Source organism: Amphiura filiformis, chromosome 2, assembly GCF_039555335.1.
Source record: "Amphiura filiformis chromosome 2, Afil_fr2py, whole genome shotgun sequence".
NCBI classification, from domain to species: domain Eukaryota; kingdom Metazoa; phylum Echinodermata; class Ophiuroidea; order Amphilepidida; family Amphiuridae; genus Amphiura; species Amphiura filiformis.
Genome location: NC_092629.1, coordinates 20,536,074 through 20,680,252, shown reverse-complemented (window position 1 = coordinate 20,680,252; position 144,179 = coordinate 20,536,074). Strand labels below are relative to the sequence as shown.

The 144,179-nt window shown below is 36.3% G+C and overlaps 2 protein-coding genes across 2 annotated transcripts in view; one reads left to right on the top strand and one right to left on the bottom strand.

Annotated features, from left to right (window-relative positions):
• The window catches only part of LOC140145972 (uncharacterized), a 7,281-nt gene extending 898 nt beyond the window's left edge, over nucleotides 1–6,383 (top strand). Inside the window, exons 2-3 of the mRNA XM_072167707.1 lie at nucleotides 2,322–2,460; nucleotides 4,914–6,383. Coding sequence (XP_072023808.1) covers nucleotides 2,322–2,460; nucleotides 4,914–5,592 — 818 coding nt within the window. The 3' untranslated portion in view covers nucleotides 5,593–6,383. The remainder of the gene's footprint in view (nucleotides 1–2,321; nucleotides 2,461–4,913) is intronic.
• A 16,783-nt stretch (nucleotides 6,384–23,166) lies between these two features.
• On the bottom strand, nucleotides 23,167–140,231 carry LOC140138914 (receptor-type tyrosine-protein phosphatase delta-like). Its single transcript, XM_072160700.1, has 40 exons — nucleotides 140,116–140,231; nucleotides 121,818–122,144; nucleotides 121,083–121,212; nucleotides 120,956–121,047; nucleotides 120,452–120,742; nucleotides 119,444–119,578; nucleotides 115,601–115,744; nucleotides 112,999–113,295; nucleotides 112,342–112,668; nucleotides 111,317–111,387; nucleotides 101,937–102,171; nucleotides 101,045–101,356; nucleotides 99,809–100,111; nucleotides 97,389–97,700; nucleotides 94,852–95,001; nucleotides 92,189–92,424; nucleotides 91,495–91,564; nucleotides 90,388–90,494; nucleotides 74,205–74,303; nucleotides 74,091–74,142; nucleotides 73,726–73,828; nucleotides 72,425–72,653; nucleotides 70,784–70,820; nucleotides 69,015–69,144; nucleotides 63,896–63,963; nucleotides 62,794–63,053; nucleotides 62,276–62,363; nucleotides 61,457–61,533; nucleotides 36,638–36,772; nucleotides 34,913–35,029; nucleotides 34,200–34,348; nucleotides 33,705–33,840; nucleotides 31,917–32,066; nucleotides 31,648–31,747; nucleotides 30,812–30,888; nucleotides 29,405–29,539; nucleotides 25,915–26,043; nucleotides 25,235–25,392; nucleotides 24,142–24,277; nucleotides 23,167–23,932 (listed from the first exon to the last, which is right to left on the bottom strand). The coding sequence occupies exons 1-40, from the start codon at nucleotides 140,183–140,185 to the stop codon at nucleotides 23,855–23,857; spliced, it is 6,252 nt and encodes a 2,083-aa protein (XP_072016801.1). The 5' UTR covers nucleotides 140,186–140,231; the 3' UTR covers nucleotides 23,167–23,854.
• Nucleotides 140,232–144,179: the final 3,948 nt, after the last annotated feature.

Here is a 144,179-nt window from a genome sequence, read left to right as displayed (position 1 = left end):
ATGAAAGTCTTCCGAAGTTGTCGGTCACATATTGCACGAGTTTAAACCCTGCTAACTTTTAAATTAATATACTACATGTAACCCCATATGGATTTTTACATATCGGACTTGCCTAAATATTTAAGTATAATGGGTTTATAACTTTTGTAATATAACCAGACCCCAGAAAAGGTTCTGACTCAAGTTTGAGCTTGACTTAGATGATGACATAGAAGTACATAGAAGCCAACCGAGAAGATATGGTGTGCAAGAATGTCATCACCACAGTCTGAAATATCATCATTACAATTAGGAACATCATCAATATTATTAACACAATTTGTATTTACATCATGAACTTCAACATTATCAATCAATTCATTATCAATCAATTCATCACCACAGTTTGAAATATCATCATTGCAATTAGAAACATCATCAATATTATTAACACAATTAGCATTTCCATCTTTAACTTCAACATTATCAATCAATTCATTAGCAATATTGGCAAAGTAAGTATTAAAACCATTACACATGCCATCATTAGAAGACAAAACTTTACCATCTACAACAATAGATGACGGGTTTGCAGATGATTTAGATGGAAGGATATCATTCAATGCTTTCCACAGTTTATTAGAATTACCAGCACCTTGACTTACAGTATGATTAAAATACTGCTTTTTAGAAGATCTTAACATTGCAGTTACTTTATTACGGCAAGCCTTGTATGCATCCCAGTCTGATTTTTCACCAGACCGTACAGCTTTTCGATGCAAAAAGTCACGGGTCGACATGTGCTTTGTAATATTACTGTTAAGCCAAGGCGAGGGAGTAGCTCGAACCCGCTTAGTTTTCTTTGGCATGTGTTTGTCAACAACCTCATTAAACATATATTGCCACAAATGAAAAGCATCATTAACATTATCACAATTCTCAATATCATACCATGGAACATTTAATAGATCATTAATGAAAACATTCTCCTCAAAACATTTGATTAGAATTTACCGTCACTCATCGTGAGTTGCCGTTAGTTGTCGCTGAGAATCCGTCAGCGACCGCAGACGGCCGAAATTATTCGTCGGGAAATTTTCAACATGTTGAAAATTCTGTGACGACAAAAAGGTAGTTGTGATTCCGTTCAAATTTCGTTGGAGACCGCAACCCTCATTTCTTTGACGTTTCCATACCGTGCGAAGCCGTCTCTAGTCGTTTTGAGGTCGTCACAATTTCGTTGGTAGTCGTTGTCAACGACCATAAAAAAGACTTGATTAATTTCTACAATCCTACAAATGCATATATCTATTTCATGAATCGCACAAAAAGTTTAAAATCGTTGACCATCGTTTAAAAATCGTAACCCATCGCAGACCACCGTTTCAATGCCGCAGGTACTCGCAAACGATACTCGCAAACAATATATCCGTCACTCTCCGGACAAAATTCGCAAGTCACTGTCGCACCAAAATCGTTACAAGATTCGTTGCTTGCCGCAACGTGTCGTCAGGGTTCGAGATGTGACGTCGCTTGCCGTTGTTTATTCGTCAATGGTCGTTGACAACGACTACCAACGAAATTGTGACGACCTTAAAACGACTAGAGACGGCTTCGCACGGTATGGAAACGTCAATGAAATGAGGGTTGCGGTCTCCAACGAAATTTGAACGGAATCACAACTACTTTTTTGTCGTCACAAAATTTTCAACATGTTGAAAATTTCCCGACGAATAATTTCGGCCGTCTGCGGTCGCTGACGGATTCGTCAACGACAACTAACGGCAACCCACGATGAGTGGCGGGAAATTCAAAATGTATTTGATTAAAATGTATGCAATATAAAAACTAATTAACATCATTTTATTATACTGTATACGTGCATATCAAGAGAAATGTATATAGTTATTGTAAATTTTAAATGTTTATTTTGGTGGGAAATACGATAGACTTAATTATTTCTCCCACGACTGCAGAAGACAAATTTCTTTCATAATTCAGAATTGTACTGTACATTCGCATGACCATATTTTAGATCAGCATGAAAAATGCAATAAAATAAGTACAAACAAGCCTAGTATTGGTTCAGGAATTCTTTAGATCGCTCTTGATATTTGGAGAAAATCTCAAAACTAGGACTTTTTATGTTTGTTTTGTTTGTTTTATGTTGAGCTAGCGCGCAGGCCCTTAAGTCTAAAAAACGACGTGAAGTCTGACAATGAACAGACGTTAAAACAGACACATCAAACGCAATTTTTGAAAGTCATTCCCCAACAACTTCTTGTAATAGATTAACATGCCTAATGAAAACTTTTTAAAAACTTTCTGAATTTGTTATACAGCTTTCTGGGGCTTACTTTGTCTGTCAGTTGTAGTCACCATGGACTTGGTGCATACAGCATCTACCAAGAAAGGGGTTGGTATATCCTCGAAGTACTACAATTGTTACGACTTGAACCAGTTCGATAACATCGCATGGTGGTAAGAACAAATCCTTGTCCTGGGGTTTTGTCTCGTTCTATAATTCGATATTTAGGAGTGGTCATTATTGTTTATTTATTTGTTTTATACTAACTTTCCATAAAATTGCGGCGAATTAGAAAAATGATTGTGGTCCTTTTTGCAATTTTTATTATATAGTTTTTGAATATCGTTCTCTTTAATTACGCCAAGTCCCAAAGCTGAAAACTAAGTAATTAACTGTTAATTAACTAGTAATAAATAATCAAATTAGCGTGTAGTAAAAAAATGGTACAAAAAGTGTAGCACATATGAGATACACTTCTTCCGTAAAAAGTGTATCAGACAGTGGCGTTCGTGATCACATGATCACGATAAGTGGTATAAATTTCAATTGAAACAAATATGATACTATTTATCTACTAATGTCAATTAATTTAGAGGAAAACACTAAAAACCATTTTTTCTGAAATATTTGACGATGAGTATAAAAATTCATTTTACGCGGTACAAACTTAATACGTGCAAACATGTCATTTTATACATGTTAAAAAGTGCAATATTTCATAATGTGATTTTAGTGACTTTTATACTCAATTTTCTAAATGTTAATTCAAATTGCATAATTTATTTTATGTAATTTGGCCTACGGGCCAAGAATTGGCAATAAAATAATAACAATCAAAATAAAAAAAAAGTCGCCTAACTCAATCGATTAAGTAAAATCTGGCATAACGTTTGGACTTGAACTATGGAAAATTATTTATCTTGTATCTCGTAAGATATTACTGATTATATTACATATCACATTTACGCATTTATATAAACCCCCTTTTATTTTAAGCAAAAATGCAATTGGTAAGAATGAAAGTCAATTTTACTCCAACTCGTTTTCTGGACGATTTAGTTAATTGAGCCGGCGAACTAGTAAAGAAACCAAGTAAAGTTTTTTTAATCACTATTTCGGCATATTTCAGCATTATAATTGCAAATTCTCGTGCGCTTTGCACGCACACGGTCAGGTTAAAGCCATATTATAACATTTGCTGAGGAGAACGCCCTCAACATTTTTTTTTAAATTCTGGTTTTTACACGATTGTAATGTACTTTAGTCAATAAAGATACCCTGCAAAAATCAAGACTTTAGGTAATGTAGTTTTGTCAAAATCCGAGATTTTGAATAAAACGATGGAACCGGCGTTTTATTATTACGATGGAAATATGTGACCGTTCACGGCGAATGAGCCGTAAATTCATCCCCCGGTCAATTTTGTTTTATTTCGTGTTAAAAAATAAACATCATAAACTTAAAAATGGTATATCATTTGACTTCAAACGATATCCAGAAGCGGGGTTATGGTTTGTTAAACTTTGCTCCTTCAACAAAATTATAGCTTTTTACGTTTTTACATGTGTCTCTTTTTTCCACATTGCTGGCAATAAATATCAAACAGTCATAATTGGCGGTAATTTCAAATCATCCCCAAGTCAACGAGGCTTAAGAAAGTTCTCTCATTGTTAATTGTTGGTTATGCATATACCTGTACAAAATACAATGCCTGGTAACCCACCACTTGAACAGGATTTAGCAAAAGCAAACAAAGACCAGAGCTATTAAAAGTTCTATAGCCATCTAAGGTAGAAGCTTATTATCCACTTCAACAATAGGAATATTGATTAGTTTTTGACTATCAAAATGAGACAGATGTCGGGCCAGCTTAAGTTACCGATGAATACGACCTTCGTACACATTTTACACCGTAACTCAGAATACAATTTAGGGAATTTACGGCTCATGTGCTCACATATCGAACACGTATGCACATGACGTGCACGGCGTGCGGGATACACATACACACACACCCCCCGAGGATCGTACCGTATTACAACCGCGGGAGTATTAAAACATGTATGGGCGCTAGTATTAAATTCCAATTTTCTACTTGTTCGGCTCAAAATTAAAAGGGGACATATCTAACAGTAAAAGCTAACATTTTATGGAAAATAAATACTAATCTATGGCTTTAAGTCATTTTTGTTGTGGCTCATCTAACGATTTTGCAATTTCGCCCAGCTTAGAAATTTGTCCACTGCTAAGTTAGTGCTAACTAGACACTTACTACGGCAGCGCCCGAACACCGATACGTAGTAAATCAAAACTAAAGGTACACATAATATGGGCAGGATTAGTTACTTTCTGGCCGGACATGTTACTTTTAGGAGCAGCCTGTCCGGACTAGTTGCTTTTGGACAGAATTTTACACACTGTCAGTATAGGTCTTGACTCAATATACTTTGCTTTATTAACCGGGATTGTTTTGTTTTGTATTGAAAAACAAATGCATCATTGAGACTTGATTTGAGTTTCCTAAGATGAATAAAATCATAAAATACAGTGGAATTTGCCATTTTCTAGGATGCTGGAGATCAAATGTTTTGTTATTTGTTTTGGGGGTATTTTTACCACGGTGCAGGTACAACTGGGGAATTTCGAACGCCTTTCACACAGACCAAGGATGTACCAACGAGTTACAACAACAAGACAAGCATATCCCGATGTGTTGGGGATATTGGCCTCAAGATCCTACAAAGAAGCAGTTTAAATTCACTGAACCAAACGAATACGTCCTCGGTTTTAACGAAGTAAACCACATCAACCAAGCATACATGACACCAGCAGTCGCTGCCGAACGTTGGAGACAGCTAGAAGTAGCTGCGAGAGCAAATGGTGCAACAACGTTTGTAAGTCCATCCGCGGCACCTGGAGGCACCGATGATCACATCCAATGGTTCGACGAATTTTTCGCACTTTGTTCAGATTGTCAAATTGACTATATTGCTACTCATTGTTTTTATAAAAAACCCACTGGCGTTATGAATTATGTCAAAAGTTTATGGGAGCGATACAATAAGAAAGTATGGTTAACTGAGTTTGCTTTTCCCCAGACTACCGATGCAAATGAGCAGCTTGCTTATATGCAGGAGCTGTTACCTCTATTAGAGGCAGCAGATTATGTTGAAAAGTATGCCTGGTTTGTCAGCCGAAAAACCGTTGACACCGGCTATGTAAAATCCTCTTGCTCCCTCTTGAAGCAGACGAGGCTACGCTTTCACCACTTAGAGAATATTACAATAATTTCAATCCCTAATTAATATGTGTCATAAGTGTCATATATTGTCATCCAAATTTTGATTTAAAATAAAGAAAATATAAATCTGTATGGGTTCCGGGTGTCCCGAAAGTCATTAGAACCATGTATTTGCATAACGCCAGTTAATATGTATCGATTTAAGATTCTTTTAGGGCTAAGAAGCAAATTGGAACTATATCTATTTATTTAAAATCAAATGTAATGAAATTTCTCTAAAATGATGCTTTAACTGAAGACAAGGAAGATGTCTATTTCATACAATATCCGAGTTTAATTACCAGCCTCAATCCGTTTTGAAAACAAAAAACACATAATAATTAATTACCATTGATAAAACATATGGTTAAATTTTAGTGTCAAACCTATTAATCATTTCCATTTCTATTTCCGTATTTGCAAATATCAAGTGTCCATTTACGATTGTAATTACGGCAACCTTTAAACGAACCATTTAAAACTCGCTGCTTTCATGCTTTTAGAAAAAGTTGTGTTTTCCAGATTTTGTTTTCCCTCGCTCGTTTGCTCCTCCACTCCTTCGCTCTCCCCCTCTCTCATTCTCTCTCCCCGCTCTAACTCTCCCCATCTCTCTTCCCTTCCCCTCTCTCAAAGTTACTCCCATTTTATTGTTATTTTGAATTTAATTATTTGTTTATTTATATGAATTCGTGTATTTCATGTCATATTCCACATTCAGTATTGTTTGGGTCATAGTTTAACTTTATTGGGTAAGTGACAGTATTATGTTTAAGGGTGTTGTAGGAAATAATAATAATAAAAAGAATATAAGTTGTTCTCCTTTTGTAGCCTCTTTATTGATGCCTTTCAGTTTTCTTAGGTCATATAATCATGAAAATACAGTGGGGTCCGGTGTCTATAGTGCGCCCGGTGTATCTGCGCATCAACAAATCTCGTTATTTCAGGGGAAATACAACATGAACATGTAAACAAAATTATCTGCGTGTTTACTGGGGAACCGGAAAGATTGGCGGGTGATACGATTTAGTTCAGAGTGTTACTGGTTAATGTGCTCTGTGTAAACGTTTAATTATAGGTTCAGAGTGGTGAGATGTGGACAACCGGCAACCGTGTTAACTGATCCGTTAACTAGGTAACCGGTTAACTGGGAAACCCACCAACCCATTAACTAGGTAAAATATTTCACATTTCAACGCCGCATTCAACGTAGTTGGAAAGGAACGTAACTTTCTTATTGTACAAGTGATGTGCTTAGTCTGAGTCGCTCGGTCTATCTCGAGCAAAATCGCCATGCATGGCTGCATATATCATGACAATTGACAATTTCTTACACGAAGATAAAGGACGATGACGCTGTACGGTGAATGCAAGTACCCTGTATGCCCTGAAAGGAACAGGAACATGATAAATAAGATAAAACACGTGAAACATTTTGAGAAAAATGTAACCGAAAAATGTACAATGACGTTGTTCACATTAAAATACTGTGAATAGCAATGATAACGTTATAACATGACGTATGAAAACAAGGTTAATAAGTCAGAGAGGGCATCATGATTGAATTATGATTGCACTGCAAAAACAAGTGTTAATACATTAACACTATTTGAGCAACACTTTTTAAACATGTTAAACCGTTAATGTGTTACAATATTAACATTTGTGTTAAAATATTAACAAAATAAAATGAAAATGTGCATACCTATAGTTTGTAATGTCACCTACAGGTGGTGAAAAATTCATGTCAAGACCATTTTCAGATTTTTGCAGGTGACCTGAAAACTACAGTAACATATGGTACACCGTGACGCATCTTTGGATATTGCACTTGAAAACATGCGTGCAGCCAATGTACGAACTTTCCTCTTTATACAAAAAAAATCATATTAGTAATAATATAAATTTTGAATGAATAATCACCTTACAGTCCAAAACATCATCTGTGACTCAAAAAGTAAAATTTTGATGGACAGAAATTACCCAGAATTCCAATTTTTGGTGGGATATCATTTCAGGTAATGATAATCAGCATAGTGTCCATGCTGCGCTTTTAGATAAAATACAAAAGTTAAAGCTACTATAACACATTTTTCAGTCAAAAAGTACATTTAATTCCCTTTGTGATCTATTGTGGTATTTTATTCTAAAGAAAGCGACATAATGCCACCATTTTACACCATGTTTTATTAAAGTCAATATCTTCATAAACTGGGTTTGTGGTCATTTATACTAATTTTATTACACTGGCTATTTGTTCTATTAGTTTTGTACATATAATGTCCACCATTTTCAGTTTGTGGCAACCTTTTAACCAGTACATATAATTTTGTGATTATTCTTGTGTTTTATACAGTTTTTACTGTATAACATATAACATGACCAAATGGAATATTTCGTCGGTCGCAACACATAGTGGCGTAGAGTGATTTTCCAAATTTTCCTTTTCACATAGTGGCGTATAGCTTTAGAGCTAACTATTATCCTATAACAGTTATTCCTTGTTAACCATTAAAGACACAGTTTAATAGTTTGAACCTTAAACTTCAATTTCAAATGGAATTGAGCCACTGAGAGATAACAGTGGAGAAGTATAGACCCCGTTACTAGTAGCAGATCCTTCAAAAATGGTTTGCTCGGAGACGTATTTTGTCCTTCACGTACGCCACTATGACGTGTTGCGACCGGGATCTTCAACACACTCTACTTAAGACGCCTTTGTAAATATTGTACATATTTTGACCGTTTCCGGTGAACCATATCTTACTGTGGTTTTCAGGTCACCTACAAAAATCTGACAATGGTCTTGACATGATTTTTTCACCACCTGTAGATGACATTACGAACTATATGTATGCAAATTTAATAAAACAAAAGTTATGACCCAACAGGTAGAACTTTTTGAATGACCCTCGTATCTAAAGTCATATTAAAATGTTTCACTTAATCCCATATCAAAAATTATTCAGCGTTGCACAGTGTCAACACCCTGTATTATAAATATTTTTTTCCATACAGCTCAATACTCCGTTGAAATCAATATTCTATTATTGACACAGATAAAGAAATTATGCATTGTGTTATAGGACGTGCACCTGGAACTTAACAAAATGGGTTAAAGGCGTTCCTTTATACCTATAAAGTATAATTGTCATTCTCAAAATTAACTATATCTCAATTTTTACGTTGGATTTCAAATTTTTTACATTAAAAATACAGTAAAAGATATCCACAGCAAGCTGCAAGGCCCCGCTAATTAGTGTACTGCTTTTCGAGTGAGTGTACTGGAAACAAAACCCTGGTTTTACCTGAAAACAATTTTTTTTCTTGTAATAGAAACATCATATGGGGTACTAGAGCATGCACAAATCGTAATAATGTGTAGAATATAGAAACGCTGTGGTATCTCATATGATAGTCATGGTATGCTTAGCCTGAGTCGCTCGGCCTATCTCGAACAAAATCGCGATGCCTAGCTGTTAAAAAACGAGAGGATTCGCTGTACTCTCACGGCAATTTTTAACACGAAGATATAGGGATGATAACGATGTGCGTTGTAAGCTCTACATATGTGCCAAATTTGATGGATAGTGTAGGATTTCTCCAATTGCACAGTACGGCAGGACGAAGGTGATAAAGTAATATCAATGTCACGCCAAAACGAATCAAGCTACAGGGTGTCCAAAAAAAAAAAAAAAAAGAGGTCCCTCCTTGCGCCCTCTTTTTCTCCTATTTCTGAAAAGTTGATCAAATATATTTTGGTATGTAAAGAAACCTTGAGTCGTTAAGTTTAATAAACCAAAACAATTATATCAATCGGCTCACAACTTTTGAAGATATGCTCTTTTTAAAAACAATGTACCCGAATGTTTACTCTGTCCATGGAGGTTTGGCTACTTCAAAGATTGAAAAGGAATACACATACCATGCATGAATATCAAACATTCTTCAATGATAACTTTATAAAATAACTTTATTTATGGAATGGGCTTTACCGGTGGGTTTATGGGCAATGGATTTTGTTAATAGTGTCATTAATTTGTGGGTAAATGGATGCCGAATGGGACTTCTTTTGCTTTACTAGCAATTACTTATTTTTTCTTGCTTATTTATGCCTTTTTGTTTTGTTATGTTTCTTACTTTGTTGTTTCTTGCTTCTTTCTTTTGTTATTTACAACATAAGTCATTTCTCTTTTTAGGATAAAAGGTAGCCCTAAAAGGCTATTTGGTTTGTCTTTGGTTCTTCTGAAGTGAGTTTACTGTGCTGCTCTGCCCTCTACCTGGTTGCCTCCTTCAGCTGCTCCTTGGCGAATACAGGTTTCAGCCCTGGTCCTTATTGCATCAATTGCGTTGCGTACCATCCTTGTGCGCCGGACACTTGCGAATGCATTCAGTAATACGTTTGCGAGGATCTTGGTTTTTGCCACCAAGGAAAAAAATCAAGTGGTGTGAGATCTGGTGAACGTGCAGGCCACTCCACAGCATGAGCCACCACAACCACTATGTTTGATATCCGTGGACAGCGTGAAAAACGGGTACTTTTATTCAAAAGGGCATATCTTCAAAATTTGTAAGCCGATTGAAATAATTGCTTTGGTTTATTAAAGCTAACGATTAAAGGTTTCTTTACATATCAAAATATATTTAATCAACTTTTCAGAAATAGGAGAAAAAGAGGGCGCAATGAGGGGCCTCTTTTTTGGGACATCCTGTATATACCGAGTCGAGATTTTCTTGACCTTTGACCTGATAACAGACTCGTAGACTCCTGAATGTTTGAACCGGCCCCCGTCTTTGTTGAGAGATGGTTGGTTGGCTTTGATGTGAACTGCTTCTTTGACTCCACGTTGGAACCACCTGCTGTCTCTGTCGAGTATGCGGACTTTGCCTAAGTCCACAAAATGTCCCGGAGACTCGATGTGAATGTGGTAGGAATTATTTCCTTGTGTTTGGATCAAAAGTTTAAATCAAAATCATGATTTATACCAACACAGATGAACTTTCATGAACAAAAAGATTTTTGTTAAATTAACACTGGATGTTTTTATAAACATATTGTATGTGATGAAGAAGGGGGCTGGTGGTTTATTGTGTAAAGGTCAAAATAGGATTCGGATTGGGTCAGGACTCTGTTTCGTCATCTTCCTTCTGTGGGTCTTTGAACCTGCTCATTGTCTGGTGGTTTTTTTGTTTGTTGTTTTTTTTTGTAATTTTGATTTTGAAATGGAGTCTTGATCTTTGGTTCGAGTTGTATTTTTCCTGAATGTATGTTAATGCTTTCTCTCCCCCACCAGCTCCAAGTACAGATAAAATACAAAAAACTGAAAAAAAAAGAAGAAAAAAAAGATGTGGACACCGTCGGTTTCCCCCGTTTATTATCCGCCTGTGCCATTATCACGTGACTGAAGAAAAATGCTGTTGCCACCAGATATAGGCTAAGTAAAACAGCGTATTACTATCAAGACTTATGTTTGAAAGCTGTCCTCAGATCGATGCGTCAAGTTTCCAGTCCATCGCACTACGTGCTCTATATTATTAGTCCATGTTGATATTATCAAGACAGAGATTGCGTCTGACGTCATCTGTCAAAGTCGTTGATGATTTGCTAAACCCGGCGGTAAACCGGTCGCCTTATTTTAAGCTTATTGTTAATTTTGCACCTTCAAACATACACACCATCTCAAAAGTTAGGTCTTTATATAGTAGGAAACTTTCTTTCGCGAAGGCACCATGTCCACAATGCCTAGAAAAGTTGCTTTTTGCCTTGTAAAAGTACGTAATTTTTCGCTATTTCCTGCTATCAGCATGGAAGCAGGTCGATTCGGACCCAAACCAATTCGTCCACAGTTGACTTGGCCATATGCCAATTAATGAATTTGGTCCCAAGCTAAGTCAGCCACAAACCAATTCGATATTGACCAAAGGGATAAACGATTTAATATGTTAATGAATATAATGTGACCGTCCATCACGAAACAGCTGTAAAGTCGGCTCGCGGTCAATTTTGTTTTATTTCGTGTTTAGAAAATATATCATAGGCTTTAAAATGAAAAATCATTTGACTCCAAACGATATCCAGAAGTAAAAAAAAGAGGGTTAAGTACAACGTACAAAAAAGTGACTATATCTCATTAACCAATGATCCTACAGATATGCGACCACTGACTTTTTTGTCCCTTATGACCAGAGGAAAAGTTCGACATATGGCACGACTCGAGGATATTTGGTTAAGAAGATAGAGGGTTAAGTGCAAAAGTTACTATATCTCATTAATGGTTTTTTTAGCACCGAATTTGGCACGTATGCACAGCACAGCTCTCCTAGGAAAAGCCTCGCTTAACAGGAGTTCATCACTCAAGACAAGACCAATGATCCTACAGATATGGGACTTTTTTGTTCCTTATGACCAAGGGAAAAGTTTGACATATCTCACGACTCTATACCTGATACAGCTGTCTATAGGAAATGGTGTACATCATCATCATCATACATCATCATTTTATTTTCATTCAAATCAACATACAAAATATATAAAAGACACAACATTTGAATGAGGAGATGCTTAAAAGGCTAACTTAAACAGGTTTACTGATTTTGCCATCTTTATATGTTTATCAGTAATATTCCATTTCCTAGGACCGGCAGCTCACCGGAAGCCCGTGTTGTGAGGGCCACAAACTGCGGCTACGTACAGATACGCGAACACTGACGTTTTTGTTCTTTATAACCAGAGGAAAAGTTCGACATATCACACGACTCTTTAGGATATTTGGTTTAAAAAAGATTTGGTTTAAAAGATAGAGGGTTAAGTGCACGAAGTACAACGAATTGGTTTGTGACCGAATGCAAGACATCAAGGCATCTAAATATACAGATTTGGTGTAAAAACAACGGTTATGGAGAAAATCACGAAAAAGTTCAATTTGGCCACCTTTTTTGCACATCAATTATACAGGGTTCGAATTGGCATGTGGGCGAATTGGTTTGGGGCTGAATTGACGAATAGTATTGATATCGATATTGATATTTTTACAGATCACGTGATATTTCGATTCGAATTGTCACGTGATCGTCAAACCTGTAGTAGAAGGTGTCAGTTCTGCAGGAACTGACAAAAAAATTAAGATAGGTTGAAAATTATACAAATAAAATATCCTATGGTGAACTCTATATGAACGGCTTTATTGAACCGAGTGTGCGAAATATGCATATGCAGGCCTACGAATGTCTATAATAGCAGATGAAAACACAATTAAACATGTTAAGGGGGTACTACACCCATTGGATTTTTTTGCGGGTTTTCTGCATTTTGTGGAGAAATGAGAAAAAAAAATTGGTCAAAGTGGTATGCAAAATGAAGGGGCAAATCTTCTCGTTCTATTGGTGGCATCGGTATCAATGTAGCTTACATGCTTTTAAAGGTAGAAGCTCGGAAGAGGTACATAGACCTCGATTCACAAAATCGAGTTTCTTTAGAATTTCAGAATTGATACCGTTAATCCAATCACTCACACTTGTTAAGCATTTGTGACAGACGCTAAAAGTATAAAAATTATTTTTTGGGGGGAAATTAATTAATTATGCACAGCTTTGAAAACATTAATATGCATCAATTTCATGTTATCAATGAAATTAAACTTATTTCCCCTTTTAGTTGACAATGATATGCAAAATTTGTGTTCGCAAGGCAGCATATTTGTTTCAGGTTTGATAAGGTTGAAATTAAAGAACAGTAAATGCCTTGGTTTTCAGTATTAGGTGAATTTTTGCTCAGTTTTCTGAGGAAATACGGGAAGCTTACAAAACATGATTTATAATGCATTTGTAATGTGAATCGGTATGTTCACAATGATAACAGCTAAATGGGACACCCTACTAGTTCACGTGTATTAACAGTTTCGTCACTTACCTGTACCGCATGCTGAAATCATTCCACTTTAAGAAAATCCATTATATATCCAGTATAAATCCATGAAACTCACTGTATTCGCTTGCCGAAAGACTTCCGCATACATTTTTGTACAGACGCCATGATTTGGTTTTTCTAGCGGTGGGCGATTCGATACCATTTTGGTATCGGTCAATTTCCGATACAATACTTTTATTTTTATGGAACGTAGGCCTATTGAAAACAAAAATAATTATTCGAAAATTGAAAACAAATATTAAATAAAAAATCTTTCATTCTCTATTAGCGACTTCAGGTAGCGAATAAATTGTGTGTGGTAGGCCTATAGGGACCGTCGACCGTTCACAAACACTTGCTGGGGGGGGGGCTGAAGCAAAAAAATTCATCACAAAAATTTTTCGGGGCCCCCTTTAGCCTACAGACCTCCTATCATTCACATTTAAAAGTGTATAGAAACTAGTTTACGCTAGGAATCCTCATTTCATACAATTTTTAACAATGTTTCACACACCCGAAGTTGTCGTGTTCTTGAGCATTAAAAGTTGCAATGTTCGAATCCAATCAAAGTAGGCCTAATTGCAAATCTTTTACAAAATATTTTACAAACACCACGGTTATGTTATGAAAGATTTGAAACTATAGCCAATGTATTGGTTTTGTTTAATGTTTACAATTAATTTCAACACAAAAATTGTGTTAATAATGTTTTAAACTTAAATTGTCAACAGAAAGAGTCAGCTGATCATCAGGTTTTATGTCTTCTTAAACATGAGTGGAAACAAAGGAACCCGAAGAATGTGCAAAGTTATTGACTTCGGCTAGCATCTTAAATTTAAACTCTGAGTCAAAAATAAGCTTTGTTTCATTAATTAAAAAGAAAGTTGTAAAGTTGTTGTATCTTGTTGGTAAAGTGAAGTTTGCTACTGGTTTTATTATTACCTGTGTTGCGATTCGAAATCCCACAAAGAGTAAGTAAGTTCGTTATTAAATGTGGTAGGCCTCAGTACCCCTCCAATCCCCAACATAGGCCTACACATGGACTCAATTAAGGCGTGGATTCAGGTGGCTGACGCCCCCCCACAAATAAATAAATAAAGAGAAGAGAAGGGGAAGAAAGGAGAAAAAGAGAAGAGAAAAGGGACGATTGGAAGTAGGTCCTATAGAGGCCTGCGACTAGGCATTGCTTGAAGGCGGGTCCTCGTCCTAAAAGCACGTGAAAATTACTGCGGGTCCGCTGATATGCAGGGCCCTCACATTTTGCCACCAAAGTCAAAAATTAAGACGGACTCCATAACGACTTCATCGATTTATGCATGCTTTAGTAATTGCCAATCTCAAGTTTTGCAAATTGATTTCGGGCCCTTTTTTCTGTTTAAAGCAATTGATTCAAATAGTAGTGTAAAACAATGCACCGAATGGCTTCAATTCGACTTTCATTTTGCAAATTTTTCAAACTTCTCAGGGGGAACATCCCCTCAGACTCCCCTTGCGTAGTGGATAAACATATGATCATTTTCGCTCTTCTTCCAACATTTGCAAATTTAAGCCCAATTTGCGGTATAGGCTTACAGGAAAACTTGTCCAAGGAAGGTTTCATGGACCATCATTTTACAAATTTGCGGCTTTTTTCAAACTAAAATTTTACACACTAGTACCAAAATGGTCCACCAAATCACTTCAATTTAGTCTTCATTTTACCCTCCCCTGCGTAATCGATATACAAGTGGCCATTTTCGCTTCTGCTTTCGCCGATTTATGTTTAAAACAATTTATAGGCCTACGATAATAGGGAATTCGAAACTTGTCCACGAAAGGCTCTCACAAATTTTCGGCCGCCAAACTAAAATTTTACACTAGTATATAGGCCTTGGCATAATAGTGCCAAAATTGTCCACCAAATCGCTTCAATTAGATCTTCATTTTGCACACGTTTTTTTTTTTTTTTCTGAGGGGGGAACACCCTCCCTCAGACAACCCCTGCGTCGCGCAAGCGCGCTCCGCGGCCATTTTTTTTCATTTTTTTTATTTTTTCTACAAATTCAACCCAAACCCCCTGACTGCTCTAGTTCGACAATGGGTACCTAAAGCTGGTATCGCCCATCCCTATGAAGATTGACTACGTACTCTCGCTAAATAAAAAATCCCTTAAAAAGGGTTGAATAAGCGTCCTTATCAACCAATCAACTTTTAAGACAAATAGGTGAAAAACGATGTTTTTCATAATTTTTTAATTTCACATGATCCGTGCATATATCGCCTAGCTATAAATGAAAAAATATTTTTTTAGACCAATCAAACCAATATATGGGTGTAGTACGCCCTTAAGGAAACACAAACATTCGGTCATTTCAAATGTTTAGTTTTAGTTTTGGTCACGTGGTTTCCTATTATCCTGCCTAACCACTTGACTCACAAGATATCGAATTCTTTGTTTCTACCTTTTGTTAAAAACTGAACATGTATCAGGCAGATTCGGTTTTCGTTTCAGTTTCTTATAAGTGGTGTGAAGAAGAAAAATATTTGGTTTGAAGTTACCTGATCTAAATATGCAAAAGAAATTTTAAATTTCGCAGTGCAATATTCACGAGGAGAGAAATCGAGCATGTCGATCTACATTGAAAAACGTGGTTTAGAAAAACCAATAAGCCCGGGCTATTTTAACTGTGAAAACATAGACCATCGAAATATTTGCATTCGTCATTACAAAAGCAGCGACTGAGTTGTTATGAACAAAATCGCGACATTACAAACGCGGCGACTGAAGTGTTATAAACAAACTCGATCCATCTCCTTAATCCCATGTACCAGAATCAATGGAAGGCTATTATATATGACTTCCAATATAAGCTAATGACTTTTACTGAAGTAATTTTTACTGGAAATTAAAATAGAAGATAGAGGGGGAAAGAGAGAAGATAGAGGGGGAAAGATAATTTGTGTGGGGGAAATGAGAGAGTGTGTGTGTGGGGGGGGGAGAGGAGAGCTCGAGATAGAGGAGATATCGAATATAGGGAAAGCGAGGAGGGAGAAGGAGACACTTTAGGGAAGAGGATGTTATATAAGTGGGGAGAGGGAGCCTATAGGTAAAAGGTATGAGTTATGCTTACCGGGGATAATAAACTAATTCATAATCAAATCATCGCCATGCACCGTTAATGTTTCATACAAACAAACAAAAAACCCACCCCACCCACCCCTCAATATATGTGGGGGGGGGGAGGAGAGCTCGAGATAGAGGAGATATCGAATATAGGGAAAGCGAGGAGGGGAGAAGGAGACACTTTAGGGAAGAGGATGTTATATAAGTGGGGGAGAGGGGAGCCTATAGGTAAAAGGTATGAGTTATGCTTACCGGGGATAATAAACTAATTCATAATCAAATCATCGCCATGCACCGTTAATGTTTCATACAAACAAACAAAAACCCCACCCCACCCACCCCTCAATATACGCGCATGTATATGATTTCTAGGCCTATAACTCGGGGTGTAATATGCCACCTTCGACAGAGAGCATCAACTGTCGTCCGCGGGGATAGATTTTCGATATCAATCATGATAATAATTATGTTAGCACAATAGGCTATTGTATACTTCTGGTTATATACCCTATACGGTGTCCTCCCAGCATAATAGTGTTATGATTGCAGACCAGGTCTGCTCTACTTTTTAATCCCTTGATTTTTGGTTTCTGAACAAAAGAGAAACCAAAACTAATGATTTGAAATGAGGGATTTTAAATTTTTTGATTCTGACTATTTCTCAACTTACGTTCAATTTTATTCACTCGGTATTTTTTTTCTGGGACACCCTGTATACCCTTATTTTTATAATCAATTGTAGGAAAAAACACAATTCGCCAAAAATGGCGCATACAATTTTATTGCACTCACACGTCGAATTAAGGGGAAATACTGTGGGGATAAATATGGTCAAAAGCATGAAAAGAACTTGTTTAAATCGGATATTACAATATATCGATACTCTCACAACCTCAGCTGTAGCTAGCTGTGTAACTAACATAATTTTGGAAAATAAATTCGATTTTAGTTCGGTATAACTTGCTTTATTGTTACTGTGGTTAATTTATTCTTCCAAAGTTGGATTTAGAGCTGTGGTCAAACTATAATAGATTAATTGGCATTTATTTTTACCTATAAGTTAATAAATGCATATCACTTGTTGAGAGAGAAATCTGCTTCAAAATTACAAACAAGCTGAGACAAAATACTACAAGTATGTCGGAAATTTTACCAATATCAATGCACCGACCTTCCAAGAAATATGAATCAATCATGCAAGAAGAGAACGCACAGGGCATAATACGCAAAGTTACTGCACGCAAAGGCAACTATGCAACATTTATCCCCCTGATGGCCTTTCAGATTGGCTAAGAGTGTATTATAAGAGTGTATGAATAATTTATATAGTGTTTGTGCCCCGGGTTTGTGCTCCATGTCCATTTCTGAAGAGTTTCATGAAATGCTGCATTCAATAGCAAGATCTGGACTAAAATATATCAACAACAAAAAAGGTTGAGTACTGACAAACAAAATAAATTGTATGCAGAAAACCTAAGGAAAACAGGTATTCATTTTCTATGTGCATGGTCACAGACAAAGGACTGAAGCTTTTATTAATCTATAGACAAATCTAAATTCACGCATTCCTACACCTGACTAGCAGCCTTTAGTTGGGTAGCGGTCGGCTACAATGCACTCAAAATGTGAAATGATTCGGCCTTGGCGGAAATTTTAAACTGCATTCCATCACCCGTTTTACACCTTAATACTTAATAATCGGATTAACTACAGGCGGTATCTATGCATTGATGTACTTGCGAACAAAAGGACTATGTATGAATAGATGCAATGGGATTACCTGCGGTATTCTCTCTATTATAATATAATTCTATTAACCCTCCTCGTCCTTACATCTTCTCTAGGTGTTAGGCGGTTTTTATTTGCACAATTGGACGCTCAAAACACCAGTTTGGTGCTAGCGGCTACCCAAAGATGTCCGACCAAATCCTGACCATGACTTGGCTCGTTGGATTCGTCTATAATGTCCGATTTGAGAGCTGACATAGGCATGTTGGAAAATAGTGGAATACAGATACATGTAGGCCTAAATAACTCAGGTCCAATTCAAAATGCTCTTCTTGGGTGATAATTACCCAAATTTATTCCACCATAAATTTACTCCCATGTAATACTTTTCAGCCATGTACAATTCATAGTATTTAAAAGTATAAAACTATACATTCAACAAAATAATGTTATTTACACCTAAATATATAAAAACAATACAAGTGTTCATTTACTGTAACATACACAAAAACAAACTTGCATAAAATATTAGATATGCATTATGTGCTTTCTTATATGTATATTGCAACTTTTTTTGTACACAAAATACATATTTCATAAAGCACCTATTTACATTCATTTATCCTTCTGGCATATTATGTAACTGGCTAAAATATCTTTCACAACTTGATGTTCCTAATATTGCATATAAGTTTATAGAAAAGTTGTTGTTTTTTCCCTAAGGACAAAGATCAGATAACTACCCAGCAAACATAAAAACTTTTATTAAAAACGTTTGAAAAATAGTTTAATTGTCATCAACACTTTAATATTATTTTGTTTAGCATGTTTCACATCAAGTTTTCAAAAATGAATTTTATTTAAATGTTTTTATACCCCTTTACACACACCCGACATTTAAACGTTTTCTGTTAAACATTTTGTGTTTGCTGGTATCAGTCCTCCTTGTGTATCGGGTTATATGGATGTTGACTGGAATAACCCATTATACTGATTGTAGAGCGCAGTATTTTCTTCTATTTCAATTTTTGTCAGAGTTAACAAAAGACACTTTATTGGGAGGGTATACAAAATAATGTAAACAGTTTGCAAAAGACAACTATATTAGAAAGTATGAGAATTTTCGTCAAAATGCTCTAGTTGATACTGGACCAACATCTTGTCTTCCGACAACTGTAAGATCACTGGTGTGTGACCATTAATAAGGACTTATAAAATATTACAAAAGTTATATGTTTCACCACTTAGTGCATATGGTCCTAAGGGACATGGGCGGGGGCTTAGAGACCCTTTCTAATAATCTAATTCAAGTTCAAGTTTATTTCACCATCATATTATATACAATAACAAAATATTCAAGAAAAGGATGGCAGGACAATCACAAGAGCAAAGCTCGTAAGACATGATTGCCCTCGGTGCAAAAACAAAAGACGCCTACAGACAACAGACAAGGACGGGGTGAAAAACGGCAGACTGACAGGACTAGTGCAGACAGACAATGACGTTGGCAATGGCAATAGCATATAAACAAAAGTCAATTGAAAAAAAAAAATGCATTAACTTTATACAGTACAAAATAGAATGTTATGATACAGGGCATTTATGAAGCAATAAATTTATGAGTATAAAGAAATCAGATAATCTTTATACAGGGTGAGTAAAAAAAAGTGCAATAGAGAAAAGAATCCATTTTTATCAAAGAACCGAGTTGAACCTATTAGGTTTGAAAACATTTTATATATGATATATTCATCAGCAACCTTGTGTGAAGAAATAAAGGAATTAGCATTTACCGTTTTGTTTTTATGACACATTTTATAGTGATACCCAATTTTAATGTTTGTCCAAGAGACATCTAAAATTTGAATGTCAGCGCACTCTGTTTAAGATAGATTTGGAACAACTGCCATTTTCTTAACCTCATTGGCATTGAAATTAAATGGAGCACCCAAAGTGTTATTGCCCTTGGTCTTTTTTTAAGGAAAAGAAACATTATTTGTTGTTATTTTCATTTTACCTTTACTTTAAAGATGTTTATTCTCAATCAAAACATACAAATTTGTAGGCGGGTTTTTGTCAAAATAAAATGCGCGCAAATTAAAGTGGAGTGAATTACATAATATCCAGTAAGTTGGACATGGGATTAAAATACTGGAGTTGAAGTCGAGTGAGGTATGAAGGACTTAAAGTAATGTTAGAAAGTTTGCTTGAACAGAAAAAAAGAAATTAAAATAACACAAAAGTCAACCTTTTTAAGTTGATGTCAGTTTCAGAGCTAATGCCTTTATCATGCATTGTGTGCTCTCATTCAAAATACATGATATCTCGTGGACAAATAACAAAATTGGGTATCGCAGCAAAAGGACTTATAAAAATTAAACGGTAGTCGCGATTCACTTCATATTTTCACAGAAGGTGACTTTTGAGTGTGGCATTTATAAACTTGTTCAATAATGGGAAAGTTTGACTTGGTTCTTGCATAAATATCGATTCTTTGCTCTATTGCACTTTTTTTGACTCACCCTGTAGCTGCGTTTGAATGAATTAGGAGACAAGGCGATTTTGATATCATCGGGGATAGAATTCCAGAGCAATGGGCCCTGCCTTCTAATGGTATTTCTGGCCAAATCATAATTGAATATTGCAGGGCGAAACAAATTGGATGAGCATGTTGAATAAGTGTGGATGGCCATATTTTTAACAAAATAATTGGCAAAATTACAAGGCATGTTGTTAATACTGAAATTATACATAAATAAATTAAAGCTTTGATAAGTTTATGAATATCAAAAATATTCAAAGTATTTAGCTGACCAAATAATTACCATTCAAACAAATTAAATACCCTCCTCACCGATATTTTAGGGATAGAGACAAAGCCTGTCATCAACATAAAGTTAAACTAGTATTGCTAATGAATTTGGAAGCCATGGTTGACCTACCTACGTACGCTATCAAGTTGATGCTAGGAATGGCAATTTACACTTACAAAATAGATCCAGTTTATATGCATAATGTTTTATAAAACAGACATGTGGTATCTTGATCAAATTAATCCATATACAAATGATGTTCAATGTTGCCGTTTTATACAGAATATCTCAAAATAGGTATATAATAATATCTACATCAATTTCACCTTTAACAAAATAACAAATATATCATTTCATATTCAAATGTACGTATTGAAACAGCACCAAAGAAATTACAAAATATATTAATGTTCCAATAAATAGCACAAGCACCATTTCATTTTTACCTTCAAAGACGTTGTATAAATACTAAATATACATGTATATACCGAGAAGCCAAAAATAGCACTAAAAACACCACACAAGCTTAAAAACAAGCACACAAATATTGACATAATAAAAGCTCATAAAATTTGACAAGTTGGTGACAATAATAACTAAATTGTCAAAATTACTAATCTTGGTCTGAATGGATCCAATCATGTCACAAATTATGATTTTCTTTTACCAAGGTAAAAGTCACAGCTAATATATAATTACCGTAGAAATTACGGTAATTATCTCTGCCAATTACCTTTGACGTTAATCATTGAACAGAAATTCTATATCTATAGTCTATATATCTACCTCCAATTAGCTTTGAAGTGCTGCGTGAGCGTTGTTTCTAGCGTGTACATATGCGCCACTTTGATCGTGCGCATAAAAGTATGTACACGCACCAAGTAATGCTAAGCTAACGCAGTACACATATAATTTCAAAGATAGTGCCGCTAACTGGAGGTAGATATATAGACTATAGAATAATGCATAGATAAACAGTTCCAATATAAATGTACACAATTGATACACAAATATAATACAATATGATTTATACACTCATGATTAAAATAGTTTAAAGTACACACAATAAATAGTGAGGAAGGCATCATTATAAAAGTACTTCCTTAATCAAAATCACTCATCTTTGATTTTGCTACGCTACAGTAGGTAATACAAGTAGTTATCTTTTGAATTTGTACAAATAACTGCATAGATTAACATATCATCTCTATCCATAAGCCATTTATATAACACAGAGTAATGTTATAGTAAATTCCAAATGATCTTGGTGATGGTTTGGAAAATGTCAGTTTTAGTTCTTGTTCTTGAATTAGCACTAAGTTCCATGCATATAATGCAAGTATGCTACATGTAGTACAGTCGGGTAACAGAAGGTATATTGGTCCTGTTGTTTCTCTATTGTGCACTAGAACTTGAAGTTACCATAAATTACACAGAGTCTATGTATATTAGTACAGTTACAGAAGGTATACTGAAGCTCTTAATTCTCTTTTGTGCAAAGAATCCAGGTATGCTTGTAGAGTTCAGGTATAAGAGTACCAGGGGCGGATTTAGGGGGGGGGGGGCGCAGCCGGCGTGCACCCCCTCTATTTTTTTCTAGCAAAGGGCGCCGAGCTAACTTAAAAATACAAAAATGAAAGAAATTTAAAAAATGAACAAATTCGCCATGAACAGCAAACAATGGGCCAAACCCGTTGAGTTTTCGAGGGGGTAACCCACCTTAACACAATTTTTTCGTCGTCGAGCAAAAGGCACCCCCTCTATCAAAAATTCCTGGATCTGACCCTGAGTACAGTTTGGTAACAGAAGATATAGATGTTTTAATCATGTTGATTCTCTATTGAGCATTATAACCTGAAGTTACCGTATAGTTCCATAGAATCCAGGTATGCTAGTACAGTCTGGTAACAGAAGATATATTGATCATGTTGATTCCCTATTACGTATTATAACCTGAAGTTACCGTATAGCTCCATAGAGTCCAGGTATGCTAGTACAGTCTGGTAACAGAAGATATATTGATCATGTTGATTCCCTATTACGTTATTATAACCTGAAGTTACCGTGATAGCTCCATAGAGTCCAGGTATGCTAGTACAGTCTGGTAACAGAAGATATATTGATCATGTTGATTCCCTATTACGCATTATAACCTGAAGTTACCGTATAGCTCCATAGAATCCAGGTATGCTAGTACAGTCTGGTAACAGAAGATATATTGATCATGTTGATTCTCTACTGAGCATTATAACCTGAAGTTACCGTATAGCTCCATAGAGTCCAGGTATGCTAGTACAGTCTGGTAACAGAAGATATATTGATCATGTTGATTCCCTATTACGCATTATAACCTGAAGTTACCGTATAGCTCCATAGAATCCAGGTATGCTAGTACAGTCTGGTAACAGAAGATATATTGATCATGTTGATTCCCTATTACGCATTATAACCTGAAGTTACCGTATAGCTCCATAGAATCCAGGTATGCTAGTATAGTCTGGTAACAGAAGATATATTGATCATGTTGATTCCCTATTACGTATTATAACCTGAAGTTACCGTATAGCTCCATAGAATCCAGGTATGCTAGTACAGTCTGGTAACAGAAGATATATTAATCATGTTGATTCCCTATTACGTATTATAACCTGAAGTTACCGTATAGCTCCATAGAATCCAGGTATGCTAGTACAGTCTGGTAACAGAAGATATATTGATCATGTTGATTCTCTACTGAGCATTATAACCTGAAGTTACCGTATAGCTCCATAGAGTCCAGGTATGCTAGTACAGTCTGGTAACAGAAGATGTACTGGTCCTGTAAGAGTAAGAAGTAAATAAAAATATTGAATTCAATCTTGAGGGTAACATGATGAATCAATTACTTATTCTGCAAGTTGCACCACAATTTAAAAGATGAATACACAATACATACACTTTGCAATGCAAAGTTAACAGCAAACTCCTGCTCAAAAAAAGCAAAGCAGCAAAAAAGACACATTCCTAATTCAGAATATATATGCTTACCAGACACCGTACCATCCCAGCTCTCGTTACTCTTAGTTTCTTGACAGCCTGGAAAACATCTATAGACTGCTCTGTTTTTAACCTGTCTAACACCATGAAGATGGCACAAAATGTGCCAGTGACACCCATGCCATCACTAGAGAAGACAACAAAAGACACAAGAAGCAACATGAATATTTTGTAATACATGTGATCAGAGAATAAACGATAGGAAATTTTTGTTTGCACTATTCTCTACTATGTGATAGACGACAGGCAGGTTCAATATTTTGAGTACTGGATGCCGGCGCAGTCAGTTAGATATTATTTTAATAACTTAAAGGAGTGTTTCGTGATCCTAGCATCCTCTTTTTATGACATTTTCAGTACATATCCACGAAAAAGCCTATTCCCAAAATTTCAGTTGATTCCGATTTTGCGTTTGCGAGTTATGCATGATTATGTGTATTACACTGCTCCATAGACAATGCGTTGTAATTTCGTTCTGGTGCACCAGAACGAAATTCAAATTTCATGATATCTTTGCAAAACGAATTAATCTGCAAGAAATATTTTGTACATAAACATTATGTAGCCAGAGGTTTCCAGTGATATAAAAATCTCAACTTTTTTTGAGAAAAGTGGGGGATGAGGCTGTGGATCACGAAATGCCCCTTTAACTACTGTTTTATTTAGCAAAAATATATTATGTCATGAAAACTCCCCTTTTCTAAAATGAACAAAACTTGTTTTCCATTTTAGTTGCGCATACTGTGATCTTGTTCATTCACATATTACTATAGAATGCACTGGCAGTGCTGCGTACCCACACTTTGACAAGCGTCTTCCGCAATGATGCGGTTACTGCCGTCTAACATGTGAAACCTTGAAAAAGTTTTGTCTTTTTTTCGAAACTTGTCTGTTATTGGGACCTATTACCCCAATTTGAATGTTGTGTCAAAATTTAGCTGTTTTTAAACTTGTCTGTTATTGGGACTTTGTTATGTCTCTGATTGTAGATTGTTTATTTTTCAGGGAATATGTTATCTTCTGGCCAGCAGAAGTACCACTTGGAATAGTGCACTATGCGATCAGAATGAAGTTGTATACTTACAGGCAGTGGACAGTAATAGGACTGTCTTCAGCAGTTTGCGGACACCAGCGCTCAACTTGCGAGTACAATTGCAAGATGGTATCTGGTCTATTAGGAGTGTCTTGACCGCTAGGCCAACCTGTGTACTGAAATTGACGGATCTTTCTTGCTTTCTCCAACTGAAAAAAAACAAAGAAAAACCATTGATACAATATAAAAACATCAAAGGAAATAAGTTCCCCTCTGAAAAATTCGACAAAACATCGTAAAATAAAACTTTGTACCAATAAAACTAAAACTTGCATTTCTCCTATTTCAATTTTCTGTGCTGATTTGCTATCTAGTGCAACATGAGTTGATAGTGACAAAATGTACCTCAGTAAACAGAGCACATCCAGATCTTGCAAAATATATTTATTTGTTGACCATTGACCCATGTTAGCCAGTCTGTTCTCAACATGAAAACAAACACAAGGAGACAGAAATCAATGATTGGTTGAAAAATTTGAGATCCAACAAATTTTTCAACCAGTCAAAGAGAGAACCTGTACATAGTAATGAGAGTGTCATTTGATGAAATGAGGTGATGTATCATGTTGCAAAGGATTCTGGGAAGGGTAAGATATCTCTGGGTGTAAGCTACTAAAGTCACATGGGTGTTAAAGAGAAGGGGTATATTTAGGTTGAATACCATAACCTACCTTTCGTTGTGAATTGGTTAAGTAGAAAGTCCTAGTAATAATATCTGTAGTAGAATCACTAGATAATAACTCCACAATGAAGGGGCCATAGGTCATGGTGCCTGCTTCAGGCCAGTACTGAGACATAGTCTGTACAGAAAAGAAAGGTTTGGTTTGGAGAGTTATGGTTAACACACTGGTGGAAAAATAATGTTCTTACTTTATGTGTCATGTGGAGTGGGAATTTTAGTACATCTGGTATACACCTCAACCCTATTTTGAACATTATTGTAGAAACATTGCACTTCATTAGTGAACATATGAATCAGATTGTGGTTTGGCTGGTTATAGTGTTGAGCATTAACAATGGTACTTGAGCTATAATCAAAGATTAACCAGAGTCTGATTTGTTTCTCAATGAATTGTCTCGAGACAGCAGGAAAGCACAACAACGCAAAGAATAGACTCCGCATTGCCCCCACGATCATGAGGACCATTTAATACACATAAGCTTATTTATAATAATTTCACAATCTCATAGAAATTAAGACTATATTGAGATAATAACAGATTTCATATCAATTAAACAAATTATATACATTGAGATGATTAATTGCAGCAAGCATTTGGAATTATTTATCATCTTCATATAAATCAATAAATACACAAATTATTGGAAAAATGTGTACAAGCCAACCATACAGGCTGGACAAACAAAAGTTGACTTCTGAATCACATTTAACCAAATTTCATCTTAAGCAAATCTTAAGCATATCTTAAACAGATACATCTTTGGATCAAACAGAGGATTGGATTGGAAAACAGCATTTTTAACCGCAATTAAATAATTAGAAATCTCCAAAAGAATAAACAATGCCAACACTAGCAAACGAACATTTTGTATTCAGCAAGATACGGCATGAATGCTTAAACCATTTACTGATATATAATCCACTGGTATTGACAACCAAGTAAATAAAGATACTCCAAATAAGCAACAAAGCATTTATAACCCTGGTATAAAAACGCAGCAGAAAGGGAGGAAAGCATGAAGGCAACCAATAGCCCACTATAAAACGCAGTAGAAAGTGGAGACAATCTACCGACGAGATTCTTCAGGTTTCAAGAAACTCCGTAACACATTCAAACACCATAAAACGCAGTAGAAAGTGGAGACAATCTACAGACGAGATTCTTCAGGTTTTGAAGAAAATCCTTAACACATCCAGGCACCATTAAACGCAGTAGAAAGTGGAGACAATCTACTGACGAGATTCTTCAGGTTTCAAGAAACTCCGTAACACATTCAAACACCATAAAACGCAGTAGAAAGTGGAGACAATCTACAGACGAGATTCTTCAGGTTTTGAAGAAAATCCTTAACACATCCAGGCACCATAAAACGCGGTAGAAAGTGGAGACAATCTACAGACGAGATTCTTCAGGTTGTGAAAAAACCCCAATAAAAGCAAACAATAGCCCAATAAAACCAACCAATTCCATAAAAACGCAGTAGAAAGTGGAGACAATCTACAGACGAGATTCTTCAGGTTTTGAAGAAAATCCTTAACACATCCAGGCACCATTAAACGCAGTAGAAAGTGGAGACAATCTACAGACGAGATTCTTCAGGTTTTGAAGAAAATCCTTAACACATCCAGGCACCATTAAACGCAGTAGAAAGTGGAGACAATCTACTGACGAGATTCTTCAGGTTTCAAGAAACTCCGTAACACATTCAAACACCATAAAACGCAGTAGAAAGTGGAGACAATCTACAGACGAGATTCTTCAGGTTTTGAAGAAAATCCTTAACACATCCAAGCACCATAAAACGCGGTAGAAAGTGGAGACAATCTACCGACGAGATTCTTCAGGTTTTGAAGAAACTCCATAACACATTCAAACACCATAAAACGCAGTAGAAAGTGGAGACAATCTACAGACGAGATTCTTCAGGTTTTGAAGAAAATCCTTAACACATCCAAGCACCATAAAACGCAGTAGAAAGTGGAGACAATCTACCGACGAGATTCTTCAGGTTTTGAAGAAACTCCATAACACATTCAAACACCATAAAAACGCAGTAGAAAGTGGAGACAATCTACAGACGAGATTCTTCAGGTTTTGAAGAAAATCCTTAACACATCCAGGCACCATTAAACGCAGTAGAAAGTGGAGACAATCTACTGACGAGATTCTTCAGGTTTCAAGAAACTCCGTAACACATTCAAACACCATAAAACGCAGTAGAAAGTGGAGACAATCTACAGACGAGATTCTTCAGGTTTTGAAGAAAATCCTTAACACATCCAAGCACCATAAAACGCAGTAGAAAGTGGAGACAATCTACCGGCGAGATTCTTCAGGTTTTGAAGAAACTCCATAACACATTCAAACACCATAAAACGCGGTAGAAAGTGGAGACAATCTACAGACGAGATTCTTCAGGTTTCGAAGAAACTCCGTAACACATTCAAACACCATAAGACGCAGTAGAAAGTGGAGACAATCTACAGACGAGATTCTTCAGGTTTTGAAGAAACTCCATACAAAGCATTCATTCCCCTTCTATAAAACGCAGTAGAAAGTGGAGACAATCTACTAATGATATTCTTCAAGATTTCAAGAAATTCCATACAAAGCCTCTATTTTTAAGCATAAAGCAGCATATTTGGACATACCATTTTATTGGAGTATCTTTAACCATATTTAGTTACTGAATCACCCTTCCAGCTTTTGGGAGGGTGGGTGGGATTTTTTGGTCCATCAAGATCGAAGGAACAATTGCAAGTGCATCACTAGGAGAACTATAGACATAACAAAGGAATTAAAAAATAAGACGGGAGACCTGAATGGCTGCACACCACTAAAGTGACAGCTGACTGGACAGAAAAACTGAGCTTGTTGCTATAACAACATAACAACAACCCCTAAATTAAAACTGACTTGACCAGGAGACCAAAACACTTTAAGTGTACTTGAGAATGCTCAAGTGGGAATAAGAGGATAAGCCTCTACACCTAGATGCACATGACAGCCTAATGTCCCCTGCTGCTGAGACAATCTAGTTTTTAAAAGATTTGCAACTTTAAAAAACGGAATTATTCAAGTTGAATATTGAGTTATATGAGTACTCTTTGATACTCAAATGTCTCACAGGTATTTACAGCATCATTATGATAAAAATGTTGAGCATAACAATGGTATTACATACATATATAAACAACATTTAATAAGGCACCTCTCCAACTTGATCAAAGCGCCATTAAAAAAATCAAAAGCCAAAACAAGGCAGTGTACATGTACATGCCTCCCTGACGATTCCTGGAAGGCTGTTTCACAGTGTGGGAGCAGAAACATAAAACGATTAATCTCCAGTGCAATTTGGAGTTATAGTCAAAGATTAACCTCCAAAGTCTGATTTGTGACTAAATAAAATGAATGATACACATATTGATTGAGTTATGAGAGTTCTGTTAGATACTCTAAATGTCTCAGAGATACTTACAGCATCATTATGATCCATAGTGTTGAGCATAACGATGGTATTTGAGTTATAATCAAAAATCAACCTCCAGAAGTCTATGATAGTGTGTGGTAGAGGCATCTGGGTGGCAAAGAACATGTTCTTCCTTATGTAACCCTGAATTGAAAATATAAAAAACAAAACAAAAACAAAATCCAACAAAACAATTATTATGGATGGATATAAGATTTTTCTATGTGTTCCGTCTGACTGCTCCTACATTAGAAAAGGCGTTAACACATGCATAAAGATTTGACTATTAAAGGTTTTAAAATGCAATCCAAGAAACACCAAGCTAATTTTGGAGCTGTCATGGTTTGAGCCAGAGGATGATTTAAGGAAGCCCATCATGCACTGCGAAAGTGTTATCACTATAGTTTCAACTGCCACTTTACTTTTCAAATCCCATTGAGTGAGCTTTCACTTAAAATCTCACTATGCAGCATAGCAAAGCAGTGGTGTCATCCCAGCAAACACAAAACGTTTTCGACATCATTCGCAAAAGGTTATAAAAGGTTGTCAGAAAACGTTTTAAATATCGGGTTATATAAACGGTATATTAAGAGAATAAAACGTTTTCAAAACATTTGTGATAATCTACTGCTCAGCAAACAAAAATGTTTTACAGAAAACGTTTAAATGTCGGGTTATATAAAGGGTATAAAAACGTTTTAATAACATTCCAAAAACATTCTTGAAAACTTGATACAAAAAATTCTAAACAGAATGTTATTTTGGGGTTGAAAAAATATTTTGTGAAAAATGTTTGCCCAAAATATTTTCAATAACGTTTTAAAAACGTTTTCGTGACCTTTATATAACCCGACATTTAAATGTTATTAAAATGTTTTGAAAAAAACATTTTAAGAACATTTCTGTGCTTGCTGGGTTCAAATATTTTAACATAATGTTATTTAAGTATTGACAAAATATTTGGCAAAAATTTTTGCAAAAATAGTTTGCAATAACATTTTTTGAAAACATTTACAAATATTGTTGTAGTGTGTTTTCACACAAAACGTTTTAAAACGTTATCATGACCTTTATATAACCCGACATTTTAATGTTATTAACATGTTTTTACCTAAACCAAAAGCCAAAATATAACTTATTTAAAACGTTTTTAAAACGTTTTTGTGTTTGCTGGGATATTACTCACACTGCTCGCCTGCTGCGCAGTAAACCCAGTGGGGTGGTGGGTAGTACTTAAATCATCCTCTGGGTTTGAGCAATAATATTATGGCTTACAGGGTGATCAAGTCCTAATTTTCAGTGAAATCTCACTGCACTCCGCCTATTTTCTTTGGCTGTAGTTATGATTGAATATAGAACCCGGCAACAGTATAATAATAATTATTATACAATTTTGCAAACTTATTTATTACTTACATCAAGGAATGACGCGTTCACATAATTTGTACAGTTTTCTCCTGCCTCCGTCATCAAATATGGCCGGAATTTATCAACTGCAACAAGAAACAAAATCAGTACACAGAGTTTAATCGAAAGAGTCATTGAAGGTATATAGTTGTATAAATACTTCTGTCAAGTCAACATGTTCTTCATAATCAACTGCAGATGAAACAATTATGCCTTCTTTTCTGCAAATCAAAACCTGTTTTTAGCCTCAATATCATGCAATTCAAGTTGCATACATGACAACAACGTAATGCTGACAATGCTTGTACCTTCATTAGTGCTAGGCTTATCCTATAATTTTGATTACCGCTGCTACGAATAATTGTACTTTGTTCTAGATACAGTTTCTAACTCAAAGAAAAGAATGTTTTTTGTTTTTCTTGGGCAAATTTCCTGGACATGTGACCAATGCATATCAATGTGAACGTAACCTCGAGCCTGATCACTGACCCCCGGCGGTGACCTCACTATTCAAGTCTTAGTCATTTCGAATTGGAATAGTATTCTTGGCCTCAATTTCGATAGAAATTCATGCATAGCAAACTTATTGAATATTCAGCAAGCTTACTTTCTTCACAATATCATCAAAATGTAATTTCAAAAATATCTACCTATGGAAAAAATATTTATCTATAACATTCATAACTTGCAACAAGTAACTTATTTTGCATCATAGGAGGAATTCTTCAAATTCAAATTACAATCCATAATGCTATGTCTGCGCCCATAAGTGTCATGTGTCCAAAAAAAAATTCCTGAGAAAATTTACCCATTGATTTCGACTGTTTAAGATTAAAGATACTCACATGGTAGTCTATCTGGATATCTGTTCTTGTTTACATTGATAGGATCAGAACCACCTCGGCAAGTCTGAGGTGAAAGCTTTATTGATACCAACTCTAATGCCTGGATAAAAAAAAAGAAACGAAAAGGAAAAAAAAAACGGTTAATACAATAATAACAATTTCTCACTCCTTTTTGTTTATGTCAGTCTTACTATACAAAAAGTACTTCTTAGATACACCCCTCTAGGTTGGACATAATAACATCACACTTAACATAAGCAAATACTCACTTCATATTGTTCGTGCATCAAAGATTTCCCAGCTAAAGATTTTCTTGTTTTGAGGCGACGGAATTCAGAGCAGAAAGCTTCTGTAAGACAGGATGTGTCACCACAGATGAGAGCTTCAAGTAACGCATCAAATATGAACACATACTGCTCCTGTTGGATACATGACAAATATGATGACATGCAAATTACATTTGAGTGTTAAAATTAATCAATCAATCAATCAATCAAATAAATCACATAAATAATTGGTCTGTCTGGACTTGTGTCAATCGGTCGATCAATAACCCCACAAAACCACCAAAAATGGACCAACCAATCAATTAATTGATTCTTGATCAAATCAACCAATCAGTCACATGAATAGATCATTATACCATTTACATACAACCTACTCCTACTAAACCACGGATAAAGTCAGGATTGTGATTTGGAGATATGTCAAAATTCAAAAGGCTCAGATTGTCCAGTTAAAAAATGATATATCACATAATTATACCTAAATTTTTGTCCTTAAAAAAATACATCTTCAGCTTAAAACTCCTTTGTTTCTATGATTTTTTTTTGCATGTTTATTGCACTGTATCTCAAATAAAGCTTTGGGGACATTATCCAAGTTTTGTGGGAGCAGGTGTTATTTGACACATGAGAGAAATATTGATGATAATTTTCCCTGCCAACTATACTTGATCGATCAATCAAAGTTTAATCAAAAGATGTATCTATTAATTGTTGTCATAAAAAGTGGTTCAAAACGTCAATGAATGTGCACTTATCAAATCAACTGAGTAATCAAATCAATCAACCAATCAATACATTATCAATCAAGCATATTAGTCACAAAAGTGGACCAAATTGCCAATGAACTTGCACTGGTAACCAATCAAACAACCAATCAATGATCAATTGGTTTATTAATCACTGAAGTGTATCACAAAAAGTTTGTAAATTTTAATATACACTCGGTGTCTTTTTACGTGCAGTACAAACCATGCCTTCAAGTGGCAACCATGAAGCATTGGCCCTCATTGGTTTTCTATGGGTAAAATGTGATTAAAACTCTTCGGAAACATAATTATTAAAGAAAACCTAGTTTGTTGAATATCTGAAACAATTCGTCGTCCGTATTCCATAGTGGCGTATAGTGGGGCGCCGCGAATAAACAACTTTTCGAGAAAATCGGGTTTGAAGAAATGCCAATTAATGAATTTAAAATCGAGTTGTGTAAATCAGACATTCATTATATTTTGTAAATGATGTGAAATTTCTGTAGTAAACTAAATAGATTTTATTGTTATAAATTTTTCAAAAGAAATAAATACATACTATTGCTGGCAAACTGAAAATAAAACTATACGTCACTATGGAAAACGAACAAAACGCAATACCTTAACCTAACGTTAACCGTCGCCACCTCAGTCGCCGTGTAATCCCTATGGCGTTACTTTTAAATCGTTAAGTATTCCATAGTGGCGTATAGGTCCGATACGTATGCGCCACTATGACATACGATGTTTTTCATTTTGCCGATATTTCATAATTATAAAATGTGTATAAAAAGTGGCGTATGGTCGATACGCCACTATGGAATACAAAAATGTCACTTTGTAACTATACGCCACATTTAATTAATAAATTACTAATTAATTAGCTAATTATGACTGATGAGACTTGGAAAAAATGAAAGAGAACATCATTAAAAATATATGTGCCAATTTTCAAAAAATGACCAAAAATCACTATACGCCACTATGGAATACAGCCGACAATTGCTAAAACAGGTGTTCTTACCGGTGTTTGCACCATTTTGATTCTTCTGTCCCTCATACTGCGTACAAAGTTATAGACATCTATTTGGTTCTCCTGTTTGGCCATATCTAGCATGGAATCAATGGTTAATAGAGTACCTGTCCTACCTACACCAGCGCTGTAATAAAAACACAAATGTTGGTAACGCAAGGTGTTGAAATAATTTCAGTATTCTCTAATTGTGGCCTCCTTATCACGCTTCAACCACCTCATGTTTAAGGCAAACTAACCTTATATTTATTTATATTTAAACCAGTGTTTACAATTACCTTACATCACCTAGAAAGCTATATCAATAAAATAGATCCACATTGGTAGGGCTAGCCTGCTGGCTTAGGAAGCCTGGCCACTAGCTTCGAGAAATCGGACCTATTAGTCTATGATTGGGCCATAGTGATCACATATTTTCTGTAGTCCTAAAATGTGCTGAGGCCAAGTAATGAAACACCTTGTTTTCTTCTTGTGTGATGCACCTACCTGCAGTGAACTATAGTAGGTCCAGCCTTTGGTGGATTGAAGTTCTTGGCAACCTTGATAAACCTGAGTAAAGGTGCTGCATATGATGGAACTCCCATATCAGGCCAGAAGAGGAAATGAAACTGGGTAATCTCTCTGCTTTCTTCATTCTGTGGACAGACAGTAAACATCATAAAATTAATCATAATAGGGGCTTCAAAATTGGTGTATTGATGCAAAAGGCTGACAAATAATTGTAAGACTTGTATTGGTATGGAGGTGCTTCTTTACAAAAATCTTTTCAAAATGTAGGGCCTACCACAAATTGGAACATTTGGATGATTTTCCCAACCCCAAATTATAATTTTGTTTTGGGATGCAATGCCTAATAGTGACCATTTTTTGTACACATATTTGCAATGTCTCTGATTTTTTATTTATAATATGATGTGGCAATTATTGGGCGTGCAAACCCAAGATTAGAGGGGAATACACCCACCCCTGGTGCCATATGCACTCAACAACATATAATTTGCTTGTGAATCTTTATTATAATTTTTTTAAACTCTAGGCGGGTCAGTGACATCAGTCTGCAGATTCAAACTTTAAGTATTTATTCTAAATGCTGGCATAACGAAATCGAGGTGTGTGCAAAACAGCTGTTCAATGCGTTGATGTCATCGACTTACCGAGAGTAAAATGACTATAGTTGTTGTTTGAGATTCCTTACTAACCTGTTGCATAGTAAATGTCCGTGTACAGTACTCAGTAAAATTCTCTTCTCTTGTCAGTGTCACTTCTACATCTCCATAAATTTTTGACGTGTCTGGCCAATATTTCTCACATTTTTTCTGCAATGAAAAAACAAATTATATGATGACTTGAATTGAACAAGAGGAAAAACAGCAGAAAAACATGGAAACATTCTATTTGTTGGGTAAACTGCTGAATGCAACAAACAATAGAGAAACTTATACACAGACAAACTATTACTGTGACTAGCCTACTGTATTAAACTCGCAATGATAGCAGGGCTTATTAGTATTTCGTTATGCACGTCAAGAAAGTCTCAACATAGAATTTCACAAACCTGTGTTGTTACATAATACGCAAGGTGCTGGATCCAACAACATTTATACGCCATTCTATATCAATCCACAATGTTATGAATCAAACCTATTATGAACTGAACAAAGTATAAACCCAGTGCATACAGCTACAGCAAGCATTTTTGTCAAGCATATCATTGACAAATTGTCTATTGTGGTTTGTCAAAAATGATTTTTCAGGTGAAAAATGTAATTTTCTAAGATTTTAAAATAGTTATGTAGATTTTAATGTGTTAACGTCTGTCACTGCTGAAAAACATACCGGATCGCCAACAATTTTTTACGAATCATGGGTCAAAAAATCAAAAAGCCACCCAAGTATGGGACAGAAAATTGTCAAAAGTTGTGGGGAAAATCTTCAAAAGTCACCTAATTGGGCTACCAATCACAGGTTTGGCAACCCTTTTGGCAAACACACAACAATATTCTATATTGTTATGAGTTTGACAGAATGCCAAATATTGATTTGTTGCTTTGTTAAATTCATGTTACGCAAATATCACACAAAAGGGCGAGAGGGCATCATATGAGTCATATTATTTAACAGTGATAAGTGAGCAAAAGAGGTGGCATACAAGGTTTATTAACAGTGCAACACAGGTCAGGTCACTTATCCCTGTTCTCGTAATCAAAGAAAATGTGTAACATTAATAAAGAGACAAATAAATATTTGTCACTCTGTAAAATTCATAACAATATTAGGCTGCATGGTATTTAATGGTCATATATAGTTAGCTTGTTGTGTTAGTATTATTCACCACACCCAACAAAATATAAAATGTTATATTGTGAGCTAAAAGCAATAACAATAAAAAACAATAAATAACACCACCACCAATGTTATTTTCAACACTGCAAACACACAAGAAACAAAACAATTACCATCACTTTAACTCGAGGCTTGGGATATTAAACTGAAAGTAACAAAATAATGCGTACAAATTATTTTGAAAAAAACTTTTCATCCAAATCAATATCTTTCAGTCACATTTTTAAAGAAATTCTCAGAAAATGGGTACCTGGCATCATTCATTCAATTTTTGTAGTCTGCGCCGTGATTATATAATTGGCAAATCATTATTAAGATGAGTTCTTATACAGCAAACTTAAGTTCCCCATTCTTTATCCATTTAAGGTCATGTGCACTATTAAGATTCATGAAAAGTGGTGTTTCAATTGTAGTCCTTGAAAATCACTAGAAAGATGTCCTTGATTTTGTATGAAAAAAGGTGGTAAATTTGTTGAAATTTTATTAACTATCCAGCTGATTATAAATAAAAATTTTAGTTAAAAATAGATAGAACATGCACTTTTATGTAGGAACCAGTAGGGCATAGATGGCACTCTTACCTTTCCTCCTTCATTGAGGTTGGTTACCATGATGATTTTGGCTGATTTCTCCTGCCATGCCATCCTCCAGATGTCATTCACTGACGCCAGGTTGGGACCCTGACATGCTATGTACGCATTGCCTTTTCTGTAGCCCTGAAAATAAACAAGATATAAGAACAAGTTCTGTTTTAATTTAGTTTATAGGGTGATGATGGTACAAAGTGGTCAGGACATGGCATTTCAGGTGGTAGTGGAGGAGGAGGAGGAGGTGGAGGAGGGAGAGGAGGAGGAGGAGGAAGAGGAAGAATATGGAGATGGAGATGGAGATGGAGATGGAGATGGAGATGAAGATGAAGATGAAGATGAAGATGAAGATGATGATGTTGATCATAATTGCGAAAAAATTGATGACAAAGATAAAAAAATTTATGTACTGAAGCTGCCAACATTTGGTTGAACGACCTATTATTTATGAAACTATATCTATATGAAATGAACTTTGATTGTAAACATTATAGCGATAACCAGTTACTGTTATACACGCAAGCAAACACGCCATATGATGCAGACAGCTCCCTTATAATGCAGACTACAAAATTACAAATACAACTGATCGAGAAAGTTGATGACGTGATTTTCAAGAATGCGAATCTTTTGGATTTCAGCTGTTACTTGGATACAGGTAAGTTGCATACTAAAAACACAAAACAAAATCCTGTATGATAAAGTACTCAATATACGTATTCAGGTGTTTTTCAGTTGTCACTAACAAATTAATAAAACACAATGACACACATACCTACAGCGAGATTAGACTAGTTTTAGTTTTTAATGATTGTATGGTGCTGAAGCGTTCAAGAATGTGGTAATAATTTTTTTGTTTTGTTTTTGGAGTAAGTATGATTGTGCAACATAGGTTTTCAAACTAGGGTCCAGTCCCCCACAGCCAATATCAAAACTTGGAAATGCAAAAACCTCTTGGAAAAGGTGGAGATTATAAGAAAATGTGGGCCAGGGGTGTGTAAAGAGCTGCATTTGTAATCACAAACATTCCAACTGTGGACCTTGCTGAACTGGGGATTTCAGTTCCACATTTTAAATATGTGCAATGGGCTGCAAATAACATAATAATTTGAGAGTGTATACCCTAGGCCTATCGGTGATAAAAACAGGGTTCAGTTTTTGCCGGCAAAAAAGTGGCAAAAACCTGCATCCCTGTTCGGAGTGAAGGGGCATGAGTGTGTTAAGTCCACAGGTGTTAAGTATCTGCATTTACAATAAAAAAATATTGGTGTTGTGCCGACACTTTACCGGAAAGGGGAATTTTTGGCCCCCTGCTCCGTGGATAGGCATGCACATCTCTACCATGTCTACTAACTCTGAAAACATCTTTTTCTTCAAAACAGACATTTTCATATTCCCAAAATGGGGGTGAATGAGATCATTGGGCTATTCCAGATAAAACATGCACCCCCCCTATAGAGGGCAACGGAAATCCAGATTTTTTGGTGGTCTTTGGGGCTCGGAATTCCAGCCTATTCTACTTATGCTGTTCCAAATTCCAGCCTATTTTGCCTAAGCTTGGCAAAAATTTCCAGATTTTTCCACCATTTTGTTAGTCTGAAGGCATAGAGGGTTTTGGAATTCCAGGTTTATTGTGTTTATCCTTGGTTGGATTTCCAGACTTTTTTGCCTCTGGTCAATAAAATAATCCATATTTTTGTCCATTGAGGTGCTGGAATTCCAGATGGTTTTGTTAGTAATTTGTCGGGATTTCCAGCCTTTTGTGCAAATAGATATCAGGAATTCCATTCTCTTCCAGGTTAATGCAATTTGTCATTATGTATGTGCATAATGTATGTTGGGGGCATTTTCTCCCCCCCCCCCCCACAAGTTGGTGGTACTAGTAGTTATAATCATCATGATTGACAGCCCAAGTGACCATGACAACCAACATTCTTCAGTTCTTGTTGAGTAAACCCTAATTATTAGTAGGAAAGAAAAAGAGGGTACACCAACTTGACGGAAAACAAGTCGCAGGGTGGCGAATCAGACCCCTCCCCTGCTCAGTTGACAGAGATGTTGTGACAAAATTTACAATTTGCATCTCCCTTTTGGCCTATTTTAGACCAAATTGCCGCGCCTTGCGCGCAATCTTGGTAATGCTATTTGAGTTAGAAGATCCGCGACAATCATGTTGCCTTGCCCACAGGACCATCAAAACTGGTAAATCCGGCCATATACCAGGTATATGGTCGAATCCAACGAAAAGTGTACACGGCATGTTCAGGGCCATAACTTAAAAGTATTAATCAATTGGCATTCGTTTTTGTATTGTGTTTATTCGCCTTGATCATACGCTTTGCGCCATATATAATAAGACCCCCTTTTGTGAAAAACTTAGACACAGAGACCCCAAAACATGCTATTCTTACCCATTTTTTCAAAATATTTCTTAAAGTATTTTTAAAAACATATAAATCAGTTATGAAAAGAAGTCATTGGATTGAATCTAAATTGATTTCCTGAAAGGTGTGTGTATTCAAAGATTGCCTGTTCAATTTTTCACATATTTGTACATAATTATGAATTTTTTGTGATAATTTTTTTGAGTGGTATTTTTACATTACCTACTGAATACAATTTTTCATAGCACTAGATATATCTTTAAAAATGGAAATCACTAATAAATGCTAATTGATACAAGCTTTGATATGTCCAATACTGAAATGCATTGCATTCGGACATCTTTATTATTGTGTTTAGCTGCCAGAAATTCTAAATGGCACAAAGGTAGGTTTGGTAAAAAATATGCATTACCTCCGAATACATGTTAAAAGCTGTGCCATTTCCACAAAGTGAGAGAATAGTAAACAATAGTTAAGCAATAGGTGCAGGGTAATACACTCTTTATTTCTACCAAGTTTCAATAGCCTGCGTTTAAATATTTCTGAGATGTCAACAATAAAAGCAAGTATTCAGTAGGAAAATTTCGGTAACCGAATGTTACCTACGAATACAATTTGACATCATGACAGTATTGTGAAACACTGCCATTTATGCCAATGCCCATATTGGTACATAACAAAGGCCTGTATGTTTGCTATCAAATCATTTGTCAATGAAAGTTGCGAATTCACATACATGCCCATCATGCAAAACTGAATACGGCTTAATTGGTGAAAAATATGTACTGAAATAGACGACGGTCTGCTCATTTGAAAGAAAGATCAGATTCAAAGAAGATTAGAAGGGATAAATACTTGGATTTGTCAACTGTCATGTGTGCTTCATTTTAAATGTTTACCGACCTTCTGGTTTCTGAGTAATTTGTGTCCAAATTGATATATTCGAAGGTAACTTTTGACGTTTTCGCTAAGGTTACCTAAAAAAAAAAAAAACGACTGTTCTCATTGTCTCATGATCTAGACAACACATTGATGGACCCTGGTATAAAGCTAATTGTAGTTGCCCTCAAACGAAAGGCCACAAGACGTAACTGACTCCAAGACGGACTTCACAAGTCTGCAATAACGGTTTAAGCGATTTGTGTGCAATTAAGCAAATTAAAGTCACTTTAGTGCCTTTGTTTCTTACTTCAATCCTCTTTCAACCGCTGTGAACCGACATTATTAATACATGATAGGGTCTAAAGTATCAATAAGCGCACATAAAAAAATAATACATTCAAAGTGCTTTATAAAATGAAGTTTTGATTGCGATATCCACCAAAAGTCTAATTCTTACCTACAAATACTGAAATGTTACTTACGAATACAGCATAATACATGACATATGTAATGAAGTGTCTCTACCAATGGAAATTAATTGTCAAAAACTTTAAGCGGTACCCCAGGACACTATTATTACCCATATACGGATTCATTCAACAATTATTTATTATGTAAAATTACTGATTAACTACTTGTATATCAAAATGAAGTGGTCAAAATCTTGCTAAAAGCATCAAAATATTTTGATCTAAGGTAATAGCATTTATTCATTTGGACGTACCATCTGAAAGAGATCTAAAAACTACCATTTTATTAATTCATTACCATAATAGCAAAATTTAAACCTCTAAACTCAATATAGATATTGTTAAATCGCTCATGTTACCTACTGAATACCGGGTTTCTTCACCTTTTCATTGTATAAAGCGTTAGGTGTATGCGTATAATTCCTAATATTCTTGAAAACATATATCCTACTCGTTCTAATACAATGTGTAAATTGATTCATACTCATTTGATAAATAAAATACAGAAACTGGCCTAAACTTCATTTTCAAAAATACACTAGCATAAATTGACTAAGATCATATTGATCGCGTATAAAAATAAAAACAAATATTTTCTGGTTGAGCTAGCATTTTCCTGACACCCTGTGGTCTACATTATACTGAAAAAAGCGTTAATGGGAATATTCCATTTGTTTTAGGTTGATTAGTATTGCGATAGTGAAAGCATCCTAGTGGTATTCGTAGGTTACATTGGGTTTTGATATCACATTTACTATCACACGTCCTGGATTTATTTTTCAAGATTAGTAATGGCACTTTTGGTTCCTATAAGGCCAATATGTCATCAATCAATGGGCAAAAGGAAAAAATTGTGGAGACATTTTTATTTCGGACTTTTATTTTTGGCCCGTGGACACTTTTTGGTTGGATTCGACCATATGATATTCACATTTTAGGCTATTCCAGTTGAAAGACATACACCCTGTATGGAAGACATTACTTTAGTCTCTCACACAGGGGGTGTAGATTCCAAATGAAGTCACCCCAAGAAAATGGTTGCCCAGAAAATAAATAAGCTGTTTCTTTACTCAATTAATGAGAGTTTCATTGAGTAAAGAAACAGTTTAAAGCAAGTGCACTATCTTAAGTTAATGAAAACAAGTTCACAGAAAGCAAGCACACTTCTCATGAGGGGTTTATTTTTGCGGATTTCGCGAATGGAGTTCCATCCACGAAATTAACACCTCGCGAATATATATAATAATGTATTGCAAGTATAGGGCAAAACTAAGCATCGCGAAAATAACAATTGCAAAAATGTCTCTGTATTAAAACTCCAAATCGCGACAATAACTGTACGCGAAAATTACCACTTAAACAGTAATTTAATACGAGCAGAGAAACTCTCTGGACTGACCTTTCACAAGTTCAACAAAAGTCAATACTATTACGTAATTGTTTGTTCATGGGACATTGCACACACAGATAGTGCACACACTTCATCCATGCAGTACAAAGTGTTATCTGTTTCCAAATTTACTGTGTGCTTTATTTTAGCAGATTTGGGTAGCTACCGTATTATAAACTGAGGGAAAATATTATTCTGTGTATTAAAAACAAATCAACCCATCGTGGCTTGTGGTTTTAATAACAGGTTTAATTTCCGGAATTGATTGATTTTCAATGATGGATACAAATTTTAAGTTTAGCATCAGTTTTTGTTAATATTTTGTTAAGTTTTATAAAATGTTGCAAATTAAAAAAAAAATTAATAGTATCAAAGGCTACTGAAAAAACCCTTCTCTACGGGGCCAACCGACCCGGAATTTGTGTTTTTGAGAATTAAAAAAAACACATTTATTTTGCTTAAATCATAGAAAATATGTTGGTATTAAAAATTCTTCAGATTTTGGTGATATTTTAGGGTAATTTCAAGATAGCCTCTCTCTAGAAATAAGTACAAAAAACACCCGACCCTATACTTGCAGTTGAAAGGTCCGCCCAGTAGAATAGGGTGGGTTTTTCTTTTTTTTTTTTTAAAATACAATAAATAACATGACACCAAACAGAAATTTTGACAATAATAGTTTTTTTTATCATTTTTAATGTAAATTTTGACCAAAGTATCAGCAAATTATGATATAGCGAGATTACACATAAATATAAAATTTGAAAGAGGGACTCTAAATATACATTTAAAAATCCAAAAGCACAAATCAAGAAGTGCATATTACCGGTATTACTATTATTAAAAATGATTTATATTAAATGATGCTCCCCGTCTAAAAAAATCCGGACATTGATTTTTTTTTACATGTTTTGCATTTGGAAAATGTTCCATTACAAACCAATTGTCAGACGAATTTGTCTCTATGGATTGTCTGAGTTGATAACATCTGAGGGATAGGCCTATATGAATCCAATATCGTACTAGCTAAAACTACTGTTCTTTGAATGGAACAAAATGCAGATGTTCAATCAAAATACATGTGAAGATGAGCTCATCTTCTCAGATGTTATGCAAAATATGGTAATATCAAATATCATCCATTTTATTGTTTTATTATTTTATTATTCACGGGATGTGATTAATTAGCATATTATAAATTTGATGAGGAATTTAAATATTTATATGCCATTGGGTTTTGTGTATAGGGGATGGAGGAAAAATACTTTGATTGATAATGTCATTAAAATATTAAGATACCCTGCATCTCGTTTCTACTACTCATTATAATTATCATTAAAGTTTTGCTTTTGTAAAGCCTACAATGTTCTTTATAGCACATCTAAAATTCTCCTGCATGCATGCTGAGTGAACATAAAAAGGTTGAATAACACATGGAGATTAAAAAAACGTAAGTAAACAAAATCAAACGAAACTGGTAATTTGCACAACCTAAACCACAGAGCAGTACATGTATTAAACAGAACAAGATCTTGTTCATGGTTGTTTGTTTAACCATGGATATTATGCTCTTCAAACACATTAAAGGTTCCATGACTTGGCAAACAAAGTTATTCACACTTGTGTTTATAATACATGCAGTCTTCACAGTCACTCCAGGCTGTTTTGGATCGGGGGTCTGCTTGATCAGCAAAAGAGATATTTCTCCCATCTTCTGGTATTACAGTAAAGCTATCATTTGCTGCATATTTTGCTCAAATTTGCACTTCTTACATGATTGTAATTGCCCAATACTATCTGAAATACCATGTAAAGGACTAAGCCTCCAAAGTAAAATTTAGAGGTTTTATAATAAAACTGGGATCCCCAAAGCTCCACAGTTAAGCGGCTAAGTCGGTTTTTATTTTTACCTCATTATTTTCGCTTAGTTAAAACTGAGACTAGTAAACCTGAGACTGTTGGTTTACTAGTCTCAGGTTAAAATGATCAGAAGACCCCTTGACAGTAGACTATGCCATAGTCGAATTTTATTAAAAAATATGTTATTATTAGTCATGATGAACCCATTTCGTTGAATACAAAATCATACTGATGTTTATTAAAATTAAAGTATTTAATAGTAAAATGGTCATAAAGAGTTAAAAATATCAGATAATTAGTGACAATAAAAGTAACTGAATGCAACATTATCTTGCATAATTATAATGGCTCACTTTAATACTGAACAATTCTGATTTTGGAAGTACCAGTTTATTGATAGCGAACCCGAAAATCCTGGAAGCTAACAGAGGAGTGCGGTGACTGAAAAGATCAGATACAGATGTGAAAATCTATCAGTTGCACACAAATCAATATAAATCAGAGTTTTATGCTTAAATGTAATGGCCAGAGTATGCAAAATGGGCAAGTGGACTACGGAGAAGTCTACCTTGACAGATAAAGTGTAATACTAGGACCGTAGCAGTATAAATATTATGTAATCATAGTAAATGTTGACAAAAAAGAAGAACAAAATTAAAATTTTACCAAAATCGTACATTATGTCTTTTATAATCTCCAAAATAGGAAAGATAAATGGTCTATGGTAAAACCAAATTTATCGAACGTAATCAAAACAATAAAATTATTATTTGGCCAAAACAACAACAACAACTTTGTCCCTGCCCCTTTGAGGATTCTGATTTTCGCCAGCAAAGAGCTGGCTATCTAATCGGAGATCGTCTTTGTTTGCTAAAGAGATTACGGGTACTAGCATTGGTTTGAATTACTTTGCGGAACTTTTATGGTGAAAATATATATGTAAGACCTGTTATTCGATTTGTAAGAAAAAGAAAGTATGCTTTGCCGTTTCAACGAATGAAAACGAGTGAGAATTTCAAAAGTTATGGTTTGAAGGAAATATAACATTAAAAGTTATATGCCAGGCCTATAATAGTTTCCACAGCATATCAACGAAAGAAAATGATAGTATCCTTGTTATCAGGCGTTCTTAGATTTACATTTGCAGACCTCCTGGAGATCAACACAGCATGAGATGTGAGTGTATTGATAATATTGATTAAAACCTTTATGGACCTAAAAGTCAAAGTAAAAATATCCTATATCCTGTATGTATCGTTTTATGGATAAAAATGACTCAAAATGTCATTTATGAAATAATTGATATCTTAAACATCAGTTTTGTCTTTTCAACAGGAAAAATTCGGTGTAATTTCAAGGCCTATTTTTGATATGGGTACAACTGATATACATGTAGGCCTATTGAACAATATCAGTCTTTATACATTTTATAATGTGCTATGTATAAATTGCGAATTAATATATAAATTAATATAAAATTAATGTGCATGTATAAGGCAAATAGGATGGCAGGTTCAGGCCTCCAGAAAATTTTCTGTTGTCTGGGAACTTAATGACAAGTGCTGAAAATTTTCTGTGAAATAACTGAAATAGGCCTATGTGCCGTAGCGGACATCATGAGCGCTGGCGAAATCCTAACGGCGGTGTCCAGGGCCCGCTTAAGGGCCCTGGAAGCTCTCAGGGTTTAGATGCTCTCTCGTGCAATCTGAGCCTTATTTTGGAACAGTTTTCTATAAAAATGTACATCCTTTTTCACAAAAAACAACTTAAAATTTCAAAGTATTACTGTCAAAACTCAAAACAATTTTTTATTTATTTTTTAACATTTTTTTAGAAGTATTTTGCAGTTTTGAAGAACCACTGGACCTATTCTGAAGGGTTAGGATTATTCACAGATAATTTGAAAAAAAAATGGAAAAAATTACGAAAAAATTACAGTTTGTTATCCTTAATATGCAAACCATTAACTTGTGTTTACCTCAAATAAACATCAGTTAATGGTTTGCATAATACAGGATAACAAACTAATTTTTTCGTAATTTTTTCTGATTTTTTTTCTTTTTTAAATTAACTGTGAATGATCCTGAAGTTTCATAATAGGTCTAGCGGTTCTCCAAGGTCGCCGAAAACTTTGGAAAAAAAAATTAAAAAAAAAAAAAAAAAAAAAATATTTTTTTTTTTTTGCAATTTTTTTTCTGTGACCTCTGTGACCTTTCTGGGAACGCCGTTCCCGCGTCCCCGCGGTTTTTGGAGGCCTGGGCAGGTTTTAGCCAATTAACTCAGCTAAAAAAATACACACAAACAAATAGGCCTATATGTTAATAAATAATATAAATACAAGCTAAAACCATGGGGGTTCGATAATGAACCCCACAAAACTAACCGAGTATTTGGAAAATGCCATACGGCCGGGCCGTTTCACAAGCTGCCGGCTCTATCATGCCATTCGCCACCTGCTCCAAACCATCAATGATAAGAACATGCACACAGAAAAACCAAACATTTACTCCTATAACTTCCTGTCAACTCTTTAATTAATTACTCCAAATTGTTCTGTCTTTTTGTCTTTTCTGCCTTTTAGGCCACCCTTAGCTCATTATTAATATAAAGAAATACACTGCAGTTTTTAGCTGAGTTTGCATTGCATTTTCATCGTCAACCGTGTAATTGAATGGGATTATTTTGAAAATTTAAAACGCTTGAAATTTCACAAACAAATAGGCCTATATGTTAATAAATAATATAAATACAAGCTAAAACCATGGGGGTTCGATAATGAACCCCACAAAACTAACCGAGTATTTGGAAAATGCCATACGGCCGGGCCGTTTCACAAGCTACCCGGCTCTATCATGCCATTCGCCACCTGCTCCAAACCATCAATGATAAGAACATGCACACAGAAAAACCAAACATTTACTCCTATAACTTCCTGTCAACTCTTTAATTAATTACTCCAAATTGTTCTGTCTTTTTGTCTTTTCTGCCTTTTAGGCCACCCTTAGCTCATTATTAATATAAAGAAATACACTGCAGTTTTTAGCTGAGTTTGCATTGCATTTTCATCGTCAACCGTGTAATTGAATGGGATTATTTTGAAAATTTAAAACGCTTGAAATTTCACAAACAAATAGGCCTATATCAATAAACGGTAATGATAAATGCAATGCGAAAACCACCACCTGGTTTGGTGGACTGTCATCCCGGACTGTCATGGAACATGATGGATCATAAGAAAGAGTGATCCTAAAAATGCCTTCCACCTAAACTAATTACAAGACCTCTTCTGCATTGAAGCTGGCTTCCCTTTTAAAGGGAATGTGTATCTTCTTCTTTTATTTCTTGCATAAAAGTGGAAAATTAAAGTTAACATATTGGCAATACAATTTGCTTCCTCCTCTTAATGATAAATTTTGCATTGTAGAAAAAAATAAAAATGAAAAAGTTCTCCCCTTTTTAAGTTTTTTTCTGTCAGTGTCGTTTTTAACTGTGGGCCTACTATGGAGTGCAGCCTGTAGTGTAGAGGTGTATCGTACTGACTTGCTTTTAATACTGACTTTCTAACCTTTTATAATTTTATAATATCCCTTTGGCTCTAAAATCATAATTGCAAGACTCTGAATTTGTAAAGCTATGTAGACCCTACCGAATACTGGCCACTTGTCCTTTATACCGTATTTAAATAAAAGTCTCCTCTCCATAAAGTACTACGGGGCAATTCGCAAACTAATACCATAACACATGTGATATGCTGAGGAAGCCTGATTACCTTTTTAAAATAGCTGAGTGGGAGGGTTTTCAATGAAATTTTTTTCTTGTCAGTGAAATGATGCCATTTGCCCCCACATCTCATATGCACAGTTTATTCCTTACATACCCTGTGTCTTGAATAGCTATATAGCCCAACCCTGTGGTTAAGAGGCTAGGAAATAATTCCTAATATCTCAGTTTGTATGCCTTTATCTAATCTTGCCCCACATGACAACTTACTATTTAGCCCTTAAACCCAGCAAAGAGTCTGCTCAGTGTAGGAATTTTTAGCCTTTTTTTATAAATATGATTGCAATTGGCTTATAGCCATCACATGCTGACAATGCACATAACTGATTGGTTAATCAAACTAGCAGGTCATGGTCAGGCCTAATCACAAAGTAAACATATCATCTGTAAATAAAACTATGCAGCAGGCGACTTACTTCAGAAAAGGTTCAATATAATATTGCATAAAACTAAGTCCATGATCTATAGTTAATTGGTCAAATGTTTATTGACTCTTGTAATAACCCATGTGTATAGTGTAGTAACCTGTATAATATTAGTGTTCATAAAAGCAGGACTATGAGACAAATATCCCTGACCCTGACAAAAACTAGCAAGAGCAAATGGCTGTGTAATTTGTTTACTTTAGTAATAAGGCAACTTGCACACATGTACAATTTTCATTTTATTTTATTTATTTTATTTATTTATTAGACTTTATACTTCGTAGTTTATAGCCAAATTTGTTTCCTGGAGGTGGCTTAATAAAAATTCCTTTAAACAAGGAATGGGGCGCCCAATGTGAGCTTGGTCGTGATGTATTGAATTTCATGGTGTTTAGATTTGGTATTATTATCTCATGAAACCCGGTGACACCTCATTATAGAAATCAGACCTGTTGATAGGTTGTAAGAGGGATAGCCTTTTCCAGTCACGAATTGGGCCAGAAAGTTTTGCTACTTTGCAACGCAATAAAACCCTAAATGCAAAATGAGATCCTGTAGTATAGGTGGCTTCGAGGTGGCTTAAAAAATTAAATGCAAAATGAGGTTTAAAAAAAAAATATTGTTTTTCAGAGTCAAGACACAGGTATCATTATTAAGCCTCATATCACTTATTTATTGTCGAATAAGTGCAGAGTAGGTTAGATATGAATATTAAATGTTAGACCAAAGTAGCTCAAAGTATATGTACTATACACCTGATCCGTGAACTTATCTTTTTTTTAAAGACACATTCTTGTTTGTGTAAAAACTGAAGCATCATAATGTGTAAAAGAATATTTGAATATTAACTGTACATCATATATAGCGATTCGTGATACCCAATCATGCTTCAGTTTATGTGGTTTAGGAAGCAGAGAATTTATTTCAATTTTATATACGCCAAAATATTTTCTGAATAATAAAAATTAACACTGAATTGATGGCGGAAATTTTATGTAAAATTTACGTAGGTCCCCATTAAAGATTACTGTTTCGTCTTTATGGGAATTTAATCTTTTAATATCTGAAAGAACTTTGGGCCGGGACCCACGTGGACTACGAATCCAGACCGTCTTACAAGAAAAATGGTAGGCTAGGCTCCCTACCTTGCAGGGCACGTGCATGCACGAAATGAATTGTGTATGTATCATAGGTCCCTCGTATTGTTTGTATCGCCTGAGAATTCAACAATATTAATAGGCCTAATGGTAGCTCTACACATTAATGTTTTTAAGCAGATAAAATTCCAAAATATGGTACATGATGCAGTCATGTCTACAGTGGAATTCACCACGACCTTTGCAGGACTTAAACCCCATTAAAAGCTATTAAACCAAGATAACACTCATTGAAAACAGCTCAACTGATTAAATCATATCTTCTCTGGTTAAATACACACAACATATGTTTCTGCTTTACATGTACAATGGAGCAATGAGCTGGTATCATAGTTTCAGTTGGGTGAACGATTATAAAGCGAACGCTAGAGAACAATTCTGTGTGGGCTTTTGTTTACGAAATGAGACAATACTCTGCTTATTGTTAACCAGCGTTCTTGAAAATGAGAAGCATGGTGGTTTGCAGACTTAACACGGGTTGGAAATAATTTCTTCATATTTTTGGTGTTATCTGTCGTTTACATATCCTTCCTAAAACACCAAAGTACGAATATTTCCAAACATCTAAATTAGCTAAAATTTAGGACATGTTACAAAACTATATTTTCTAGAATTGGCGGTTATTTTTCACACACGGCGTTAACTAGGCAATTACCCATACTTCTAACGTCGCTATTTGTAGAGGTTACGCGTCAATGGTAAGAACACTGTGTATTGTGTATAGGAAAATGGACAGTAACTGCAGTATGACGTTTTCTGTCTTTGCTTGTCACGTGGTATGTTGAAGTAATGAAGTAATTGAAGTTGTGATTATATGTTCAAATTTTCAAGATGGCCCCAACAAGTCAGTTGGCCGAGCGGTAAACAGGGTACAGGCGCTGGTAATATGTCGATACTGTATACATGATAGCGGTGCAGCGTGGGTTCGAGCCCCACCTCTGCCGAACTAAATTTCCTTTTTTTTTTTAATTTCATATTATGTTAGGGAAATGTGGCTGGGGGAATGTATGTATGACGAAGAGTGCTGTGGGTCGATAGGTTCATCCCCTGCAATGGTGATCCCCAGCCCGACTTGGGTCTTCACTCTTCATTCTAGCTTGTGCGAAGATTTTGTTTTTATAGGCCTATTTGTTTAAAACAGCATCACACTCACTCCCACAGCCCACACCCCACACACAACGCATGCGCATCACAGTATAGACATATGATATCCCTATTATCATTGATTAAATATTTTGAGCTCAAAATGTAGAAATATACACTTTGAGCTCATCTTATAATAATAGCTATAACAGGGCAAGGAAAGAACTAGGTCACTTTATTATTACTTGATTCATGTCGTATTTTATTCATAGGCTACATGTCGTATGTATCACGGACGTTGAAACTTTAAAAAGTAACACTCTCTTTGATGTCCACTCCCCAATCAGGGAATTCCCTTTTAACAAAGGAGCACCTGCGTAGTACAAGGTACTGCAGCAAGGTTGCACTCGTTCTACTTGATGTGGCTTCATGTATTTATCATGCAGCCTATTATAAATATATCTATTTCATTCAATTACAGGTATGTATTTAATATAAAAACAACATTTGAGGCTTTAGGTATTTTAGTCTCAGCTCAAACCAAAGTAAGAAAGTTTGAATTCTTATGTACCGTACGTTAGCCTAATGGCGCACATGGCTCCTTTGCCTTGGGGTAAATTTCATGTACAAAGAGAGAGCTACCTCCTCTAAAAATCACAACAAGAATTAAGGGTGTGTGCATGCCCTTATTTGCTGGTGGGAATTTTGTGGGAGGGCGCTTTAAGTTTGTGTCTAAAATACCAGTTATATCAAAGGGGCCCATAGCGCCATTAGGCGAACGTCTCTGGACTTCCATTGACAATACAACAATATTCGTGTTCCCCCCCCCTTTTGTCAAAAAGTTCGGGGAAATAATGCACCCAATCGGGGCCGGAAACTGGGGAATTAGTTATTAAATTTTAAAACAGTCAGAGAATCGAGACCCTGAAATGAACCAGACTTTGAAAACCTGCGTCACGTTACTGCCAGGCCCGTGCGCAGGATTTTTTTTGGGGGTGCTGATTTTGAAAAAGTGGACTTTTTTCCAAAGGGGGGGGGGGGCGATTTTGTGAAATGTGGACTTTTCCCCCCAAATTTGGACCTTTTTTGACCAAAAAAACATAAAAACCTGAATTTTTTGCTCGCTTTTCTCGCAAATGCTTCAATTTTGGGACTTTTGGTATACTTTTGCAAATTTGGGGAGGTGCAGTCGCACCCCCGCCCCCCCCCTGCGTACGGGCGTGGTTACTGCCAAACACACGCCTTGGTGGTGGGCCTATATTAGGCCTATAGGCCTACATGTAAAACATCATAGATGACTTGGAATAAATGCAGATAAAGCAAATATAATGTAACCTTTACAACAATAAATACCTATACACGCCTAAAATAACTCTAAAAACCCTAACATGGAATTCAAGACTTTTTGGTAGTCAATTGAAAAATTCCAACTTATTTGTGTAATTTTAGATACCCTCTATAGATGGCGATGGAATTCAGATTTTTTTGGTAAGTCAATTGAAAATTCCAACTTTTTTTTGATAATTTTTAAAAACCCTCTATACCCCTCCATGGAATTCCAGACTTTTTTGCTAGTCAATTGAAAAATTCCAACATTTTATTTGGGTATCTTTAGAAACCCTCTATAGAGGGCAATGGAATTCAGATTTTTTTTGGTAAGTCAATTGAAAATTCCAACTTTTTTTGACAATTTTTAAAACCCTCTATACCCTCCATGGATTTCCAGATTTTACATGCACTAAACAGGGCCGAAATCCAGGTTTCTTCCTCAAGTATGCTTTGGAATTCCAGACATTTTAGAAAAAAAAAATTTTGCCCTCTATAGGGGGGGGTGCATGTTTTATCTGGAATAGCCCATTGTAGGCTATGCTTATATTGCATATTAATGTAAAATTTGAATGTGCATGTGAAATGGCACATACTAGACTGTAGCTAAATACAACTACGATATCATCAAATCACCTGATCATACAAACAGGGAACAAAGTTTATCAAATATCAAAAATTGAGTATGTGCCAACTAACGAGTTAAACGATGTTACATGCATGTATCATTATTATATAACATTTACTTTTTGAAATTTGTTAAATATCTCTGGACAGAATCAAATTGCATGTTAACACTCTGGCTTAAGTATTTTTATTTGTATTGTTTTTGCGGCCTAGCAGCAGTGGCGGTGCCATATGGGTGCATATGACCCCACCCCACCCCCTGGTTAAAAACCCAAATAAGGGAAGTTTAAAAGAACAAAAAAGCTATTGTTTATACCAAATTTCCAAGAAATTGAACACATCCACAAAATATTTTCAGATTTGACAAATTTCTATAAAAAAACATTTTTTGGATACAATGTGCCAAAGTTGGACTATTTCGTCCAAAAATTATGTTGAAATATGACTCATCCATATATCTAAATTCACCTCCAAACAAGAGACAATGATAATACCAAAAGGCTAAAAATGTAACCCATGAAATATATACGCTGGCCCAATTATGAGCGAAAATCATGAATTGTGCCACCCCCCCCACCAAAGAGAAAACACAATCATTTGCACTGACATCATTCACAGACTGCACTTTGCAAAAGCCCTATAGTTGTTTGTCTTATCAGATCTGAATTGAAGTGTTTCAATATTTGTATGTTTTATTTATGGAAATAACTTCAATTGATCTCAATTAAACCAAACTGAACTGAATTAAATGAAATGACAAAGGACCATTTGCACGAAATCTGCATGCTCACATGAAACCAGATCAATACACATCAGAAATCGTCATGCAGACAGCTCTAATGATACAGCTCATAAAGCGAACTTTGACTGATTAAATATTCAAATTGATAACAACTTGCTGGGTCGTCTATACAGGATGTCCCAAAATAAGTCAGTGGTTTGATTTTTGAGAAAAACTAGAAAAATTGAGCCACAGATGTAAGGCTGCAAAAACTCTCCATTGAATGACGCCGTGTGGATGTGAATCCAACCAGTATGGTGTAACTTGACGCCAACAGAAAATTGCAAAATTAGTCATGACGCACTTTTTACATCCAGAATATATCTTCAACACTGTATCAAATGAGCTTCTTGCCAATTGTAGCTAAAGATTGTGGCTTTCACATCATGTAAACACTGAATGGTTGTTGAAAACAGTCTCAAATATCACACAATTTGTTTAGGCCAGCTATTTCGGGGATACCCTGTACAACCAAACTTGAATAATTACGGTCAGTAATTTTGCCAATTTTCACACATTTCACACAAAAATGTGGGTGTTATATAATCTAAAATAAATTAAGCTTTTTTGTGATAAAAACCATAAAAAATGAATAAGGAGAGTGCAAGGGTGCCATGGGTTAAGCAATAATATTTAACAATCCGTGAAACATGGGTGACCAATTTATAGCCATTGTAATTTTTTTAAATACATGTAGGACCTAACTATATGTAGGCCTAAAGTTGAGCATGTTGAGTAAAGAAACCACTGAGGTAGAATAAACGCAGGACCATCTATCTAGCTTTGCATGGTGAAAATAAAAATTTAAAGCCATTATCATTCTTTTGGCATTGGACCTACTATTACACTGACATTAAAAAAGAATTACATTCACAGATTTGTCAGCAGTTGGGGAAGAAGTACTTGAGCTAAGGCACAGATAAAAGAGAGATAGATGAAAGAGGGAGAAGATAGAGGGATGTGAGCTAAAGCAGGAACAGATGAAAGAATGAGAGACAGGGGCGACATAATGAAGTTGATTAAAATGAATGAAATTAATCGACTGACCAATCTTTGATAAATTTAGGAGTTGCTTAAATCGTTCCGTGATACACTTTCAAACTGCATTCAATTTACAAACCCCAAAAGACGGGTGATCGCTAGTAATCATAAATAAGAGTTAGTTATGAATTTGCTTGTTATTTTTGGTAAATGGACCCATAAAGCCATGTTAATAATAAGATCCCTGTCCATTTTTATATAATACATAGAGCATTCATTTTCGTTCATTGCTTTCTTTTCAAATTTTTGTAGTAGGATTTATGCATCTTTATTTCACTTTTTTTCTTGTATGTGTATTTGATCTTTTAACATGGATCCCTCTCTAAATGCTTTTTTTTTTAAATAATCAGAGAGCCTGAAATATTCACAAAATATGAGTAGGGCACCAGAACAAATTTGTTCAATCTTCGGATCGCCCGGTGACCGGCTTCGAGGGTTGTTTTTAATTAACTAACAACTAATTAATGCCAATGTCAATACAGCCAGATTCATATGTAATTACAATTAACAATAGTCAATGAATTGATTTCATAAAGATCGACCAAGCATTGCTGGTTGATCGAAAGATCAAAATAATTGAGTGGCCCAGTATAAAAACGGCCCATGGCACATTTTTGAAAAATAGAGGGCGCTGTTGAAAAATGTCAAAGGTCACCAAAGGTCATCCATACAAACATAACACATCATGAATGTAACTCGGGAATATTGTCAATTTAATCTTTTTTAAATTTCAAATTTCTTACATATTTTATTGAACATTTGTACATTGAACATGACAAAAAATGTGCCAAGGGCCGTTTTTATACTGGGCCACTCAATTTGTTTTCTATTGCCTAGGTAACAAGAAATAAGTATAACATAAAGCCAATTAAACAAAAAAGGAAAATACATTAACAAAAACATAAAATGTTTTGCTTGTTTTCGTTTGATTTTGACAGTTTTAACTTCAACAACTTTGAACCAAGATGGCGACTCCTGTCACCCACATCAAGAGAAGTGACCTGAACTATGTGAAGCAAATAGGAGAAGGGGGCTTCAGTTCAGTCTATCAGATGACTTGGATACATCCATCACTAGGTCCTATAGAAATAGCTGCCAAGAAGTTGATTAAGCGTGATGTACGTGAGTTGGACATTATGTGTGGCCTGGATCATCCCAATATAGTGAAATTGCTTGGAGTAGTAGATGAACAAATGGATTTCATGTTGATTCTCGAGCTGTGTGACAAAGGTTCCCTTAGATCTTATCTCCAAGAACTTAAAGGCAAACGTCTGTCTGATGATCAGTTTTATGACTGGGCGGAGCAGGCTGCCAGACCCTTAGAATATCTCCGCCAAAAGCATATCACACATAAAGACGTGAAATCTCCCAATTATATGATAACAAAAGAAAATAATCTGAAGCTAGGCGATTTTGGGATAGCCAAGAACCTTGACCAAACTGTAAACAATGCCACTGAGACCGCATCATGCCGCTGGATGGCCCCAGAACTTTTAACACAAAATATACTGTCACCTAAGTATGACATATTTGCATACGGAGTAGTACTGTGGGAACTGCGTACAGGGAAGTATCCATTTGAAGGCCAGGAATCACAAGTAGTCACCTGGGGGGTCTGTCAGTTGAATAAACGACTGCCAATTCCAGAAGACTGCCCTCAACCAATCAAGAACTTGCTGAAGCAATGCTGGGAAACCGACTGGAAAAGAAGGCCAAGCATTGGTGAGGTTCTTAATGTGGTAAGTAGTTTACCCCATTGAGTAAGTATCCCCTGGTAAGTTTATTTTTTTTATTTATAACATTCGGCCGAAGCTAAGCCCAATATAGTGCTCAGAGGCTACTAAATTCAGATATAATCCAGATATAACAGGACAGGGACATGGGAAGAGGTCCGATTTTAGATGCAGGAGGAAAGCCGGAGAGCACCTGGAGAAAAACCTGCGAGGATAAGCATGGATCAGCAAGGAAACTCACATATGGCACTGTGGGGAATTGAACCCCAGCCACAGTGGTGAGATGCGAGTGAGAAGACCATTACACTAGAAGAGTTCAAAGCATGTAGAAGAGTTTGAATATCACAGATATACTTTTGTAGGTCCTGTGGTTCTTGAGTTATGCTGTAAAGAGGGTTGAAACAACAACAATTTTGTAAAACGTATATAATTCATTAACAACAATAAATCAAGCAAGTTTTCAAAGTATATGATTTGTCGAATGAACTTTTGCAAAACATCAATGTGTTATTTTTCAATAATATATTGATTGAGGTAATGAAAATTGACTGTTTTGGCTGCTTCGACCAACAATACCTCGACTACCCTTAAGTGAATGACTTACACGTACAAGCAATGATGGCTTCATTAAGGGATCTAAAATGAGCGTTTATTGTGTTTCGACAGTATTTTTGTGGGACATGAGAGCACCTCAGACCTATCGAATTGCATTCTGAATCTGAAGCATGTCTTTCTGATATCAAATAATTTTCATTTTTTGAAAATCACAATATAATACAAATTTTATGACAAATTAAACAAAATTGATATTTTTCAAATTTTTGATATATAACAGTCCTCGAAGTAAATTATATAAATCTAATGATATATTCTTAAAGTGTATGTAGCAGGGAGGAAATGCCGACGGTCAATTGAAAATTTTGACCTTTCATATTGAAGATATGGATTTTTTTCCCAAAAAGACCTAATTTTTATTGGTGTTTTAGGAAAAAAAATCCATATCTTCAATACGAAAGGTCAAAATTTTCAATTGATCGTCGGCTTTTCATCCCACCTACATGCACATTAAGTATAAATCATCAGATTTATAAAGTTTACTTCAAGTACTGTTAAATATCAAAAATATCAATTTTTAATGATTTGCCATAAAATGTGTATTACATTGCGAATTTCAAAAACCAAAATTATTTGATATCAGAATGACATTTTCAATATTCAGAATGCAATCGATATGTCTGATGTGCTCTAATGTCCCAAAATAAATACTGTCCAAACGTTCATACCCCACCCCTTAACTGAGTAGTTACTTTTTGTGCCATGTGCTTTACCACTTGAGAAGATGTCTGACTACTACAAACACAAGTTGAATGTGGTTTTTTTTTGTGTTTTATTGTGCAAGGCATTAGATGTTTGATGGTTAAAACAATGTTTTGCAGGAAATAAAGAGGTTTTTCTGATCATGGTCAAGCTGTTTAAAGCACATTTAAAATGTTTATGATTGTATTTTTAATATCTTCAAAATCCTGCATTTTACAAAGTGGTAAATTAAAAAAAAAATCTACGAGTGTATATTCATACGTAGTAGTAGATAAAATAATAGAAGAGTTTAACTTCAACACTACACTATTTTTTGCTCACCTGGGACGTTTTCACTAGTTTGACTAGCGTCTTCAGCAGATGGTGATGCTGTGATGATATCTGTGCTTTTGCCCAAGGGGGTGGGGCGGCACTACATTCTAACATCCTATGACTTCATCCTGTCAATCATATGACGTCATCAGTGATAGGTATGATCATCAAATTTTCAAGTATGATGTTTCACATTGAAATTGTTTTGTTCAGAAAGGTGATTATTTAACTTAAAAAATGAGGGGTCAACCATGTCTGTAGGACAAAAATTAGCGAAGTTATGGGCAAATGTATTTTTCCAAGTTCTGTACTTTACAATGAATTACTGTACAAACAAGCAAGTACATGCAACATTTTTCAGTACGGCGGTCCATTTTACACAGGTGTTGGCCCTGATCATTTGTTCGTATATCCGCCATTTTGGATTTTTGCCATTTTGTGCATTTTGAAACCAAAGACCAATTTTTTCTTCATTTTTTAAAGTCCCCAATTAATCTGTATGCAATTACCTATCATGTGAGACATGTTAATGGCTTGGCTTCGATTTAGTTTTCTTCTTCTGACAATTTTCACTTTACGGCCGCCATCTTGGATTTTGAGCTGAATTTTCATAAATTTTCAAGTTTTTCCGGATTTTTAAGCCGCAGGCGAATTTTTTCTTCAAATTTTGAAGTCGCTAAGTAATCCTTGTACAATTATCGTTCATATAGTACATGCAAATTGGTTGGCTTCGACTTAGTTATCTTTTTTTGAACTTTTTTGAACAAGTGATCGAGCGGTCTATGTACATCAACCCCTGTGTTTACAGAAAAGCGATTTTATTTGAAAAAAATTACTATCACTGTATGATAACTTCTGTATCAAGGTATACCAATTGACACTTTTTATCTTTCTACGTAAGGGTTCTGGCATCTAAATTTCAAATATTTGTATTTTCCTGTGGGGATTGCACAGTTAAGCCATTTCTGTGGTCACAAGTAGTAGTTGAATGAGGCCCTCTGTAATAAGCAATGTGGGCATACCTATTAGTGAGGGATATCCTGATTGTAGACAAGATATCATCACTGCATCACCCTCTACTGAAGACGCTAGTCGAACTAGTGAAAATGTTCCAGGTGACCGAAAAATAGTGTAGTGTTGAAATTAAACTCTTCTATTGTATAAAAAAATCAATTTGAATTTTCATTCATAAAATCATCAAAACTTAATGAATTTTACTTTATACAGATTAAAGCAGTAGCAGCACAAGTTAAAGCAGCAGACAAAGAAGCAGCAGCAAAGGAAGCCAGACAGAAGCAAATCATCAGTGGACCATGGAAGCTAGAGAGGGAGTTTGGTCATCAGGATGGTCCTGGTAAGCTGTCTGTTGTGTTTGGCATAGCAGCGAATCCTAGTAACAGGGATGTTGCTGTTGCTGACTTTGGGTCATCACAGGTAAATGTGTACGCGAGCAATGGAGAGTACAAGTTTAGTATGGATACTACTCAAGGACTGGAACCAGGTGAAACATCACATCCATGCCAAGTCACTGTCAATTCACAGGGTACTGCCTACTTTGTGACTGATATAAGGAAACATGTCAAATGCTATGATTCAATAGGTGCATCCAAGGGTCACTGGGTGTCATCATGTCCAAAGGCATCATCGCGATCACCAAGTCTGGTAGGCCTGGCAATGGATCATGAAGGACATCTACTTGTAGGGGACTGTCATAATATGTGCATTAATAAGCATAGTCAAGATGGATCCTATCTAGGCAGTACCAAAGTAAGCATTGTACCCAGGTGTATTGCAGTGACATCACAAGGGATGATTGGTGTAGCTGGGTGGCTTAAACCTCCACAGATAGTAAGCAATACAGGACAGGTGATGTGCACTCTCAAGCATCCTTTAGATGAGTCTCAATGGAATCCACGGGGTGTTTTCTGTTATGAAGACACAATCCTTATAGCTAACTTAACAACACACAATACATGTATATTGTGCTATTCTGTATCTGGCAACTATCTGGGTGACATTCCATTACCAGACCTATCAGGTCCCAAAGGTATTACAATGACAGCAGATGGCAAGAAATTACTGGTGTGTGTGCTTGGTTCAGTTCAGCTGTATTCTTTATAACTATATTCATTCAACTTGAAAGAAAGAATTGGTTTTCAAAACTGGTTAATCCATTTGACAAAGTTTGAGGAGAAACAACACTTTTCTACGGAAAACCTACATATATATATACATATCCAGATTGTAGATAATCCCGGGGCTCAATTTTCTTAGCAACTCTTCATTTGTAGATCAACTACCACTCTTCCAGTACATTTAAAATTGGGTAATTGAAGCATAAGAGTATACTCTGTCATTTGGCGGGATGTAAAGCCATTGGGCAAGTTGAAATCCATACACCCTGTATGGATCACATTATTCTACACAGGGACAGTGAATTTGATTATTGGTGACTCCATTAATTTCAAATCTGCATCCTCTGTGTACATTATTGGTCGTGTATTTCATGTGTATGGATTTCAACTGGAATGACCCATTGGTTACAAGTACAGAGAGCCATACTTGTAAATGCAGCTTGAAGTCAGTTTCAAAAAGAGTAGGATCCCAGTCACCCCTGGTATGGTTTGGATATTCACAATATAAGTACTAAAAAAGGATGTGCTATGAACTGCTTCTGATATCTTGAAGAAATGGTGCCATACAAAAGCGTAATGTAAATGTAGATTATATCTATATCAAATGTATGATAGAACAATAGAGGTATATAAAAAGACTTTTTTATGTATGAAATAAACTGCAAAAAGAGAAAATTGTCTACATTTCATGTTTTTCATGTCCATTTGTGAATATTAGCAAAACAAAATTACACCAGATGTAGGCAAACAATGGGCTCTTCCAATTGAAATTTATACACCGGGAAGACATGACCTTAATACCCAATACAGGGGGTGCAGACTTTAACTGGGCTGAGTCAGGCATATATGTAACTCAATTTAAAATCATATTCTGTGTGTGGAAGATTAAGATCTTGCCTTCCATAGGGGGTGTATGGATTTCATCTGGAATAGCCTATTTTCAGTGGTAAAGATTTTCAATAAAGTACCTGTGAATCTATAGGGTTTGAATCACAGTACATTTTATTATTGTATATTATTTTAAATATCATCTTTCCTCTTAAAGGAGTATTTTGTGATCCTAGCATCCACTTTAGATATCCACGAAAAAAACTTAATCCCAAAATTTCAGTTGATTCCGATTTTGCATGATTATGTGTATAAAATAATAATAAAATAACACTGCTCCATAGACCATTGTATTGAAATTTTGTTCTGGTGTACAAGAACGTAATTCAAATTTGGCAATATTTTTGATAAAACGAATTGTACATAAACATTATGTAGCCAGGTTTCCTGTGGTATAAAAATCTTTTTTTGTTGAGAAAAGTGGGGGGGGGGATGAGGCTAACCAGTGGAAATTTTAAATGAGAAGCGATGAGAATTGGTCAAACTATGACAATTGAAAATTGTCTCATCTCTACCAAACTTTCTCATCCAAATGAATGAGAAATACTTTATGTCATCAACCTGTCACATTGTATTAGGGAACAAACCAAAAGATCGATGACGTCCTATAAACGCGTAACTAGTTTCGTGACATAATAACAATAATGACACATTCTTTAGACCGATGTTTTTGTACAAACGTAATCGAGTATTTTTACCCCCTCCCCCTAAACGAAACTAGTTTCGTTTATAGGACGTCATCGATCTTTTGGTTTCTTCCCTTATCATGTTAAATTTTCACATTTAAAACAATGTGACTGGTTGCTGATATGTTAATTAGTATTTCTCATTCATTTGGATGAGAAAGTTTCATAGAAATGAGAAAATTTTAAAATCTCATCAGTTTGAAAGAATTCTCATTTTAAATTCTTACTAGTGGTTGTGGATCACAAAATGCCCCTTGAAGTAGAGAAATGTATGTTATGGGTGAAACTGATGATTACTGCATACATAAAGGATTGGGCATTCCAAGTGGAATCCATACACACACTATGGAAGACATGACCTTAATCTTCCATGCAGGGAGTGTGAATTTCAAATGGAGTCACCCAATTGGGTGATTACATTTGAAATCCACACTCCCTGTGAGATTAATGTCAAATCTTCCATGTAGGTGTTTGGAATTCAATTGAAATAACACACTGCCGATGGTTGAATGTTGATAGGACTACTTATTACTTACGTCTATATAACAGGCATTGATGTAGTCTGAGTGTGAAATACCATCTAAGGGAGTTAACTTCACCCGGGAATGATCATCTGTGAAGAGAAAACAGAGATTCAACAGAGTTTATAATATATGACTACATGAAAGTTCAATTATGATGACAAAAAATGCTTACATGCTGAAGTATCCATCTTGTTTTCTTTGTAGTTGATGTATAACTTGGTGTGGAGGTTCAGTCTCCTCAACTAAGGCTACAACTTTGGCGGAAATTTGTTGCCACACCTGCACGTTCTGGTGTTAAAAACATGCAATCGGAGGCAAATATGTGATAGTTCCGTATTATTTTGTATAATAGGCCCTAGTTGCAAATGTACATTCAGCTTACACTCGCCCCTTCCCCACCCCCCATTTTTCAATGTTGGGAGACTGTAATGTAGAAATGATGACGATTTTGTCCAAATCAACATTGCAATAAGGGAGCGGGGAAGGATGTTGGCCAATTAACGCTCAGGTGTGGCAACATTTTCCGCCAAGGTTGTAGTCTAGTTTTGACCCGATTTAGTCCACTCAGGCTAATGTCGGCAAATACAAAACTGAGATATAGCTAGAAATAGGTTGGGTTTATATTTATTTAATTAGTCGTATTTAGACTATGAACAAGTAAAAATGTTGTAAATTCACAACCAAATCAGTTATAAACTTGGGGTTTGGACTGATAGAAAGGAATTTTTTTACTTCATTTAATCATTGCCCATTGGTTTTAATGGGAAGGAAATGTCTGTCAAAATGTTTGGTTTGGTAACACTAGAATATAGGCAATAGAAACTGACTTACAAGCTATAATATTTCCGTATCTATTCTTCTGTTTATTTTCTGGTTTCATGGCAGCTGTCCAAGGGTGAAGTTTACCTTCTGGTAGAGTCTGTATGATAAGATAACAAAAAGGATAGGTATACTTCGGTTCACTTCAAGTTTGGTAGGGATTCTTTTTTGCGGGTGTTCCGCAAGCGTACCAACGAACAGCCCTCATATGCTATGTGTGATTAACTTTATACATATTTTTATTCTGCAACCCTGGAAATATGCACCTACATCATTACCACTCTTGAGGAGATCCAAAGTTTAGTGTTATTGGATTGGAGATTAAGTAAGGGAAACAATGTCAAATAGTAAATTGGGCCATAAATATTATGTTCTCAAGTTCTATGTTCACATACACACACATGATTTAACAATTAAGAGACTCTTAAAAAATAATGATGTAATAATAAAGTAAGAATCAATCAGTCAGTCAATCAATTAATCACCAAAAAAGCAATCAATCGATCAATCAATCACTCAAAATCACTTACCAGATATTCCTGTTTCAACCCATCCTTAGTCTCAGCTTTTTTCTCTTTGATATAACCAGCCAGTTCATCCACTCTGATTGGGTCGTGACCTGTAGGAGTTACTCTCCTCATAGATGGTTTATGACTTGCACCGTTTTTATGCATCACCAAATTGGACAGTGCGTCATCGGACTCTGCACGTTTCATCCTTGTCTTTATTGGTTCCGAGTTGATGATTTTGAGTTTAGGCCTTGAGTTTTCTTCATTGCCATTTTTACTTACTGAAATTAATAAAGACAACAGTCAGATTATTTAATTTGAAAACTTTCAAATTATATAATCATAATACTTAATTAGATAATATCAATAAAAAATGGTAAACTTGTGATAACAAAGCTGTGTTTGGCTAGAAAATACTCTTTATTGGGGCTTATAGTAAATGAACTGCAAACTTCCATGACTTATATGTATGGTGCAATATCATAATTATTGGCTATGATTCCTTTTTTATTACAAATGGGTTAGCATAATTTGTTATGATCTACTTCGTAGATGGCCAATCTACTTCGTAGCTGACCAAATTGACAAAGATTGGTACCATTTTTAAAAGTTACAAATCAAAACGATTATTAATTACAGTTGGAATTGCAAGGCAAGCTCAGTTGCCCGCGATGAGCCCCTGTCGCCTATCCCAAGTGCCTGTTCAAAGCGTGTTTTATTCAATTGTTAATTTGAAACGTATGAATTGTTACAATGCTTTACAGCTGTACACACGGGCATAGTGTGATTGATATTACCTAGTGGTAATCCTCATCCGTAATCCTTGTCCGTTGGATTCACCATTACCCACTTTAACCTAGTGGTTATTTCAGGCTATATCATGGTCACACACTGCAATATATACCTCTGCAGCTCTGCATGCTCTTTTTAATTTGGAACTTCTAAAAGTACACCAAAATCATATACTTAATTGTATCAATCTTTGTTTGTTAGTGAATCCAAATGGAGCTAACAAGATTCTGCAAATGACAGTGTCACTAAAATTTTCATAGCATACGCAAGTTTAGATTTATAACATAAGTGAGGAATTTCTTTTTGTATTGTGTTTATGCATTTCACTTACCAATAACATTGTTGAGTGGAATGACATTAGCTTCTGCTATTTTCCTCATTCTAACATCTTTCTGCTGCCTGCAATAAGAGAACCATACAAATATACTACCATAACAATAAACGAGGAGACACAAGATGTCATCATAATGGAACCAGCAGGCATTGGCAGAGCGCTGGGGTGGTAGGGGATCACTAAAAGTACAACATGCTACACCCCTGCATTCTTGAAAGTTGTATCATTCTCATTATACGGAGGAAGTACTATCTTTAAAAAAGGTCATTTTGAGAGGGTGTCATGCATTATGAGTAACGGAACAGCCAAAAGGCTTTAGGGTTGGTTATATTGCTCTTGAATTTGAAGTGCGGTGAAATCAGCCTAAATTTAATGTTTTGTTTAAGGTCAAAATTGGCGTGCAACACATTTGTACAAATTACCACTTAAAGTATAGCACCTCAAAATACAATAAACCTGGGGGGTACTGTACTCAGGTTTGGTTTCCATAGTGAGGTGCCACTGCGAATTTGAAATTGGAAACATATACCAATTTTTGACAAATTTTTTGGCTAATCGATACAGCACATCCTTGTATGGGGATATGTACTGAGTATGTACCCTCCCCTGGGCTATAAACATCAATAGAGTCTGCATGAACCCAGCATTAATATGTTTAAAATTACACCCATCGCATGAACCCAGCATTAATATGTTTAAAAATACACCCAATCACTCAACACTGTGACTCCTGCAAGGGGGAATCCTACCCTGAACTTGGTTAGGCTCGTTAACAGAAGTTGATAACGACTTAATTAATTACTCTGGGTTATAATTAGCAAAGGGAATCACAAGTCAATAAAATATGACATAATTTGGAGTTGCCAAAATTTGACTTGTAAGCCCAATAATTAAGCTCTTATTCTTATTTTAAATTTGCTCCATGCCATTGATTTACTCAGATGGTGGAAACTGTGAAAACTTTGTTATGTTTATGGTTGAATAAATATGTGTATGAATAATATTCACATCAGGTCAATCAGGTATGTCTGATGTGCTATCTGGTCCCATAAAAATACTGTGCAAAGGTGGGTTACAGAGCCCTTAAGTCAATCAAATTTAAATCATGGACATGACTATTATTACTCGCTCGTCAAAAAATTCGATTAGGACATATTTTCATACATTCCGTCAAATTTCTCATTTAAAAAGTTGTAATTTGTTAAAATAAATTAAAAATCAATTTTGACTTTGTAGATGAAATCAGTGGTTTTATTTACTTGTGTGAGGTTAACATGTAGTCTTATTAGTTAAAGTTTCATCAGGCATGTCCACATGGAGGCCTCTTTGCTTAAGCAATGCAGTTCATGAGCAAAAAACAAGGAAAATCTGCCATGTGGACTGTATTGAGGATTCCAATCCCTAAGTTTTCCCCAAAATTTATCCCCAAGAAAGTTAGGGGTTTTCACAATATCCCAGAATGATGCTCAACTTGCCCTCGGAAGTTAGTTGGGCCACTTTTCACAACCACCATTTGGGCTGAAATATTCTGGCAACCCTTGCAATTGGTGTCAGAATTCCTAACATGTGAGATATCTGGATTTGTGCTGGATCCTAACAGTGTAACATGTGTAATCAGCTATTCCAGTTGATATTCACTACCCCCTATGGAAGACATAACTTTAATCTCCCACACGGCGAGTGTGAATTTCAAATGGGGTTACCTCAGCTGAATGGGTGACTCTATTTGAAATATATACTCCCTGTGTGTGTTATTAACCCTAACCATACCAGGTACTACAAAATACCACTTGATATATGCACTGTTCGTGCGTGCATCCCACATGGTGTGATGACGCAATCACCCTATAAGTAATATATAGGCACGGTTCGCTGGCCAGCGAAGCCCAACACCCATGGCAAAGTGTCGCCGACCCAGTGGTTGGCATGCGAGGGGTCTCGGGTTTGAATCCCACCCAGAGCAAACAACTTCTTTCTTTGTTTTCTCTCTTTCTTCCTTCCTTTTTTCCCCTTCCAGTCGTCAAAAAGCCCTTATGCTATTAGGATTAAGGGTCATGTCTTCCATAGGGGGTCATGGATTCCAACTGGAATAGCTAAAAACTATATTATGAATCCTTACAGGGTAAGTGTGTGTAATACTATATGAATTCTTTCCTCATAGATTATGATGCTTAGGCCAAAAAATTGTAAAAACTTGTTTGCTGTTCCTCATCCAACCGCCCATTCTAAACATATAACCTGAAAAACTTTCTTTTTGTCTGAAAATGTTTTTTGACTATTGTCATCATGAATTTTGAAATCAACTAAAAATGTTCTGAATTAATTTTAGATGAGCTCTCATCGAATTCCCCCTACACTTATACACAAACGTGCAGAAAAGGATTTGATATATTATTTACTATGCATACTGTCTCAAAAAAAGTTGTGCAAGTTAAAAGCGCCCTCTTTGGCAATTATAAAATACTGTTGTGACATGATGCTTAAAGCAACGTCAAGCGTGCAGTCTTAGCTCTCGAATGCCGTTTGTTCTGTTCAATTTGCTGCTTTAATCTCGAGATATGTTTAGTTAACAACGAAAGGGTAAAATCACAATTGTGCCACTTTTACTAAGGAAGATAGCTGAACATGAAAACCAATGATAGCATCTAGTTTATCAAGAGTTCCTTCGTGAAATGAAAAGAATGCATTACACAACATTTCAAAATTGTTTTTACTGTTCAATCATGATACATGTATAATGATTCAATTTTTTCACTTAAAAAGATTAAAAGATAAATACATATTTCACATTCTGCTGTAAAATTATATACATGTACTATGTCAATGTATTTATCATGGTAAATACTGTTCTCTTTGTCAATTAAGCATGTTAAAAGACAGACAAATATTGCACACTTTAATGTAAAATTAAAATCATGTCAACGAAATATTGCATATCATAATTATACGTTTGGAATTTTACACTAAAGATTTAAAATTCATTGATGATTTTCATCAAATCATAAGCACATTTTCCGAGTGCGCAGCAGCTGAACCCGACATTGCTTGAAATAAACAGTTTAGCCATTTTACAGTTTGGTCTTTAACATTATTGTTCGTTTATATGGATCACTCAGAGCCCCCTTCCTTCTGCGTGACCGTCACCTGTAGCAATACACCTTGCTGTCCTGGTCTTAAATACAGTCATACTCAGCAAGTATTACATACTCATTTCTATACAAATGAATGTTCTCTTATTAACTGTACTGTATACAGGTATTTGGATATAACATTCTATTCAATTTCCTAAAAAGTGGCACAAAAGGGTTTTCATACATTTGTGTTTGGTGAAGCAGATCTCTGGATTGCCGAAACCAAAATGAATAAAAGAAACAGTATTTAAAAGCTAGGACTGCTCCCTTGACGTTGATGTAAGCAATATGTCACAACAGTATGTTATAATTGCCAAAGATGGCGCTTTCCACTTGCACAACTTTTTTTGAGACAGGCTGTATAACCCATTTCCAAGTCCTACAGACCTTGTGAATCTATCGGGAACTAACCTTTTGTTATACTAAATAGCAGTCCCAAGTCTTGCTTTACATACATCAGTAAACATAAAAAGAGCTACGCTTAAGCTTCTCCATGATTGTCAAAAAATGACACAGAATTTTTGGGTATAATAATAATTGTGTAATGTAATATAAATGACCAAAATTTTGTTATATAAAACTATTATGTAGTCCTAGGTTTCTGATAGCATACAAATCTCAACTTTTTTGAGTAATTTGGGGGTGTGAGTTAGGCTGTGGATCATGAACTGCCCCTGGCCTCTATAAAGTGTGCTGAGGCTTGTGAATCAACATCTAGGTGTTGTGCATGTGCATAGCTCACTAAAATCACTGCGTTTTTCGTTTCAATGTGTTTTGGTGAAATCCTTTCCGGTCATGTCACTGATGAAATATCTAGAAGACTTGAAGTTTGGGGAGTAAACAGGTAATCATCGGAAAATGGACAAATGGGAATAAAGAAGAATTTAATCATGCAATATATTCTCTCAGAAGCTGTTCATCTGTAATAATCAACAGAACCACAGATTTCAATTTCATCAATTATGAAAGTGGAAATGATCAATTATGCACAGCAAATCCAAACTTGTTATATGATTTGCAATTGTTATGTAATCAGTAATACCACCCACTTAAATTGTTAGAACTGTTTCTGTTATATTATTTAGCTCACTATAAACCTAGACCTGGCTTTCTGCCTATTTAAGGACAAGTAGCCTAATACACAGATTAACAGCTATTTATGTATCAGTAGGTTAATGACTCCACTGCAGTTGTTTTTAGCAATGGACTATACCATCTATTCATCTATTGTCTCCAATTGGAGTGTGTGAAAAATATCAACAGTTTGCTTTTGGATTAGTAAAATATCACAAGTTGCACCGATCATGTGGGGAGCACTCAACCTAAATTTTGGTAGTATAGGGGTGTACGGCACACACTTTGGGAACTAAGAACTGATTTTTGGGCAAAATAAGGGCTTGATGAATTGAAATTTCGGCATTTTGGGGGGTCTAGTGAATTGAAATTGGACCAAATTATAGCTTGCAAAGCTAAAAAAAATCCACATTATTTCAAATTTGAACAAAAGAGCTACAATTATCAGAGTTTGAGGCTCAAAGAATTGGAACATGATTCAAATATAGGCCTTTAGGAACTGCCAGAGAGCCTGAAAAGGGGACCCTTGACTGCCCCAAATACCCGTACCACCTTTACATGTGAGTGACACTTCGGGAAAGGTCTGAGGAATTTCACGATCCAACGCATCAAGTAAATGTTTATATTCTTCACAACGGGCTATTCTATTCCACTTAAAATGCACACTCCCCCTGTGGAAAACCTAACTGAAGTCTTCCACGGAGCGAGTATGCGTTTCTTAACATGCATTTTTTAACTTGTTCCCTATTTTGTAAAATTAGTAACAGTGAAAATTTACATTAGGTTTGCCTGCCCAATGACAAAAAGTAGTCTCATTTTTTTTTTAAATTAACAGTGTAACCTCTGTGTTACATAAGCAAACACTGACAAAAATGTGCTGACTTTCTTGAATAATCGGAATAAACACATACCTTTTTTTGATGACGATGAATGCCACCAGTACCGAAACAAAAGCAACAACAGCAATGCCCATTATAACTCCTACAACAATGCTGACAAGATCATCACTACCGCCATCACTCCCATTGTTACTGGAACCAGCTGTAAAAATAAGACAAAAATAAATAACTTACAATTTGTAGACTGAGCAATCCTGTCACTTGAGGTTGGGAGTACAATAGGGATTGGGGGGGGGGGTAATTTTTTGTGTAAGTATGCTCCCCAGAAAATTGAGGTGGTGGTACCAGAGACAAATCAGGTGGTACATGACTGTGCACCGGAAAGTGGTCTTTTGGTGCTACATATGTTCAAAATTATATGTCTTTTTTTGGTTTCTTGAAAACTGCCTGAAAAAACAGAAATGTGAGGAATGGGCAATTTATTGGTCTTTTAGGGCTGAAATAATCAAAGTTAAAGGTCATTCAGCACTTTTTTTGGTAAAATTCAGGGGTCTTTGGGAGCTACACTGTCCAAAAACAGGGTTTTTTTCCTGGGGAAGCACACCCATATGATAATTTGTGTTAAGTGGGATAGAGATGTGCTGCACACATTTTCAGCCATTGGTATATCTATTACCTCTTTTACTAGGCCAGTTTTGGCAAACTACCCACATATCAGTGGGGAGGTCTGGAGTCCAGAAAATTGTTGTCGTGACATTCAAGGGTCAGATTTTGAATGCCCGCACTGTATTGTAGTTGGCTAACTTCCGGTGTCACCCGCAAAATTATCACAAAAACTGTATTTACTGTGAACGTTACCGTATATTCACTATATACCTCATATATAGATTCCTCTCATCTGATTGGTTAAAAGTGGAGTCATTAAAATAGCTGTGCCCCCTTTTTCTATCAAGATGTGCCCGGGCATAGATTCAACTGTGCCCGCTAAATATTCGCAACCCGGATACACGGATCGCTCGTATACATTACGCACCCACTATGCGGCTGCCGTGGATTACAGTGTTGTAAAAGAGAATAGCGGTCACAGTTCAAGATGAATTTGACCTCTCCATGCAGACGACGACCTTTCAAAGCCGTAGTGAGTGCAGTGATTTGTTTACAATTTGTTACATGTCAAGAATTTATACCTGCCAAATGTCACTTTTTAGACAAATTACTATGACCTGAAGACATGGCATTGTGTGACGTTAGCACAGAAACGGTAGGGTTTTCGATATGTTATCGGTAGATATATTTCGGTCCAAATTCTGCACCCTTGCTCTTGCATGCACTGTGCATTTAAGGCCTATGGCTATACAGTTAAAAGCTTGTAGGCCTTGTCAGCTCAGGAAATCTTTTAACCAATCAAATGAGAAGAATCTATATTATTCGGCATATAGAACAAATATTGACTGCTTAATATTCGGGGCAAAGTTTAAAATTATAGGCCCGAGGTGATGTCAAAACCATGACTATGTTTTGACATCACCTCGGGCCTATAATTTTAACTGTGCCCCTCATAGCAGTCAATATTTGTATACCTTCACCCAATTTGTTTCTCACAGTGTTGGGCCATCATTACCGCATATTTCTTGAACCACCCCAAATTCACTGTAACTCACCCGCAACCTTGAAACATGCTGATTGACAACACCCACAGGAACCAATGAAATTAGCACTTAAGCTTGAAAACTTAACATGAAAATGACACTTTCTACAGTATGTTTATTTTCTTCCTGTTGCACCCATCATGCATTATTCTTATTAACAAAACATCAATTTTTATTGAATATATTACATACCTGTGTATTCTAAAGGAGGTCCGGCTTTCATATAGACCTGCGTGTACAACATACAAAAAATTCACAACATTCAAAACAAATTTTTGATAACCTACTGCAAATATTTTAACATCATACATTTTCAGTGTTAACAAGATATTTGGCACAAAATGTTTCCAAATAATTGTTAATAATAACATTGTGAAAACATTTAAAAAATATTGTTGTAATGTGTTTTCATACAAAACGTTTTAAAACCTGTATATAACCTGACATTTAATGTTATTCAAACATTTTAAAATAAACCAAAACCCAAAATGTAACTTGTTTAATATGTTTTAAAAACATTTTTGTGTTTGCTGCATGGGAATCCTAACCCTAATCATAACCCCAAGGACCAGTTTTTAGCCTTCTTTTATTATTATTATTCATGAAATGAATGGTCTCAATGAAAATTTTTAAAAGGTAATTTATACAAGTCAATATTGCTTATTAAGTTGATTTCCCAAAGTGCAATTAGTTGTGCAATCATTTCAGGTTTTTTTCACACTAAGCCCAGATATTTCCCCAACTATCCTAACTCAACTACATGTCATGGCAGTTTATGTCCTAACCAATTTCACTTTCTATTCCCAATGGGCTATTCCAGTTGAAATCCATACACCCCCTATGGAAGACATGACCTTAATCTCACATATTAGTGTAGATTTCAAATGGAGCCACCCATTCAGGTAACCCAACTTGGAATTCACACTCCCTGCATGGAAGATTAAGGTCATGTCTTCCATAGGGGGTGTATGTTTATCAACTGGAATGGCCCAATTCCTAGTATTTACTAAGCTGTTACTACACCTGAAATTAAAACCAGAAGTGAGCATATGTAAGCAAATCGATTAAGTAGCTTAGGCCAAAAAAGAACAATAATAGTCTTGAAACTGACATGCATAATCTCATTCATTTGCAGGTGTGCATTCGTCTCAGACAAATTGGCTAATTTAATATTTTCTAATGTGGTAAAAATATGGATTAAAAGAATTTGTTGGAACAATTTTGTGATTAAATATCTCATTTTGTGTTTAACAATTTAAGCTCCAAGCATCTCAACTTTTCTCAAGTTTATTGACCGAGTTTTGACTTCAGAAATTTTTAAACAATCACAGTCTACAGTTTGGCCCAATTTTAGCTCATTAGACCAAAAAATATGTTGAAATTTCAGTTCAGAAGCCACTCGGATTTTTTTTATGATCATTGCATGGGGAATGGCATATCCTTACCAAAATGACAGTTAAGCAGTGGTGTTGCCAATTTTTAGCCCATTTTAAACTATTTTCGTCAGTTTGGCCCCTGGAAATTTGCCTTGCCCTGTTAATCTTGCCTCCCCTCTGAAAAAGTCCTGGCTGTGCCACTCCAAGTTGAGTACCCCCCCAACACACTTTGGCTCACATCTATTCCTGAGCACTTATTTCTCATTTGTTGAATGTTGCGATATATTGCAGTTAAAATTTACCCACTATGGAAGACATTACCTTAGTCACTCACAATAGGAGTGTAAACCTCAAATGGAGTTACATGAATGGACAACTCCATTTAAAATCTACACCCCCTGTGCGGGAGATTCTGGTTATGTCTTCCATAGGGAGTTCAACTGAAACAACCCATTACCTGGTCCCCTGATTTGCTGACCGATCCTTGTCGTATATTATAGGTGGCGCCCTTCTCTAGCGGTGGGTTGTAATAACCTCCATACGTCTTGTTATCTCCTACAACAAAAGTGTCCTGGACACTGGTCTTGTCTAGTTCTGCTGCAACGTATGAATCTTTTGAATCTTGGTATCGACTTCCTCCTCTCTTGCTGATCCCAGTTTTCTTTTCCACCAGTATATAGTATGCTCTGAAATTAAGGTAATGAAGATCGTGAACCATTATACAAGATAAATCAATTTTCATAATTCACATATTAACCCTAACACTGTAAAATCTAACAAAGCGAAACTACTGTGCAAGCATGCATCCCAAGTGATGCAATGATGCAATCATTCCCCCCTCCATATATATTCGGTTTTGTTGGCTGGCTAGTGAAACACCCTTGGCTACTGGTCGCTGATCTAGTGATTGACACCCAAGGGGTCTGGGGTTCTAATCCCCAGGAAAACAAACAACTTCTTTGTACACCTTCTCTCTTTAAAACTTCCTTCTTTCCTTTCCAAGCACTTAGGGTTAAAAAACAATACTTACTGTTAAACAAACAAATTATGGAGGAGATGGCCTTTTGGAGCTGCCCATAAGGCCAACGAAGCAAAAACTAGCCACCCCTTCAGCCAATCAAAGGCTGCACAAAGTTTGATAGGCAAGAATCTTATTTTAGTCAGTAAGAGTATTGCTAACAAGCCAAAATCTATGAGCCCAAACTCAAATTGTAAATTTTAATGTAAGTTGTACTGGTCCAGTTGTGGTAGGCCTACTTTGTAAAACTTCGGACTTCATGCCATGGAATGGTGTTGAAGTCAGCATTGAATTTGTCTTGTCGACAAAATTTCATGGGCTCACAGGATAGCAAATTGACAGGCCAGCAGTGATTTTTCTTTTGGCCCAAGGGCCTGCCTAATTTGGTGCACTGATGCTAAGCACATGCAGAAACAGTTATTTGTATTTTTGAGGCACTTGGCCAAATCTTGCACAGGAAATTCATCAATTATTGGGGGATTTCATCAAATTATACAGATGCTTTGGGCAATTCCCTTTGAAATCCATACACCCCCTATGGAAAACATGGCCTTAATCTCCCACCCATTCAGGTAACCCCCGTTTGAAATCAACACTCCCTGTGTGGAAGATTAAGGATACTGTCTTCAATAGGGGGTGTATGGATTTGAACTGGAATAGCACTCCCTGTGGGGAAGATTAAGGTTACTGTCTTCAATAGGGGGTGTACGGATTTCAACTGGAATAGCGCTTTGACTTACGTGACATATTTGGATGTAGCTGGAACTAGTCTTATTGCAACCGCTGTCTCAGGGAATTCAGTTGACATATCAACTTCAGGATTGGTGGCTGGAGCATCAATACCTAAAAATTATAATCAAAATTGATAATTAATTACTTTACACATTGTAAGTTATAAAATCTTTATAGACAGTGGCAGCACCAGGAATGATGGGCAAAGTGAATTTCAAGGGGGTTCGAATCAATAAATTTTGACCAAAATTGCCACAAAAAGTGGAAATGTTTGTAATTTTGGGGGGGCAAGAGATCTGACAGGGGGAAACCCCTCACCCCACATGAGAAAGTCATATAATTCTGTTAAAAGTTTTAAAATGTTTTAACTTACTTGTTGAAGGAGATGTATATGCATTCAAAGTTGCATAACCCCCATCCCTATGCTAGTAGATGCTGCAATGCGGACTTCATACTTGGTAGACGGCTCCAAATCATGAATCCTTACTGTTCGAGAATTGGCATTGAAGTCCACCTCTAAAGACTTGAAAGGAGTCATCTGAGGGAGAGTCTTGTCATAAGGTCTCTCTATTATGCGGTATGTTATCTGTAGTGGAAATAGATATGTTTGATAGCCAATGAATAAATTGATTAATTAATTAATAAGATTATTTGTTCACTTTTGATGTGGGGGCATCAGTCAGACCATTAAGTCAGAACATAAGCATGGATCATCCTAATCAGTGCGCATATGAGATCGCACTAACATTTTGTTTGACCCAAATGCAGTCAGCATTTCTTACACAGACCACATATGGTTTAGGAATGAACGAGGCAGTAGGCCTACACCAACAACCCTGATTGTGAAGCCTTCAACATGAAAAGTTGTGAGATATTTTCTCACAATAAGCGTGCTTGTATACTCAAATACATTTGTCACACTGATTCCAAATATGATCATGAAAATGTAAAATTCTGAAATATTTTGAATTTTTAATGAAAATTTAGAACTTGTCAGCTGCAGTCAAGCAAAAATAGATGAAATGTTGTTGATTTATGAAGGAAAATAGTACAAAATGAGAGAAAATCGGAAGTATTTTGATATACGAGTGCAAGAAAATGTCTGCATTGGGCTATTCCATTTAAAATCCACACTACCCTTGTGGACAATTTTGGAAATATCTTCCACAGGGTATGAATTTCAAATGGAATGAACACATTAGGACAGTTCCATTTGAATTTCATATACCCTCTGAGAAATATTCAACATGAATCTTCAATTGAGGGAGGGTGAGATTCAAATGTAAATGTATTAATGTACAATGACAATTAAGTTTAATGACCGAGGACTTGGGGGGGCATTTTTAACTGAAAATGAATTTCCTTGTACTCTATTTTAGAAATGACCTTTCTGGAAAACATTACATTTTCACACATTGCAAAGGTAAATAAAAAGTGCACATTAACTAAACATAACCGCATCCACATCTATACATAGTTTTGTAAAAGTTGAAATTTTTGTGCAAATCATTTTTGCACTTTACCAAAAATCGAACCGTTTCACTTGTTTTTTAATTTGTAATTCTACGCTGCCATACATTGACCATATACACACGCAATGATATATTTGCATATTGTTATTTCATGGTAGTTGCTTTAAACACGAAAATTCGCAAAAATAAAGGTTGCACGAAAAAATACATTTTGACAGTGTATATTGTCCAAGGTGTCCTCACGTTAAGGAACTAATATTGTGCACAAGGAAATGTTCAAGAACATTAGTTAAATTTAGACATTCTAATGCTTTGCACTATGCTGGCTATAGGCTTCAACATCAAAAAGTCCCAAGTATATTTTCTCAGAATATCTAGAGCTATATCACGAGGCCGCTGAATAAATACCGGGCTTGTTTTTACTCATTTTAATGCATTTTATCATGCCGATTCCAAATTATGGTAACGAAAATGTAGAATTTTGAAATGTTTGCATTTTGGAACTTGTCTGCAGTCAACACTCATGTGGAAAAGGTTAATCCAATACTGGCCCCAGTACCAGTCTCTAAAAACTATTTTGATTGGTTAAAAAGAGGGCTATATCATCCAATTCAGCCAATCAGAGATGAGGTAAAAATAATCAATAGGGCTGATAAATATAGCTTAAAGCAATAATGTGTGATTTGCATAAAGAATAGATTCTTATTTAAATGTTTGTTTTCACTGATCACATTATCCCCTTTTAATTTCGAGCCAAACAAATGAGGTATAACGAAGATATTGCCATTTCATTCCAACACCTACAATGCGTGTACTACACTCGCTGATCGTATTACATGTAACTGCACGGAGCATCGCGCTCGATGTGTGTACATACAAGCTGACATCCATGGTACATGTTAGCAAGCACTCGATCGTTGAACTCTGAATAAAACCGGGTCGACCCGGTGTTAATACAAAAAGTTAAATTTTACTGTTATTAAAGCACTTCAGGCTTAGTCTTTTTATGGTATTTTAGTATACAACTGGGCATTATAATTATGCATTAGTAGAAATCCGAGTAAAAGTGAGGGCGTCGCTGTGAAGCAAATCACACATTATGGCTTTAATTGCTCAAAGATCTAAAAGCTACATTTTAATTGGTTTACTCAGATGGTTATATCATGAATTAACCAATCATAGGCACTGTAAGAAAGCAGCATTGCCATGTGGTTAAATAACTAATGTTATGTTGAAGGAAATGTTCAACAAGAACATGAGATAAATTTAGAATGAACACATTAGGACAGTTCCATTTGAATTTCATATACCCTCTGAGAAATATTCAACATGAATCTTCCATTGAGGGAGGGTGAGATTCAAATGTAAATGTATTAATGTACAATGACAATTAAGTTTAATGACCGAGGACTTGGGGGGGGGGGGCAATTTTAACTGAAAATGAATTTCCTTGTACTCTATTTTAGAAATGACCTTTCTGGAAAACATTACATTTTCACACATTGCAAAGGTAAATGGTTAAATAACTAATGTTATGTTGAAGGAAATGTTCAACAAGAACATGAGATAAATTTAGACATTTTAAGAATGACTGCCAAACACATTACTAGTCAAGGTCTATCTTTAACAGTGCATAGGAAATCAATCTATTTTCAATTTGTTTGAAGTTGTATATATATTTGTTATCTAACTTTATAGTTGATCTTAAGAAACATTATGACCTGTACTTTATTCGAGTTACCAGAATCTGACTGTTTCCACTGAGCACACCATATGTGACCGTACACGAGGAATGAGCCGTAAATTCCTCCCCCGCTCAATTTTGTTCTATTTTGTGTTTAGAAAATATATATTATCATAAGCTTTAAAATTTGACTTCAAACAATATCCAAAAGCAGGGTTATGGTTTGTTGAACTGGGCTCCTTCAACAAAATGGTACCTTTTTTCGTTTCTACATGTGTCTCTTTTTCCACATTGCTGGTAATAAATATCAAACAGTAATATTAGTGGTCATTTCAAATCATCTCCAAGTCAATGAGGGTCAGGCATGTCCTCTCATTGTTAATTGTTGGTCATACATACCTAGACAAAACACAAAGCTTTGTAATCCACCACTTGAACAATTTAGCCAAAGCAAACAAAGACCAGAGCTATTAAGAATTCTATAGACATCTAAGGTAGAAGCTTATTATCCTCTTCAACAAAAGGATTATTGATTGCTTTAAATGAGATACATGTCGCTCCAACTTGAGGTACCTATGAATATGACCTTCATGCACATTTTACACTGTAACTCAGAATACAATTTAGGACATTTACGGCTCATTTGTGCTACACGGCCACATATTTCTTACTGGGTAACACCTGCCAACCAATTAACTGTTTGATGGCCAACCATCAGTGGCGTAGTGTAGGGGTATGGGGCATGTGTCCCCCAATTAATTGCAAAATTTAGAGAATCCCATAGGAAAATTGCAGAAAAATGGCTTGTGCCCCCATCATGTAGTCGGTGAATATGATGACCCATGCTATGCCACTAACAACCATGTTTCCACTGTCACTCTACCTGGTGAACGATTGTGTGATCTGGTGTAGGGCAGAAGTACTGTATTTTGTTTTCATGACCTTGGAACGAATGTGTAATCATTATACTTCTACACTACTCAAATATGTGACCTGCTCTGACGAAACCCGCCATAAGCATGATAAGTCGTAGTCAGCCATTTTGAGATACGGCGAGTCAAAGTTGGGAAAGAGGTAAAAAACCTTGCAGATTTTGTTTTTCAGTTTTTATTAATTCTTGATTCCTTAATATGTTTACTTTAACCTACCATTGAAAACAAAATATTCTTTTATGTCTAAAGCACCCAAATCTAGCATTTTCTGAGCCAAACCAAGTCCTTAAACATGTCATTTTACAAGTTTAAAGCCATTTTTCGTGCATTTGCCTTTTCTTTATGCGTCGCTTCCATCCTGTTGAAAGACCGTAGAATGAGGACCACATGTCCCAGAAACATAGTTTTGGTATCAATTGAAAGCTGAATACTAAATGATGACATCAAAAACTTAATTTTCAAAATTAGTGACTTATGTATGGTTTTGTGGGGGCGAGTCACATATTTGGTACAGAGGATGTTATCGCTCATCCGCTGAAGACACCGGTTGACCCAGTGATAGCACTTCGGTGAAGTATAATGTTGCTTACTATTTACGTTTACCTCAACGTATGACCATACCCGAAAAACTCAATAGTTAGTATTAATGTGCTTACTATCGAGCGCTTTTGAAAACATGAAATCGTACCACAGTATCACTTTACCAACTGAGCTAATGGTGTTGAGACACTTTTGAAAGTTTACTTGTTCGTATAACTATGTGTATCAATGACTTGCTCAAAAACCTTTTACACTTTTGTGGATGGGGCTCTTCATGTTTGCATGTTTTAAAAGTGCTCAATAGTAAGCACATAATACTAACTATCAAGTTTTTATGGTACATCATTATAACAAATTAATATTATTCTTGTATAGACAGAATTCTACATTATGGGCCTAATAGTGACACATGCAACCATGTGGTTGGGTGATAATATCATAACAAATCTGCAGGATGGGTTTGGATAACTTGTCATTACCATGATTACAGTAAATCCTTTAGGATACATTGGATTAGTTCTATTATGCAGTGACACCAACAGTATTAACCAGTGATATCACAGGATATTATAACCTATTTGATTTTGGCATTGCAACTGTGATTTAATTACCTCAGAGACAAAGTTTGTATTGTTTATTTGAAACTGGTTCTATTTTTGGGAGATTGTGAAAGAAAAGGCTTTTATATGGCTAGACCTAATAGAATTTTGGACCGATTTGTGATGGACACATTCAGCAGGATTGTGTAAGAGCATGATCAAGCAAAATCGGTCGGAAGTTGGAAATAATGATTTTGAGCCAAACAAAGAAGTATTTCCTTTTGTTTCCCATTGTTTTGGAAACTGTGTAACAACTAATATCCATGAGAAATCCGCTTGATATTAAGGGTGTTGGCTCTTACTAGCACTGTTCCTTGTTATGCAAATGAGACAGTTTACACTTGCATAGCTTCTACACAGAGATTTCAGAGCTATCTTTTTGTTATTTGCCGATTCTAATCCACATGCATCAATCTCGTTTCTATACAGTTGAATGAGCATGAAAAGAATCTTTCACACGAATATACAGTGCGAAGTAAATATCGCATTTGTATACTTATGAAATGTAATGCTCTTGAACTGGTAGTCCAAATTCAACGGGGTTTTCTGCAAAATGTAGCTTTGCAAATATTGTTTGCAATCCTATAAGAAACTGAAAATTGAATGTGTTAGACTTTAAACTGAGTTTGCTTGATCACACCACATTTTAGTTAAAGCCCCATATTGAAAATCATTGTTTCCCAGGAAAACAGTAGACAACAAGCCAGACCATGGCCAGATAATAACATGAGTAGGTTTATTTTTTGACAGGGGTGTGCCGCTGAAACTCTGAAATGCCTACTCATAATATATTATTTACTCTCGATCCTAAAAAAATGGGTAATTTGACAGTTTTTAACCAATTTTTTCAAATCGTGACCCAAGTTTAGGGATTTTTCTTGCAAAATGCGACCGATTAGAGAGACGCATCCTCGTATACTTTATATATGCAAAAATTGTCTCCTTTTGCCTGGTAGGACCAGATGCAGTAGCCTTATTTAGCATTACTAGCGGGACACCCGCGCTTCGCGCGGGTCCCCGCTAGATGAGTTAACGGAAGCGTTCAATCAAACAGGAGGAATTACTGTACAGATAGACTCATTAAAAATTCCTCATTCTTGTGAATCCTTACGATTTTTATCATCCTGGTAATCTCGTAACCCCATCCCGTTAAACCACAACCCCGTACCCGTAATCCATCCAAAGTAGGCCTACCTTTTTATGTCCTTTCTTTCTTTTCTTTTTCCCCTCCCGTACCCTTACGATATTTATGTCTTCGTAGGTCTAATCCCGTTATCCCATATCCCGTACACCATAACCCCGAGCGCACGTTGGCTATGCGCACGCCGCAACCGTGCGTGCAAGTCAAGTGGCGCGTTATTATCTGCCGGCATGCTTAACGGCGCGAGTTATACTAGACATGTGGACGCGCGTTGGTTGGCATAAGTCGTAAACAAACAACCGCTATAAATTTGCCCGAAAACCCCACTTTTTACTGATTTTGAGGCCAATTCTTGACCGTCTCCAACCAAATTTTCTTATAACCGTCTCGGTATATTCCTCGATTTCCCGTACGAATTTGGCGACATTTGGATCGAAACTGACGGAGCCTTTGATGGACTCAGATACACACATACAACATTAGCCTATTTATAGTAAGATGTGGTTTGCTGCTGGAGTACTTAATTATCTGTGGTTCATGCCTATCATTTATAGACCAATAGAAGACAGAGCTATCTCGCCATCACCCAACAGGCTTATATGCATACTCACTATCATGACTATAGTCAGATCACATGACAAGTTGGGCTGTCAATCATTATTACATATCCAAGACAAATGCAATTGAATCTATCATGAGTTGTTCTTTCGGCAAAGTGGTTCATTTTCATGTGACAAAATGGAGAGCTTAGGTGCTAATGGTGCTATGCAGGGTTGCCAAATGATTTCAGCCCGAATCGCGGGTCAAATAATCGAAAAGTCGCCCAATTTTTCTCTTTACCATTAGTTTCTATGGGGCATGAAACTATCGGAAATCGTGGGAGCCAATGTTGAAAAGTCACCCAAATTTTTTCTTAACCATTGGTTTCTATGGGACAGGAAATTGTCAAAAGTCGCGGGGAAAACCTTCAAAAGTCGCCCAATTGGGCTACCAAATCGCGGGTTTGGCAACCCTGGTGCTATGCCAAGTCTCAAATTAAATAATTTATACTATTCCTCAGTTGCAATCTAAATTCGACATCGCAATTGAAGTTGACTTCTCTGTGTAAATGGGATCTAAAAGTAAATACAGTTTTGTCACTGTAGGGGTCATACAAGGGCATGAATATCAACAATATACAGGATATGGTTATCTCAAACTACCAAATGGCAGTAGCCTTAAATGCTTTGGTCTATAATAGGTCTACCATGCCCAGGGCTGGGCCTATTATCAATGTTATCAACAGGAAGGGAAGACTCCTTCCTGTATAATATCCTGGTATTGCCAAATTTCACAAAACCACACACCAACTTGTCAAATTATGAATGTATTATGGTGGTTTGTTTTATGACCTATAGATGATCTTGCATCTTGGTCCATTGTTGGTGTGGGGTTGACTACAGACAACAAAAGAATTATGGTGGAGTATCAGTTATGTTCACCCCTTTCACAGTATATCCTAAACAAAGACAAATAACCAGCAGCTAATACCTCTACCTTTTAGCTAAAGACCTCATTTGTTGAGAATTACAGAAATGGTGTATCAAAACTCATAGAAGGAACAAAATCAAGTTGCATTTTAATGTTCATTGATGTTCTAAGCAATGGAAAGCACAGCGCTAGTTCGAGGGCACTCAAGTTTGGTTTTGGTAGGGACGTGCCGCTCGGAGATTTTGGAAGTGGACCCGTAAATATACCAATTTGTCAAGAAATTTGGACCCATTGATATACCAAAAATCACAATTTTTGGCCGAATTTAACCAAAATTGTCTTAGTTTTTACAAATTTTGGCTATATTAAGGAAAAATTGGGCTGTTTTTCGAAAAAATTGAGAAAATTTTGAAAAAGGACCCATTAATATACCAAAATAGGGTTTGAATTGGTCATTGATATACCAGAAGGCTGAAAATGCTACCCATGTTTGCGGCACGCCCCCGTATGGTCATTTGTACTGAGTACCCGCAAAATGCACTGATATGGAACAACTTCCTGAACCACGTTCACAGCCCTATTGGCACCCAGCAAAAGAAATCTGTGAGAATGGCATTTTGAATCACAGGTCACAGCCAACAATTTTAACAACATTAAGTTAAAAACATTAAAGAGTCAAAACAAACTTACCAGGATCATCATGTCACATGTCCAAACAAATAACGAAGTCCTTTAGTGACAGGAAGCATGGGGCAATCTTCCCCAGGATATCATCAGAAACTTGGTTGGAAGCATGAAAAGCGCACGGTGGACATACCCGTTACTAAAGGACTTCATTATTTGTTTGGACATGTGACATGATGATCCTGGTAAGTTTGTGATCTGTTTGTATCTGTTGGTAAGTTTGTGACCTGTGAGTCAAGATGCCGTTCTCACAGATTTCGTTTGCTTGGTACCAATAGGGATGTGAATGTGGTCCAGGAAGCTGTTCCATATCAGTACATTTTGCTATTATGTCAGTTGGACAACTGCTTAGTTACTGACATGTGTTTAGAGTAGAGTATTGAGGCAATCCTGTGTGTAATTTTGGTTAATTTTGGTGGACAGGATTTTAAGATACGACCTTGTGAAAAATTATAAGTTTCTTTTTTGGCTTAGTGAAATGGGGGTATATTGTTCAATAGGCCTACATGTATAAATTATGGCCATATCGTAGATAGGCCCTGAGGCCCTGAAATTGAATCGGATTTTTCCCGTTGAAAAAACAAAACTGATGTTTAAGAAATCAATTATTTCATTAAGGACATTTTGAGTCATTTTTATCCATAAAACGATACAGGATATAGGATATTGTTACTTTGACTTTTACGTCCATAAAGGTTTTAATCATAGACCCTGGAAATAGGGTCTATGTTTTAATCATGTATCAATACACTCGCATCTCATGCTGTGCTGGTCTCCAGGAGGTCTGCAAATGTAAGAACGCCTGATTATAACCATAGATTTTATTCGTTGATATGCTGTGGAAATAATTATAGGCCTGGCATATAACTTTTAATGTCATATTTCCTTCAAACCATAACTTTTGAAATTCTCACTCGTATTCATTCGTTGAAACGGCCACACATACTATCGTTTTCTTACAAATCGAATATCAGGTCTTGCATATATTTTCACCGTAAAAAGTTCCGCAAAGTAATTCAAACCAATGCTAGTACCCAGTATGGGAACAAACCAAAAGATCGATGGCGTCCTATAAACGTAACTAGTTTCGTTTCTCAGCCGACCCCTCCCTCCCTACCAGAAACTTAATAATGAAATGTTGAAAGTTTTGACATAATAATAATAATGACACATTTTTTCAGACCGGTGTTTTTGTACAAAGCGTAATCGAGTATTTTTACCCCTCCCCTAAACGAAACTAAGGGCGTCATCGATCTTTTGGTTTGTTCCCTTAAATCTCTTTAGCAAACAAAGACGATCTCGAATTAGACAGCTAGCTCTTAGCTGGCGAAAAAGGACCGCATGTTGACATAAATTAATTGACTGTGAGGTTGACAAATAAATTCGGTGTGTGAATAGTTAATTCGTTGACCGACTATCAGTTGGCACGGTAAATTAATTCCGTTTTTTAAAGTTGCAAATCTTTTAAAAACTAGATTGTCTCAGCAGCAGGGGACATTAGGCTGTCATGTGCATCTAGGTGTAGAGGCTTATCCTCTTATTCCCACTTGAGCATTCTCAAGTACACTTAAAGTGTTTTGGTCTCCTGGTCAAGTCAGTTTTAATTTAGGGGTTGTTGTTATGTTGTTATAGCAACAAGCTCAGTTTTTCTGTCCAGTCAGCTGTCACTTTAGTGGTGTGCAGCCATTCAGGTCTCCGTCTTATTTTTTAATTCCTTTGTTATGTCCATAGTTCTCCTAGTGATGCACTTGCAATTGTTCCTTCGATCTTGATGGACCAAAAAATATTTTGGGCTCTTGGTAGTGAAAAAAGGTTACCAGTAGCTAGTGTGGTAGTAATCTATAAGTATATGCTTGATAACTATACATTACTGCATCAGTGGATGTTATTATTTCATTAATATTTAAGTGTATAGAAGCGCTAATCAGCATCCACAGAGCAGAACTGGTTTTGTCATTTTCATGTTGGAATTGGCCATCGGCTTCACATTGCTTACAAACAGGCAAGTAGTCAAAACATTTCTCTGTAAATGCTTTGTTCGAGATAATCAACCCTAGTTACAATCAATTAAGTATTTTATATCTGTTAGTGTTAGTCAGTTAAATGTAAGTCGGCAGAACTTATTAAAATTTTGGTGGTGGCTTTATCACTAAATCTTTTTATTTGCCTGTTTGCACTTTATATCACGAGTTGAATACGATAATAGATGAGGCAATAACAATTGTTTATATTATCAATTTTCTGCCATTATTAGCTCATGCATTACCAGTATGATAAGATGACATATTAAATCACATATTGAGTATCAATTAATGGATTACATGTTGCTCGAAAAGAAATGGTCAGCGTGCAAATCAGACAAGAGTATTTGGACTTGTTCTATTAATGGGATGGGGATACATATTTATTTGTCAGCTGAATGTAAGCCTTATAAAGTTAAGATTTGTATCATGTTTGCATGCATACCTTATCTGCATGCAAGTCGGTTATTAGTAAATAAAATCTAGAAGTTGCGTATCTTGGATCAGGCTTACATACCAACCATTAATATCAACATAATAAGGTGCAAAGGTATCAAACAATGGGGGGAAAGCACATAGTTTTCTTCTCTTTGCTGTTTGTTTTTTGTGGTTATATTTCAGGAATATCTTCCGCTGATATTGCACTGAGGATTGCATCATATGTGGTTTGCGATATGTGAATAGACCCATAAGTTACTCAAGCTGACTAGTTGCATTCTCGGCCATGGCTGCAATACGTCGTTTAAATATGCACCTCGAAAATATTCAAGAAAGAAAAGAGGAAGATAACTGAAAATGATAATCCTGCAATAACAAATTTGGCAGAAAATAAATTGAGCAGACTTGAGATGTCAATTTACATGTTGTATACATCAGCATATTTCTTCAGCTCAACACGTATCGAGAGGAATAAAGTTTTGTTAGAATTAGCTTCTTACTCTTCCACAAGCAAGAAGAACAATCCAAGACGGAGTTGAAATTGTTATGACAGCAGCTGATGACGTTCATTTACTTTAGATGAACAATTTAAATTGGCATCGGATACCATTATTTTCTTCTTTCATAAAACTTTGCGAATATCCCGCTCTACGATATCAGTCGTTATTCTTCAGCAAAATACTGTTAACCATAAATAATGCTCATCCGGTGACTCGACTATAGACTTCTGAAATCTAACTTGAAATACAATAGAGACTATAAATGTACATGTGCATTGTATGTAAATTAGATACATTTCATATTGCATATTTTTTTACAGAACTGCTGAACTATTGCTTCAATGAAATACCGGTTAAATTTAAAAACAACAAGGTATATTTTTATACATCAATACTTCATCGACCTGATATGATGTCCTTAATGTGATGTCCTTTGCTATGTACAAATATAAAACCATTTTAGTCTTATGGGATGTTGTTCAGCATGAAAACCAAATTTTATAATCTAAAAGACAGAAGTTAACATGCCCTAAGGTGTGGAAAAGAATTGCAAAAAAGACTAGGTCGATATTAATACAAGGGACACTTTGCATCATTTATGCATACAGCAAAAGTTGTATAATGATTATGATAGGTCCAACTTTTATTAAGTGATTAAAATTGTATGTAGGCACATCATTTACGCATACACAATAAGTGGGATAATGACAGCATATAAATTATCGTATTTATCAATGATGTAAAAATATGTTCTATTGTAATAGGTTCAACTTTATTTTCACAGTAATTTAAAGATTAAATATGTAGGCCTATTGGATATTACTATTTATCAATTTTGCATTACTTATCAATAAAGAGGAACACAGTCATAAATATAGAAGTCTAGATTAGTGTTCCAGGATGATGGTGGCTTGCATACATGACATGCAAGATGTGAAACATCATAAGCTTGTCATTATAAATTATGATCAAAATTATGAATGGATGTAAAAGAGTAGCCTAAAACAGACAGACATCCAGTTAGTCTAAAACAAAACAAAAACAAAACAAAACAAAACCAACATAGATGTAAAATTTGATTTCTAACTACAATGATGGTCCTTACATTATTTATAGTTGGTAGAATGGGGAACATATTTAATATTCTGTGGGAAATTCAATATTTGAATTAAATTGCGGTTCAAGTAATTCAAACTTTTGTATTATTTGATGCTTTTCGTTCATATGGAAAAAGAAAGTAACATTGTGTAAGGTAATTAAAAATAAGAAAACATATATATTTATTTGTATGTTTTTGTATGTATTTATGCCCTTTGCCCTTCTATGTATAAAGGACCCCTTCAGAAATAAGCCTTTGGGCTTAAGGGGCTATCCTGTGATATCTCCTTGCTGTGTTTTTTATGTGTACTATATGTCATTTATCTTAATGCATTTTATATCTATTTACCTTATATTGTTGTATGTGCAATATGGAGATGCCGAATAAAATCAAGATGAAAGCAATCAAGTTGAATAGAAGATCACAAACAGTATCAAGTTTTAAAAGGGTAGTTGATTATTGAATATATTCATGGAACATTTCAATGATTGATTAATTTGTGGTACAGATAATATACATTTTTTTCAATTCTTGAAAAAATTATTAGTAGATAACTATTCGATTTCTACTAGTTTATTTTTGCTGTACTACCATCTATAAAGGGGTTATTAAGAGCTTTAACATTAATTATTGTGAATGATTAAACGTATTCAGTGCAACACACTTAAGATTATTTATGAGACTTTTAGCTTTGGTATCTTATTTTATTCATCTGCAAAAACTTTAAAGTTAGCAGTGAGAAAATTATTCTCTGGGTTACCATTCATTGGTAGTGAATTACTTTATTTTATAAATGTCACTTTTAAAATTGGATCAGGTAGGCCCTATTCATGATCTGTTATCATTAATGGGTCTTTGAAATGGGAGCTACAGTAATACTTTGTGTGGCTCAATTGTCAAATAGCGATTTGTTATCATTTCTTTCAAAATTTGCCACTTACAGCTATTTCTGGTTTTGTTCTCAAGATCAAATAAGATGAACATATCTCTAGATAAATACATTTCAAGGTTAGGATCAGTTAATTAAACTGAAATTTGATGCTTATGTCAATTTGCACATCATGTGAATTACTTCATACTATACACTATTCTTTGTATACAAAGAACATCATTGTCTATCCTTAAGTATGTATTTGATAGCTTACACTAAACATGCTTGGAAATTGCAGCAAGCAATATTATATGTAAAGCGATATCTAGCACAATTAATGGTGCTATCTAATCATGCTAATTGTATACTATATAAGTACATATGTACATTTCATACATTATATAATTATAGAGAGTGTATATATAGAGAGAACCACTAAATATATTTCTATTTCATTAATTAACACCAAACAAACAAATAAAAATCTGGTTGCTATGGCTTGTGCAGAAAATAAATTGAGCAGACTTGAAATTTGATGCTTATGTCAATTTGCACATCATGTGAATATTATCATGTGAGTTACTTCATACTGTACACTATTCTGTCCATCCTTAAGTATGTATTTGATAACTTACACTAAACATGCTTGGAAATTGCAGCAAGCAATATTGTATGTAAAGCGATATCTGGCACAATTAATGGTGCTATCTAATCATGCTAATTGTATAATTTATATATGTTCATATTATGTACATTTCATATAATTATAGAGAGTATATATAGAGAAAGAGAACAACTACATAGTTTCTATTCATTATTTTAACACCAAACAAACAATAAAAATCTGGTTGCTATGGCTTGTGCACAACTATTATTATAGGTTTAAGGTTAGTTGCCTGAGCTTGACAACTTATTAAAGTATTATTTATACAATTGCAGTCTTCTTTCCTAAAAGTTTGTCATGTTTATAGCATATTCATTTTTTTTTGTCGGGCTTGGTGCATTTAATACAACTATCATTATACCTATACACCTGTATGCTATTATAATAGATCCCTGTTTAGTTGTTTCATAGAATATATGGTTTAAATTTACAAAATAAATTGCCCTTTTGATTTAATAATATTTGTTTTTAACTTATTGGGTGTATGGGGTGATGCAATATTTTCCTATGTTTTCGGTACAGGCTGTACATAAATCTTTGGTGTATATATTATAGTTTCCTCATTGATCATCAATAGAGATTTTGTAAGAAAACCACTACATGTGTAAATAAAAATTTTCAGCAGCTGATTACTTGCTGACATCAAGATGATGGCGATGTGGCTGCCCCATTTAGATATGACAGCTTTCATTGGTCCTTAGAGGGGTTGGATTGGTTCAGGACTCATCTGGAGCATCCTGAGGCTTTTTGCTTTTCCACCTTTGTACATTGTTTTGAGGGAGGGGGGGGGGGAGGGGGTTTAATCAAGTTTCTCCATTGAGAAACTTGGTTGGCATTGTTTATTCTTTTGGAGATTTCTAATTATTTAATTGCGGTTAAAAATGCTGTTTTCCAATCCAATCCTCTGTTTGATCCAAAGATGTATCTGTTTAAGATATGCTTAAGATTTGCTTAAGATGAAATTTGGTTAAATGTGATTCAGAAGTCAACTTTTGTTTGTCCAGCCTGTATGGTTGGCTTGTACACATTTTCCAATAATTTGTGTATTTATTGATTTATATGAAGATGATAAATAATTCCAAATGCTTGCTGCAATTAATCATCTCAATGTATATAATTTGTTTAATTGATATGAAATCTGTTATTATCTCAATATAGTCTTAATTTCTATGAGATTGTGAAATTATTATAAATAAGCTTATGTGTATTAAATGGTCCTCATGATCGTGGGGGCAATGCGGAGTCTATTCTTTGCGTTGTTGTGCTTTCCTGCTGTCTCGAGACAATCTGTTTACGCCCTAGTGGTACAAAATGTACCTTGCGCCCAACGTTACGTAAAAACTAGCAATCATGCTTGACAAACAAAGAAATGAAAATAATCTGTTGCAACTTTCGGATTTGCATACAAGTAATTCTAGTTCTACAACAACAGGTTTTATTATTTCTTTTAATACAAACACATTGCTGCCTAAAATGACATTATAGCACTGATTAGATATCAAAATGAAGTAATAATGACAAATTTTCATGAACACTATCGCCTCTGTAATTTCCCGAGTATATAGACAGCACGATTATTTTCTGCAACGCTGTGACCAATATGTATGTCAAAACCCAAGCGCAAATGGCGAGAAATGCTCCGCATTTCTACCAAAACTTCAGTAAAAGTAATCTTTTTCTGTTCAAGATTAATTTAACACTTTTGTCCAATGATGGACTTAGATAATACATTTAGCATGCTTTGTGAGAGTTAAATGAACCAAAGTGCAACTTCCAAAATTGCATCTTTTCTTATATGTAATGAGCCATTGTGACTAATGCAATGATGTGTGACAATGAAATTAGACCAATATCTTTTAAAAGTTTTTATACTATAAGAAACTTTTTGATTTACTTTAAAAAGTTGTCAGGGGCAACTTAGCACTTCTGAATATCAATTTAGTTGGCTTAATTGTGCAACTCATCATGAGTACTGATTATATTTGGTATCCATCTATTAAAGTTACCACATAACCTGAAATTGGCTACACTTCCTGGGTGTATACCATGTGTATAACTTCCTCAATATTGGGCTATTCCAGTTGAAATCCATACTCCTCTATAGGAGACATTACCTTAACCTTCAACACAGGGGGTGGAGATTTCAAATGGCATCGCCCATTTACAATTGATACATAAACCTATTTGAAATTCACACTTCCTGCGTGGAAGATTAAGGTCATGTCTTCCACAGGGTATGCATAATAGCGCAAGTACCTGTGCTTTTATTTCATTGGAAATGTTGCAACCTATGTTACATGTAAATAATGGCTACAAACCAATTAACAAATTATTCCTCCATCCTATATTGACCAACTAGCCGATTGATAAAAAATAAATAAATAAATAGCACACAAATTATTATATTCCTTTTATATGGGTCAATGTAAGGAAGCTCCAAAATGAAAATTTGAAAACAATTGAAACGGCTCAAGATTGGGAAAGCATGAAAATATTTAATCTCCATGAAATAACACTTTTACAGTATTTGGATCCTGCAATACAAGCCCACTTACCGAATACATCTTGATATTTCCATTAGGAGTCATTGGTGGTTCCCATGTGATGGTCAGTTCAGACTGATTTCTAGCTGACACTGCAAGGTTGATTGGTCTACTTGGATCTGCAAAATAACAGGGAATTTCACCTTAAAATTGCAATTGATACTGTACAGAAAAATCACTTTGATATAAAAACAATACTAACTGACTATATAACACTTTAACAGGCAAACAGATATGGTTACGGTATTCCAATTTGTAGGCAGAGGAAGAAAAAAATCATCCTTAATCAGGATTTGCACCTACCCATGGGTATCTAGACAAGTGTTTTTACCACTGAGCTATCCAGGAAGCCAATAGCATTGACACATTTATAGAATGCTTGTCGCTAGAGAAGCAGGAGAGATATGATTTGGGACATTGGGCCTATAGTATAGGGGTCTAATGCTTTGATGCCATTAGATTCTTTGATAGCTCAGTGGTATAAAAGAGCACTTCTTTAGATACCCAAGCGTCCCAGGTTCAAATCCTTGTCAAAGATGGATTTATTTCATCAGTTGCCTACAAAAGGGAGAGAATAAATCATGTGCATAGTGTTAACCTCAAGCAATAAGAAATTCTTAGCCACAGTATTCCATCTAATAAGTGCCCTAGGGGCTTAAGCAATTAATGTTTCCTGTGTTAATGATGAAAAAGTTTGCTAGAACAGTTTGCAGAGACGCTAATTAGGGAAGGATGCAAAGTAGGCTGAATCCTGCGCTAATTTAAACTGACAGACAGACACACAAGTTTTCTACTTACACCCTTTTTGCAGATCTTTGCAATAGCCGCACTACTATTTTTCTTACAGAGCCCCTAATTGGTAATTACATGCTATAATCATCTGAGTAACCAATCGAAATAGAGCTATTAATTCCCCTTTGGCCCTCTGACTATTCTTACTATCTCTCTGATTGGCTCATTACATGATAAAGCCCTCTTTGTTACCAATCAAAAATTTCTTAGAGGCTGATAATACTTACATCCTTAGCTCATTCTCTCCATATCTCTGATTGGCTCAATACATGATAAAGCCCTCTTTATAACCGATCAAAATAGCTCTTAGAGGTCAATAATACTTACATCCTTCTTCCGTAACCTTTGTGATAGGCTCACTACCAGGTCCTCTGCCAACTGAAGTTTCGGCTTCAATCTGAAAAAGGCAAAGTTGAAATTGTCAAAGCTCAGGTCCCAAGTTCAAATCCTGGATGGTCAGTGAAGATTGATTGATTAATTTTTATTTGATAATGACAAAAGAAAATATACAGAGCAGCAAACTATGGAATGAAAATAAGTTTCTTTAAAGCCATATTGTAACATTTCCATGAAAATAGATTAGAATTTCTTTTCCATAAATATTAGCTTTTACTGTCAAATCTGTCCCCTTTTAATTTTGAGCTGACCAACTGAGTTTAAGCATAAAAAAATCGGAATTTACGACTGACCAGCACTGATGTCGCAAATGCGTGTCACTCCATTGGTCGTGCTACAGTACGGTCCTTTGATGTGTGTATGACCATTCCGCATGCCATACGTACTGTGTTATGAACATCGCATACATGTTATACAATATTTCCATTGTAATAATTATAATATACCGTCTCGTTCAGATGGTTTATTCTCAATCTCGGATTTTGACAAAACTACATCACCTTAAGTCTTATTTTTTGCAGGGTATGTTACGTTACTAAAGTACATCATGTGCAAAAGTTACAATATGGCTTTAATGAAATAAACAAAAAACGCCAGCCAGACAGGCAATTGAATGTCAACTTACCACAATAGAATATCGTGTCTGCGATGCCAGTGGTGATATATCATACGAATATGGAGGCTGGCTCCTAAAGTCTGTCCACATAATAGAACTATTGGTTTGTCTAGTCCGTTGAGTTTGCCAGTAGATGACATAATAGGCTGTTATATTTCCTCGTGGAGGGTCGGGTGGGTACCATTGGACTCTGATAAACTGGGCGGCAGCACTGGGTGTGGTTACACGCTCAGGTGCACCTGGTACTGTGGATAGAATCAATATAATTCTTATTTTAAAACTTAATGTCTGCCATTATAGGCCTCAACACAAATAGTCCTAGCTTTGAGATATTTTGAGAAAGGCAGACACCCTCCTTAAAAACACAATACATTGGTCTTACAATATACATGTACTGTACTACACACAGCCGCCATTATCGGTTATTATATGTGTGCTGCTGAGAATTTGAAAGTGGGCCCATCAATATACCATTTTTTTCAACAAATTTGGACCCATCAATGTACCAAAAGTCAAAAGTTTCAGCAACATAGATAACACAAATTGTCTTAGTTTTTACAATTTGTACCCCAAATGTTGCTTACAATGAGGCAAAATTGGCCTATTTTGAGTACTTTCCAAAACAAAAATAAGAAAATTGAAAAAAAGGGCCCATCCATTATATCAAAATTTGACTAGAAAAGTGGGTCACTGACGTACTGAAGGGCCCAAAATGCTATCCTTGTTTGTGGCACATCCCACGTGGCTATTTGTAGTGGGTACCCCCGTCAAGCAGAAATAATGGAGCTTCTTTCGCTCCCAGAATAACTGAAACAAATGGTATTCTTGGGATCTCGTAGAAATATTTGCCCCCCAACCAGTTCTTAGTTCCCCTCCGCGCCGCAACCCCCCCCCCCCGGACATATTTTGGAACTCAACATACTAGCTATACCACAAAATATAAAAATATGCAAATATAGTTCCATGTATGAAAGAAACTAAAAATCAGGAATTTAAAATCAGGAAACTGATCAGAGAGTAAAATGAATAAGTGTAAATTAGTCTTGCAATTAGGGTCTATTTACCCCTAGGCCACCCAATAAATATACCGTACATAGCAGGACTAGTCACTAATCAGTTAGGCTCTCACTTTTGCTTTTTTTAATTGACAGCTTTTAAGAACAAGTGTTCAAAGTCGGCAAACAGCGGAAAGGTTAAAGGCGCAAACAATTACCGACTTTCACAGTAGGAGACAATACCATTTATAAGAGGCTTGGCATGGCAACAGCTGTCTACCAAACAGTCTACTACACCAAGTTTATTTTAAAAAAATTGCTGAGTGTATGTCTAGTTGATGAGCATGGACATATTAATTAATCCTTAGTCAAATAGTACACAGAGGAGATATTCATGTTTAAAAATATCGTGACTACACTTTAGCACACAATTTATTTACGAATGAGGCTAAAAGCTATGAGAGAAAAACTTTTGAAAATTTTTAAAAAATGTGTTAAAATATTGTTTGTTTCACATAAAGAAAACCTGGGAGAGGTACTCAAGTTTGGTTTGGGTATGGACATGTGTCAAAGAGTCTGGAAGTAGGATCCATATTTGTACCAATTTCGCCAACAAATGGGAACCCATTTCCAGATTTTTGAAAATTGAAAACTTTGGACAGTTTTTCTCAATTTGTTTCTTGTTTTCAGAAATTGTGACGGACAATACACAAAATCGGACCAGAAGGCCGAATATATCCATTGAACTGAGTGAGTATCCTACCCCCCCAAAAAAAAGTGGAACCAGAATAGTGGACCAAAAGATCGAAAAGGAGACAAAAGTGGACCAGAAGATTGAAAAGGAGACGCCTTTCATATATATCCATTGAACTGACTGATTTTCTTCCCCCCCCCCCCAAAAAAAAGTGGAACTAGAAGAGTGGACCAGAAGAGAGGACCAATATGTGACATGATCAAGAGGAATGAGTCACATGTCGACCCATGTCAGTTGGCTCTACGTATCCTGTAACCAAATGAATGTTGTTTACTTCCAGTTTATTACTGTAAGTTGGTAATAAGCAATGCATTGAGCGACCCATTTTTTATCAAAATCTTTTTTATTCCACCCTGTATAACTTGCAGGTCACCCTGTATAATGAGTTGAAATGTATATATTTTATTTGCTTATACCTTCAGCTTTCCAAAAATGTATACTTTTGCTAGTTTAGGGTTGATGATTGTCGAGATAATCATATTAGAAACCTGGTTGGTGTAAAAATTCATAAAATTTGTCATGTAATGCTAAGGGTGGCGAGTTCAGGACACACAGCCCTGACTGAGTCTCCTACCCCCCCCCAACCCAAAGAAAGTGGAACGGGAAGAGTGGACCAGAAGAGTGGACCAAAAGATCGAAAAGGAGACAAAAGTGGACTAGAAGATTGAAAAGGAGACTCCTTTCAATAGTAAGTTCCTATATATCTATTGAACTGACTGAGTATCCTACCCCCCCTGGGAAACAGAAATGCACTACAAAGAAATTAGGTCTACTTACTTCCTTCTGCTGTTCGTTCGCGAATCATCTTGCTAAATGGTCCTGGTCCAGCCGATGTAAACGCCCTCACTTGGAATTCATATTCCACAAATGGTGTTAATTCCTGTATGACCACATACGTCAATCCATTCCGTACATTACCTAACATGACTGTATCTCGGAGTGGGTCAACAAGTCGGTACGAATACTTTGTGATGTTGCCGTGTCGCGTGCCATAAGGTGGCGATTCCATTGGAATGTGAGATTACGTCTTTGCCTATTGGTTCCTGTCACATTGCTTGGAGGAGCAGTTGGAGCTGTAATTAAAAATATAGTAATAAATTGAAGAGGGAAGCAAGTCTAAAGATTTTAGTTTAAGTTTTTATCATCAGTTACTAGCTCTTCACAAACATTCTTGTATTTCATATTAATAAATACAAATTTAAAACTTTGTCATGGGGGACATGGGTGCAGCCATTACTTAGCATCCTATCAGCAAAACTACCTATGGTCATGCGTCTTGAATTTACCATCTAAAAAAGGTGGCGATGTTACATTTTTCCAAAGTCGACTCAAATTAAATGATGATATCTCTGCCACGCAAGAAGTTATTGTCATGCTTGTGGTCTCATTTTATTGCTAAATAATCTGCACTTTCAACCATGTAAAATGAAATTCTTTAGCCTTTTCAATGCTGACACTGTGCTTCATAGAATTCATAATGGGCAGGGTGGCTGAGGTGGGGGATGTGGTACACACAAAACTCTATGGGATTGATATTTTTAGTGTATAATCTGCTTCTGATTTTGACTCTATTAAGCATCTAAAAGACTCATGACCTTAACAGCTAAACAATTCTACTAATTGTTTTTAATCATTTATGATTACTTTAGTCTAGAAAATACAAACTTTTCCAAACAAAACTACCCATTTCATATTAAACACTGTAGTAAGTAATGTGGATGTCTACAAAATCTCAAAGTTACTGTAAAATTTTAATTGCTTTTCCTATCACAGTCAAAGTATATATTTTCTGAAGGGAAATTTGATGAGGAATCTAAATATGGACTTATTTTTTCTGTGTGTGTTATAGGCAAAATGTTTCAGTTCAACATATGTTGAATTGTAAAAAATTCCAACATACTTTGGGACACCCTGTATTCAGCTGTGATTTTGGTTTCTTCCAAAGTCAGTAGGCTCCCCCTATCCTTTAACGAAATGAATGTTGTTTACTTCCAGTTTATTACTACAAGTTGGTAATAAGCAATGCATTAACTAACCCATTTTTATCAGAATCTTTTTTATTCCACCCTGTATAACTTGAAGGCACCCTGTATAATGAGTTGAAATGTGTATTGGAATTGCTTATGCCTTCAGCTTTCCAAAAATGTATACTTTTGTTAGGTTAGGGTTGATAATTGTGGAGATAATCTAATTAGAAACTCGATTGATGTAAAAATTCATAATATTTGTGATGTAACGCTAAGGGTGGCGAGTTCAGGACACATGGCCCTATATAAGCATTTACTTCATACAAATAGATAGGAAAACAAGATGTTGGTATTCATGAATTTTCACAATTTTAAATGAATGAACAGGTAATCATTTTCTACACACCCACCCAGGTGGCGAGTGGCATGATGGTCGGATAGAGCTGGCAAAACCGTTCGGCCGTATGGCATTTCCATAATACTCGGTTATTTTTGTGGGGTTCATTAACGAACCCCAGCGGTTTTAGCTTGCATTAATTAGAGGTTGATAACTGCGCATCGGTTATTTGGAGGGCATTGTGAAAAATCTAAACATTTTGCCTTTGGAACCGAGGAATATCCCGAGGGCGAGCCCCGAGGGATATTCCGAGGTCCAAAGCAAAATGTTTAGATTTTTCACAATGCCCGACATATTACCGATGCAAAGTTATTAACCTCATTCATAACCGCCACTTTAATCTCTTCACCTTACAAAATAACACAAAATTTTGCTCAAAATTTATAAAAATAGATGATTTTTACATCTTCCCTTTCCAAAAATCGATCAGGCTAAAACATGACGACCAATAACCAACGTGCGTATCAAAATCTGTGCAAATATGGTAGCGCGAAATCCAAATATGGTAGCCAGCGCGCGTGCAGTTTATTCGACGCACAACAACACGCAAATGCCGGTCAATTGTGTGCGACATTGGAACAATTACGCATTTTGCGGTCAATTGTGAGATATTAATGACCTCGATTTGCGTTCGCGTTTTCACAAATAACTAAATGTAATTGGATCGCAAACATTGCGTATATTCATGAGGTTATGAATGTTATTTATTAACATAGGCCTATTTGTTTGTGATATTTCAAGCATTATCAAATTTCAAAGTAATCCCATTCAATTACACAGTTGACAATGGAAATTTACTGAATTTAGAGAATGCACGGCGGCGCATACCACCTGCACCCACCTAAGCACCCCTCACACATACTCATTAATATAGCCTCCCTTCCAAACTTCATATAACAGGGACAATCATAAAATATTCATAGAACATGTGCTGCAATTAGGGTTAGGGTTAAAGGTTTAGTGTTGGAGCCTATGGGCCACAGGGCCTGAAGAGGATAGGTAGGTAGGTAGGTTGGAGGTAGGGTAGGGTTAGAATAAGGGTCAGGGTTAAGTGTTAGAGTATGGCAACTGCTATCATAAAACAATGTCTTCTTACCAGCTGCCTTAGTCCTTGCTTCAGTAATCATCGTCGAGCCATACCCAATGATAGTCTTCGCCATTACCGCCACCGAATAAGTAGAATAAGGCATCAATCCCATTGCTCTATAATTTGTGAAACGTGTGTTCTCAGATATTAGACTTCTAGTGTTCGTTGCCATCTCACATTGGTCTTTCTCTATCAGTCGGATTTGTACATTATAGTTGTCCGGTAAGCATGGAGGATCTGACGGCTCCTGCCAATTGACTATCAGTGATGTTGGCATAATGTATTTTGCTGGGATGCGAAGCTCGGTCACTGGCCCAGGAACTGTGGTGGATGAAAAATATGAAGTCAAATAGTTACCCTAAAATAATAACTTTCTATTTGTATTAATGGACGGATGCAAATTAGGCGGTCACTCGCTCCTGACATTTTTTACTTTTTTACTCCCTTGTTCCAAAAAATGAAGTTGCAAACAATATTTTCTGCTATAGGACAATATATACTTTGATCAGCTCGTAATCGGCGGGAATTTTAAACATCGCGGATTAATATCAATATATCATATTTAGAGAATTGTCTTGTGACACCTCGCCAGAAAAATCATAATTTATTAATTCAAGTTCTATACTGTCTACTTTCTTTATCATGCACATTGTAGATCTTCCAGATGAACAATCGGCATAGTGGTAAAAGCTTAACAATTCCCGCCGATTACGAGCTGATCAAAGTATATGTGACATGATCAAGGGAATGAGTCACATATCGACCCTGGTCGAAAAATGAGTTTACATATGGTTCTAAAGGGGTCATTTAGAGCTTTCAGAAACTGAAAACCCCAAGTTGATACGACTTTTCTTTGCGAAATTACGTCAATTTATCAATCGCTAAAAACAATAGAAAACAAAAGAATTTTAACAATTTCTTTGCCAATATCTCAAAATCAATGTTAGCGACATCCAACTCATTCCCCTTGATCGTGTCACATATAATAGTAAAAAAAAAAATAGCCAAATTATAATTTTTCGAAAAAAAAAAAATTACAGTCCTGAAAATGTATTGGATCAATAGGTTTAACATTGGTTGGGTTATGGTACACAGTATTCTGTGTTACAGACTGGGAAATGGATTACTATAAGTATATGAGTTAATTGTTTCAACTACATGTAAGAATTTATATTTTTTACAAGAAAAATCACCAAACTTGCTAACATATAAAAAATCCACTCAATAGCATATTTTAAACAATGCCATGCACCATATCACCCATTTAGGGTCATTAGTTAACACCACAAACCACATCTTTGTCAGGATTTGCATTCCTGCCAACCCTAAAACCTCACAAAAAGGGACAAATGGGAGAAAAAATCTGAAAATAGGGACATTCCCAAATTTTCTATATTACTATATAGTCATATTTTTGCGAAAATAGGGACACATGGTAAAATCGCTCTCTTTTATGCTTTTTGTTTCAATAAAAGCCTCTGACGTGATGCGGGAACCCGTTTTGTTGGAGTATTGTACCAGAACCAGAACCAGAAAAATAGGGACAGTCCCTATTAAATAGGGACAGTTGGCAGGTATGGATTTGATTATTCTGGTATGTCGTCATCGGAAACCAATATTGATGACAGCACATCATGTGGATTGGCTATGGATGTCTTTTAATGGTATAAAGTGTGGGATCTTGACTTTGTAAAAAAAAGGCGTCTTGGTAAAACGGGTGATATAAAATTCAAAAGGTCAGACCTCTGTGCATAGAGTGGGAAGACAAATGCATGCACACCTACTTGTGAATACCTCCAAACGAGGACCTCATTCTGCATATAATTTAATACTATCTAACTGAGGACTCACACGCCCGTTCTTAATCGACACACCGTGGACCTCAAACCCCGGGCCTCACACACACACACCCCTGTCTGTGTTTGCCTCCAAACGTGGACATTGTTTCATCGCCTAACCATGGACTAAAATGGTGGATTTTTTTTGTTTTTATACAAAACGGAATTTTAGCCATCACCCTGCGGACGGTAGTTTTTACACGTGTGGTCCTCGGTTTCAGGCAAATAGCGTTTAAAGCATCTAGCATGCATTTGAGGTCTTTTGCAGCAGTTTGAGACCGAGGACAGTCCTCGGTTGGAAGTAGGTCCAGAGTTTAGGGTGAAAAATCTTGTGTGTGTCCTCGTTTGTCGGCAAACACGTACGCACCCCAGACTACTTAGTATCCAACCGTGGCCCATCCTATACCCCCCTATAGGTGCACCCATTTTAAATGAATTTTTACGTTATTTGCGATGTCCTGGTTATATGCAGTCCTCGTTTGTCATGTGTGTATCAATATGTAAGTCCTCATTTGGAGGTATTTACAAACACACCCCCATCCACCGCACAAACACACACTGGTTAGGTCAATAGAAAAGTGGCAAACTTACCATCTATCTCAGTAGTCCCTTTCATTGGCTCGCTATAATCTCCAAATCCCTTGTCAGTAGATACTCTAACTCTGAAGAAATAATCTGTGCACGGCTTCAAATTATTGAAAGTCACATTATACTTGTATTGCATATCCCGCACTTGCCTTCCAGCTGTCACGTTACCATTGCTGTCCATTAGTTGGTATTTGTAGCTATTGAATGGACCGTTAAGCTTCATGCAATCAGCTTGCAGCCAGGAGAATTGGAGACTTGTTCTTTTACCAGGAGGAATTAGATTTGTAATTGGTGCAGCAGATGGAGCTGTAAGTAAAATCAATCCATCATCAATAGTCAATCAACTAGGATGACCAATCAATCAATTGATCGATCGATTAATCAATCAATTGATCAATCAATCAATCAATCAATCGTTGGTTGATTAAAACATGGTTGATCAATCAACCTCACCATCAATGACAATCAATCAATCAATCATTGGTTGATCAAAATATGGTTGATTAATCAACCTTACCATCAATCAATCAATCGTTGGTTGATCAAATATGGTTGATCAATCAACCGTACCATCAATCCATCAATCATTGCTTGATCAAAATATGGTTGATCAATCAATCTCACCATCAATCAATCATTGGTTGATCAAAATATGGTTGATCAATCAACTCCATCACCCTACCTCAGGACTCTACCACCCCCACAACCCTACCCCACTATCCCTACCACCCTACCCCCACAACCCTACATCACTGCCCATATCCCATCCTATCCTCTCCCAGGAATCCAATCTTTCAAACTAAGGTAACATTTTCCCATTTGATTATTTTCTTGATATCTGACACATATGTCTTTCAAGGGTTATGTACAGTGGTGTAGCCAGTAGGGGTGGGATGACCCCCCTCCCCCACTCATCATGGACAGTCGGTACATCTTGGGCTGTCTGTACACAACAGGCCTTGGTGCAAAAAAATAGGGGTTAACAATAGACAATTTTGTGTGTACTGCTTGTGCAGGTTGAAGAAACAAAGTACATGTTTCGCAAATCTGGGATGTGACCTTCCCTTTTTACCTGTTTATCCTTGAGCGCACTGGGCAAAAACAATTTGAGGTCAAACAATTCACAACCTCCTTCAGCAGAAAATATTTTCGTCTGCTTGTGTCCCCCCAGTTCCGAAAACCTGGCTATGCCACGGGATACCGAGCTCCAAATGTTTATCTATTTCCAAATCAACTTACCTGCAGATGTTGTAGCCTCCAAGACCATTGTATCGACCCCCTGTCCCTCCATATTCAAAGCGCTGACGACAATCTGATATCGCGAATACGGATCAAGATTGTGCAAAACGAACACCTCATGTGTTGATGGCACGGTGATATTCCGTGCTATGAAGATGCTACCTCGGCAAGCGATTGCTTCCACCTTTCGGTAAGTGACTTCGTAGCCATCAACGGGACATGCGTTGGATGCAGGAAGCTTCCATGTGGCTCTGATTTGAGTGGGGTTAGAGGTCAAACCAGATGCTGTGAGGTTGAGCACTGGGCCAGGAACTGCAAGAAATATGAAACAGACAAATTATGAGTAGAAATGCGAACTCTTTGGGTTTGACATTTGATAAAATAAATAGTTAGGTGAAAAAGTTCAATTTGGTGACCACTCTCTGGCTAGTAAATTGCCCTATGCATCTTTTTTTTAAACCCAAGGGGTTCAAGGGGGCATATTTGTCTCCCCCACTTTTGAGGCAAAACCCCAAAATCACGTAAATTTCCACTTTTGCGGCAATTTTAGCTAAAATTTCCAATGCCCCTCGGAAAAAATTCCTGGCGCCACCACTGAACTGACGGCCTATAAATATTAATTATTAACATCACTGCTATTCTCCATCTGACTCATTAGCTCAGTTGGTAGAGCCTACTATTGTGAGCGCATCCCGCGTCACGGGAGCAGTAAACACTGCACGCCTATGATACTAGCGTCGCGTAAAATGGATGGATGGTCCCCAGCTATGGCCGCCAGTGAGGTGTAGGAATGTGGCTCCTCGGATTCGTCTATACGGGAAGCATATTTCACTCACTTTTAAAATCCAATTTACCAGACAATTTAAAATAAATCTAAATAACTATAACTTACCAGTAGTCCCAGATGTTCCAGAAACCAAAGGTGACGATGGTCCACTGAGGTACATAATATTATTGAGTCTAGTCTTGAATTCATATGCCACGCATGGTTTGAGCGATGTCACAATGGTCATCTCCTCTGATGCAGGAACAAACACAGGGTCTTTGAACATGCCACTGTCCTTTTCTCTCCACTTGATAACAACATCTTGGACCCTTTTACATCCCCAGGTTTCAGGTTGTGGGAGCTGAAATGGTTTGAAAAGAAAGAAGAACTATAGACTATCTGGTCATGATCAAAATTAAAATTAAAGCCTTAAGGGCTGGGGTATGAACGTTTGGACAGTATTTATTTTGGGACATTAGAGCACATCAGACATATCGAATTGCATTCTGAATACGAAGAATGTCATTCTGATATCAAATAATTTTGGTTTTTGAAATTCGCAATTTAATGCACATTTTATGGCAAATCATTAAAAATTGATATTTTTGATATTTAACAGTACTCGAAGTAAACTTTATAAATCTGATGACTTATACTTAACGTGTATGTAGGTGGGATGAAAAGCCGACGATCAATTGAAAATTTTGACCTTTCGTATTGAAGATATGGATTTTTTTTTCCCAAAACACCAAAAAAAATTAGGTCTTTTTGGGAAAAAAATCTATATCTTCAATATGAAAGGTCAAAATTTTCAATTGACCGTCGGCTTTTCCTCCCTGCTACATACACTTTAAGAATATATCATTAGATTTATATAATTTACTTCGAGGACTGTTATATATCAAAAATTGAAAAATATCAAATTTTTATAATTTGTCATAAAATTTGTATTATATTGTGATTTTCAAAAAATGAAAATTATTTGATATCAGAAAGACATGCTTCGTATTCAGAATGCAATTCGATAGGTCTGAGGTGCTCTCATGTCCCACAAAAAATACTATCGAAACGCAATAAACGCTCATTTTGGATCCCTTAATGTACAATTTCCTTCTAATTTTAAATTTGTTATTATGTTCTCAAAATGCTGAAATAATGCTAGTAATAATTATCAGGAAGTTTTTCTGTCCATTTTGAGCTCAAATAACAAGGTAAAGTGAAAGAAACCCTGCTGGTTATTTTGGCCATTTAACACGCAGTTCTATAGGAGGACATAATGTCATAATTCTTTGAATTATCACATTATGTCGAACTTTGCTCTATTGACCTACAAACACAACAAATTTGGCTGATTCCATTAAGGGTGCAAGTTGGGACATGTGTAAACATTACAAATATACCAAAAAATCAGGTTTGAAAAAAAATAACCAATTTCATATTATAAGATCGTACATTATGGCTTTAATAAGCCCGACAATGGTGGTGGGGGGGGGTTAATTGATATTGACATACCAATAGGCGAAAATACCCCATGTTTGCAACATGTCCCCATATAGTGTTTTGTACTGAGTACCCCTAAATAGCAGAATTCATGGTTTGAATGATTGACAACACTTGTCCTTTTTACTTCAACAATGGCAAAATAATCTTCCAGCCGGTCTCATTTGAAGACTCATTCATTTCAGAATTGATTTGATGTTTGTTCGTGTATGTTGTTTTTTCCTAATTATTTTCTTTGTAAAGCACTTGCTTGTTCTTTGTAAGAGCACTTTATAAGTAAAGTATAATAATATCCTTCTACAAATTCTTGGAGGAAGTTTAATTGGTTAACATATAAAGCGCCATCCAGGGATTAGCACTTCTCTATATCCTATATCATGATCATCGCTGACTCAACAACTTCCTGATTATATGATGATATTCATTTATAATTTCCTACTAAATTAGCACATTTGAGATATTGTGCTCCAGGAGCACAACTAGGTTACTTACTTTAAATATTATACTTGACTGTAAAAAGAGAAACCATGGTGTGATTAATTTTTCGCATTTTTCAAATTTTGAACTGATTCCCTCGTTTTCAAATGGGTGAAAAGCTGTCAATCAATTGATAATTTTGACCTTTCATATTGAAGATACATTTTTTCCCCCAAAAGACCTTAAGGTTTTTGGTGTTTTGGGGAAAATCCATATCTTCAATATGAAAGGTCAACATTTTCATATGATGGACTGCTTTTCCTCCCAGTTACATACATTGAGGACTGTTAAATTTCAAAAATATCAATTTTTAATCTTTTGCCATAAAATATGTATTATATCACAAATTTCAAAAAATCAAAATTATTTGATATCAGAAGGACATTCCGCGTATTCAGAATGCAATTTGATATGTCTCATGTGCTCTCAGGTCCCACAAAAAATACTGTGCAAACATTGATATCTGATTCCTTAAGTGTACAGCAACAAAATATATAATAATTTAAATAATTTTAAATCATTTAAATAATATGCCACATTTACAGGTTAATAGGTTAACAAATTGTGACCTGAGCGGAGACAGGTCTGTTGAGTTGATGTTCTTTGTATGAGGACACCTGTATTGGCAGTGGTATGACCTTTGTGAATGGGGCCTGTCTGCTGTAGACCTACTCTATATCAAATTCTGTCCCCAATCACAAAGGTCATACCACTGCCAATACAGGTGTCTTCAAGCAAAGAACATCAACTCAACAGATGGAATGTCTCGAAACTCCAAACATGACACTATACACTCATTTCATGGGAGCAGGTCACAACTAGTATGCTCCAGGAGCACTACATGTTGACAATATCTCAAATAATCATCATAATTACAATGGCAGGAACATCACTGTAATTAATCTACAACAAATTGCATAGTTGACCCCTTGATTATGCCTATGATTATATGGTTGCTGAATTTAACAGCATAATTAATTATGTCCAGTTTGCCTAAGTATTACTACTTAGGCATTTCCCTTTACATCGGATGAAGTTTCAAACTTTTAACTTAGTTAAAAAGCTTTGCACAGTGATAATTATAAGACAATAGACCATTTCAACTCAGATCGGAAAAGTTCAGAAAACCGCGCTATTTATTTAGTAACCTAGGGGTCAAATTGGCGGACAAGAAATGTCATGAATTACAGTACCCTTTTGCATGACAATACAGCTTATTTAGTCAATGTGAACGTGGGGTCATTGGTTTAAATATTTTCCTTGCATATCATTGAGCTAACACCTCAGCTACTTGGTTTTTCACAATATGATACTAATTAATGGAAAAAAAAGATCAAATGTTTGTCATTTTTTGTCAGTTAATTTTTTTTTATACAGAACAAAAAAATATGCATCACCTCTTCCACAAGTCAGTCTCTTACACAAGACATACCACCACATGAGTGCTGAATTGTACATTGAGTATCCCTGGCCAACAATTTAGCAATTATGAGGCCCGAAAGTTTCCATAATTCCAGGGTTAAGACCAACCATAAATGGCTAAAAATTTGACAAATACCTGCCATCTGACTCGCCTTAGGGAGCGATCACAATTTACGCCGAGGGAACGGGAGGATTTTTAGAGGGACGCAAAATTTTTTGATTGACTTGAGGGGGTGGACATGAAATTTTGACCTTAATATTGCAGAGGGGACATGAAATTATATACAAGGAACGGAAGATTCAAGGGCGGATGTGAAATTTTTGTGTGAAAATATTAAATTATATAAAAAACCTCCGTCCCTCCCCCCCCCCCCCGGCGTAAATAGTGGAACTGCCACCCTGTCCCTGGGTCTATCGCTGCTTATGAGTATAAACACATACACCACCGTTCTACTTAGAATATGTCAGCCGTAATTAGCAATAATTAGAAATATTAAGATTAGAAATTTAATAATGTGGCATAATCACTGCGCATCATAATTTTTACTTCATTTACTGTATAAAACACATCTTTTGACTCATTATGACCCCAGATTTTTTTTTTCTTTTTGAGAAACAAAAATCCTTCCAAACTTTACATAGAGCCAAAAATTTACAAGATTAAATTTTTTATTTTGGCATAACAATTCAGGGAATTTTGTTTTTGTTTGTTAACGTTTGTTTTAATACGCAATCACTCGGGCACACCCTTTCCAACGAAAAATGAAAACTTTAATCTCAACATTTAATTTTGAGCATGGAATAAGGAAATCATAATTTCCCTCCCGTTTCTCCCCATTTTCCCCTTCTGTTTTCTTCTCTTTTTTTTCATTTTGCTTTTCACCTTTCCACATTTTTTTCTTCTCAGACAACCCTTGTTTACCAAAAGTAATAAATTTTATTTAATTTATGACGACACAGCATTCTGTCATCCCTGTCTAGCCCCGCTCCAAAGGTCTGACCTGGTTGTTAAACCGGCGCAGGCCAGATGTCAGAACTGCAAATCAAATGCAACAATGTAGAGGTTGTAATATCGTGCACATAGCTACCTATACCTTGCTGTGTATAGTGAACAGAGCACGTGTATTTTGCTCACTGGCAATTGATACAAACAGAAGGTATCAATAAATGGGACAGTATGAATGGATTGTTTTCGAAGTTTATGTTGTGATGAAGTTTGGCTGTCAACATGTGCGATGATGCCGAGTATTAGGGAACAAACCAAAAGATCAATGACGTCCTATAAACGAAACTAGTTTCGTTTAGGGGTGAGGGGGTAAAAATACTCGATTACGGTTGTACAAAACCATCGGTCTGAAGAATGTGTCATTATTATTATTATGTCAAAATTTTCAACATTTCATTATTACGTTTCTGGCAGGGAGGGAGGGGGTCGGCTGAGAAATGAAACTAGTTACGTTTATAGGACGTCATCGATCTTTTGGTTTGTTCCTTATAGGATCTACAGGGGTTTTAACAACATGGTGTATCGCCTAAACTTGGTCAGTTGTATTTGTAGAGCTGAATAGATGTCGGGGTCATCCAAGGTCACCCAGGGTTCATCTGAGGTCAAATGACTAAAAAACTGTCATAATGGCACGAAACTTGGTGGGTATAGTCAACAGGTCATTTCGGGGTCATCCGAGGTCACCCAGGGGCATTTGAGGTCAAATTACTAAAAACTGTTATATGGGTTCGAAACTTGGTGGGTAAAGTCAACATTTAGATTCAAATTATTGGAAGGTCATTTCGGTGTCATCCGAGGTCACCCAGGGGTCATCTGATGTCAAATTACTAAAACTGACATAACAGCATGAAATTTGGTGAGTACAGTCAACATTAAGAGTCAAATGTTTGGAAGGTCATTTTGGGGGTAATCCAAGGTCACTTAGGGGTCATCTGAGGTCAAATGACTAACATCTGTCGTATGGGCATGAAACTTGGTGGGTACAGTCAATATTGCTAGGAAACTGTCTATACATACAAACTGAACTTCCACCACACGGCTCGGGTTGTTTTGGTAAAGCAATACCAACACCTGTTGTGAACTCGACACCGCGAGGGGATATCCCATATCCCAACCCGTGCTCTGGGCATCTTGTAAAACATAAACATTACACAGCCGTGCGGCCTATTACATTTCCATATTATTCCCTTCTTTAATCACCCCACACTCCCCATCCACCATCCAGGCTTCGCCCATACAGGGTTCTGAAAAGAAACTCACATCTAAACACAAGCACTACCATACCATCACCCAACAACCTTACACACCAACCGCGTATGCCGAAAACCGCGCAACCCGAGAACCGCTCTAGTTGTTTTGTGAAACTATTTCATGAATGATCTTTCAGACGTGGAGAGTGATTCGACCACTACATGTAATATTAGTAGAGAGTGATTCCGCCACTCGCCTAGCATCATTCCTGCGTGTCTGGCTGAGAGTGTAGCTTTTACCTATTTTTAATTACGCTCCTTTAATAATAGTACACAATGCAAGCAGCCGTGAAAGTACAGATTGATGCGCATTTATGTCCCAATGTGACAACCGTGCGACTGTAATCTCTAATAAGCTGAATTGGTGTCAGCTCCGATTGACCAAAGTCATGTTAAGACCATAGATTTAAACCTATGAGTTTACTGAACGGAACTAAATCAGACTGTTAGTAACAACATGTAAACAAAGCATTAGGCGTGGAGCCGATAAGTGACACCTCTTATGGAATTGTGTGTAATCTAAATCTAAAGTTGCTGCTGGCAAAAATATCTCAAGGATACAGATGTTAGGATGTTAGAGCATTTATGGTTTTGGTTTGAGGTGCTGGTTTAATGGTCTAAGTTTGCTTTGAAAGATTTCAGGTTGAGTTGATGGAAAGAAAGACTTCTGGTAGATGGTGGTGTTGCATCTTGGCTGAACAAATTTCTTACTATGTCCCATCGTAGACCTTGTAGTGTGATGTGCCCATTATCTATAGAGGGTTGTAAGTTTCTTTGTTTGCTATTTTGACTGAAGAGAGTCCCAATCTAGCTCCTAAAGTAGGTTGGTAACAACAGGGGTGTGAGAGGCCACAAACCAAAAATGAGGAAAAACGCTGAACAACAGCGTAAAATTGGGGTAAATATGCCAAATATGGGCTGTTAATAAAAGAAAAGGTGTAAATTTTGGCAACAAAAAATGAGGAAAAACTCTCACACCCCTGTAATAATACCTTTTGCTAGTGGTGGTGCCACAGGGGGCATGGAGGGAACTCTTTTTTTACACACTTGGAGGTGGAAATTCACGTCACACGATGGAAATTTGGCAGAATAGCCATAAAAGGAGATGCAGCCGGGATAAATTGTTGCAGTATTTTTAGTTTCATCAAGCCATGCTGCAATGTTTTTAAGCATTGATCACCATGATCATAACATAGCTCTGTGCTGTGATGTGGAATCTAAAGTGAACTTAAATCGGGACAAAATCTCAGTGACCAGCTTTTTGTAGCTGGGAACACCAGGCTGGTTACAGGCTTGCCTGGTTTTTTACCAGGCTAGACATGACAGATGTACATGAATCATGCTAACTGCCTTTTTGGAAGCATTTCAAGGGTAATTATACTATACATATCTTTGACTATACACAGTTCAGTCTTGGAGCACTATGGATTATTACATTGGTGCCAGCTATTTTGAACCATGCATGCATTCATTAAATAGAGTCATGATTTTGCTAAAAATTTGTCAAATTTTGCCTATTAATCCTTTTAAAATGATTCCAAATGATCACTATTTGAAATTTGGTGTTAAAAGTGAAATAAAGGAGTTCACAATTAATTACTTCCTATGGTGGAGTCTACAAATCTACATTTCTGACACATTAACCAATTCTAATTTGATCAAGGCCAAACAATGAATGTGAATGACAAATATAAATGCTTATTCTATTTTCATGTGAGTACATAGAACTCAGTGCAGAGGCCATCTCTCAGCTATTACATATAAGGCCAGAAAAAAAATAGTCTGATTGTCCATAGATCCCCTCCAAGGGGTAGGGTCAGTCGGTCAGATTTTTTTTAATAGTTTTTTTAAAGGTCATAGCCAAAATATGGCTGTATTCCTTTAATTAGCTTAATATAGCCCAATTAGATTGGGATATTTCTCTACTGTATACCACTTCTTTCATGTTTTTATAACAGTTAAGAAGTATGATTTGAAATTACTTGGTACTCTAGGTCGGTAAACATGAGTAATATGTTTGATCTTTCCCTAGAGAAGTCCTTTTCAGAGGGCCGAGCTTTCAGAACTCTAGCGAATGCCATCTTCAGAGCCAATTAAGAAGTGTAGAAACTGTTTAAAAACAACAACAACCTTTTTCTAGATTTTCCAGATTAGGGTCGGTTGGATGAGGACAATCAAACAACTTTTTTGGGCCTATGCATAAATAAAACATATTGGATGTGATCAGCTCCCATGGGAGCAGACCAAATTTATAGATAAAGGCCTAGCCTATTCCAGTAAGAAGGACTATATCACGACTCTGATCACTATAAAAGAAAGATTAGGCTAGGTTAGGCCCCGTATCCATAGGCTGTTCCCTTGTGGTGTGTGCCCATGTTCCGTGTTCACTTATTCCCATGTGACCTGCCACACAGACAACGAACCTTTGTTTTGCTTAGTGGCCGTAGGTTCGTTGTCTGTGTGGCAGGTCACATGGGAACAAGTAAACACACAACAAGGGCACAGGCAACAAGGGAACAGCCTTTGGATACGGGGCCTAACCTAGCCAGAAGTGTGGTGTGGTCAGTGGACTTTCGCTATTCATCTTTCTCACACCATTTGTCTGGCAACTACTATGTGTGCAGTTTAATTTTTGGACTTTGCTAGGAGTAAAAGAGGTCAAATCAGGTTCTACTTGTCAAATCCAACTGACTGCTATACATCATGTACATGTATAGCATTCATACACTAAAAAGTGTATGAATGCTATACATCATGTATAGCATTCATACACTGTACTAAAAAGTGTATGAATGCTATACATCATGTATAGCATTCATACACTTTTCTAAACTTTTCACTATAATATGTGACATGATCAAGGGGAATGAATCACATGTCGACCCTGGTCGAAAATTAGTTTTACATAGGTTTCTAAAGAGGACAATTTGAGCTTTCAGAAACTGAAAACCCCATGTTGATACGAATTTTCTTTGCAAAGTTACATCAATTTTCAATCGCTGAAAACAATATAGAAAAAAGCATTTTAACACTTTCTTTGCCAATATTTCAAAACCAATATTAGCGACATCTGACTCATTTCCCTTGATTGTGTCACATATAATCTTTAAAAACCAGAATGTTATCAGAAACCTTAGTAATATCTGTATCATATTAGCTCGGCAAAATGGTTCACTTCATGTGACGTAATCTGATCAGGGGTGGATTTCATTTTGTCTAAAAATGAGCATTTTTTACCAAAATTTGACCTCACAGATGAATTCATCAAGTCTTTGCCATTCTAAAAATGTATACTTTTATATACTTTAGACCAACAATAGGGTATATTGCTGATCCATTAATTATCCTTTTCTGGTGCATTGTGGGATAGAAAAGGGAGCAAATTAGCGACCGATTTGCCCCCTTTTCAATCCCACAATGCACCAGAAAAGGATAATCAATGGATCAGCAATATACCCTATTGAGCAGTTATGAGGCCCAAAAGTTTCCATAATTCCAGCATTAAGACCTTAAATTACATTAAATACAAATATTAAAATGTTATCATAATCCACAAGATTCATTTCACCAATTATAAGTACCAACCAAAATATAAAAAGAATTTGACTTCATTGCCTTACAACTTGCTTAGTAAAGGACCGGTCACTATTTACGCCAGAAGGATATGGGGGATTTTTTCATTCTCCTCCGTTTCATTCAGTTCAAAAACTTTGCATTCCCCACTTATTTTATAAAATTTCTCCATTTAAAATTTAACATACTCTCACTTTCTTGGCAAACTCTCCCTTAAACCAACCATTCTTCCTGGTGTAAAAAATGAGCGCTCCCTAAATCAGAAAGATGTAACTCACCCTCCAGATGACTGCTATTGCTGTAGAGTTGATGGCATATACACGGGTGATATTGGGACTTGCTGTTGGATCTGTAATATAGAAACAGGTAATTATTTCTTAGTTGGTGGCTCAGTGAGACTTAGCTTGTTAGCGCTGAATTTCATTGGTTTCTGCATGCCGTCTATCACACAGTAGACGGCAGCAACCGGGTTGTCCTCAAAACGCTTGTTTAAGCACAAGTATGTAGCACGTTCTACCACTCAAAATATTGGACCTGCCTGTCTTATACCACACAGTTTAGAGGATAGTAAAAACAAAAAGTCCTGTCATTTATAATATAAAGTATAATATCATTGCTGTAGTGGCAGTATACTAACCTCCATTCACAAATTATAACCCAAAAGATGTAGAGTATGAGTTTTAGTGCCCAACACATTAAAAGGTAATTTGATTAATGTACAAACACATCAACATTACATTCCCTGAGTACATTAATGTGATATTTACTCTACATGATATACTTGTATGATACTTGTCTCTTTTCGTGCTCATTCACCTGCATGTAGGAATGACCTTGCACATATAAAATAGGGAAGAGCAAGCTCTGAAATGCAATGTAACAGCTACTGAGTGTGAAATCATAAGAAGGCACAACTTTGTTTAGAGACAACACCCTTTTGAGCAAGTTAGTTGTCATCTGGTTTCTCACATATAAATACAACTAGTTGAAGCTAGCTGACAAATTGGGCTATTCCATTTAAAATCCACACTACCCCTGTGGAAGATTTTGAAAATATCTGCCACAGGGGGAGTATGAATTTCAGATAGAATTAGCTCCTAAGGCAGCTCCATTTGATTCAACATGAATCCTCCCCCATGTGAGGGCAAGTTTCAAACGGAGCTGCTAAAGTGTTCAATCCATTTAGAATTCATACTCCTCCTGTGGAAGGTATTTCCAAAACCTTCCACAGGGGTAGTGTGAATTTTAAATGGAATAGCCCAATGCACTGCATCCAAATACAATAATTATAATGTTAACTTACTGTCACATCTTGTTGTAACCACCACTTTTGGACTGGGTGGGCCTTCTCCTTTCACACCTGCCCTAACTGCAACCACAACAAAATCATATTCTGCATGCCAATGTAATCCGTCGACAACTTTCATCAAAACGTTTACATCCATAATCTCAACAGAATTCGTATATGGTGCATCCGGATCTGGGGTGCTTTCTCTGTATTTGATGATGTATTTCACGACAGGTCCGTCACCTCCCATGGATGGATCCCATCTGTTCCATTGGATGGTTACAGAGCTGGATGTGGTTCTGTCACTGAGGATTGTTGGGACGTTTGTGAGAATTGGAGGAGCTGTGGAACACAAGATATATAAAATTGGATACTTGATTTATGTATTGAAGGATGGAAATATTGACTGATGAAAGAACGGAGAGCCTGAAGGATGGATGGACACACAGACGGATAGACAGGCAGAAGAATGAGTGAGTGAGCAAGCAAGCGAGCGAAAATATGAACGAATGAATGAATGAACGAAAAAATAAAAATAAATGCAAAAGTGAAAGAAAGAATGAAGCAAGGAGGGAAGGATGGAAGGAAGGGAAGAAAGAAAGAAACCTTTCGGGCTTTTAAGATTATGAAATTTATAAACAATAAATTTAATAGGAAAAAACATTTACTTACTGTACACAGTAACTGTGTATGATTTGTGCAATGTAACCCCACTGCTCAAAGTCAAATTGCAGAAAAATTCTGAACCAGTTGTACTGACTACCACCTGATATCGATTCTCTCGTTTGTATACATTCGGTCCAGATTTTTGTGAAATGTTCAATGGAATTTCGGTTCCCTCACTGTTGGTAACAGTTACCATGGCAGTAGATGGTATAGGGTTGCCAGTTACAGAGCAAATCAGGATGGTTACATGACCACTATTGACAATTTCCTGTGACCTAAAACTGACCAATTTTGGGGAACCATCTGGAAAAAAAAGAGAACAAAATTAATATTTCTTGTGAATTATTTCAGCGTGTGTTGTAATACATAAATAAACATTCTATTACCCCCACGACCCATTATTCAAAATCGCGCACTGTGATTTGTTGAAACGCGTCACGTGACAGACCATTAATTAGCGATAAAGTGTCAAGGGCAACGAACTTTATGTTCTTCTATCATCACAGCGCACAGCAGAGCGCACAGCACACCTGCTTATGTAGGGGGAGAATGGGGGTGTGTTATTGTATGTGCAGGGGGAGAATGGAATGTTAGGTTGTGTTATTGGAATGTGCATACGCTTTGGCTACGCGTATGCACTCCACCTTGAGGTAAACAACTTGAAATATTTGGGCAAAAATTTTGATATTTTCTCTTTAAATCACACTATTTTGTGGTAATAGAATAGAAATAAAGGGTGCAGCATTATCCTTTACACCCAAATAGTGTGTCCTCGGCAGTAAAAGCGTTTAAATAATGGGTTCGGCTGCGCCTCACCCATTATTTACGTTTTACTGCCTCAGACACATTATTTTTGTGTAAAGGATCATGCATTACCCTTTATTTCTTAAATATATGTCAGTGAGCAGGCTTTAATTAGAAATAAAGGCATCATAAATAAATAAATAAATAAATAAATAAATAAATAAATAAATAAATAAATAAACTAACTTAAAGGAGTATTTTGTGATCCTAGCATTCTCTTTTTATGAAATTTTTCAGTACATATCCACGAAAAAGCATATTCCCAACATTTCAGTTGATTCCGATTTTGTGTTTATGAGTTATGCATGATTATGTGTATTACACTGCTCCATAGACAATACGTTGTCATTTCGCGATATCTTTGCTAAACGAATTAATCTGCAAGTATTTTGTACATAAACATTATGTAGCCAGAGTATTCCAGTGATATAAAAATCTCAACTTTTTTTGAGAAAAGTGGGGGGATGAGGCTGTGGATCACAAAATGCCCTTTTAATAATATTTTTAAATATATACTTAAAAAAATTGAAAAAAAACCTGCAATCTTTACACAATCCATTAGCAATACATAATTATACTTGCTAATTTCATTTAATAGTGTAAATAAACTAATAGACTTATCTACTGCCAATGTGGTCATTTTCGGCAAGTAAATTTTAGGGTTTTGCATATTTTTGAAATACTTTCAGTTTAAATTTGCAGTTGTGAGGTTTGATACATATGCATACAAAAATATTTGTACATTTTTATTTTTGAGGTTGCTGCATTGAGTATTAAAAGCATGGAATTAAATGAATGTTCCATGAAAATGTGCATTTTTTGAAGCACTCACTGGCCCTAGTAGCTAGACCAATTAGTAATAATCGATAATTGCTTCAGTCAAACTGCTGATTAAGGTAGTGGTAATGAGTATTACATAATAATATTTAAAGTGTGAGTCACACCAGAGAAGATATTGATACATGGAGTGTAAGCGGGAGTGTAAGAGATTTCAGTTCACATGTGCTACAATGGTGCAAATAGTACAGGAGCTATGGGTTTGGGATTTATATTCCTACATTAGTGGAACCATTGTTTTTTGGCATCCTTAAACTTTAAGTGATAAAAATATGATTGGTTCCATTTTTTTCTATGACCCTGTGGTTCCCGCAAGGGGTCGAAGGTCACAGTGGGGGAAAACTTACAAATAATCCCATCATGTTGTAATGTATCTCAAATTGTTCCTCTTATCACACAGAATAAAAATATATCAATTGTCAAAAAATAGAGAGCGGGTATTGGAAGGCCAATAGATAAAAACATCACTGTTCTTCTCCATCTGATGACTCACTCAGTTGGTAGAGCACCGGTCCTGTGATCCGAAGGTCCCAGGTTCAAATCCTGGATGGTCAGAGAAATTTTGTTCACTGGCTGTCATTTATGTATGTGGAGACTTGTGTTAAAACCTTTCTCATATCAATTGTCACATTTTTCATCTCCAATATAGCCATTTTGAAAACCTTCATCCCGGGCCTCCATCACAGTATCCATTCTGTTGATTACATGGCCAGTTGTTTTCACCCACCCACACCCACCCCACACACCCATAGATAACTTACCATCCACATATTCATCTCCAATATAGCCAGGTTGACAACCTCCATTTACAATATCCATTCTGTTAATTACATAGCCAGTTGTTTACTGTCCATACATTGCAGTATCCATTCTGTTGATTCCAGGCCCAGTGCCCACACATACATCCACCCCCACACATACATTCACCCCCACACATACATCCACCCCACACCCATAGATAACTTACCATCCACACATTCCTCTCCAATATAGCCACGTTGACAACCCCCAGGACAGTAGCCAGTCTGTTGATTGCATGGCCAGTTGTTTTTACACCGACATCTCTCTGTGCAGAGGGAACCATAATATCCATCTGGACAGGGATCACGGACTGAAAGGCAAAAATCAATCAACCAATCAACCAATCAATCAATCAATCAATCAATCAATCAATCAATCAATCAATCAATCAATCAATCAATCAATCAATCAATCAATCAATCAATCAATCAATCAATCAATCAATCAATCAATCAATCAATCAATCAAGCAATCAATCAAGCAATCAAGCAATCAAGCAATGTGTTGTATTGAACTTTAGGGTCCTATTTTCCAGTCTGCAGGACATGCAATGCTGACTATATAACTACTTCCATCCTCACTTCAAAGACACTGCAGGGCCCATCATCCAGGAGCCTCAGGCAAGTACTTTCACAATGGTATTCCTGGCTACTATTATCCCCCTCCTCCCTTTCACCTCCAATCCCAACACACTGGCTAGAATAATATGAATGAATCCTACCTATGAGCAGTTAATACCTGTCCCCCTGCCTGTCCCCCTCCCTAATCCCTCACCTCCACCTCTCCCTCACCTTCATCCCCACCACACTGGCTATTAGAGTCAAGCGGTAGCATGACCAGCAAGTTTTAAAAAAACGACTGATAAAGAAGAATAAACAGATGCACCGCGGACTATATTTACACGAAACAAAACGCTATTGTTCTGTGATATTTTTAAGCTGGGTACAAAATATATCTAAAACCACGCTAAATCTTATTTACTGTCCAAAGTGTAATATTTTAATAACTCATTAATTCAAAAAGTTACACCAATCTTACAAATCAATTCGATTGTTTGATAATAAACAAACATTCTTGTATTATTTCACGCGGTATTTCATAGCCAAAATTAGTGTAAAATCATAGCTAATCATACTGATATCCAGAATCTTTCGTCACTGCTACAGCCATACATATACATGGCTGTCACTGTCGCACTACTTTTTGAGATTCACTTTCAAAATATACCCTAGCATTTTCCTGGATACCCTACATACAAATTCTGGATCCCATTCGCCAAAAAATTAAGTTTTTCACAATTCTTTTATTCTTTCCGGACCACAGCATACATTCATATTAATAAATACTCCACTTCCACACGTCGTTATATCGGGACGTCCCCGTGGCGAACTGGTTAAGGCCATGGACTTCTAATCCACTTATGAAGTTTTGCCCAAGTTCAAACTTCCCACCACCTTTTTTATAATGTTTTATTAACCAATTTATTGTCATAAATCAAGAATAACACCATTTCAACATCCATTGCTATTGTGATATTATATTTTTTTTCATCAAACAAACATGTTTGATTTTTTATTCACATTTAGGGCTAGAAACCCTGGAGCTTCGGGGGGCTTCGCCCCCTCGACCCCCTCCAGGGCTTCGCCCCGGCACCCCACCAGGGGCCCTTAAGCGGGCCCCTGGACCCCCGGCCGTGAGGGGCGAGAGCTCCGCTCGCTTCGCTCGCTACGCTTCGCAATCACTTTTTACCCGGTTCTAAAATCCCTCTGGTGACAACCCTGGTCACAAATTAAAATCACAAACAGCGAAAGATCGCCAACATCTGCCGCTTAAAGGAAGTGTCCGGCAATCACAATATTATGTCTTATATGTTAAAAAAATAATTATCAAGCACGAATCACATGGTTTTATTTAAAACAAGGTTATATTAACCATTAAAACGAATAAAAACAGCCATCTCTCAACACGCGATATTCAAAATTCCCGCTACCGAAATTGTCTAGAAAATGACGTCCTAATAATTCAATGAAGCCTGACGACATTTGAGCACATATAACCGTGGCGTCACTGCTCTAGAAAATTTCGGCGCGGAATTTTGAATATTGCGTGTTGAGAGATGACTGTTTTTATTCGTTTTTATGGTTAATATGAGTTTGTTTTAAATAAAACCACGTGATTCGTGCTTGATAATTATTTTTCTAACATATAAGACACAATGTTGTGATTGCCGGACACTTCCTTTAATATTGTTATCCAACTAGATTTCCCCACAGGGCTATAAAGAACCACAAACCGCGAAATTTGGATATATACTATATTGCCCTGCAGGGTTATAAAGAATCACACACCACGAAATATGGATATCCAACAAGCTTAAGCTATAAATTAGCTCCCGATAGAGGGCAGGGCTTGATAAGGGAAATTAAAATCACAAACCGCGAAAGATCGCTGACAACCGCCGCTTAATAGGGATATCCAACTAGATTGCCCCGCAGGGCTACAAAGAACCACAACCCGCGCAATTTGGATATCCAACCAGATTTCCCACAGGCCTATCGATTATAAAGAACCACAAACCGCAAAATATGGATATCCAACAAATTAAGACCACAAACCGCGAAAGATCAACAACAACTGCAGCTCAATATTGATATCCAACTAGATTGCCCTGCAGGGCTATAAAGAACCACAAACAGCGAAATTTGGATATGCAACTAGATTGCCCCACATGGCTACAAAGAACCAGAAACCACGAAATATGGATATCCAACAAGCTTAAACTATAAATTAGCTCCCGATAGAGGGCAGGGCTTGATGAAAACCACAAACCACGAAAGATCGCCGACAACCGCCGCTTAATAGGAATATCGAACTAGGTTGCCCGCAGGGCTACAAAGAACCACAAACATTAAAACACTATTATATTGCCTACTCGGGGCATTTAGACGCTTCCGTAGTATAGGCTTAAATATAATGCGCATTTACCAGTTCCGACTTGAAGTAGGCCTAAATCGGACTTACTCTCTGTGTCTCTCTGGCATTGTCAACATTGGGTGTGTGTTGTTCATGTTTACATTTTCTTTACATATTTACGTTGCCTTGAATAATTAAAATATATTAAAATGTATATTGATCATTGTGTACGCCTCTTAATATTACAGTCACGTGTGACAAGCAAGTTTTAAAAATAAACGACTGATAAAGTTTGGTTTAATTATTTATTGTCATGAATCCAGAATTGCAACTTCAAACATCTATTTTTCGTTTTATTTGTTTTATGGAGCACATCCTAACCTGATGACTTTCCAAGCTTGGAGCTGCTTGGCTACATTCATAAAAAGAAAAGAAATCTACCAAAAAAACGTTGACAACGTAAAGAAATCAACAAGTTTAAAAAACCCACCTCGGCTCACTTTTTGAAACTTGGTCCCATTTTAAACACCAACATAGGAATCAGTGTTTTATTTTATTTCAACAGAACACAGCGTTTCCAACAAGATTACAAGCCTACGTGTTATTTGTGTAATTCAATCATGAAGCATTATTATTATAAAACAAAACACAATAGGATATTGGCTTACCGTGCAAGAACAAGACAATAACCTTTCAGGTCGTTTCAGAAAGCTTACAAATTAAAATCGCATCTGCACATTAAAGATATACATAACACTTGTGGAAATGTTTTAAATTTATATAAATATGATAAAGTTTAAATCAGTACCTTTTACAAATGGGACCAAGTTTCAAAAAGTGAGCCGAGGTGGGTTTTTTTAAACTTGCTGATTTCTTTACGTTGTCAACGTTTTTTTGGTAGATAATACTATAAAGCAAGCCTACCTTGGCAGTTAACACCTTTCCATCCAGGCATACACTGCACTCCAGGAAAGCATTCTCCAGTATCCTGTTAATACATGTCCCTCTACCTGTCCCCCTCTCTAAGCCCTCACCTCCCCCTCTCCCTCACCTCCAACCAAACCCTGTTGGCTAGAATACTTAAAATCAAGCCTACCTTGGCAGTTAATCCCTGTCCATCCAGGCATACATCGGACTCCAGGAGAGCATTCTCCAGTATCCTGTAAGCATGACATACCTTCACAATGACACTCCTGAGTACAACCTGCTCCAAAAGTACCTTGCACACAGTCTGAAGAAAATGCAATAGAAATCATGCTACATAATAAATATATGCAAAAGAGTTTACTTTCATTTTCACTGTAATTATTTGTTCCCAAAACACCAATAATAACTGTTTAGAGCACAAAAAAGGTAGGTAGGTATGCGTATTGTAACGTGTGTGGTGGGCGTAATTTTTACACCTATTGACCAACCTATAAACTGTCCCTAGACTTGGAACAGGTTTCTTCATTTTTCTTTGCACCCTCAAATAAACAGCAGGACATTTTATGTTTAGTAGTATTACAGATATAGGGCTGCTGTCATACACAGACATTGAATCCTTTTCAAATTTTGTCACCATTCATTTTTCCTCAAATTTTGCATATGATGTAGATTTAACATCTGGAATGTAATGCAAGTAGTGTCTTTGCTGCTCTTCTAAATTTATTTATAAAATGTCCCCCCCAGACCAAGGTCATCAAACAATATCTCCCAGGAGGTGCTGCACATGCTGCAAGTACAGTGTGTGCTGATGTCCTAATTTTTACACCTATTGACCAACCTAAAAACTGTCCCCTGCTTCTAAACTGGACTCGGAACAGGTTTCTTCATTTTACTTTGCACCCTCAAATAAACATGAGGACATTGCATTTTTAGTATACCGGTATAGGGCTGCTGTCACACACAGATAGGGCTGCTGTCATACACAGACATTGAATCCTTTTCAAATGTTGTCACCTTTGTCCATGAATTGATTGGTGTGAAAAGCTCTTTATAGGCTTGGTTTTTACTTAGGGTGTCAGTTTGAATTGAAATCTATTTTTCAGTCAAAATGTCTATATAATATCCATCCATTTAGGTACGTTTTCTTTAGAAACAGAAAATTAACAACGTCTCTTACCAGTCATACAGTCCAGTCCTTGATATCCAGAGATACATGAGCATCCGTAGGGGTCTGGACGACAAAAGAAGCGGCCTTTACAAGCATCTCCATGCGCATCCTGTTTTCCACTGCATGCTAAAGCTCCATCATTGCCCCAACGATTGCTACCATGAACCCATTCGCAGTTAGTACCACCAAATCCAGGGGGACAAACACATTGTCCTGATTGGGCATCGCATATCCCACCGTTGTAACAGATGGGGCATTCCTGGTTGCACGACGGTGGGTTCCACCACCCTGGAAGGCATTCTGGAAGGAAAAATATTTAACATTTTTAGGATTTTTTTGTACTTTTTAGGAAATTCATGACAATTTTCCTCAAAGTTTCCCCCTGATAAATGCCCTGGCTATATGTCACTGTCAAATGGGTAGCCAACAAAAATCATAATGAGGGAGGTTACAGTTTCATTCATTTAAAAAAGATTTTAAAATAATAGTTTGAATTCTTTCAAAAGTGTTTACCTTGTACAATAAGTCTCATGATTCCCTGCCTCCCCTGCTCACGTTGACCGCTATCATAACATTCGTAAATTCCTTCGTCAGCTTTATTAACGCTTCCTATGTGTAAAACGCAGGCGATCCTCCCCACCTAGTTTTTAATACCTCATTGAATCTCCATTCCAGCATAGATAAGGGGTTCTGTTGCACCAATCGCATGGTTAGAGTCACGTTTTGTCCAACGTAGACAGTTTTAGTCTGACTTTCTGGTAACACACCAGCTGCAAGAACAACAGAATGTGGACATTAATGTTAGCTGTGAATTTTCTGTAAACATGCATGACAATTCCAATCCCATGCTCAAGCAAATTGCTTAAGCCAGGGCAGAAAAGATGAATTGAAGATAAAGATATGCCCAACAACTCAGTTACAGCCTGTTATGTCAAAGGTCCACTATGTCAAAAGATTGCTATGTTGAAAATAAAGTTTGCTATGTTGAATTTGAAAAAAGGGTTCACTATTTGTTAAATCTAACCCTAACCTTAACGCTAAACATATTAAAGGTGATGAAAAAACAAAACAAAAAACCTGTTTTATGGGCAGATGGAGCTTTCAAGTAGGTCAGTCTCGCATTGTTTTTTTGTTTGTTTGTTTTCGGTTGTTGATGTTGTTGTTGTTTTTTTGGGGGGGGTTTATAGCAAAATGACTCTAATAACCAAAATCTGTAATATTTTCCCTCATTTTGCAGGTTGCCCTTCTTTTTTCTTTTTTGTCTCTGTCTACTTTTTGCTCATTTTTAATGCACACTCCCTGTGTGGAAGATTATAAGGTCCAATCCAATCTTCCATAGGGGTGTGTAAAGATTTCAAAATATATTACTACTCACCGTTTGAATCCATGGTAATTGTTATCATCCGATGTGAAACACCGCCCTTAGTTGCATTGATATAAAATGCTCCTATCCTCTCTATTCCTATCCTAGATGGCAATATTATACGAGTGACCCTACCAGCTAATGATCCCCCAGCAGGCTCATCTAGCTGGCTATAAAATGGGTAAGGTGGCCAGTATGACCCAGTGCCAGTGTACACATCTCTTCCAAGCAAAATGGTAGCGTCAATATCAGTACTGGATTTGTAGCCCCCAAAGAATGTGTCTTCACCTTCTGGTAACATGGGCATCATATTGAAACCTGTGATGTCCAAAATTTCACCTGTGTGAGAAAAACAAATGATATCATTATTATTCAGTATCGAAGTTACGTAATGTTACTATATCAACGGGATCACGCTACTAGAGTAATGAACCACGATCGAAATGATCACCACATAAAGTATATGGCACTCGAAGGCATACCAAAGTAGCGTGATCCGGTAACCAAGAGAATTACGTAACCACTTGATGCTGAATTACACGAGATTTTTTGGGTAATCTACGGAGCACACAGTGCTTTACAAAATAAAAACAACCATAAAAAAACAAAACAATATATACCAAAGGAACAATAATACACAGTGGCGTAGCTAGAGGTTGTGGTGCCCAGGGCTAAGGATAATGGTGCCCCTCCACCATTTCCTGAAACTAGTTTTTGTGCGCTCCGCAAATAGGGCCTATCCCTCATTAATTTTGGTTATAAATAATGAAGTTGAATATTGGTCTTAAGGGTTTTCCGTCGTCACACGATTCGACTTGATTGCGCCTGTTTTCAATGTGTGCATACTCCATGTCGTGCTCCGTGTTGCGTTTTGCGTGTAAATGCTATTTTTGCGCACCGGCAATTACAACATGTAGGGCCACAAAATTTAAGAAAACAATGTTTGCTGAGCGCAAAAAAGGTGGTCGCTTCTAATATATTAAATACAACCTGTACAAACCAAATCTTGCCAGCGTGCTTCCACTGATAACGGACCTGGACCCCTCCCCCAAAGTAGGCTTATGACAGTAGGGTCCAATAGATGGTATGAAGTTATAGGCCTACCCAACAAACACAGAATCAAGGTTTTTTAAAACATTAGGCCTAAACAAATGTTGGTTTTAATTGTATGGGCGGAGCCATAGGCGGAGAGCCATACTTTAATTTTGTTTTGCAATATTTGTTCGCACGTTTAAGGGTTTATCTAGCCACTGTGTAGATTGAAAGTTGCAGGGTATATAGTATGTAATCGAATGAAGAAGTAGATAGATTTTCTATAATAATATGTATTCAGGAGAGGAGATATTTAACAAAAACAAAAACACCCAAGTCCGTCAAATGCACAAATAAGAATACGTGTATAGTACAGGCCTATCCACCATTGGGGAATTGCCGCAGCTGATTAGAGTCGTTCATTTCGTGCAGTAAATAGCGGGCAATGGGTGTATTTTTTGTTTGCTTTTGTGTTGCTTTTTGAAACACTCGCGTTAAGCTATAAAGTCGTTAATTTGTTTGCACAGACCTAGTCTCCTACACAGCCAATTTGTGTCGGGCGATCCAAACAAACATCGTGATAGCAACATACAGTCTGGCCTGAGGCACAGACTATCAAGTGTTTGTTTACCAGTGACCTTCAATAAAATCGATACTGTAGTACAAACATGCTATATACAGGGTGTCCCTGAAAGAACTGTATCGTCAGAAACTTAATTGTTTGGGTATTTTAACGCCACAACTAAACAAAACTAAATACTTGGTGTGGTTGAGCAATAAATCAGCTATCACATACTTTTTGAATTTTGACAAAAGACGAAATATTAAGATTAGAAATTTAATAACGTGGCATAATCACTGCGCATCATAATTTTTACTTCATTTACTGTATAAAACATACATCTTTTGACTCATTATGACACCAGATTTTTTTCTCTTTTTTGAGAAACAAAAATCCTTCCAAACTTTACATAGAGCCAAAAATTTACAAGATTAAATTTTTTATTTTGGCATAACAATTTCGGGAATTTTGTTTTCGTTTGTTAACGTTTGTTTTAATACGCAATCACTCGGGCACACCCTTTCCAACGAAAAATGAAAACTTTAGGGACCGCTCATTATTTACAGGGGAGGGGGGGCCGGGAAAAATGCCGGGGGGGCTATGTGATGTTCACTTTAACAAACAGGGGGTTATGTGATTTTATTTTTCCTGATAGGGGGGTCAGGTGAAATTTAATATTAAATTATTCACTATGATTACCGGTATGATTCACTACAATAGGCCTATTTACCTCATATTTGGCCATTTTAGCCACAAAAATGTAAATGTTTGCGCGCTTCGCACGAATCTATTCCTGCACCATATTTTGAGTTTAGCTTCAATATGGCAATATTTTTGTGACCTTCGCACGCATTTGTGTCATAAACTTATTCTCTCACCAAAGAGCTGGATTCACATAATACCCTTCAAGAAATTTTTCCAACCACCTCATGTCATAAAGAAATCTACGCCACTGTTTATCAGCACATTAGCCATGGCAGGGTGGCAAGTCAGTCCCTCTCCTGCTCAGTCGACAGATGTATTATGACAAAACTTATGCATCTTCCTTTTGGTCTATTTTAGACCCTAAATTAACCCCAGTTTTTTAGTATCAAAATGTCAAATTGCTGTCCAGGTAATGTTCTTTTAGTAGCAGATCAGTGGGACGATTTGGAAATTTTGCCCCCCCCCCTCCCCGGCTCGGTGACTCCGATACATCTTTCTTTGAATTTTAGCATTGAAATAGCATATTTTCTGGGGACAGCTTGGAAAAAACTTGGATTACAATTGTGGGGAGAGGGTGTCTTCTATACAAAGAGCCAGAGGTGGCAATCATGTTGCCATGCCCAGGGGCCATCAAAAGGTGAATCCGGCCATGGTATACCAGCAAAATGTATTTCTCGATGTGAGGGGGGGGGGAGGTATATATTTTTTGGTTGTAATAGGGAGAGTGTGTATTTTTAGATGCTGCTAATAGGGGGGGTTGTGTAACTTTATGAACTCAATTTTGAAATCCTCCCGGCCCCCCCTCCCCTATAAATAATGAACGGTCCCTTAATCTCAACATTTAATTTTGAGCATGGAGAAAGGAAATCATAATTTCCCTCCCGTTTCTCCCCATTTTCCCCTTCTGTTTTTCTTCTCTTTTTTTCATTTTACTTTTCACCTTTCCACATTTTTTCTTCTCAGACAACCCTTGTTTACCAAAAGTAATAAATTGTATTTAATTTATGACGACACAGCATTCTGTCATCCCTGTCTAGCCCCGCTCCAAAGGTTTGACCTGGTTGTTAAACCGGCGCAGGCCAGATGTCAGAACTGCAAATCAAATGCAGCAAGGTAGAGGTTGTAATATCGTGCACATTGCTACCTATACCTTGCTGTGTATAGTGAACAGAGCACGTGTATTTTGCTCACTGGCAATTGATACAAACAGAAGGTATCAATAAATGGGACAGTATGAATGGATCATTTTCAAAGTTTATGTTGTGATGAAGTTTGGAAGTCAACATGTGCGATGATGCCGAGTATTAGGGAACAAACCAAAAGATCAATGACGTCCTATTAACGAAACTAGTTTCGTTTAGGGGTGAGGGGGTAAAAATACCCGATTACGTTTGTACAAAACCATCGGTCTGAAGAATGTGTCATTATTATTATTATGTCAAAATTTTCAACATTTCATTATTACGTTTCTGGCAGGGAGGGAGGGGGTCGGCTGAGAAATGAAACTAGTTACGTTTATAGGACGTCCATCGATCTTTTGGTTTTTTTCTATAGGGTCTACAGGGGTTTTAACAACATGGTGTATCGCCTAAACTTGGTCAGTTGTATTTGTAGTTTATGTTCTTACAGAGCTGAATAGATTTCGGGGTCATCCAAGGTCACCCAGGGTTCATCTGAGGTCAAATGACTAAAAACTGTCATATGGGCACGAAACTTGGTGGGTATAGTCAACACTTAAGGGACCGATCGTTATTTAGGGCAGGGGGGGTAATGGGCGTTTTGGAAAAAATATCGACAAACAATTTCGCGTTCCCCCCTCGCGTCCGCTCAAAATTTTCGGATTCCCCCTTGTTTTCCCGAATTTCTCCATTTAAAACTTAACATTCCCCCCTCTTGGTTCAACGAAAAATTTCGCGTTCCCCCCTCAAGACCCCAAAAATTTCGGATTCCCCCCTCAAAACGCCCATTCCCCCCCCTGTCGTAAATAACGATCACTCCCTAAGAGTGAAATTTTTGGAAGTCATTTCGGGGTCATCCGAGGTCACCCAGGGGCATCTGAGGTCAAATTACTAAAACTGTTATATGGGCACGAAACTTGGTGGGTATAGTCAACATTTAGAGTCAAAATATTGGAAGGTCATTTCGGTGTCATCCGAGGTCACCCCGGGGTCATCTGATGTCAAATTACTAAAAACTGACATAAGAGCATGCAATTTGGTGAGTACAGTCAACATTAAGAGTCAAATGTTTGGAAGGTCATTTTGGGGGTAATTCAAGGTCACTTAGGGCGAGTTTCCCGACAGGAGTCTTATTAAGCCGTAGTCTTAAGGTGGCCTTGAGGCTACTAAGCCTAGCCCGCTCTCGAAGCCGGAGTCTTAACTCTAGTCGGATTTCTTCAACGCAAATTCAACCTAGTCTTAGTGGCCTAGCAGGCTTAACGCTTGACAACCTCGTCCCTTTCAATCAGCGACTTAATTGTATAGGCTGTTGGAGGTAGATGTACATAAGCTGTGGTCCTCACGGTTTACCGTACTAACAAGGTTGCCGTCTCATTATCGCAATGTTCCCGGCGCAAAGACTAGCCTGGACCCGCGGTCTTGTGCTTGGGCTTATACCGTACACAACTTGATGCAAGAATATTGTGTCTGTTTTTGTGTCTTTTATGTATTATTTTATTTCCACTTGACTTTTTATGAGTCCAACTTGTATGAATGATACGCCTATGCTTTATACTCGTGATTTTTTTTTTTTTGCATCCCAAAAAGGGTAAAAACTGTAAAGTGTGCTGAGGCTTGTGGATCAACGTCTAGGCGTTGTGCCTGTGCGTAGGGCACTATAAATCCCTGCGCTTTTATTTTTTTAAACTGTAAGCCTAATGGAAAGGAATCTGTGATTCCCCTAAAAAGGAAAGCAACCAACGTGCTATCTACTGCTGATAACAATAGTCTTCTCAGATCTCACATGAAGTTATCTGTTGGTCATTATTTATAATTATTTAAGTAGAAGATATAGCAATATTATATGCATCTTATCCGTAAATTCAGTTTTAATACTGCATACATGATTGTTTCGTGTCAAATATTTACTATATCTTTACCAATTTTGTCCTTCTTCTATTGGTATAATATAGGCACTCCAAAATTATATTGTAATAGGCCTACGTATGAAAAGTACGAGTATCAAACTATTAAGGCTTGGATAGGGACAGGTGGTATCATATAGGTCTTCATAATGATGATGATGATGATGATGATGATGATGATGATGATGATGATGATGATGATGATCATGATGATGATGATCATGATGATGATGAAAGATTTTTTTTAAAATTATATCGTTGTTAAAAACCATCATTCAAAATGAGTAGGTCTTATGATAGCAACAGCTACTTAAAAAAATTCAACTAACTCAAATGAACACTGAAGTAAAATGCTGAAATGTTCAACTAAATCGAACAATTACTTACCCACAGTGGCGTAACTAGACATTTTCATTTGGGCTGGGGTGGGGAAAGCGGGGAAAACATAATAAATGAGGGGCAGGCATCGTTCATGCTGTTTGGGTTTGTAAGGGGTGGAGTGGGTCTGAGGAGTTATGGGATCTGCTTGGAATGTGTCCCCGAACATTTTCAGTAGATTTCTTTTTGACATGGGGGGGAGGTGGGATTGAAAAAAAAATTATGGTTAATGCCATATTTTTAAGGTATTAAAGCTGGTGACATATAGGCCAATGGTACAAAAGTGGGATAAATGCAATTTATTTAACCTTAAAAATTGAGTTTTTAGGTTAAAATGACCAAATAATGAGGTTAATTAATAACTCTCAGAAGTAGGCCTAATTTACCTTTTTCATGGGGGGGCAAGAGCTACTTACTCATGTTAATTGAAAGACCGTCAAAAATATGAAAGATAAACTTTGCGTTACAATTTAAATAATTTGTAAATTGAAATAGACCAAGGCTTATGACCTAAGACCTGCTCTGAGGCAGGGCCAAGAAAAGCCGCTGTAAGCCTGGTCTAACAGGCTTGCGTAGACTACGGCTACAGAAGACTGATTTCTAGAAATGCAAATTTTACTGAAGCCTGGGGCTAATCCTACAAGCCTGGCCCATGGGCTAACGAAGCCTCGAGGCTATGGTAGCCGTGCTTGGGAATCGTTTTCAGTTAAGCCTGGTCTTACGACCTCTTAAGCCTTGAGGCTAGACAAGCCAATTGCTAAGCCACCCGTCGAGAAATTCGCCCTTAGAGGTCATCTGAGGTCAAATGACTAAAATCTGTCGTATGGGTATGAAACTTGGTGGGTACAGTCAACATTGCTAGGAAACTGTCTATACATACAAAAACACAGCTCGGGTTGTTTTGGTAAAGCAGTACCAACACCTGTTGTGAACTCGACACCACGAGGGGATATCCCATATCCCAACCCGTGCTCTGGGCATCTTGTAAAACATAAACATTACACAGCTGTGCGGCCTATTACATTTCCATATTATTTCCTTCTTTAATCACCCCACACTCCCCATCCACCATCCAGGCTTCGCCCATACAGGGTTCTGAAAAGAAACTCACATCTAAACACAACCACTACCATACCATCACCCAACAACCTTACACACCAACCGCGTATGCCGAAAACCGCGCAACCCGAGAACCGCTCTAGTTGGGTAATTCGTTTTAATAATATTTTGGCCTAAATGTTGGGTAACCACTATATTATAGGCCTATTAATACGCCTATAACACACTACATGGCAACTTTGAAAGTTTATAATCCAACATTTAAATGTTTAAAGCATTTTGTGTTATTGGGTAAATGAGGTGCAGGCACCCCCACACACCGACATCGCCCGGTTAATATAATTACATTAGTACAGCCAGAGACACTGAAATGAATACACAGGATCGATACACGTAAATGTGCTATGCACGATTGATATTCAGACGATAAATCTTTTGATACCGGGGTGGAAAATGATGAATATCTCCCGTAAATGATTTCGTATAAAGAAACCAGATCTGGTTCCTTGCACTTGAACATATGAAGAGCTTTGTTTCAAAACCCCTTACATCCACTTGCCCATTTTTGAGAACACATCAAAAAAATCATCAAAAAATCACTGATATACGGGGTTTGTAACAAAAGAAGTCTTTGACGGGATGCTTGGGTAGGATGAGCATCCTGCCAAAAACTGCATTTGTTGAAAAACACCTTATATCAGTGATTATTTTAATGATTTTTTGATGTGTTCTCAAAATTGGGCAAGTGGATGTAAGGGGTTTTGAAACAAAGTTCTTCATATGTTCAACATATATTATCGTTAATGTTAGGTTGCGCTTTGAAAAACTAACGTGCGTCTTGAGCTGAAAAAGTGACCAAAATCATCAGATTTTATATAGCGCAGCGTAGACCCTCATGGAAGTAGTCTTGGGCCAGACTCTACGTGGCTATCACGAACATACAGGATCGACGAGTGTCAGACCGACTGACACAAACTGACTGTGTAGGAGACTATCGTAAAGGCAGTTAAAAGCATGACAATGGCGTATGTATGCTCCCTGACCGTACAGAGGTCAGTCACAGGCTAATGTCATTAGCCTTAGTCGGATGTCCTTCAGCCTATTATGTGTTTTATAAACAGGTGGGAACACCCATTCTTGGCTGTGGATTCACCCTACCATGGCATTTTCTGCCATGAAGATATCTGGGCGATGACACTGTGCCCCATGCAAATGCAGTCAAGTCACACTCGCTACATGTATATTGTTTCTGTCAGCAAAGTCATAAAAGGATAAAAAGTAAAAACATGATCCAAGATTTTCATGATTTTTCGGTCGGTCGAGAAAGGGCCCAAGAGTGCATGCAATTCATGTTGCATGAGGTGCAAGCACCCCCATGCAAATGCAGTCAAGTCACATTCGCTACATGTATATTGTTTCTGTCAGCAAAGTATAAAACAAAACAACAAAGAGTATCAGTCGAAATGCTACTCAGGTTTATGTTCCATTCTGGCGTGCAACACTAAATGATAATTTTTGATTCATTGGTGCACAGAGATGCAAATTAAGACCATGCACCAGAAATTCAAAAGTTTTACCATTTTAAAACATAAGGACATAAAAGTCATGTTAACTTTTTATGAAGCATTTTAAGAAGCATTGTTGATGAAGTATTTTTATGAAGCATTTGAAAATTGTTTACCAAGAAGGTGTATGATTAAGTCTAGCATTTCCTGCAACTGAACAGTTCTCCTATACTAGTCTTGATCAGGGGTGTGAGTGACCTCTATTGAAAAAAGCAACTTTGTTCAAAAAAGAGGAAAAGCACTGAAATATGTTCAAAATGGACTGAAAATGATAGAAAAATCTTACATTTTGCCTCAAAGGAATTTCCAAAAAAGAGGAATTCAGCTTAAAAGAGGAGATTTCACACCCCTGTCCATTTAATTTAAATACTAACATTTTTATAAGGCAAAGCGGAGTTGGCGGTAATCTATCGCCGCCAAATTAATAGTCTCAATCATGCATATTTCTGCACTGTATTTTATAAATCTTTAATTGAAAGGTTTTTCTGAAAAGAGCACATTGGCAATAATGCGTTTTAACACACACACACAAAGAGTAAGAGAGAGAGATAGAGAGAGAGAGGGACAATTTTTTGTGTCTTTTCTTTCGTATTTCAAATTTAGTAACATGTCAACCGTCAAGCTTACTTAAATACAAAAAATTTAACTTCAACAGACCTACATTAATAAGCTAAAGCAAACGAAAAATGGACATCAGACTTAGGGATATAAATTTGCTGGAATTCGCCTTGTCTTGGCAAAAATTATACTCTCCCATCGCTGATTTCAAATTGTGTGTTTTTCATTGATATTGCCAATTAATTAATATGCAGAAATATAAATATATTTGGGCTATATTTCCCGAACAAATGATGAATAGTTTATTCATTTTAAATATTATATAACACACAAAATTATTTAGACAAAAAAAATTGTTGTAATATACTAATATTTATCACAGAACCAACACAGGGCATTGGGCAGCCTAGGCCTACAAAATAATGTACATGTATCATGGAAGTCCGGTTGGCCTATTAGGTGTGCCCCTTTGGTAGTTTTCTATCACCTCTGTGTCCTGTTACCCATGCCATTTCCTCTCTCTAGTTCTCTTCCTTCCTGTATCACGATTACAGCCTATAATGTTTATACTTGGTTTAATGCAAAATAAGATAAGACACTATGTCCATAGAAACTTGCAAGACACAAAATGGCTGCAAAGAGACGACTTCTGATCAGTTCCCAAGACCCCTTTTTGTCCAGCCGATCAGTTCCCTAGATCCCCTTTTTGGTCCGTCCATCAGTTTCCTAGTATGTAGACCTCAAGTTTGGAACTGGCGGTAGCACACCCCTATCCAAAAAAATTTGAGTGCCCCCACCCCCATCAGCTTCTGATTGGCTAGAATCACAACTAGTGCCTAAAGTTTGGACCATCAGTTCATACGACAGGGTTCGAGGTTTGAGTCAGGTTTCACTGCCAAATGTGTGAAAAAAATATTTAGGTGTGAAGAATACTTCTAAAAATGAGCATATATAGTATTTCTAAGGTAAAAATGTCTGAATTTTCAATTCTCCTAACTTAGAATACTGTATCTTAAGTCGTTTTTGGGTTAAATATGGATTTATGGCCATTTTTACTGAAAATGACCAGTTTTAGGTGAAAAAAATTTCACCATTAATTTTTAATCCCTCATATTTTCTACTATATAGATAAATGTTGTCTTTCTCTGTTATTTTGTATTACCTGATGGTTTATTTGTTCAAATAAAACTGTTTTTAATTGATTTCATTGCTTACTTTGTATACCATACCCGGATAAAGTTGAACTTGAAAGTGAAAAAACGAAGCCCAAAAAAGGTCATTTTCGAGAGATTTGTATCTTAGTTTCGCCATAAAATTTGATCTAAAGGGGCTAGAGACCTCATTAACCCCTCATTTTAATGATATTTCAATTTGCCACACACTGATAATAATTTTAACTTCCTTCAAAAAAGAAAATTTGAAGAAAATTGCAAAATGTTACCCCTACCCCTAAGCGTGAAAAAAATATGGCAAATTGTAAAAAAAAATTATTTCGAAAAACTTATGGAGGTACAGCTCTGAAAAGTTGATCGATTGTGCACTCTACCAATCTCCACAATCGATTAGATTTGTGGAAGGATGCCATGTACACTTTTTTTTCAAAATAATTTTTTTACGACTCAGATTTTGCCCCATTTTGAGGTTCACGCCATTTTTCGATGTATCAACCCCTTAAACCCAAAGGTTACACCCATAAAAGTTATTCCAGGAAGAACAGTCAATGCCTTTCATGTTGTGCCCTCAAATATGTAATTATAAAGGGATGATCTGATGATAATAATGACCACCGATGATGAAGAATCTTTCACACCGGGAGATGTAGTATGGGCAAAGCATGGTTGCTTCTGGTATCCAGCTAAAGTCATTTCCCCAACTGATGTACCTGAACATCTGAGAAGTTCTATCCTGAGAAAACTGAAACAAGTATTAGTCAAGTGGTATGGTGAAGAGAACTTTAGTTCTGTACCAGCTCATCACATCAACCACTTATCAGAAAATAAAGTTGATGCAGCCCGTGCGCTAGATCACACAATATTCAGTTGCGCTTATCAACAAGCCATTTCTGATGTCAGGGGTGAATAAAGTGCTATATGCTTCAGTATAAACATTTTAAGATTATGTAAAGGTAATCAGTTATACATTAACACTTTAAGAACATAATTTCTTTATGAGTTTAGACATCAATAGATTTATTGTCTTGACACCAAACCTGACCGCTATATGTTTACTAAATATATAGGAATACAGGGCCTCAGTACCAACATCATTTCATTTTCATACATGAGAACAGTGTTTAAGCAGTCTTTATAGTTTGTTTAACATATTTATAGATTCAAAACAACTTTAACTGAAGTAATAATGCTCTGTAACTTTTAAAAATACAGTTGTGTTCCAAGTAGACTCCCAGGATTGGTTAACATTTTCATATCATTCTTCGTAAAAACAACATGCGCTTAGAATTTGTTACATATCTTTAAAATGGTGATACCCTGTGTATTAAAAACTTCAGAAATGAACTCAGCACAAAATTCTAGTCCAGAAAACATGTATAATGTTATGATAACATGAACTTCATTTTTCCCCCATTTTGGCAGTAAAACCTGACTCAAACCTCGAACCCTGTCATACATGGTCATCCAGGTTGATACATTTTTGTACCATCAATTAGGTTATAGCACTAGCAGCTCTACAGCCAGTTTAAAATTCAAAACATGTAAATCCACATAAAATTAACATGGACATTATCATTTAAAAATAATATAATATGAATATTAATACAAGACACATATGTTTTATTCAAAAATTAAATTAAAAATATTTAGAAAAAGTTATAGAAAATTTTGACAAGACAATTTAGAATGTTGGCAAAATGTGCTGTTTGTCTAAAAAATTTGGGGGAAAAATGACCCATTTAAAAAAGTAGATTGTCTCTGATTACCCATACCGGGTACAGGTTCATACCATTTATTATTTGGACCACAAAAATGCAGGAAATCCTGCAAAAGCAGGAAAATTCTCATACCTGTGCAAGTCTTGTGCATCTATTTGGATTATAAGGAATCAGATAGCAACGTTTACACAGTATTTTTGTGAAACCTGCGAGCACATCAGACATCGAATTGCATTCTGAATATGAGGAATATCCTTCTGATATTGAATAATTTTTTGAAATTTGCAATTTATACAAATTTTATGGTAAATTATTAAAATTTTTGATAATTAACAGTCCTCGCGTCTGCCTCGCGAAATAAACTTTATAAATCTATGAGACATAGTTTATGTCGCTGGGATGAAAAGCCGACAATTGAAAATTATGACCTTTCATATTGAAGATTTTTTTGGTATTTGGGGGGAAAAGTCTTCATTTTTATAGCCCCCAAAACAAAGTTTAGAATTGACATTGAAAATTTCTCATGCATTGTCAAACAAAATAAGCTTATCCCTGAACTTTGATGCTCCCGCAACCACTGATTACTTTAACTACCATCCAGTTCATTACCAATACAGTGGTGTACCCAGGCCGCTCCTACCGGGGGAGGGGGGACTGGAGAAAAGGTGAATTTTGTCACCATCATCATAATTTTTGTCATCAACAACCTGAAAAGGTTGACCCAATATTTTTTGGAATGAGTTGAAAAAGAAAAGAGCAAACGCAAAAAGGATAATAGGTGTAAGCAACCTAAAAACCAACAAAATTATTTATAATTCCATTTGTTTCACAATTTTTAGACATTTTGACAACTTTTCCGCCCTTAAAATCATTTGATTTGCTGCCCTTCTTCTTTTATGGAAATTATGGTCCCTTCCTTTTGCCACCCCTGCTTTTTACCCTAGGGTCTTGCACCCCAAAACCAATATGTGACATGATCAAGGGGAATGAGTCACATGTCGACCCTGGTCGAAAATGAGTTTTACATATATGTTAATAAAGAGAATATTTAGAGCTTTCAGAAACAGAAAACCCCCACGGCATTAATTAGAGAGAGAATGTGATATGGACATAATGGTATTCAAATTTATGGAAAATATGGAAAAATATCTTCCACAGGAGTATGAATTTTAAATGAAATTAGCACATTCCATTTGAAACCCACCCTCCCTCTGTGAAAGATTCAGGTTGAATCTTTCTCAGAATGTGTATGAAATCCAAATGGAGCTGCCTAATGTGTTCATTCCATGAAATGTACGTACATCATTCCCCCTACATGTATGTAACATTTTCCCAAAATCTTCAAAAGGGGCAGTGCCCGGGGCAGTGATGTACAATGTAGTAGGCCTACATAGTATAGAGCAGTTTTGAAACATTATCACCAGTGTTCGAATTAAGAAAAAATAATTGGTTGTCCCACGGACAACCAGGTTACAATTTCTGGTTGTCCGTCTAAGTTTTTGGTTGTCCGTATATTACCAGCTAAAAGATACACATACAAAGGTGAGTTTTGGCTACACATTTATGGTTGTCCGGCGGACAACCGAATCAGTATTTTTGGTTGTCCGGCGACTTTTTTAGTAGTCCCGGGCAACCGGACAACCAAAATTTCGAACGCTGATTATCACCAGGAAACAGTGAGCAGAGCATTTCAGGTATCAAAATTGCAACATCATTGACCTCTTGATCTATAAACCGTGATGTACCTACTGATTTGTGATCATCTGTCCTGGTGAGGATTTCCTCTCATGTTTCCTATTTCAAAGTGGTTTCAATTTTCAATGTTTTTTATCTTTTCACCAGAAATATGAACCTGCAAATGTTGCATCTTGGTTATAGGTTTTTAAAGCTAATGTTAAAGGAAAGTGGCCCGATATGTTTGGAAAATATTCATTATTCGGCTGTATTCATTATTACCTAATATTACCTAATATCTTGCACTGTTAACATAAGACCATCTCAAAACATGGATTAGTATCATCTATAATTGCTGCAAATATGTTAAATTTGCTGATCAGTGTAAATTTCTATTAAAAAAATGTGGTCATTGGGCGCAAGCTGATGAAACAAGGGGTCATTGTGTGGCAGGTTTCATGGGTTTATTGACAGGCACATGATGCATGCCAATATATGCCAGGGCCCCCTTCACCGCCCCCCCCCAGATTACCATCACTGACAAACTAAAAGCAGCACAGGGTAGCTTCTTTATTGCCTAAAATTAATTTGTACGGTAGCCCCACCACATATTTATATTTATGCATTAGGCGGAGGTGCCGTATACATGTATAATGTTAGCTTTGGACATAATTATTTTATTCATTTTTGTAAGTCGGGTGGAAAATAAAGAAAATAATTAAATATCCAAAGCTAACCCTAAATACATTGCCTCTGCCTAATGCTTCTCGAGTTGATCTTTTTTACTCTTTCCAGATTAGGCTAATGAAATGAAATGATTAGTTTCCCGTCACATTTTTTGCAGTGAAATATGAGGTCATGATTTCATAAATTCATTATTTTAGAAAATTTCATTGTTGTCAAAAACTTTCATTTATAGCTATTACCTATATTGTTGATGAAAGACCATCTCAAAACAGGTATTAATGTTAGATCAGGGGATATCAGAAATTTTGAGAGTTTCTATTTTGATTATTTCCAATTTTCAGATGCCGTAATTGACTTTTTTTTTTTTTAAATAATGAAAGTTTTGGTCAAATTGAAAAGGTGATAAGGGCTGGTGACGGGAAGCTTGGTTTCATTTCCTTAAGGGGGGTCCCAAATTTACAAAAAGTCGGCGTCAATAGAACTGCAACCCCTACGGCTGCAAAAAATTGTATGACCCCACCACCAATACACCTTACCCCCTATTCAGGCTAAAATTGTATTGAAATCAGTCTTTTTGAATAAAATAAACACACATACATTGTAGGCCCTAATATCTGTCATCTTGTGACTCCCTACATTTTGGTCATCAAAAATTGTATGACCTCACCCCCCTATTTTTCTTTTCAAAATTTATGACCCTTCTCCCCAGTATATTTGGGACCCCATTCCCCCCTTCCAAAGAAAATGCTGGGGGCACTTGACTTTGGAAGTGATGGGGATGTGCGGACACAGCAGTTCAAAACTAGGGGTCTTTCAGTGAGAGCCTAAACACCGAAAAAGGGGGGTCTTTCAGTGAGAAGGTCCAAAAAAAAGGGGGTCTTTCCCTAAGAATGAGGAAATTCTGACCAATAAAGGGGGTTATCCAGTGAGACTGGGAAAAAATTTGAGTCAAGATAATTATAAGGCCAATGAAAGTCAAATCCTTGTTTCACATTACACAATTTTTCATGACTATGTAGATGACCATTTCATTTTTCATTATTTCATACCATTTCATTATTGCAGATCTGTTATGGTGTAAACCAATAACTACCAATGTATAGGCCTACATGTGATAAATCAGTTTGTAATCTATGTAGTTTACAACCACATCAAGGTGATTGTGCAACTATTATCTAAAGTTTCACAATATTTTTTTACGGGATGAGATCAGAGCAGATCAAAAAGTGCAGGACAGAGAAGTGAATAGGTATTCATTATTAATTCATTATTATCCATATACCATGCTCCTACTGCAATGAAAATCCCTGAAAATCAACAGAAAGACAGGTGCGGATCCAGAGGGGGGGCGGAGGGGGTGCGCGCCCCCCGTAAAAATAGCAAAAGTAGGAAAAATGGGGCGCGCGCCCCCCGTAAAAATGGGAAAAGGGGAAAGAAAAAAGGAGAAAAACAGAAGAGAAAAGCGAGAAAATGAGAAGAGAAAGGTTAAATTGCGCATAATATTGAATTGAGAAGGCCGGTGCCTAAAAACTGCACAGTCGGGTCGATCGAAGGCCTAATAGGTGTATGTAGGATAGGTCTGTGAATATTTTAGGCATTGCTTGAAGGCAGATCCTCGGCCCAAAAATCATAGTTCTGCGTTCTGCGAGCCCGCTGATATAAAGCTCTGATAGGCCTATGCAGGGCCCGTCACATCATCGGTCACCAAAGTCAGTATTAACACGTCAATGCTGACATTAATCCATGCATGCTTTAGTAGGCCTTGTGTGTCTCAAGTCTTACAAAGTGTCAGTGTAACATTTAAAATTTTGCAAATTGAGTTTGGGCCCTTTTTTTGTTTTGTTTAAAACAAAGATATAAATGGTCTAAAAATGATGCACTAAATGGCTTCAAGTGGACCTTCATTTTGCAAATTCCCCCCCCCCCCGACACCCCTATACGTAAACGTATACAACTGGCCGTTTTTGTTTTTGTTTCGGACACCCGTACACCCGCCTATATTGACTTAATGATTAGGCCTATAGTAATAGTGAATAATGGTCCACGAATGGCTTCGATTGGGCCTTTATTTTCACACATTTCCGAACTTTAGCTAACTAAAATTTTACACAGATGCAATTGAATTTATACAATAATATGGAAAAATTTTCCGCTCTTTCAAACTCAAATTTCCCAGCAAACACAACACGTTTTAGACATCATTCGCAAAAGGTTATAAAAGGTTGTCAGAAAACGTTTAATTGTCGGGTTATATAAAGGGTATATTAAGAGTATATTAAGAGTATATACGTTTTCATAACTTTTAAAAAACATTTTCTGATAATCTACTGCTCAGCAAACAAAAATGTTTTACAGAAAACGTTTAAATGTCGGGTTATATAAAGGGTATAAAAACGTTTTAATAACATTCCAAAAACATTCTTGAAAACTTGTTACAAAACATTCTAAACAGAATGTTATTTTGGGGTTGAAAAAATATTTTGCGAAAAATGTTTGCCCAAAATATTGTCAATAACGCTTTTAAACATGTTTTGATGACCTTTATATAACCCGACATTTAAATGTTATTAAAGGTTTTGAAAAAAACATTTTAAGAACATTTCTGTGTTTGCTGGGTTAAAATATTTTAACATAATGTTATTAAAGTATTGACACAATATTTGGCAAAAATGTTTGCAAAAATAGTCTGCAATGACATTTTTTAAAAACATTTAAAAATATTGTTGTAGTGTGTTTTCATACAAAAGCGTTTTAAAACGTTATCATGACCTTTATATAACCCGACATTTTAATGTTATTAAAACGTTTTTACCTAAACCAAAAGCCAAAATATAACTTATTTAAAACGTTTTTAAAACGTTTTTGTGTTTGCTGGGTTCACACAATAATAGTGTCAAAATGGTCCAACAAATGGCTTCAATTAGGTCTTCATTTTGCAAAAGTTTCTCACTTCTGAGGTGGGCACATCCCCCCTCAGCCACCCCCCCTGCGTCGCGCCAGCGCGACGCGATGACCGCTTTGCGGCCATATGGTTCGTCGCCCTCTAGAAATCTCATCCATATTTTGCGCCCCCCGTATTTTTTTTCCTCTCTGGATCCGCGGCTGAAAGAGATATTTAAAACCACAATTATTTAATGGTATGTTAAAGTTTGTTAGAAGTCAACATTTTATAATATAGTAAATAATGAAATATTTGGCCAGCAGTTGGTTTTGAGTGGAGTAGGGTAAGGCCCATGAAAGTCAATTCCGAGTTTATCGTCACTTTTTTTTTCCAGGTTGGTGAGGTGACTTTATCATTTTTCATTATTCCATCAGATTTCATTATTGACCTAAAATGCGTGTTGATGTTGAAGAAATTTTCACGAAAGGTAGGGACTAGAAAAGTTAGAAAAGAGCCTGGTTTTGCTTCCAAGTTATGAATTTATATGTTTTACAAACAATAATAGCCTATATGTTTCTAATTGCTAAAACTGGTGAAAACACTGATACTTTGAAAATAATGAATTATTTTGGCATTTTTGAAAGTTTGACGCGGTATTTTGGTTTCCAAAAAGTGACGCTGGCGGGGATGATAAACTTCGAATCGACTTTCACGCACCTAACAGCAAACTAGGAATCGACTTTCATTAGCGTAAAAGTTCAGTTAGAGATTATCACAAATTTTCCCAAAATTTTTGAAAAAAAGGGGTCTTTTGGTGACAGGAAAACAAAAAAGGGGTCATTGGGTGAGAGGGAGTTCAGTAAAGGGGGTCATTGTGTGAAGAGGGAGTTGAAAAATGGGGGTTAATGTGGCCACACATCCCCATCACCCATTTTAGTGAGTGCCCCCCCCTGGCCTATAGGCCTATGCAGTTGATACAGCCAGATTCAGATACTAGGCTGGAATCAGATACTGATTCACACACATGGGTTATACACAGTGAAAATGCACAACACTGACCATATCTTATAAATGTCACCATGACCATGAGAAGAATCAACTATCAAGACTGTACTGAGGCATAGGCCTATGGCCCCGGGCATATGGCTGCTGTTCCGCGCTGCTGTTGTGTTGTAGGCGTCGAGTTGTTCTGGTTTTAGGACTGCGTGACAACGTAAAAACACAGTGAGCAACTTACCCATGCCTCCATTCGCTGATAAAACATAGTACAAAATACAAGGTATATATCCAAAATATAAATTCCCCATGGTGTTTCAATTCAGAGACCCGCGTGTGCACATCCTCATTCTAGATCATTTTGCTGCCGAATGACTGAATGACGGGGCAAGGTTGCCAGTGTTGATTCACCGAAATTCGCAAATCAAATCGATATGTAGGTAATGTATTAAGGGATTTTTGTATGCGGTCATAGGATTCACTTCGGGAATCTCCCTTAGGAGTGCTTACTTAGAGGGCGGTATTAACGATAAGGAATAAGCCTGGAATAACCAGGGAACAACACTGGACAACACCTGAACACCCCAGCAAACACAAAAACGTTTTAAAAACGTTTTAAATAAGTTATATTTTGGCTTTTGGTTTAGGTAAAAACGTTTTAATAACATTAAAATTTCGGATTATATAAAGGACATGATAACGTTTTAAAACGTTTTGTATGAAAACACACTACAACAATATTTTTAAATGTTTTTAAAAATGTTATTGTAAACTATTTTTGCAAACATTTTTGCCAAATATTGTGTCAATACTTAAATAACATTATGTTAAAATATTTGAACCCAGCAAACACAGAAATGTTCTTAAAATGTTTTTTTTTCAAAACCTTTTAATAACATTTAAATGTCGGGTTATATAAAGGTCATGAAAACGTTTTAAAACGTTTTGTATGAAAACAAACTATACAACAATATTTTTAAATGTAATTAAAAAATGTTATTGTAAACTATTTTTGCAAACATTTTTGCCAAATATTGTGTCAATACTTAAATAACATTATGTTAAAATATTTGAACCCAGCAAACACAGAAATGTTCTTAAAATGTTTTTTCAAAACCTTTTAATAACATTTAAATGTCGGGTTATATAAAGGTCATGAAAACGTTTTTAAAACGTTATTGAAAATATTTTGGGCAAACATTTTTCGCAAAATATTTTTCAACCCCAAAATAATATTCTGTTTAGAATGTTTTGTATCAAGTTTTCAAGAATGTTTTTGGAATGTTATTAAAACGTTTTTATACCCTTTATATAACCCGACATTTACACGTTTTCTGTCAAACATTTTTGTTTGCTGAGCAGTAGATTATCAAAAATGTTTTTTAAGGTTATGAAAACGTTTTATACTCTTAATATACCCTTTATATAACCCGACATTTAAACGTTTTCTGACAACCTTTTATAACCTTTTGCGAATGATGTCGAAAACGTTTTGTGTTTGCTGGGACAGGGCAACATTTGATATGAAACGTTGGAGCATGCATTTGCGAATTGGAACATACTCAAACATAGTCAACGATTTCGATTTTGATTCAGGTTTTTGATTTCAATTCGGTTCAAATTCAATTCATTTCCCACTAAACTTATTTAGATTCAATTTCAATTATCCAATTATTCAATCCTAATTTTATTTAGATTCAATTCCAAATCTCCAATTCAATCAATCCTCCACTTCATAATATGTTTTTCGATTCTCTCTACCTATGTTTTTATTTATTCGATTCAAATTCAATATATATATATATATAGGCCTATATTTTTTTTCAAATCATTTCGATTCAATTCCATGCAATTCAATGCATCAAAATTAAATTCATGGGGAGAGCGTGGCGCAATGGTTAGGGTACTTGCCTTTAGTGCATGAGGTCCCGGGTTCAATTCCCGGCGGTGGCGATTTGCTGGGATATTGACTTGGAAAAAAAAAGTCTGCAATTAATTGGCAACATCTGTAGATTAAATTCAGACTTCCGCTCTCCCCATGGTTCATTTAGAATTGGGTAAATGAATCATGAAAGTACTCCGTCCTTCGGAGGGGACGTTAAGCCGTCGGTCCCGTGTGCAGAGAGCCATACCTGTACATGTATTTCGCAGCCAGTTTCGAAAAGAGTAGGGTGTTAACCCCTGACTGTTCCCAACCCGTCCCGGTGTTCAAATGGACCCCAATGGAAATAAGCTTCAATAGAGGCTTTCTTGGATTATCCAGGGTTGTCAAAATCCGAACAAATCAAATTCTAACCTATTTTGATTCGATTCATCCAGCATTTCAATTCCAATTCCAATTAATTCCAGTGCTTCGGCCTATTCGTAATTAATAGTGGCAGCGGAAGTATTTAATTAGGCCTAGGGGCGTGAAAAATTATCAATTATCAAATTATCATTTTGAGGTATTTTGGCTGCTTCCAGATTGTTGTTGTTTATCTCTTCAATAATTCTTCTCAAGGCCATTATTTGTGACAATGTTGATCAGGGGCAGGGTGGAACGTGGAAGCCATTTTGGTTCATTCGTAGTACGGGATCCAGAAAAGACCAACATAGTAGTCACCCTCATTCAGACCCTGCCCTCGATCGGGGCTGATCGCTATTGTGTAGCCCTGCGGGAAACCTCGAACAATATTGTTTTGGGGGCGCTATTGTTTTTACCGCGTCAAATATAGCTTCAAAATGTTATGACATTAATAACAACAGATGGCGCTATCATTGCACTTCAATGATCGATGTGATCATTTTAAGAACGTTGTAGAATGATTAATATAATCATTTCAATAGGGAGACTGATGGGTTGATGTTCCATGCAGCAAAGCCTCGTTAATATGGGAGTATGATATCAACAAGATTGCATATCTTGAAAACTTCTGGTGGGAAATCATTGTCACTTGTGGTTTTTCCTTCATTGATGACTTTCTTTGCTGCCTCATACTCTTACTGATTGATGGCGTCTGTTCAAATTCCTGATGTACCTGCTCTATCGTCATTGGTGATGAGTGATGGATTCCCAAATAGCTGCTGGAAATGGGAATATCAAGAATGTGGCCTCTCACTCTGTATAATCTTCTTTGATCTGGCCTTTTTGGGCAGTTCTCCTTCCACTGATCTCATTTATCAGGTCCCAGACAGTTTTGTACTGGCAGTTTTGATTTGCTTTCTCTACCTGACTTTTCATTTGTTCCAGGATTTCTTGATTTACATATTTCTCATTTAAATGATTCTTCCTTGTTTACAGTTCTGATTTCGATACACTAGTCATTCGTAGGTTATCCTTCACATATGTGACCCCTCGGCACAACTGAGCCCGGATGTCGCCAGTGCCACTATTGAGATATGCTCCATCGAACTTAACAATAAACAATAGGAAACAAAGGATTTATTGCTGTTTTATTGATTTTTCACTACTTAAATGTCAAGTACTATAGACATGATATACATCATTTTAAAGCTCATTTCAAGCAGAATATTTTGGTTGAATATCTCAAAAATAATGATTGGCGACTTCAGGGCTCATTTGTGCCGAGGGGTCACATATGCTTCATGCACTTCATATAATAATAATCAACAAAGAAAAATACTCTAACTGGCCAAACCATTTAACCTGATAAAAACAATAGTTTTTAGCCGGACTAATAATTAACATACTATAAATAGACAAGTTCAAGTTTAAGTTTATTTGTTTTCACCTTAATTCACATCATTGTTAATATGTTATACAAAATGGAAAATGCAAGATAAAGAATACATTAGGATACGAACATGGAGTGTGAAGAGATATGGATGCCGTGAAGACACAAAGCGTCAAGCTTGTGGCAACCAATCTGAAAATAACTTACACTACAATATTGGTGCAATGGTGATATCATGCAGCCGAAATGAGGATAAAAAGAAATATAATTATATGAAATCATCAGATAATAATATTAAAAAAATGTAAATTATAATAAATAACATTATTTAGACAAAAACGATGGGGTGTCATCAAATCATACAACCTTTGACTTCTTATACGTACTAAAATTACAAAACATTTCTTTGCATAACTTGACATACATTTTGTTGATTTGAAAAATTCTAAACTCTGTGAATAGAGGAATCGTTTGTCTAACCTCTAAAGTTGTTCCATTGCCAAAGATATTTTTTTCATACAATTTCACATGTTCCAAACAAATTATGCTTTCAGAAAAACTTGTATTTTTCAACATCCCATACAGGTAATGTACAAAACATTAAAATAATATTGTTTGTTTCACCGAAAAT

Excerpts from the sequence above, each read along its gene's own strand:
- LOC140138914 (XM_072160700.1), bottom strand. The coding sequence starts at position 140,185 with ATGGGGAATTTATATTTTGGATATATACCTTGTATTTTGTACTATGTT. Across the intron at positions 102,172-111,316 it reads CAATAGCAGTCATCTGGAGG|CTCCCACAACCTGAAACCTG; the intron begins GTGAGTTACATC and ends AAACCATTTCAG. Across the intron at positions 25,393-25,914 it reads TAACCAATTCACAACGAAAG|TTGGAGAAAGCAAGAAAGAT; the intron begins GTAGGTTATGGT and ends GTTTTTTTTCAG.